A 116,703-nucleotide genomic window follows, 5' to 3' on the forward strand; every position below is an offset into this window, starting at 1 on the left:
AAATTTAATTCATTCATCAGAAATAGATACTCTCAAGGAGCAGTTTCTTCCCATAAAAAGTTGAATAATAGCAATTTGGTGATTCAAATTGATTAAGAATTTCGAGAGCTTATTAAATTTTTGCTTATTTAATTGAAAAACGAACTGGGAAATTTTCGTTGTTATGAATTGAAAGACATTAACCATCAAATACAAAAATTTTGTAGTGCTCTTATAAAAATAAGAGAGGTAAGATCAAATATTCATATTAAACATTAAAAAAAAACATCATAATTAATTAAGAGGATATTTAAGAGTGGTAATAATTGTTTTAAGATGTTTTTCACTTTTATATATTAAAATAATTTTTTATTTAAAAAATTATTTTTAATATCAGCATATTAAAATTATTTAAAAAATAAAAAAAAATAATTTAAAATTAAAAAAAAAACTCTAAATTTAAAAATACATTCTTTGAAAGACAATTTCAAATAGCCCCTAAAATATAACTATATAAAATGTGGAAATCCAACATTCATATTTTTTTTCTTAGTATTAAAAGTTTTTTTTTTGCTATCTGTGGTGTATAACGTAGCAAATAATTTTTTTTGTTAGTCTTAAATTACAAGTCTATAAACACAAAAGACTGGTCCGATTTGTCCGACCAAGTTTTATGATCATGTGGTTTTGGTTTTCTAGAAATACGTAATACAACATAATGATATTTTTTTAATGCATCAAAAATGATTCAGCCTATTTGAAAGTGTGTTTATTATTATTTTTAAAGTATTTTTTATATTAAAATATTTTAAAATTATTTTTAAAATTAGTATATCATAATAATTCAAAATACATATAAAAAATTAATTTTTAATAAAAAATTAAATTTTTATAAAACATGATTCGTAGTATATTCCCAAACATCATGAAATCTAATAACTTGCATCACTTACTGGATTTTTTTTCACGTGTCATTTTTTAGAGTTTTTTTTAAATCAAAGCATGCCGAAACAATTATTAGTGAAATTAACACAATTTATAAAAATATCTTAGAAAACAGCGCTCCGCTATTATAAACAATTTATTAAAAAAATCTGTAGACATGAAAACAATGCAATCACTTGAGAAATTAAAGTTGTATTATTCTGCATCAAAGGGCAGCGGTAGAGTTAAGGTTTTTCTATCTTTGTTATTTAGGTTCGAGTCTTAGTGTATATGTTTATCATCATTACAATATCTTACTTGTCTACTGGACTTGCAAGATATTTAATAAATTCAGAAATTAATTGTAGTGCGTGTAAATTAACCCGGATGCCTCAGGTTAAAAAAAAAAAAAAGTTATATTATTCTCAGTAATGTAACGATGCATTATTTGAAACAGTCTAATTTTTATATTTAAAAAAAAATTGGCTCCACAGCGCAACACAGAAGAGAAGAAGCTTTGCGTTGGTTTTGACAACTATTTTTCTTACCAGTATAAAAAATAATATTTTTTTGCAATATTTAGTTAAAAAACGATTTTTTTTTCTTTTTACGTACTTCATTATCCAATCAAATGGCAGGGATCCTCACTCACGGATCTAAAATTAAGAGGTTTGATGAAGGGCATATTGGTCATTTGGAGAAACGTGGACAATTCGTAAGTTGTTGCAAGTTTTCATTCGAGCCGAAGCAGGTGTCCCGTCTTGTCCTGATAAGCACTTTTTCAGCTCTTTTTTTTTTTTTTTTAAGAAACAGAAACCGGCAGTCTGTTTCTTTTTAGGTTTTTGCCACGTAGAGAGTAATAAGCATTAAAAAGAAAACTTAGCTTCACACGTGGCAAAAGATGAGGCCCCTGTTGGTCTCTTTTTGGTCAGTATTATCTGAGACGGAGTTAAATTAAATTAAAATATAAAAATATTTTGAAAGATATTACTGTGGTGGGCTGGGCACCCTCAACAAGTGACGGCTAGGGGGGGAATCTCCGTTATATATAACGTTGACGGAGGGGTTGCGTGGATGGTTGAGAGCCAAGTAGGTAACGGCGTTGTGTTCGGGGATAAGGGGCGTGGGGTTCATGGTCGGACCGAGAGAGGAGGTAGGCCCCGTGCAATGAAAGATTAAAAATAAGTTTTTTTGTCCAGAAAAAAATTATAAATTTGACACTTAGCATGTAAAATACAAATAAATGGTGAAATGATATAAAAGTAAAAATTGTTTTTTTTGGTGAAATATTATATTTTTGGATGCTGCAGCTGTCATCATAGCAAAATTTTAATTACATCTATTTAAATTTAAAATTAAGTGGTTTACTGAATTGTAAGGAAATCATAAAAATATTAAAATCAATTCTCTAGTATGAGATTTATAAAGATATGATAGTCTTAGTAGCAATTTTATTCTCCACTATGAAAAACAATCTCTTAAAACTTTTATAAAAATTTAAATGTGATCTTATAGTTAGACTAAAAGTTATAATATTTTTAAATTATTATTTTGGTATGACTCAAATAGATATTTTCCTGAGTTTAAATCTGTCAAATTAATCTATAAATATATTTGTTAGATCATCCACGTAATTTATCTGAGGTAGATCTCGATCTAGTTATAATAAAATCATACATGACTGCTCAGAATCACCTATAAAAATTACTCTGTGAACAGTAACATGTTAAGATTCATAAAACATATTTGAAAGAAAAAAATTTATAAAATTATAGTTTTTATATAAAGCAGTCAACTAGTTATACAACTGTATCTAGTTAGTCGACCAGTTAGCCGTTGTCGTGTTTCAAAAACCGATAAGTTTAAATATTATTATTTTAGAATATAATAACTATTTTGTCGCACTTAGAAATAATGATATTTAATAAATATTATATTTTGAAAGTGTGGCAATATAAAAATATATTATTCTACTAAATTTTTTTCAATTAATGTTATTCTACCGTAACTTTAATTCACTGTGTTATGTAAAAAAAAATATCCGAAAAAAATGTCAATACTTTGACGGGGAACGGGCACGTGCACGCTAGAAAGACGGATTGCCAAGAGAGAAGATCTATGGTGTTTAGCGTGGGGTTTCTGTCTTTGGCTGGGTTTAATTCGCAGTTGATGGTGTTTAATATTGTTTAGGAGAGGGGACTAGAGGATAATTATGACACGTGTAATAGCAGGAATGGATTCACAGTACAAAAGTTTCTATTCTTGTGCCTATTGTTTAGTTAAGGAGGGTAGTTAAGTACACCTAGTGGAGAGGGTTGGTGGGCTGTGAGCGGGTTGAAATGTACCTTTCTCTCACGTGCCAAAACGTGGAACTAGTGATGATCTTTCTTCTTCATCTTCTTCTTCTTCTTTTATAAAAGGATGTTTTTTTAAAAAAATAATATTTGTTTTTTTAAAAAATATATATTAAAATAATATTTTTTTATTTTTAAAAAATTCAGATTTTGAGGTTTTATTTGTGCATAAATACATGGATTTTAGCGGATATTTATGAAAGAATACTTAGATTGTGTTGAAAATTGGGAATTGAATGTGTAATAAAGAACACTTAGATTGAAGAACTAAGTGTTTAGAATATTTATAAGTGTTTTAAAATAATGTGTGTTGACGGGCTTGATAAATTTCAAACCATATTTTAAATTAAATATAATTGAAAGTATAAATAATATGTATTGATGGAACCCAACTAACATGCGTAAGAAAGAGAAATATAAAATTTAATGATGTGTTTTGACCAAAATAATAAATAATAATAATAATAAATTGGCACAATTTTTAAACTTTTCCCCTTTAATATTCCTCCTCGTTCCGTACTAGATTGACAATCAACCCTTTCAATTTTCCTTCCCCGCCTTTTAAAACTACCAAACAAGACGAGGACAGGAGGTTAAATGTTGAATTTAATTTGAAACAACATACATCCTTAGGTTTAAACTATACTTGTATCCCGAACTCTACCGGTGGCAGGACCAAAATTTATCTATAATAATAATAAAATACTCGGATGATAATAAATGGGAAAATTTTAAGAGATGACTCATTGACTGAATTTAATAATATTAGTTAAATTAATTATGTCATAAAAAAAAATAGACAATAATAGTAGACAAATCAACAAGAAGAAAATCGGTCGATGCCAACTTGAATTAATCCGCTAAACTCACAACTTGACACATAAAATCGGGATAACCTAAAAGAATTTTTTTAAAAAAATAAAGCCTAGTCCCGGTATTAAATGATAAAATTTAAAAAAATGTAAAAAATAAGCTAAAATAAAGACTCGAGACAACTTAAGCTAACCTTTCAAACCCATGACTTAGATCATAGGGCTGGGATTACTCTATAGAAGGCAAACCCAAAAAAAATCATGAAATCAGATTCCCGATCAACAAAATATCGGGAGATAAAATTGAAAATAAAAGTTTTAGTAGAAAAAGAATCTAAAATAAAACAAATAATAATAATAATAAATCAAGACCAGATCTGACGTATTAAAAAATATAAGGATAATAAAATTGAAAAAAAAACTAATTTTATTAATTATTTTAAATAAAATAAACAATAATCAAACTAAGAGAGATTAAATCTGAAAAAAAAAACAAATTAAATTGATATTTTAAAAATTTGAAGGGTCAGACATAGAAATTGTGGTGGAGAGAAAAAAGATGAAGAGGAAAAAAGGCCATCAATGTTAAACAAGAGATTTGTTACTTATACAAGCTACTAATGTACAAGCCGCTCGTGGAAAGAGAAGTACTTGAGATTATTAAAACATCATTGTCAAAGTTAGTATTTGACTGCTAAGCGACATTAAATACACTGTCTGAATAACACAAACAAACCCAACATGATGGTAGGTATATTGCACGAGCCAACTATTTTTTTTTAATTAATATTTTGTATTTATTAAAAACTAAATTACCCCTAAATTAACTTGATAATATCTATAAAATAAGAATGTGAATATGAGAAAGCTTGTGAAAGCATGGTAAAGAAATTTTGCTACAAGTAGTAATTTATTTATCTCACCATGCTTTTTAAAAAAAGTAAAAAAAGAAAACTAGCCTCAGGTTAAGTTAATTTTGATTTTAAAAGCAAGTTAATTATTTTATTGATCCTTGAAAATAAAAAAAATTAATTATTCTTATCAATTTAAGAATGACTAATTAACCTGAAAAAAAAAACTCTAGAGCTAGTTGATTGAGTTTCTTTCAAAGGATAAAATGATAATTATATTATCACGTTGAATCAAGGTTGTCAATTCCGTTTCGGTAGGTGTTTCGTTTTTTCAACTGGAATGGAATGTTTCAGTTTCGGAGTGTTTCGGCGTGCCGTTTCGGGGCGTTTCGGTGTGCCGTTTCGGGTTGTACTGTTCATATATATATATTCAACAAACATAATTCAAATTCAAGATAAATTAATTATAAATTATGTAATACAAACATAATGCCAAACAAATATAATTTCAAACTAAGAGAGATTAAATCTGAAAAAAAAAACAAATTGAATTGATATTTTAAAAATTTGAAAGGTCAGACATAGAAATTGAGGTGGAGAGAAAAAAAATGAAGAGGAAAAAAGGCCATCAATGTTAAACAAGAGATTTGTTGCTTATACAAGCTACTAATGTACAAGCCGCTCGTGGAAAGAGAAGTACTTGAGATTATTAAAACGTCATTGTCAAAGTTATTATTTGGCTGCTAAGCGACATTAAATACACTGTCTGAATAACACAAACAAACCCAACATGATGGTAGGTATATTGCACGGGCCAACTATTTTTTTTAATTAATATTTTGTATTTATTAAAAACTAAATTAACTTGATAATATCTATAAAATAAGAATGTGAATACGAGAAAGCTTGTGAAAGCATGGTAAAGAAATTTTGCTACAAGTAGTAATTTATTTATCTCACCATGCTTTTTAAAAAAAGTAAAAAAAGAAAACTAGCCTCAGGTTAAGTTAATTTTGATTTTAAAAGCAAGTTAATTATTTTATCGATCCTTGAAAATAATAAAAAAATTAATTATTCCTATCAATTTGAAAATGACTAATTAACCTGAAAAAAAAACTCCAGAGCTAGTTGATTGAGTTTCTTTCAAAGGATAAAACAATAATTATATTGTCACGTTGAATAGTGATCTATGCTAAGATGCACAGTGAATTTATCTTGACTTTTTTTCTTTTAAATAATTAATGTTGTCCTATCTCTCAGGAAAAAATCATTACGACCACTAGTAATTTTCTCACGTGAGAGAACCTTGTCAGCTCCCTCATCTCCACCTTTTCTCTTCCATATCCCTTTGTTTGTTTGTTTTTTTTTTTGTTTTGTTTTTCCCGTGAAGTCAATTTTAAAGGGAGGTTGATGGGATGAATATTCTGTTCCTCAGAAACTCGCACATGAACTTTTGCTGCATAAAATTCAACATAAATCATGAAATTTCAGATGCATCGCTGTGAGAAAAAAAAAATCAAATTACAAAGGTTTAATATACATACAAGTAATAGACACGTGTATTTTAAAAGGAAATTAGCAAAAATTAACGAAGTAGGATAAAATATAAAAGAATGCTTAGATCGTGTTAAAAATCAAAGATTAAACGTGTAAGAAATGAAGGATGATGACGTAAAGCATGTGATTGGAGAATATAAAAATGACAGGCGAAAATGGTGCTTGATAAATTTTAAACCAAAGTTTAAATTAAACATAATTAAAAATATAAATAATAGGCATTGGCACGTGGTAACAGAGATAAAAAGAAAATTGATAGGAGTTCAGATAAATAAATAAATAAATTCGCACGAATTTTTTAGATTTCATCCCTTTAAAATTCTGCACCCACCTTTATTACGGTGACAATTGTTTGAAGTGTAAATCATAATTTTTTTAATTTTTTTTAAATGAATTAATTTTTATGTTTTTATATTGTTTTGGTATATTGATATTAAAAATATTTATTTTTAATTTTAATATATTTTTAAATAAAAAATATTTTAAACCTTCACTGTTACAATCCCAAAAATATCTTAAATCTATCTCCATCGTTGAAAGGTGTTAAACAAAGTTAGGTTAGGGGGCAAATGTTAATTTTGACTTCAAATTAAACACAACTTTAAATTTAAAATGGTTCGGTTCTGGCACAATTTACTCCTTAACAAGCTTCCAAGTTCGTTATTTCTTTCTTTTTTTCCTTTTTTTTTTAAAAAAAAAGAAGCTTCGAAGATCCGATGAAGAAACTATTCAGGAAGCTTCAAGCTTAACTACAAACTAGAAGTACATGTGTGATGTCTGAATTTACAAATGACATGCACATGATTTTCATGATGGTTGGGAATGTAATTATAGTTATTTTTTAAAGTATTTTTAATTTTAAAAATATATTAAAATAGTATTTTTTTTTATTTTTTAAAAATTATTTTTGACATTAATGTATTAAAATAATTCAAAAAAAAATTAATTTAAATTATAAAAATATAAAAAATTATTTTTTTAAAAAAAATACTCCTGAAACTAAAAAAAATAAAGAAGTGGTACGGTTTAATTGTGATGGTTTAAAATTATTATTTTTTATTTTTTTTAATTTTAAAAAATAAAAAATATTATTTTAATATATTAAAAAAAACAATTTACTTAAAAAAATATTATTTTAATATATTTTAAAAATCATATGTCATATACACAACAAGCCGTCATTGAAGTCGTGATCTGTTAAACACCAGTTCACGTGCTCCTGTCAGACAAGAATTGAGAGTTTTATCACCCTCCTTAAAAAAAAAAAAAAATGTTTTATCGCTGGCCCTTTTGTGGACTGTGATATTTGCCGGATTTCTGTTCATTTATCCATGTGCTATCACTGGTGGGTTGATTAGCTTAGGCATCCCTCTACTTTCTTAATATTTTAATATGGTCCCTCGTCTCGTCTGTTGTGAATTATGTCCCTTTGTCCGAACCATCTTGTCAAATGCAGACTTGAAATAATCGATGATTTATATTTTCTTTGTAATTTCAAATAACAAATATAAAAGGAAAAAGGTACGAAGGAAAACATTTTCTTTGCTTGTTGCTATATAAAAATAGGATGCTAATAGATGCATGCGAGAGTCAAAATCCGTTATTATGGAATATCTATATAGACAATTCTTCGTTGGTGAATTTTCATGGCTTGGATTGCTTGATTGTATTAGAAAGATTTTGAATAGATGAGAGTGAGTTATATTTTTAATGTATGATTTAAAACGTATTTGGTATTGTGATTGTTGTTGCTTTTTAAAGTGTTATTCGTTTAAAAATATATTAAAATAATATTTTTTATTTTTTTGACATCATCACATCAAAATGATCCGAAAATACAAAAAAAAAACAATTTAAAACACAAAAAGTAAATAAAAATTAATTTTTTTTAAAAATACTTTTAAGACGTAAAAATAACCGGGCTCTTAATATTATCAAAGTATCAACATATAAAAAAAGTTGTTGATATAAGTTTTGATCCATGTGATTATTTTAAATGCTTGTTTTTTTGTAGTTTTTTGAAATTTGGTGTCTTTTAGTTTTTCATTGACGAGTAATTTGAATTTATAACTTCATTTTAACGTTTGAATGCTGCAATTGAAATGGATTTGTTCAAGTTGCAATGCATTTGGAAGTTATTATTATTTTCATTCAGGATTTTTTTTCTTGTGCTTTTCACTGGATAATTGGGGCTACATTGAGAGAACAAGATTATGAAAAAGGACCACATTGAAAAACTTAAAAAGTAGAGGGACGCCCAATCGTGGCGATTAACCATGCAAGTGGTGAATGATCCGAGAGTGAAAGGGCAAGGATGGAGTAGCAAACAAGTACAGGTCTCCTTGATCTGCTGCGTGCGTGCTGGAAGCTAGCTGGGCCATGAGGATGCAAGGCTGTAAATCATCCCCCAAGAAAGCTGGAAGTGGGCGGTGTTTTGTTGTTTATTGATGACGACGGCCACCCCAAATAAATGCCGTGACTCAACTAAATTGTATGCCAATTCTGATAAAATTGTTGACTTGATCTCCGATTACAGACCCTGCAGATTGAAATTATCTCCTCTTTTATTTTTCTCAGCAGACAAGGTTTTTACAGTGTAATGAATGGACTCCCTCGTACCTTTACCCAGGGAATGATATTTTTGGTCAGATTTTAAAATAATAAATTTCACAAAATATTAATTAGTTGAATATTTGCTCTGTTTTGTTTTGCTATACTGCGTATGTACAGTCTCTATTATTGCCGGTGTTGAGAAACTTCTCTTTCACAAATAACCACGAAAGGAAAAGGACAAGACAATGAATTTAACTCCCATTTGTTTTTTTTCTCTTGAGTGGATATTAAAATGAAGAACTTTAAAAGAAGCTATATTTTTTGTTAGGTACCCCTCCGGCATTTTTTAGCCAAAAATTTATGCTGTCAACACTCGAAATGAGAAGGATGCATGAGGGGTTGGATGAAAAAAAAAAAAAAAAAACGAGGTGTTTTCTTTATAAATCTTCATTTTTTTTAATGAATTATGGAAGGATTCAATTCATTATAAAGCTTATAATTAGTGAATGTTTTTATTTTTTTATAAAAATAATTTGTATACGCAGTTTTCTCAACGCATTTCTATAATTCAAAAAAATTAAGCGCAAATTAAAAAGTCTATACACATATATAATTAACTAAACCGAGAGTTATGTGTGCTACTAAACAAATAAAAAATCATTGACAATATCTAAAAATCAAATTTAAAAAATGAAAAGACAGATATAGATCAAGATATTTAATCTCACAATATAGAACATTTACCGGGTGATATTTGCTAAAAAGATTTGATTACAATATTTTTTTATTCAATCAAACGATAATAGAAATAGACAAACACATTAAATTGATTAAATAAAATAAAAAAATTATGTAGGACTATATATATTAGAAATGTTATTTGAAAAAAAGCATTTTTTATTTTAAAAAATATAGTTTATTTATACAAAAGATTAAAAAAAAATTATAGATGAATCAAAAAAACTTCTTCGAAAATTAAACGCATAGCAAAACAAATAATCATAATTTAAAAGAAGCTCTCTAAATAAAATAAAAGAGAGATGAGTATTGATCTAAATATAAATAATTTTTTTGAAAAAAATAGAAAAAAATAAGAATTAGTTAAAAAAAATAGAAAAAAAATGTTAGGAGTTGCTAGGCCTGACCAACCAGTCATGCCCATTTTGATAGGCCCACGCGGCTAAGCCTTTCTTTTTTTTGTTGCATCTGAGGCGGATGACATGTCGTCCACCCCAATTATTTTTTTAAAAAAATCAGGTGATGCATCGTCTGTTAAGGTAAGCGAAATGTCATTTGATCTTGCTCAAATTCTAGTCACTGTGGTGGTCAGAAAATCAGAGCCCAAGTTTTTTTCTTCCAAAAACTTGTTTTTCAATCCATTTTTTATCTAGAAAATTTATAAAACACCTTAAGAACTATGATAAACCTATCCGTGACCTCTAAAAATCCAAAAAACTATATCAAAAACCAAAAACATCCTGAAACTAAAAATCAACCTGAACCCAATTTTTTTTCCATAAACTTTAAGGGTAAAAAAACACATAATATGAATTTCTTTTATCAAAAGGAACCATTTGACACAAATATCGTTCGTTTTGGTTACCTGAATTGATTTCAATAACATGTTTATCTCTCTATTGCCAGAATCTAGCAACTACTCTTTCTCCTTTCTCAACCAAAAACTATATTTTTTTAAATGAATCTTTGTATCATAATTGAATTTGAAAAATATTAAGGTACTGAAATTATATAATCTATGTTATTTTTTACGTTCGAGGACTAAAATGTATTTTTAAAAAACTTATGGCACACTATCTATGTTTAGTGCCCTTTTCATTTAGGTTTCTCTTTTTTCAATTCCAACTTTTCATAAGAAATTAAAATTATGTGGTCTTCAATTAAGATCAAATCGCTAAAAAATAGTTTGAGGATGAAATTAAAAAATAAAGAATCTTTCATAATCTATCCATGGTAATGTGTGAGGGGAAGAACACCGAAGATCATCTAAAAAAAAAACCCAAGCCTTTTAATTTTATAATTAATATCCCACGTCTGCTAACAAAGTTCGACAATGATTATATGATAGAAAATATACCATGATAAATCTGGGTTTTTCATGAATTCTATCTTTTAATTATGCGAGAACGTATAATACAACTTAATTAATCCTTTAACTATGACATAATATGCTAGTTTTATGTGTTAGTCAAGGATATATATATATATATATATATATATTATCTTGACATATATTTCTATTTTACGGTATCTATTTTTTCTTCACCTGTCCAACGTTCTCGAATATAAAATCTCACAAGACAACATTCCCAGTAAATACACAACATCGCCGGACAACGGGGGAGCAAAAACTTGGTCCCCCTCTCTTATACAAGGCGGTAGGAGGAGTTTGAAGTTTAAGTAACTCTTGATATGTCTTGACGTAAAAGCAATAATCAGTAACCATTGACTGTCAAGTTTATTTTGGTCAAGGGAGATGGTAGGTGTTCGATGTGAAACTCGTCGGCAGTTTCAACTTTGGTTGCATCTATCTAACAAACTGAAATTGAAATAAAATAAAAATAAAAAAACATATCCTTGATAATTAATGATACTAGAGTATAAATAGACTGGTACCACCGGCCATATCTAGATTTTTTAATATATAAAAAATCTCAGACAATGATAGCGTTTTTAAACGAGGAATTTGTTTTTTTTTCTATATTTGGATAATTAATCTCAATGAACTCGTTAATTTAATAATATAATTATAAAAAAATAATTAAAAATAATAATAATGATTAATAAAAAAAAATAAACACTTCCTAATATTATAAAAAATACCCTTTTAATATTCTTGAAAGATCTTAACAATTTTATTTGATAACAGAGTAAAATTAAATAAATAAAATAAAATCTAAAACTCAATTACCAGTAAATCAAACTTAGAAGGACGAACTTAAAAAAATCAATAAAAAAAATATAATATTTTTTACTCTAGTCAACACGTCAAATTCATAAACCCATATAAAAAAACTAAATAAAATAGTGGAGGTCGACTCTTCAGCAAATTAATTGATGAAATACAAAATTAAAAAAAAAAACATAAAAAAACCTAGAGTCAATTTAGGTTAACCCACGCTATAATACATGAAATTGAGATAGCTCTATTGAAAAGAAAGCAAAAAAATCATGAAATTCAAGTCTCGATAACCTAAAATTAAATAATAAAATACAAAAACAGATCTTAAAAACCCGAAGTCAACTCAGGTTAATATTCAAAACCATAAAAAAACAAACATAAAAAAAGCAAAAATTTTAAGCACCCAAATATTAAGGGATGAAATTTAAAATAAAATTAATTATAAAATAAAACAAATAACAATAAAAAAATAAGAATCAAATATAGTATAATAAATAAATTAAATTAAATAAAATAATAAAATAAATCAAGAAAATAATAAATTTTTTATTTCCAAAAAAGTTTTTTCTCTGATAATGAATGACTCACATCCACACATCTTTTGTTTATAGCTTGACTTTGTAATAATTGTAACAGGATCATCTAGATACATTACCTTAAAAAAATTTAACTAATAGAATATATAATCACATATTTTTGACAATTTTGTTTTTTAAATTGAGAGATGCTAAATATGTATTGTCCTCGCCATACTCGCGCAAGGCTAAGAAAATTATTTTTTTGCACCTTTGACTTCGTGACGAAGGCAGAGCTTTCCCTCTCAGCTCTCAATAATTGATGCGCTGGGTTTCGTGCTGGAGATGGGGACTGCCGCGGTGTTAGGGTAATTTTTTTATTTAAAAATATATTAAAATAATATTTATTTTATTTTTTAAAATTTATTTTTAATTTCAACACAATAAAATTATTTAAAATTCAAAATTCAAAAAAATTTTAAAAGCGTTTTTTAAACATAAAAATAAATATACTTGGAAAAAAATAAATTACTTAATGGTAACTACATATGACTAAGCTGAACATGAATATTTTTTTAAAGATAAAAAGCCTAGGATGTTGTTAAGCTTCAAATCGTGATTGTAACTACATAAACACATGAAATTGAGAGGTGTTAAATACTTTTTTTTTTATTATTATTAATATAAGTGTTCTGATCAGTTTGCATATACTTAATTAATTCTATAAATTCTAAAATTAATAATTATATAAATTTTCAATAAATATCATATTAATAATAATAAGATTCAAACATAAAATCACGTAAAAAAACAAACTTCTCGATTTTAAACTTACTGCACAGCCCCCTCCTGAATGGTTATAATTTGCTGATTTGGTTATCATTCCAATTTCTGGAGGCAGCGGAAAATCCCTAGCCTTTTCTCTTTTACCTTGTACTGGGCAGGCCCGGTAACAAAAGGTCTCACACTGAAGTTGGGTCCAACATATGGGCGGACAATTCTAGCGAGAGAACATTTACAACATCTAGTTAGTTAGGCCCTTTATGATGTAAATTTACAAATGATATATATATATATATATATTTTGTTTTTTCTGTTTAATCTTTTGATATTCTTCAAAATTCTTCATAACGATCTAAAAATAATAACAAAAATAAAAATTGGGCAAGAAGACAAAAATCTAATTTTCTTAATTTTTTTCGCTTTATTCAAAACTAAATCAAATATTGGAGCTGGGTTGTTTTATTCATTTTTTATCAATCAAGACCATGTTTCGAGATTTGGATTTCAAGGATTTTATTGGATAATTTAAGCGTTAGGATTGATAACTCATTCTCAATTTTATATATAATGATTTTATTATTTACTTATATTTTATATAAGGGAGATGAGTGATTCAGACAAACCAACTATCCTTCCCATCAAAGTTAGGACTGCAATAACCATCTTGGTTGTAGCCTAGTGATAAAAATTTTGGATTAAAAGGTTTGTTTTCTTTGTGATTTCAGGTTCGAACCCTGTGGTTGCTCATATAATGGCTACTAGAGGCTTACATGGTCGTTAACTTCAGGGCTCGTGGGATTAGTCGAGGTGCGCGCAAGCTGACCCGAACACCCACGTTAAACTAAAATACTAAAAAAAAGCTAGGACTGCTATAATTCTATGGGCATAACTTAATTGGTCAGGTCTTATGTTTGCTCCCTATAAATCATCAGTTTGAGTCTTACAAACTTTAGGGTCACTAGAGGTTTACATAGTTGTTAACTTCAGGATCTGTGAAATTAATCGAGGTACATACAAGCTGACCCGGATACCCATATTAATAATAATAAAAAAAGCTAGGACTACGAGACCTTGCATGGGGCATGATGGCACAATTGACCGACCTAGTGTTCAGTTGATGTTGAAATTTTGTTTTGAGGTGTTTGAAATGCAATAATGTTTAATTTTTAAAGTGTTTTTTATTTGAAAATTTATTAAAATAATATTTATTTATTTTTTAAAAGTTATTTTTGATATTAATATATTAAAACAATTTTAAAAAATAAAAAAATATTTCATACCCGTTTGAATCGCAATACATACCATCTTTCAAGAAAGCTATACGAGGCACTGATGAACTCGAACTTGTATAGAAAACAATTTCTTGGTCGGACGAATTTATGGAATTCTTTCTCAACCAGTTCGCAACTAGTGGAAGAGTCAGGAAGAACTCGATGATATTGATGACTATATGCCAGACGTGAGGGCCAACGTTATGAGAATTTACGAGGACATTCAATAATACTGATTTTACTGGCATTATAATATACATTCAATTTCTTAATCCTAGCATCTTGAAATCGAGGCGCCTAATCATACTTTTGAAACCAGCCAGGCCGGTTTGAGACTGGAATTAAACCGAGTTGAAGAAAAAACAAGAAAAAAAAATTTAATGATCTAATAACTTGGTTGACTTGTTTAGACCCGATCAAAAACTCGATTATAACATTTTAACTTTTGTTTTTTTATTTTTTTATTAAAATAATGTTATTTTAATTTTTTTTTTAAAATAATTCAATAACTGATTAAAATCTAGAACTCGATCCTTAACCAGGCTATGTGCCTAATCATTCAAAACTATACATTACCTTTAGTTTTCAGAATTATGTCAATGATGGTTAGAAAATGAAAAAAGGGTTCATCTTTATTGAATGATTGCTTTGTATTGATTTTCTATCATTTTTTATGTAAACAACAATAAAGTAAACCAACCTTTCCGGTTCTAAAAAATTGTTTAAATGCTAAAGGTTAGTTGAGACAACTGACATTAATTAAAATTTATATTTGTGGTAGAGGTTGAGTTTCATGCCGGCAGTTTATTAAAAAATTAAATAAAATTATTTTTTAAAATTGAATTTTATACATAATTAAATTATACTTAATTTTAACTTCGATCTTAAATACAAAAATAAATTAGCTTTATGAGCCAACAAACATAAAATTTAATAATTCCCCTTCAAGTAAAAAAAATAAATTCAAAATTGTTGTAATTGATTTAAAAAGTTAACCTATTATCTAGTTGATCATGGTCAAAACCTGAATAAATTTTTTAATTTTTTTTAATTAGTTTCACTCATCACTCAATCTTGAGACTATGGTTTCATAATTGATATGTTTGTTTTTATATTTAAAAAAATATTTATGAGTTTTTTATATTTTCAATTAAATTTTTTATGGTACTGAATTTTTTTAATATATTATTGTTAAAAATAAATTTTAAAAATATAAAAATATAATTTTAATATATTATTAAATAAAAAATACATTAAAAATAATAGCAAATTACGGTAAAATGGAGAAAAAGAAAAATAAATTTCATTTTATTGGTTAGAAAAAGTAAGGAAAGAAAAAAGAAAAAGAAAGAAAGAATTGAAATCATAGTGAAAGTGAAAGAGCACGCGCAGTACGCAATGACATATATATATAGATAGTCTCGATCTCAGACGCCGACTCCAATCCTTCCCCTTCTTCATCGTAGATCTCTAATTTCTATAATATATTAAATAATATGATAATCAAATCACTCTATATCTCTATCGTCTGAATCAAAATCCAACCCTAATTAAAGCTTTTCCAGTGCCGCTACTGATAATTCGAATACACAAACCATCATCTGTTGTTGTATCCGACCAAAAAAGTTCGATTCGTTAATTGAGGAGAGGAGTAGCAGCAATGAAGGAAGGGAAATCCTCTGCTAAATTGAACAACAACAACAACCAACAGCAGCAGCACCAAAATGGTCACTTGTCTCCTTTCAAACTCGCCAAATTGTTGGATCCTGAAGCCTCTTGGGATAAGGTACTCCTCTCTCTCTCTCTCAATTCAATCCTTAATATTTCAATGCAACCCATGCACACATACAGTACACTCCTATGTAATTTAGTTTAATGTTACTGAAAACCTTATTATTATTAGTATTATTATTAATTGATCTATGAATGAATTTGTGAGTAGAAATAAAAAGAATTTAGTTGTTAGGAATAGTTAATTCAATTATACGATGCTACACTGACTACAGGATCAATTGGGAGATGTGTTGCATTGGATTAGGCAAGTCGTCGCCCTCGTTTGCGGATTACTATGGGGTGCCATCCCTTTGGTCGGCGGTATTTGGATCGCCCTGTGAGTTTTTTTTTTTCCTTTCATGTTCGTCATCTTTCAGTTTCTGAATTCTTGCACATATTTCATAACCAAGCTTAAGTGAATATGTTGATGTAATAATGCTTTCGTTCATGTATTTTATACCGGGAAATATTATGAGTGGCTGATTCATGTATACACGTGCAGGAATTGTCTTATGCTCTTTGTATTCTTGGTATCAATGCTAGAAAAATCGGCATTTTAGTGTTAATTCTTTTGTTGGTTATTACTCAATTGTTATCTCTGCTACGCTATTTCCTTATAGCTTAATGGCTGTGAATGCCCTTTTCCTTGTTCTTAACATAGTAATTGAATACATCCCTAAAAGCCTGTGCAAGCGCTTCTAGTCGAAGTACTGATATGACTGTTACCAATAGTAGTTTGAATATAGACAGACATTAGTAGTGCTGTAGATGAATCTAGCTACTCTAGCTTCATGTTAATCCTGGAATTTGGATAAGTTATCTGTTTTAGTTTGAAATCTTTGAAGCTCTACATGCAAAAATTACTGCAACAAGCATGCATATGGAATGTGCAGGACTGTTGTCCTCTAAAGAACACTAGTATTGGTATCGTATTTTAATTGACGACCATGAATAGCTGGACACTGAAACCTGTGTGAAGTACCTAATTTATATTTTATCGATCTCAAAGTTGTACATTTCCTTCTATTGCTCTGAAGTTACACCTAAGTTGTGCAAAACTAAGCTTGTTAATGTTTAATACTTCAGTATTCTTTGTCGAAAAACTTAATTACTTTCTGTGAAATGATCTATGGAAAAAGCTTAGTTAGTGCTAGGGCATGATAATCTTTGCTGTTAACTGTGTAGTTGGAGTTTGACCTTATCATGTTCTATAGGAGTAGCTTTTACACGACTAGTGTGACTAATCAAAGATGCAAGGATAGGGTGATCAATGGTGTTTTGAGACACGCTAGTTGTATGACCTTTTCTATGGATGGTTCTTGCAAATAAGAACATGGTCACTGGTGAGAATTAGTAGTTTTGAAGTGAAGGGGCTTTGCTGAACTATTAAAGAGGTACCTTTATGTGACATGTGGTTCCTTTCACTGTGTCCTCCCCCCATTCTTTTAATTACTATTTTTTCATTAAAAAAATGGAAGTTTAGAGGTACTTTCTCTGTCCATTCTTTTATCTACCGGAACTGAAAAATTGGATGGACAGCATAGCAAGGGACTGGGATTATATGCATTATGATGAGATTTCTTGCTGTTCAGGAGATTTTGTTCTCTTAAAGAAGAAAAAGGTTTATGAACGCAACAGAGAGTGTTAGCCTTGTCAATTTTATGTTAGTTTATTCTAAATCCAGATTAGAGGTGTTCATATGACAAACTTCCTTCTGATTTAAAATGTGCCGGCATCCTGTTTTTGTTTGTTTGAATTGATGGTTTTGATATTGTTTTCATATTTCTAGAGACACTCACAAATAGATATAAGCTGATATTGAACGTGCAGAATTTTGTTGTGCTGAGTTTCTAATTTTGAAATCTTTTATTTTTCATTGGCTAAATTCTTTGCTAATATTCGTGTGCTGATTTTGGTTGACAGTTTTCTGTTGATATCCTCTGGGATTATATATGTTTATTATGGGATGATATTAAAGATCGACGAGGATGATTTTGGTGGTCATGGAACTCTACTCCAAGAGGGGCTCTTTGCTTCTATCACTCTATTTCTGGTACTTCTGCTATTTCCAATTATTTCTTTCTTTTGAAAATAGGACTGCCTTCAAGAACAAAAGGTTAAAAGAAGGAAACCTTGGTTGGTTTCATGACTAACACACCCAGCATCATCTTTTTCTGTTTTACAGCTATCGTGGATTCTAATGTACAGCTTGGCCCACTTCTGATTGGCTCCATACACCAATCTGGCTGCCACTGTCTCTCCATCTTTAAGCAATGTTCTTACTCTCATAATTACATGCATCAGGCACCATTGCTTATGCCCTGAGAACAATGAGAAAGTTCCTTGCTATTATCCTTTTATCTTCTTTTTATTGTGCAACTGCAACGTCATTTTGCGTAGCATGAATATGCTAGCTTTTGATTCATGGTATTTATTTGAAATTTTCTTCATAAACTTCCCTATAGATGCGATTCAAGATTTGAACACCTGACGATCAAAATTGTGGTGTGGCAAAGACAAATAAACTTGCTAGCAAAATTCTGATGGACTGCACTGGATTAGAATTAAACCAAAAATTATTTATTTCCTCAAGGAAAGGGAATTTTAGATACATGTAGAACTAACTCATGGTTTTTTGAACCTGACTGCATTTCAAATCCATGGAATGTTAACTGTTCCAAGCGTATTGCATATTATGAGTGAGTATATGGAGTTACCTTCTTCCTTACCACTTGCTACTTTCTATTCTTGTTATGTTCATTTTTAGTAGAATTTTTTATTTTTTTAGTTTTGACAGATTATAGTCGAATTCCGCTTTTCTTGTTCTTGCTAAGAAAGAGTCGATCACCTTGCAGCGGTTCTGTATGTGACAAGAATGCCTGACGTCTTGCCCTTTTACATTGCTTCTCTGTTGTTGTTTTTTTTCTCTTTGCTTTGTAGGTGAAATGTGTGAATGTACAAGGGAACTTACCTCTTGTAAAGAGGCTCTCTATCACCAAAGCTAATTTGCTTTTGCAGAATTATATATTAAGTAGCTGTTCTGAACCCAGGCTGTTTATTTGAGCCAATTTTAATTCATTCTAGGCTCAAGTGTTGTCAACTAAAACCTGCGAACCCAGGCCGTTTATTTGAGCCATTCCACCAAGGGCATAATATAGCTGAAATAATATAAATTGTCACCTCGGGAAAAAAAAAGAAAAAAAGAAAAGAAAGAGGAACCAATTCCATCTTGCTCAAAAAATCCTAACCCATCCCGTATTCTCTTGGCTAAATATGTTCCAAGCAGAATAGACCTGCTCCGCTTTGGATATAAGCAATAACGAATCGGGTTCAGTGCTGCGTGGCTGTTCTTTCTTGCACACTGTTTTCTTGGATAGCGTCAACGTGATGTTTATAGCAGTTCAAACGCCACCCAGATGCCAAAATGACCATTAAGATAGAAAGCGGGTTTTATTATGATCTTGGCATGACGTAAAACTCAAAAATCCTTGGGGTTCATTCAAGGCTCCTTTGCTTTTCCTTTGAAGCTCTGTTCAATAAGCTTACGACCTTCAGTCATTTCTACAATAGCAAACGGGGTGCAGTCCATCGACTTGTAACAGGTTATCTCAGAATTGTTTCAATTTAGCCACAAAAACGAGAGAATATATATAAACAAAAGGAGAAGAAAGAATCATGATTTAGTGCAAAGTCGCTCCAGAAGACATCTATTAGCTAGGCTGAGATCTTACTTCCATCTCTGATGTCTTCGCGATACCAGGTATATACGCCCATACACCCACTGTCTACCTACTCTTGAAGTGGTTTGCTGCAGAAGCATAACAACCATGTGAGTCAGATAATTGCTTTGTATAGCAATTTTAGTAAGCGCAGAAATAGAGTGGTAGCTAGTTTATACAGGTTCAATACTGCAAAACCTTGCCGCGATTAAACAAGAATATAAAACTTCAAGAAATACCACAGCTATCTTAGGACTATAGTATATGCCAAGTCTCTGAAACACTTCTAACTACCCAAGAATGAAGGTAGTTGTTTGGTGTAAAGCTACAGGTCTTGGTGGAAGCTCAGAACCTGATGCAAAAATTAAGAAGGAAAGAATGGTTCCAATCCTCTACCCTAGAGCTCCACATCCAGTGCAACCATATTTGAGTAATAGCCCCCTGGGAGAATATGCAAAATGCAGTACCATGTTTTGTCTGTTCTCCTTGTTAGGTCAAGAAACTCTAAAAAAATAAGTTAGTCTCACAATCGAGATTTGCATATTTAGCTCCTTGAACAAGAAACACAAGAATAATTTTGGCATCAGAAGATCAATTACCTCAACCTTGGTGCGGAATTCAAGTAAACTTTCACATACATGACAATCTGCTCTATGTGGGGAGTCGTTAGATTGATCTGATTTCACAAAGGCAAATACCTGCATGAAGACACCAGAATCAGTGAGAGGAGGAACTTTAGAAATTGATCATTTTTGTTAGTTGGATACAGCTGAATACATTTCCATAGAATTTTGGAAGAAAAATAAAGTGGAAGCTTCCAAACGTTTTCATATTTAACATAAGACAATATTTTTTTAATACAAACCTCCTCACCACAATTTGGGCATGCTCCCTTGAGTGCCACCAAGTCATTCCTCCAAAGGCCTTGTAGCACCTTGACTGTGAACATGGATGCTTAAGTAAGAAACCATATTTTGAATAAAGTAAGAGAATCAACATATTTTTCCAAATAAAGATCTATCTTCTCCAATTTAGGTTTGTAATGTTCAAGGTTTAACTAACAAATCCAGTGAAAATTATAAAGCCTTAAGGCTTTTAAACACACAGAGAGGCGCGTATGAATATACGCCGCAGTATTTCCTTATCATGTTGCCTGTTTCACTTGTCCAGAATATGGCTGAGAATTTGTTCCATGCACCTTAAGAATGGGAATGAAACAGTAAATAATAGTACAGGCAGCTCAGCAGGCCACTCAAAATTTGAACTTCAAGATTGATCCCTGACAGGGCAAAGTTTCAAGATTTGAGTATCCTATTCAAGATTCATCTGACATCATTAAGGATCCCATAAAATGGGGGTTAGGGCTGTAAGGTGACCAATTGAAAAGGGCCATTGTTAGAAGGGGTAAAGTGTCCTTATCCTTGAAAAATATCTTAAAAGCTCAATGTTTCACAAAATTTCTTGATTACTGGATTGCAATTGGATCAGTTGAGTTAAAAGTTGTTACCTGAAGCCGATGCAATTGGATAGCCGATCAAAGAACCCACTGCCATAAAAAGAATACCATTAACCGTAGCAAGAAACCCAATTATAGGTGCCTGGCTGCCATGGGCTATCCCTGAGCCAAATGCATCTTGGTAAGCTAGGCCAATTGCGTAGATTATGGGAAAAGCGCACGCTGAACTGCCAATTGTAAGAAAGAGGACCCAAATGCTTGCTAGTGCAAATGCCTGTGATATATCTTCCTGCCCTACAGCCATGTCAATCAATCTTCAAGTGGGGAAAAAAAGGCCAAGCTGCATCTCACCAACTAAAATGAATAAATAACATCTAGACAGAGATGGAAAGATCCTTCAGAATTATCCTTTCTGGAGGGCATAATCATGCCAATCAGCAGAGCGCTTGCCTTGCTTAATGGGCTATTTATATGCATTATTATAGTAAACAAAACGATTCAACAGCTCATTACCTCAGCATCAGAATAAGTAGACTGTCGTCTAAGACTGCAGCGAGGGTACTTGACAACAGATTTGGAACCATACCACCGCAATTTTAACTGCTTCAAACAATTGTTGGGGTAAGGAATTCGAGTGTTGTCGAAACCCAAAGTTCGATTCACAAACGTATGTGATCAAATTTATTACCTCAACTCTATCAAACATGTCATCTACTATCAAAGGTTTACCACTGTAATATGCATCCCGTGCCTAAAACAAACCATCAATTCAATATATCACCCAGTCAGCCCATTTCTTCTCCACACAAACTTTCAGTTGTAAAAATCAATTTCCAAAATGAAGAAATTTTACTTACTTGACAATAGAGAGCTTCAAGGGTTTCTTGGCTTGCAGTCTCGATTGGGCCAACGAATATGCAAGAAGGTCCTTCCGGTGAAAGTGCAACCTCGCGTGTACTAGACACTCCATTGCTATTCATCGCAGAGATGCGAGCCCAACAAAATGAAGCACCCCCACCTCCACCCCAAGTTCTGCTAGCTCTGTTGTTCGATGATAGTTCGATCACGTGACGAGAGATGAATGTGCACGTGCCTGCCATGCTACTCTTCTCTGACTGCCGTTGCAGCGAGTGTTAATAACACGAGGCTCTGCTTTGGTGAAATGGTTTGTGGCTATGGAAGGAACTGGACTTTTAAATAGCTGATATTTTTTCTTATGACGAGAATGCCCCCTTTTTGTGGCTCTGGTTCGTTGGTTTATTTGTGACGTCTTAAATATCTGGCTAGTTCGTCAAAGATCCACCATTGTCCGTATGAATTGACAGCTTCTGAATAATTTTTTATTTATTTTGATATTATAATTATTATAATTATTGTTTTTACAATTTAGTTCTTAAACTTTTTTTCTCTTCAATTACATCCTTTTGTGCCCAAATTCATTATACAAATGAAACAAAAGGGACCAGCGTATGAAACAAGGAGACATTGCGTGGTGATTTCAAAAATAGGTTGAAAAATTCACTTTGATTCTCTCACTATTTAAATAATAATATTCCGACCCCTCAATATTTCAAAAACTCAATTGTGATAAAAAAATTATTTGTATTTTATTTTTCAGATCATATTTTAAAGAAAAAAGTGGTCAAATTATACTGCATGAGAGAGAGTCTTGGTTAAAATCGATTTTAGCTAAAAAAATATTGATTTTGATGTTAACGAGTTTTATTTAATGATAAAAATTCCACTTAGGTGTTCTTTTACTCTTTCATTGCCTGACATAATAGATTTAAGCTCGAGATTTTTTTTTTATGGTTGATTTTGAATCTTTAGGCTATTTTAAGGCCATCAATGAGTTAGGTAAAGTGAATATTGTGTCTTCTAGGTATTTTGAAAAAAAAAATCCAAGTTAAAAATCGAGTTTTCTTACAAAAAAAAACCAATAGCCATAATTTAAAGCAACCCTCGGGTTGTGTGAAGCTGGGCCAATAAGCGAAGTATCACTTGCTTTTTTTCTTTTTTAAAAATAAAGGGTGGACGATAGGTCATTCGCCCTTTGAAAAAAAAAAGAACTCATCTCGGGCACATGGGCTTGGGTTGAAAGGCCCACGCGACTTGGTTTTTTGAAGACTAGATACACTAGGCCACCTAGGCTAGGCTCGTGCATCAGGCCCCTTTTTTTGTTCATTTCTTTATTTTTTATTTTAATTTTTACTTTCAATTTAATTCCTTAAGGTTGGGGTTTTTTTTTATTGCTTGCCCTTTTTGTTTTTACAATTTTAACAAGTTTCAACGATATTTTTTTAATAGAATATTATTTTATCTTTACTTAGTTTATGAATAAAATTTTAATATTTTTTCCTCGTGTTATGTGACATTCTTTCTGTATAGCTTTATTTAATTTTTTTCTTTAATTTTTTTCATTCTCTTTTCTATGCGTGTATTTTTATTTAATTATTATTTTATCAAATAAAACATTGGTTCCGGGAAATAAAGTTATTATATATAATCAAATCCATGACCTGTGTTTTAAGATCAAATATTTAACACCCTTGTATGCTTACCTGTAGATACATAAGATAATCAATATTATATCACATAGAAATCATGAAGATTTTTTTTCAACCTTGGATGACTCAATATTAAAGTTCACCGAAGACTTTATTCATAAATGTTCATAATATTTTTTGACCAAATAACATAAATATATCTTTGATACATTGCCATAATGAGAAAAATGAACATAAAAGAGTAAAACATTAAAATTTTCATCATATACTTAAAATAAAAATACAAATAAGTTGATATCATTATCATCTTCATAACTTTTACAATAATGAAAATAACATTAAACCACAATAATTCTATAATTTATTTGGTACAATCCTTCAAGGTTAACAAAATAACATAAACATAGAAATTCTACAGTTAAATGAAAACATTTGAAGTTCAACAATTAAACAAAACTAATATAATCCTATAGCTAAAGTAGTGATCATGCCAATTTAGTTTTGAGGAGCATACGGAGAACCTGTAAAAAATAAACATACTAACAATTTAGAATAAAAGTTACATCATCACATCATGGCATTAATAAATCATAAATAAATTTAAATTTCATTTAACAAGTTTCAGACAGACTTCATTATTATATCTTTCACCATAAACATATTCCATACCATCCATTAGTGGCAGTAATTTACCAATCAAATCCTTTTACTCCACACAATTAATGTAGAAGCCCTAACTTTTGGGCTAACTTTTTTCATATAACATTAAACTTTAAATGTTGTTTTCCACACAAAAATACTAAAAAGATAAACTTAACATTAATGATTATCATGACCATTTTTTCATAAACTTCATTTAGAGGCTCGTTAATATAAACAAAACCTCACCCTTAATTTTATTTGGCTTCCAGGCCTAAGGTATATGTCAAACACCTTTCTAGTCTCTGCTCATGTGGTTGACTATAAATTGTTCAAAACCCCCACACCTATGGTCGGTCATCAATTTTAAGATAAAAGTCTCAATTTCTTTATGGCAGACTTGAAGTTAACAACTTTAGAGCTCTATTTTTGTGGTCGACTCTCATGCATAAAATGCATTCATCTTGCTTTCCAGACGATTTTGACCTTAGCCCCATACAAATGGCTGACTATTGTACACACAATTCATATGCACCTGTATCCGTAATTCAAATTTATTCAGCTAAACCTCACTCACATGGTTGACTATGCATTCAACCACCCATGTATTTTATGAGTAATAATTTATCAACCTAAGCCTCACTTACGTGGCCGATTGATGCTCACAACACTTATCTAAACAAATCTCCATATTGAGATTTCATGAGCCTTTATAATTCCACAACACATATTGTACAAATTAGCAATCATAATATTGAAAACACAACTTATAATCATTTCTACAAATTAAAAAGGTTGAGGTGTCAAGCATTTACCTGTTCCTCTCGCTAATCATGTTCCACTTACTTGGGGTCACACAATTGATACCTCGCTTGCATCATACCAAGTCTTACATCACATTATTTTCTTAAAAATATTAAGAATGCACATCTCTAAAATCTTTTAACACTCTAAGTATTTGTTACTCATGAATATAAATACCTTTCCATCTTTACACATAATTTTTCGTCTCTTAACGTTTCAACATATGAAATGTCATAAAGCAAGCTAATTTCATGCATACACATACATTATGTTTTCTTTTCAACATAATAATCACCAATATCCTTTAAATAACCTAAAAGATTCAAATAAAAACCATGAAAAGGCCAAAACATAAAATCAAGTTACCCAAAATAGTAGCCAAAATGGTTTTGCCGTTTTAAGAAACGGTCTAACTATTTCTTATAACAACTCGCCCATCTTTGCTACTAGAAAAATTCCTTCCCTTCTTTTTTTTTTGGCCGAAATCTTCACTCTTGAAACTAACTTGGGTTTTACCTTCAAGATCAGTTCCTAAATCATACAAGTTACATACATAACACACCAAAATATGAATTTTTAACAGAACAACACTTAATTTCCACAATTTCTAACATTCAAGAACTCATTTTTCCTTATAGTTTTCTTCATTCAAAACTCAATTTCATCACATTCCTAGTGTTATACAATCATAATCATGCATAAGATCATACAAAGATCACACTTAGAATTTTCCCCTAATTAGCCGATTTTAATTAGGGTTTTCACCATTGGATTTCTCTTTAATTTGTTATTTAGTTCTCCTAATCATTTCTTATTACATCATTATTTCAAGGAATCTCTACAGAATATAATAAATTTTCCTCAGTTACATGAACTCAAATTTTACAAACCAAATTAGGGCTTTTCCGGTCCTCTTCAGAATTGAGTAAAGTAGAAGAATAAGAATATTAATGCATCTTACCAAATAGTCTTGAATTTGATTGATTTCCCTTCTTCTTTTTCTTCTTTCAATTTTTCTTTAATTTCCTTGAATTCCTTATTATTTTCTTGATTCTTATGTACTTAATTCTTTTACTCCTAATTTCTGTTTGTGTTTTTCTCAATTTTTTGTTCTGGCTTGTTCTATCTCAAAATCAACAGGTCACAAAAAGAGTTCTCCCATTTTATTCTCCTTTTATTTTTAGAGTGACGGTTCCTTTTTTTTCCAAGAGAGACAATTATTATTATTGTTTTTTTTGGCTTATTTTATTTTTAAATCTTGAGTTTTGTACTTCACAACTGGGTCCTCCCCTCTTAGGTTAAATCCTAGTGTTCCGCTATAATCCATTTTCTTTATAAAATTTTGGTCCTCTCCCTTTCTTTTTGAGGGATTTTACAACATATTTATATCTTGAAATTAAAAAATAAAAAAAATTAAATTTTAGTACCACAATTTATTTTTTGAAATATTAAGGGACCAAAATGTTATAATATAAAAAGCAAGAGGATCAATTTACCAATTTTTTCTTTTTAGTCTTAATTTATCACTAATGACCTTTTGTTTTATATTTATTGTCATATAATTCTTGATTTGTTTAATAAAATAAATGCATGAGTTTTTCAAGTTATAACTGAGATTTTTGTATATAAAGAAATGAGTCGACAAAGCTTGAATTGATAAAAGTTAGACAATAATAAAAGCAAAAAAGTTGAGAGAAATAATTGGAATAAAAAGCCTGATTTGGACTTGAAAGTTGATAAATCATAAATTCATCATGTGTTTTTTTTTGCCAAAAATAAAATGCTAAAGCTTGTTCATATATGTGATCTGATTCCTTTATTAATTTCATGTAGAATAGTTTGAATAATTGTTAGAAAAATGACATATATTTTTATTTAATTTCATATTTTAGAGAATGAAATTAATAAGAAGAAGAAAAAATTATAATTCCTAACTTTTTTTTTTTTTGATTTACGTGGGGTGTCCGGGCCAGCTTGCGCGCACCACGACTATTCCCTACGGCCCACTGGACATCCTGCAAGCCCAGGGGAGGTTAGGCACCGCGGGGGTAACAGGCGTGCACATAGAGGGTCGAACCCGGGACGGGAATGGAACAAGTCACATAATTGACCACAACAACTAGGCCCTCGAGTGCTTCCTAACTTAATTTTAAGGGAGGTGGTTCTTCTCTCCTCATCAATTCCCCTCTCTAAAAGATTTTTATTTGAATTATTTCTTTCTTCATTTGACTTTAGTACTTAAATATCTTTAAGAGATGTAATCAAAAGGATATAGGGGTTTCGTACAAACTATAGCCTAAATATCTCCTAGTTGGGGATTTCCATTTTTGGACAAAACAACTTAAAATAAAAATTTAAAATGTTATTGCGTTTGCCGGGAGTCGAACCCGGGTCTATTGCTTGGAAGGCAATTATCCTGACCGTTGGACTACAAACGCTTGTTATTCCTTTTTATTTTATGTAAATATATAATCAGTTTAAAACGTTTAGCAAGTCTCATGAGCTGTATTGGCATGAGAATCACCATATTCTCCGGTGAGGGGTGTGTTTTTTTAATGAATTCCAGTGAGTTGTTCATAGTCATATAGGAGAACGAGAAGAAAGTTATTTTCAATCAAAATGTTTTTTAAATTTGTTTTTATTTTTTTTAAATTTATTTTTATTTTCAAATCTGAAAAAACACTGATATGATATTTTCTTCCAGCAAAAATCAATTTAAAACAGGTTAAATGCAAAATCAAACACTTAATTTCAATCCACAAAAGCTCCTCAAGAGCTGAAGGGGGGTAGCTTACCCACTCAACGAACTAAAAAATTCTTGTTCTTGCTGAAGCATCTAAGAGTGAAGTATCAAGATGAATCTTGTTTAATAAGAAGCCATTTTTGGGCCTTGCAATGGTGTGGGGACTCGCGATGTACCCACCGCGCTGAGCCGGGAAATAAAAGTTCTCTCACAGAGGACTTGCAAGACAGATTCTGTCCCCAGTGACCAATTGCAATGTTCTTGCCAAGCCCTGGAGGCCAAACTTGGTGGCAAAATAAGCTGCAACGACATGAACCGCCCACCTAAAAACAATCCTGCGTTTGTTCGAACCAATACTACATTCTAGCAATCGGCGTTTTCTCCTTGCAGCCTGGCACTGGTCAATAATGTCACGACGGATAGAATCTGGGAGGTCGGGTCTCCGCCCACATGCGGAAGAAAACAAGCTAGAACCGCCTTTGCAGTCTTCTCATCCTGTTTTGCCTTTGAAACACTGTCGCTTGACGACGGGTGGAATTATGCTGGATAGGGTATTGCATAATTATTAAGTAAATATACAACCTTTGATGAAAGACTGAAATACAATCTTGACATCCGTACTAATCGTAGATAAAAACCATACTTTGAATTAAAAATATATAAAATACTTACCTGATAAAGCTATTAAAATATTATAAATATGAAATTCTGTTGTTGTTAGGATAAATCTTTTATTTTAAAGTTTTATAAATCTTTCTTGAATTTCAAAAACAGTAGATATTGATTTGCAGCCTCTTAATTAATTTTTTTTTTACCAGTTTAGTGATTAGTTAAAACAGACTGTACATTACAATTTTCAGGAACATGTCTTAATCCACCACGTCTTCTTTTAGTCATTTTGAAATTTTTTATTTATTTATTTTTGTTAAAATTTAATTGCTCGTTGCCTGACCCATATCCATTTCAAAAAAATTATGTGGCTAGCTTTTATTTAAATGATGTTTGAACGTGTAGTATTTTTTATTTAAAAATATATTAAAATAATATTTTTTTATTTTAAAAAAATAATTTTTAATATTAGAATATCAAAACGATATAAAAATAAAAAAATAATTTTAAATAAAAATATCTTAATTTTTTTTAAAATATTTTTAAAACATAAAAATAAATAACCTGCTCAATCATACACGGATATTTCTATAGGCACTTGTCCAATCTAAAACCCTCAAAATTATTATTATTTTTTATTGTGGATATTACAGTATTTATTAAATCTGCTATTGGTCTGATTCAAAGAATAATCTAAGACAATAACATAGGAGAGAATAAGTTTTAAAAAGAATTCTTTTTAAAAGTTAAAATCATATTATTAAAAAAAATAAAAAAAATCAAAAGATTTTTGATAGATTATACCAGTAGCAAGTCAACCAGTTTCTTTATCAGGTTACCTGGGTCAAATAATAATATCTCTAAAAAATAAAATTTAAGACTCAAAATCCTAATTTATTGAGAAATAAAAAAATGTAAATAAAAAAAGAAGAAGATAAATCTGCCTGAAGAAATGAAAACCGAACAGAAAAAAGAAAAAACTAATGAAAGGAAACAGGGAAACCCAAACCAATTATCATTAATTACGCTCCTAATTGACTAAATTCCTCCTCTCACATTACGGTAAAAGCCAAAACCCATCGTTCCGGTCCCAGCCTCTCCCTCTCTCCATCTGCAACTACCAACCATGTCGATTTTCTGATGAATGAAAATAACTGATAATTCAATTCAAGATAGATAAGGGTGATGATGGGGAGGGAGGGCGCAGGGAACGACATTGTGGAGATTAAGGTACATCCAAGGCGGGAAAACAATGGAGGCTCACCACCACCGTACCAGAACAAATCTGTTTTCAAGAAATGGGTGCCATGGCTTGTCCCCTTATTTGTGGTTTCTAACATTGCTGTCTTTATTGCTGTCATGTATGTCAATGATTGCCCCACCAATTCTGGCTCTTGTGCTGCTCCTTCTTTGGGCAGATTCTCCTTTCAGCCTCTCAAAGAAAATCCCCTTCTTGGCCCCTCCTCTTCAACGTGAGCCCCCCCCATATTATAAGCATTATTATTGATCACAATGCTGGCTTGATATTTTTGGGTTTTTATTAAAATCAAGAATGGATTTGTTGGTTTGTTTATTTATTTCTGCAGTTTGGTGAAGATGGGAGCTCTTGACGTGGCTAGAGTGGTGAATAAGCACCAGAGTTGGCGTCTCATTTCTTGCATATGGCTACATGCTGGAGTATTCCATGTGGTTGCCAACATGTTGAGTCTCCTCCTAATTGGAATTCGTCTTGAGCAAGAATTTGGGTTCTGTATGTATTTTGCTTCTGTCGTTAATTTTGTTCAAATCATATACCTGTCTGCTTTAGCCGAGAAGTTTCTACGAAGATTACAACTTTTTCCAAGGGGCATGTGTTTGAGAATGTGCTTAAGATAATCTTAAATTAGTTCTGTATCCTTTTGCATTTAAATGTGGAAACAAATTGCTTGTTTTGATTCTTTCTTGGGGGTGTAGCGGCGCAGGAAACAGAGCATATTGGATTTTCACCTGACTTTTTTGACGAGTTCAGAACATAATTGTGCGTACTGTACTAAATTTGAATGCCGATAAATATCTTAATCTTGTGCTGCTTCCTGGTTTGAGCTGAAAACTTTTAGAAGGAAATTGTGGAAATCTTGGGGTTTTATCCATGGAATGTCACTGATGATTCTATGTGTTTAAAGTGCCAAGAATTCAAAATGAATTATTTATTTTAATTGCTTGATGACTGCAGTCATATGCTAGGTATTCTCTATAGCAGTTTAACGGATTCTAATCACAGATGTTCAATAATTGTGCGTGATGAATTTTATGAAGGATGATAATGTAAAAAGAAATGACAAGCATTGAGAAAGAATGCCTGAGCTAATGAATGGAATTGCTTCACTTCGTTCTTAAGTTATACTTTCATCATTCAAAATTATAATTTATTCTTTCAATCACCGTTATTACAGTTCGAATTGGGTTGGTCTATGTCATTTCTGGCTTTGGTGGGAGTTTGTTGTCGGCTTTGTTTATTCAGACAGGTATATCTGTTGGTGCCTCCGGTGCGCTGTTTGGTTTACTAGGAGGCATGCTTTCAGAGCTGATTACGAACTGGACCATATACGCAAATAAGGTACATTTGATTACCCTGAATAAAACGGGGTTTCCTTGTAAGATTTCAGCTTTGAAGTTTGCTACATATGTGGCCCAATTGTCTTATGCTTGCAGATTTTTGTGTGCAGTCAGCAGCACTGGCAACTCTCCTTTGCATCATTGCAATAAATCTAGCGGTTGGACTCCTCCCACATGTGGACAACTATGCTCATATTGGAGGATTTCTCTCTGGCTTTTTTCTGGGCTTTGTGTTCTTAATTCGCCCCCAGTTTAAGTGGATCAACCAAAAAGCATGTCCTCCAGGATACATTGCACCCCCAGCTAAATCTAAACACAAGGCGTACCAGTATGTACTGTGGGTTGTATCTCTGATAGTAATCATCATTGGGTAAGTTAATTTTTGATGTTTGGAGTTCGATATTTGCATGTTGAACTTCCGGTGGTTGCATCTCTATGATTCACGGAGGTTTTGTATTTTAGTCTATGCGATATATTAGATGAGTGAGACTAAGGGTTCATTTGTTTTGTGTAAAATACTTTATAAATAAAAAATATTTTACATGTAAAATATTTTTTAATTTTTAATATTTAACTCGAAAAATATTTTCATGTAAAATATTTTATAATAGCGATGATACAGAAGAAGATTGTGGTGTGATAATAATAATGATTGAAGAGGAAATGGGCGTGGAACGGTGATGGTGAAGAAGAAAATGGTGGTCGTGGTAATGAGATGAAAGTTTTGATTAAAATAATTGAATGATATTGTAAATATATTAATATTTGTAAAATATGTTACAGATAAAAATAATTTTTAGTAAATAAATTAAATTTGAAGCTTGACTGCAAAATATTTTTTATTGACAAATTTTTTTGTAAAATATTTTACGGAAATCAAAAATAGAAAAAAGTGTTTGAAAAACATTTTGGGAAAATATGGATAATATTTCTTTGTAAAGTATTTTACACAAGACAAACAAAGAATATGTTAATTTGATTGAAAAGTTATTTGTTTCCTATAATCTAATTATTACCATGCTTAATGGTTCATTTGAGAAATTTCATTTTGCCTTCATATATATATATATACATGGCATCTTTAGATGTAGAAGGTTTCTTAACAGGCGTGATGCAATTATTTCAGATTCACTCTTGGGATGGTTGCACTCCTTCGAGGAGTTAATGTGAATGATCATTGTTCATGGTGTCATTACCTGAGCTGCGTTCCTACTTCATTATGGAGCTGCAATTCTCGGCAAGTTTATTGTCAGGTAACTATAACCCACACATTAACTGTATGTATGTGTATCTTTTTGCTCTAGTGGCATTTTAAGTTGAAAATTTTAAATATTAAGAACAACATAATTATGAAAAGATATTTAAAATATTCAATTTTTTTTCATTCAAATCTTAAATGCCAAGAGGCTATTAACAAAACCCTAGTAATATAAATAAGAAAGATAAAATAATAGCAACTAATGAAAACAACACATTAGTTCAAAGAATTCTCTTTCCCGATGGTAACCTCCTCATTCTCTTCCACAAGAGCATGCTATGTTTTGTGATTTTTTCTAGTAGTCATGATTATTCAACAATTAATTACTATGAGAAATTGTTGGAACTTAATATATATATATATATATATATATATATATATATATATATATATATATATATATGAAAGTTAAGTCAAAATCCTCAAAGACTAAAAACACTATAATTATAAAAATACTTAAAATATTTAATTTTTATTCAATCAAGTCTTATTTGTTAAAAAGACTATTATAACTTTTTATATAAAAAAATTATAAAACTCTACTAATATGAATAGGAAATGTAAAATAGGAAAACTATTCTTTCAAATAGTAAAAAACCACAAAAGCATAATAATATAAAATAAAAAAATAAAGAATACTAAACAGAAAATGAAGAAATAAAAATAACTGAGGAAAATATTTTAATTTCCTAAAATAGCTTACTGCATCCCATTCCTCATTGTGCCTGGCGCATTGTGCCTTCATCCTTGAACATTGTGCTATTAAATCGTTTGAATATAATTATCATCAGCAACCTGTGTTGAAGCCATGTACGTGTTGTTTTTCCAGTCGTCTCAACTTGGAAATCAACTGAACTTGACGTGCTTGAGCAATGGGAAAAGCAACCTGTATTATTTGTCTGCTGACGACCTGTCCAAGGTTCAGCAGTTGTGCGCTCAGCTTTGCAGTTGATGTGCACCCTGTACACGATAGATTGATCGAACTACATAGTTTTACAAACTGGTGAATTTATATGATTCATTTATCCAAATGTAAAAAACACTCATCGATGACCGCCGCATGATGATATAATTTCATGGATTTCTGTATACTCTGCATGGTTCAAACTTCATACTCTCTCTTTATGATTCTTGGGATACTGGCAAGAATAGCAGATCAATTTTATACGAACTAATGAACAGTGTAAACAAAGTATTTCTGTTCCACCATGGCATCCATACTTTTTACATTTGTGATGATTGGTTTTTCACGTTGTTTTAAACAACAATGCTTGAAACAGAGTTCGTGAAACTCCATTAAAAATACAGTAGTGATCTGGCTAGCCTCATCCAACAATTATGAATCAAGTGATTAAAAAGGCCTCATGAGGCCCAGTTAGAGTCATTAGCCTAAACTACTAGGGCCCTGATAAAGAAGAAGGGGCCCAACATACAAGAACCCCCAGTCCAGAACAACTGAAAGCGAAGCATCCCCTGCAGCTGAGCTGCAAACAATGTCTCTCTCTCTCCCCCTCCCTCTCTCTGCATCTCTGCTCGTCGAGTTGAGTTGATTTTGAGGTTTTGCAGAAGAAACCTGGTGAGTCTTCTTTATTTAATATTTAGCATTTTAATTTGTCCGATATTGAGCAATGAAAATATAGTCAGTCTAGTTTGTAAATCGGGTCCTTTCCGATTTTATATTCTCAGTTGTAATAATATATTTCTTGCAATAACAGCGGGTATGCTGGGAAGCAGGTGGTTGGGTAATTGATAGCTTTTAGGTTGCCATCAGATGTTGTGATTGTTGATATTCTATTCAGTAGCAGTCTCGACATGTGGAGATTCATCAGTTTTTTTATTTAATTTAAGCGATTTTATTGTGTCATGCTTTAATAAATTTCTTCTTCTTGGAAACTGCCGTGAGCGAAACTACTCTCAAGAACCGAGTCACAGAGAAGAGCCTGTCAACTCGAGGCCCCCAGCGATCAAACACTTACATGTGGGTTAAGAAAAACAAGTTGTAGAATTTGAAACTAGAGAGCATTGTTAGAAGATATAATGGGCCATAAAAAGCTCTGGGGTAATTGTTGGTTTCTATGCTTTATATTTTATGCTTTCAAAGAATTAGTAGCAAGCACTCTGTACGAGTTTTCTTCATTTCTTTTGAAAAAAGTATTTTATTAGGGAAGAACTAGAATACATAACTAGAACATATTTCTATATAGCTGCTTAGACGACACCTTTAAAGACATGTGAGGAGGAACACACCAGAGGGAAGCCAGGAAAACTTTCCTATTCCAAATTTTTAGAATTACTTTAACAACTCTGTATGCATCAGGTCACTGAATTTTTGCACTGCCATAGCACTTTGCCTCCAGAGTTCCCATAGCCCACAAGAGAAGCTCCCCAAGCTGTTAGAAAAGAACCAAGGCTCATCTCCTTTTCTGATGTGTATAGACTATAGAGCCATCCACATGTTGAAATTGTTAATTTTTCATCCGCAAATAAGTTAGAGAATTTATTCTGCTCATCTATGACATGTTGTATAACCATTTCATTAATCCAAAACATTTCATCTACATGTTGTATAACCTATTCCCGTGCTATATAAGGAGCAAGAATCATGATATCATTATGCATAAAAAATAACATGGCTGCATTGCCTTTGCATTTTATGTGTTTTTGCCATGCTACAATAATAATATAAGGGATCGGCCACCATTGGATGGCTGTAAGAGATTGCAATACATCACAAAACCTGCTTGCTAATGTTACTGAAAACCTGACATGAAATTAGCAGCTTTGGGTTTAGCCTATGTTCAGTGTAATTGTGTGTTAAATGATCGTCTCAATCTGACAAGAATCCATTTTATTTAAAGGAACATAGGAATCGTGTGTTACAATAAATAGCTCATTCTCTCTTAAGTGCTTTTACATAATTAACTGAATAGGTTTGGAGTGACTTATTTATCTGAATACTTAGTTGATGTGATATGAACATGGCCCACCAGCATGATTTGTCACCCCACTTCTATTGATGTAAAATAAGCATGCCTCAATTTACCACATTTTGGGGTAACCCAAATGCTACCAAATATGTGGGATGGGAATATAAATATGGGATATACAATATAATGTGGTAGATGGTGAAAAACTAGAATGTAATAGGGATGTCTTGAGCTCAAGTCATTTCTTTGCAGAGCAAGATTTAAGGTTATGCGCATATCAGATGAGATATAAGAAAGAAATTATTTCACCAAATTGTGTAAAATGTGCTCAATTTGGTGAGAAGCTAGAATGTGACAAAGATGTCTTGAGTTGAAGTCATTTTTTCAAATGCTTCAGACTTTTGAAGGTTTGTTAGGATCTATACTTGATTAGTGCTATGTATCATACAAGGATACAATATGGATGGTATGGAATATGAGCTTCCTCATTTGGTGAGAAGCTAAACTGTGATAGGCATGTCTTGAGTTGAAGTCATTTTTTTAAAATACTTTTTACTTTTTAAGGTTTGTCAGGATCTATAATTGATCAATGCTATGTATCATATAGGGCTTCAATGGATGGTATGGAAGATGAGCTTTCTCATTTGGTGAGAAGCTAAACTGTGATAGGCATGTCTTGAGTTGAAGTCATTTTTTTCTCAAATACTTTTGACTTTTTAAGGTTTGTCAGGATCTATAGTTGCTCCGTACTATGTATCATATAGGGCTTCAATGGATGGTATGGAAGATGAGCTTCCTTTTAGCTTTGTGTAAAAAATTGACAACGATAAGAGTTACAATGTAGAAAACTCAAAGTAGAAATTGAGAGAGTTTCATCCTCACCAGCTCAGATGAATGCAGAAGGAACAACTTTGATTCTTGGTTGTGAATAGAAGGAAGATCTTACAAAAAAAAACGAATGTAGCTAATGCAGGTAAAGATGAGATAGAACCTACCAATGGAGAGGTGAATAATGAAGAGGATGATGATGGATTGATGAATGAAGAAAGCATTGAAAATGAGGCAAAAGATAAGGCAGAGAAGCTTATTGAAGAAGATATTCTAGTTGTTAGAGGTGAAAATGAGAATATTTGAAGGATGGCATTGATAATGGAGAGAAAGCAAAAGGTGAAGGATAAACATCTCATGATGGCAAATTCTAGGAAAAAAGTAGATACCTCAAGGGAAAAAGAGAGTGGAAAAAGGAACAAGGTAGTTTCAAGGGTTGGGAATGCAAGGATTACCAATAGTATAAATGACGAATAAACTTCAAGTAAAATGAAAAAGAAGAATGAGATTATGAGGATGATAGTTATGTGTAGCTCCAAAACAAAATAGGATTGCTATAGTCACAAGCTTCTTGGATTGCTTGTGGGCAAAAGAGATATTGTATTAAATATCTTCAAAGGAATGGAGCTATTCTTGTTTGATTTTGATTCGAGGTTGATGCATGGTATTCGTAAAGCCACATGGCTTGAAGTTTATAACATTGAGGTGAAGACTTTTAACTTGACATTCCATTCTAAGGTTAGTATTTGAACTCTATTTTTTTTATACTATATTTCAATCCATCATGGTTTATTCAAAAGTAGTGTTAAGATTTATATTGCTTTTTAAACATAGCATGAGTTTCCTTAAGAACAACTAATTTGCTTTCAGTTGAGAAGGTGTTTCTTGATTCGTGATTTAAGGTTTGTAATTAGGGTTGATTAAGTTGCACTTGTTGTGAAAATTGAGAATAATGTGTTTTTGAGGGTTGTCTTTGTCGATTTTAGGGTTATGTTTAGTTGATAAATTTGTTAGATGAGCTTAAACTCTTTATATATATATATATTGTAAAAAAATGGCAAAGCAATGTAAAGATGTGGAAAGTTTGATTTTTTTTCCCTTTCAAAATTGCATGGTTAGCAAAAGTATTTTGGGAACTAGCATTGCAAAAGAAAAAAAATGGGGAGATAGCACATTTTCTTGATTACATCACCCCAAGCGGCGCAACAAAAATAATTTCCTAGTTGCACCACTCCTACCGGTGCAACCCCTTCCCCCCTGTCTTCACCATGAGCTTTCCTCACCTCCTGGCCTCCTTGTCTCGTTGCCTCCTTTCACCACAAAAACCCACAACCCCTTCTCCTTCACTCACCACCACCACCACCGCTGCCACCCCTCCTTCACACTCTATCTCCCACTCTTAATTTTATGAATTTTGTTGTGATTTGATTATTATGTTAGGGCTAGGGTTTATTTTGTTATTTTAGTTTTAGTTGAACTTGGATCAATTAAGTTTAAATTATGTTAATTAGGTATAAATTACGTCAATTGAGTTGATAAATTACTTCAATTAGGCAGGAGTTTTATATTTAGGGTTTTGGTGATTTTAGATCAATTAGGTATAAATTATGTTGATTATGTAAAAATTACATAAATTACTTCAATTAGGCATAAATTTCATGAATTAGGGTTTTGTTGATTTAGTGTTTATTTAATTAGGTTAGAGTTTAGTTGAATGTAGGCCAATTAGATATAAATAATGTTAATTATGTATAAATTACATCAATTGACTTGATAAATTTCTTCCATTAGGCATAAATTTCATGAAATAGGGTTTTGTTAAATTTAGATCAATTAGTTATTAATTTGATGAGAATACGTTACTATTGATCAGAATTTGTGTTAATTGATGAATTTGATGAGAATTTTGATCAATTATGTTAACTAGGGTTTATGTGATTGGTGAGAATGTATGTTAATTGATTAATTTTGTCAAAGTTTGTCAAATTATCTAATTTTTTTGTAATTGATAAATTTTGGTGATGAATTTGTGAGAATTGTTGCATTTTGTTATATTATGTAATTTTTATGAGACTTTTCTCCTTCCCTTACATCTCTCTTTCTCATATCATTAAAACCCTAAGAAAAACTCGAGCTCACTACACTGGAGGTCTCTCTCTCTCCCATTCAATTAGCGCTGAATCATTTGCGTGATTGGTCTTGAAAAATGATGTTGGTTTAGGGTTTAGGAAAGTAGTTATGTCATGTAGGAGACAATTGCATACAACAGTGTCTCATGATGGTCCCACGGAAACATTGAAGAGAATAATCATGGAATTGGAGAAAACGAGGTCAAAGAAGAACTCTAAAAAAAGGGACGACATTTTTGTCCAGGTCCCAGAATCCATGTCATTTCTTGACACTGCAACTATGCCCATGATTCTCACTGTTGTTGGAACTGCACCTTTTGCAAAGCTACTCATGATGGTATGTTGTGACATTCCATTCTTGATTGGTTTTGGATTTTATTGATTTCTGAATTAAATAGATTGATTTTGTTTTTGGAAATTGAACTCAAGTATGACGATTCACACTCGCAAGAAATGATGGAAGCACAAAATTAAGAATTCCCCAGTTGGTCAAGGCACAGTTAGGATGCTTACTTTCGAGGAATGGGAGGAGTTCAGAGAAGTGAGGTCTAGGACTCCTTTTGAATCCAAGCTTGCTTGTTCTAATGCACGCATAAGAACAGAAGAACCGGTGCGCATGGTGAAGCTTCTTGTTCTTTTCATTACTACTTCATTATGTAGTTTGGCTGATAAACACATATCCATCATGGGAATGATTGTAAAGTAGCAAGTGCATTTGCTCACATTTAACTCCTTAATAAGGGAATCTATAACACATGGTTATCACATGGTTGTTATTTGTCACCCACTTTCTAGTTAATGGATGGCTGTGATGTTGCATCTGCTGGATTTTTTTATCCTTGATACCACAAACAGCAATGCAGCTTAATAATAGGATGTCCAATATGTAGGGGTAGGAGGATGCTTACTTATGCTACAAAGCTTATTTTCAGGTATCTTACTGTAATCAACTTGCATCCTGTCAAAAAAAATTACCTTTTAGTATGTTAAAGTAAAGATTTCCATAGACTATGTCATCATCAATCATATGTGGTTTTCAAAATATTGGGGAACATATGTTGCTCAGGGGTTGCCGAGATAATATATCAGGGAATACTGCACTTGCTAGGTTGCAAATGTGATGATGCCAACTGTAGTTATAACGCATGAAAGTTTTGAAGGAGACTACCATGTTTTGGTTTATTTGGATATCTAGTTGCACATCTTTGTACATTTTTGCTTAATTATTGCTTCCATTTCCTTCAGGTGTTAGGAAACAATCAATTGATAATGAATTTTGTCCTGGAAATGCTTTCTCAGTGAATCTCATTTTGAAATTGCATGATGGTTTGCTATTTCAAAATTCGATTCTTTTTGTTTGTCAAGTCACTCCCAATCTAAGTTGATGTGGTGGTGGACACGATGCTCAACAGACACAATCTAGTTCCTGGCTTGCTTAACACCTAGTAATGTCATTCTCCGTTGTTTTTAACAAATGTGTGATAAGGTTCTCTAAAAGAAAAAAAAAAATTAAAAAAAATGCCGTGCCTCATTCATTCTTTTGGGTTATGCAAGACCTGTAGGGTCCTCTTCTAGCTTTTCGAGAATGGTAGCCTGGGTAATTGAAAATTCTTTACCCCGAGCATTGGGAATTATTAGTTGCATATGCCTTGATTTTAATGCTGCTGCAAGTCGCTATTTATCAGCAGTAAGCCAGATTGATTTAATGTGCTCACAGTTGCCATTAACATTAAACTGTAACCTAGAAGTGAGAATATCCTACCGTGATAATTGATGGTTTTGATTGCTTTTCATGACTTGTTTTGAAGTTTCTCTGTTCCAGAGTCGTCGTCATCTGCGTTGTTACCTTGGATGACCCTCTCTTTGTTCATGCATACCAAGCTGAAAATTGTGGTTTCTGCGTTCATACTACAATCAGTATAGTAATTGTTATGATCTTGTTAATCTGATGATTTGGGAATTGGGAAATGCTTTCCACTTTCCTCTGTCCATTTATCTGAACAGTTTTCTAATCTGTTTAGCCAAATAACAAACAAAATGTGTCTCTCGTCTAAGGTAATTCCATGTGAACACTAATTGTCATGTTCAATGCTTTATCACTCGTTATATGCAGGAAGACTTGAAGGGTTGGACAATAGATGTGCTCAGCCGTCAATTACATGAAACACCCTCCTTACGCCGCGTCTATTACTGTGACAATTACGATGCCCAGTGTATATGCGTGTGTACTAACGCTGCATGAGGGCAAAGTGCAAATAAAATTGTATGCCATCTTTCAGTAAACAGGTAACATTACTTGCTGGAAGCATCACAAATTACAGTTACAGTACAATTACAAAATAAACTAAAACAAGAAAGGTTTTTGTTGTTCATCTCACTGTGGCGCCTGACTTGGGTATATCGTGGATTGCTGCAACGCACCTAGTCAGCTCCCTTTTTTCTTGATCCCTGAAATATTGTTCAGCCATGGTTCCTGAACTCTTTTTTTTTTTTTTTAATTTCATCCTCAATGTTTGTTAAAAAGATCTTAATGGTTCCTGAACCCTTTGATGTGTTTATGATATTCATTTTAATGCTCAGTGTTGCAAAAAAGGGTTTAATTTTATCGATTTAAAAAATCGAAATAACAAAGACTATAATTTGGTCGCTCCTAAATCTGAAAAGAGAAAAAAATTCCTTTGTAAAAAAGGAGAGGAGAGAGAACCAAAACTCTTATCTTGTTTATGCTTCCCAATCGAAAATTCGAAGCGTCTAACAAATTGGGAATTTACACCTGCAAAACATTTCCTTCGGAAGCTGAAGTTGCTCCAAATTGGTGTCTGATACATCATCGATCATCCGGGATGTTTCTACTTTCTAGTATATAGCTGGCACATTATGCATCCTTTCAATGACTATTTGTTTGCTCTTCACTCTTCCTCTAAAAGCATCAAATGTCCTACACTCATTTTCCATTATTCTTTCGTTTTTCCTTAGGCCCCAGCATCTCATTTTGCTTGGAATCAAATTCAGCGCCATGAATGGGAACAGGGTTTGAAATACTCAACGACCATTGGAGATTTTTTATTTATATATTTTTTTAGATTAACGTGGGTGTTGAGGTCAGTTTACGTGTATTTTGACTAATCCCACGAGCCCTGAAGTTAACAACCGTGTAAATTTTCAGTGATCCTAAGGTTTGTAAAATTTGAATTAGTGACCTCTAGAAAATAAACTTAGAACTTAACTAGTGGAGTTATATTATCTATGATTATATTTTTAAAGATACCATTGGAGCCGCTAGACTTTTCCTTGCTAAATTCAAACTGAAATTTGGAAAAGATGGATGAAGACGAGGAAGCAAATTATAGCTCCTTTTTGTTTGGTTTTCAAATCTGGCTCAGAGGATTGGTTGTATGTCTTGGACAAGAGCATTGCGACTGTCTTTTGCGATGGGAAATCCATGAAATACCAAATTAAGTCCTGTCTTGGCCACCAATTCTCAAACAGTATATCACAAATGAGGCCAATGAATAGTTTTTATTCTGTTTGGAAAGACGATTTCTTGCTCCACAACTTCCTTCTAAAACATCTTTTCATGTATGGATTCAAGAAGAGGCTACAAGGAAAGGGATGGCAATAAATAAAAAGGCTATTGGGATTTTATTGCATTGCACTTAATTGAAGACCGGAGAAAAGGTCAATAAAAATGTGGGTAGGGCTATAATTCAGTGGGTGGGTGGAGTAATAAATTATTATTCGTAAATCATAAAGTTTTCCTAATGAAGAGGGCATGTGAACGAAGATGCAAATGATGGAGGGTTGGACGGACCATAATATATAGTCTTTTGCATGCATGTGGTTGGTGGCTCTCTCATTAATGCAATCGATTGCTTTTTACAGCACCATCTCCTCTGCCGTGAATCCTTTCATCCCCATTTTCTTGTTGGGGCTTGGAAGATCTTGCTCTTTCGAACATCATGATAGGTGGGTAGTTATGTTGGTTGTTGTCTTGTTCCTTTTTTTTTTAAAAAAATAAATTAAATTGATTGATAAAGCCATAATGAATGTTATTCTTAATTTTTTTAAAAAAAAATGAACTTTATCCGGGCTAATTTTTCAAGTTGATTGGTTTTGATTTCGTCAACTCTGATTTATTTTTAATATAAAACTCAACTAAAATTAAATCTAAAAAGTTTCTGAGTTGATCAAATTGAATAACATTAATTGTAAAGCTACTAAAGGAAATTAAATAGTGTTTTATGGAATAAAGGGGTAAAATTACACTGGAGATTATTCTGAGGAAAAGCAATTCAAAAGTCATGCACTTTAATATATCCATGATCTTCTATATTAAATTGAAAATCACATCTTCAACTTTTTTCTAGTAATAACATAAATACTTTATGTAAAATGTGTATATGTATTTGTTAGGAAATAATATGTTATTAAATGTATTATTATATTTGATATATAATTATAATTTGACAGAGTTAAATTTACAATTAATTTTTTTAATATTTTAAGATTAAAAAAAAAGAAGCACCATGGGGGCTTCGGAAAAGAATAGATCAGTACAAGGGAACAAATAAAGTTGAGACATAATGGCATTTTCCGCCTGCTTCACAAACGTAAAACTTTTTCAACATGGAGATTGAGTAAAGCTGAAACCAGTTTTTCCAAGCACGCAGAGTTCCATAGAATTAGAATGCATGATTTGGTTGGTCCCAGGAATTCAACTAACAAGTAACAACATGATAAAGAGTAGGGCAGATTATGTTGGGCAAAGGTTCTTTCTTGATCATCATGGCCTGCGAGCTAATGTGAGTACACTTGTTTGCAGAGAGCATTATTGTTTCTATTTGCAATTATTGGTTTGGGTTCTAATTTTCAACGCTTTAATCTTCACAGTCAGGAAAAAGACTGGCATGCAAAATGCCTCCCTCTCTCTCGCAAACGCTCAAGATTTGAGACGGTCCATTACAAGGCGGGGCGGGGCGGCGATGTGCTGCATCCGGAACATTTGATTTCGACGATCATCTGAACCTAATTAAACAAAGATATGATGAGATATCATAATTAAGATATCAGAATTAATATATTTGCTATTAATTGAACCCTAATAATATGAAATTGTTGAGGTATCATACCTGACTAACAACCAATCAAATTCAAGATGATACATCATGTACTATTAAAAAAGATAAAATTTAAAAAATATAAATATCTAGTTCGAGATAAGAGGTTTAAAATCTTTTTACATCTTACAAACTTATATATATTTCACAGTATTAATTATTATAAAATTATTCTTGAAATTTAAGATTTTTTAAAATTATTTATTATCTATCCAATAAAATTATTGACTTCAAGTTGTTTATTTTTACAATTACTTCGAGTTTTACCATTAATTTAATATTTTTTGAGCTAGGAAGAAAATAACTAATTACCTAAACAACCTTATCAATCACTACCCACAATCTAAACAATTTATTCCATTAATATTCTGGGCTTTGAGAAATAATCAACTGTGTACATACATGACCTCTATCGAAATCAATATACAATAGAAAATGGAATCTTCCAGCCATTGTGTAGGGTGAATGGTTTCCAGATTTATAGCCTGCCTGATTGTGAAGAGCAGCTCAGCAGAGTAGCCTGTGCTCTTATAGTCTTCATCAATCATTTTATCTCCCGTGTGGACCCTTTTACGATCTCCCGAAGAAAAAATAAAACCCTAAGTGTCTCACCAAATCAAATCCCCTTGGTTCGAAGGAAATGATTTATCATTTGAAATTTGACCAGCATTGTTTTCCGTGGCCTCGAACTGTCTACGCCACATTAATTATTGACCAGTAAGGAAAAAAAAATTATACTGCTCTTGAAATCTACCAAAGCTTTGGATTTGAGCCTGCAGATTATGTCTGTAATCCCATGGGCCATGCCATGTTGTTTTTGACCAGAGAATGCAGAACACAATACAGCAGTCATAAATAATTTATATTTTCTGTGATGGATTTCATGTCTCGTTTTTGAAGAATCAGTTCTTATCTACATTGCTGACACTCTTTGTCTACCTTTTTAGTCAAACCGTGTTTATAATGGAAGGATCCATGTCCCTATCCATTTATTCTAATGTGTAAGACTTTGGTCCAGAAAAATCAGCTAGTCATGTTGGTTTTCGAGACCCAACAGCACAACAACTGCATAATTCGCACCGGTGCTTCACAGTTCACAAATGCATCAACGTGGGATTCTCTCAATCTTTCTACTTGGATTCACATGCTTTTGTATCATCCACATACCCGTGTATTTTTATAGAAGCATGAAAAAAAAAACAGTAGATTCTTACACTCTAGAAAAGATTTCCACCATCCATTATTATCCGAAATGAAGGATTTTTTTTTTTAAAAAAAAACAAAACGAGGTCACATTCTGATGGGATGGTAACATGGCCGATGGTCCATGGTCCATAGCCCTCACATTATGTTCAAGTATCTATACATACGAGTACAATATTTAGAAGATCACATGGGAATGAAGGACCATTCATTTGCATAGCTGAAGATTGTGGGGGTACTTTTGCTTGTCCTCATTGCCAAGTTTTCTCTGCCCACATGCTTGCGGCCATGTTATCTTTCTTCTCACCCACATGCAGTTAATCTTGCTGCGTCCGGGTATCCTAACGCAGCTTTGTGCTCTCTTTCTATATTTGACACAGCTAATGATACCATCTTTTCAGAGAGGTCGAATTAGCCTATCCTGTAAGGAACTAGGTTACATCTCATGATGCCTGCCTCTGTACGTATACAAATGCACACGCACCTAGCTAGCTAGCTAGCTAGCTAGCTAGGGCACTTAGTCTCATTGCTACCAACTAAATTAAAAACATGCATCTCGATCGATAGACTATGATGCTGCACATCCTTATCTTCAAAGTCTACAATTCTACGTAGAAAAAGCGAGGATCTTAAAGCCAGGAGTCAATAATCACGCCTAAACTGGTGGCTTCATACACGACCAAACCTCGCCATACTCAGATCTCAGTCTTGTGTGTGAAAGAGGGACTAACAAAACTGGGCACATTCAAAGTCCTCTTAAAGAAACTGAGAAGCAAAGTCAGCAGATGGAGGGGGGCAGGTACGTGCCACCAATAATACCATTACCAAATTAATTAATGGTCGCTGCCTAGCTACCCAGGAAGGAAGCACGCCCTTCAAGCCACGCATTCTTTATTAGAACAAATAATCTTGGATGACTCAAAGGTTTCCGACTACAGACCCATGTGGTCTCATTATTCTTCGCAGACATTAAGCTACGGACTGGAATTCAAACATTTAGGTACAAATCAATGTTGCATCCTTAATCACGTATAAGAGAGATCGTCATCAAAGAAATGTATGTATATTTTTATTCTTATTTATTCTAATCTTATTACATGATAGCAACATTCCCCTCAATTATCAAACTTAATTTGGACCACAAAAATAACGACCTAGATCGTTTCCCCATTCCATAATCTATTTCTCGATTATTTAATTTTTATTGGATTTCATTATAAATTAGTTACTTAGTTTAATAACGCCAATTAGTTTTAGAAATCTCAAATAGACAAATTAACTTTAATTTCTCAAAACATTTGTAATGAAAATTGTTTAGAAGATTTCAAATATAACGGTAGGGAAAATCTTAGATAGTTTAAGCTTCATGATATATCATATTAATAAAACCTCAATTATTGATTTTGAAATTAATAATTTAAATTCTTCATAGCAATAAAAACCGCCAATTTTCTTTCTAACTTACAAGAACGAAATATTCTAAATTACTGAAATCCAAACAAATGATTTAAAAAGAATATCTATAATTACAAAGGCATAAGGAATCACAAAAGTTAAAAAATTGAAAAACAAACAAACAAATTACTCAGTTAATTGCAAATAACCCAAAGAGATAAAAAACAATGATAAGGGCACTTGAAAGCACGATATGCGTCTACCTAATATATAACAACCAAAGAGCAAAATTCCAAAGAGACTCTCTTTTAATTATATTTCATGTAATCTAATGATATAAGACAAGATACATAAACCACCTTAGCAACAAATCAAATACTTTTATTGTTAAATCAAAGGTTGTTTTCGTAGCAGCACTGCACGACATAAAGTATAAGACACGGAAAAACAAAAGGCTACCTCGATCAAGTTTGGTTAAACCATATAAACAGGCAAGAGATTGTCAACCACTAAAGTATAATAATGCACATTGAAGCTGGAAATTAATTATTATAAAAATTAATTGCTATTGTCACTCTTGTCTATGTACGACTTTGGCACTCCATGTTCATACGGTAAACAAATAAAATTTAACAATTATCAAAATGTAAGAGTGCTGATCTTAATTATGACCCTGTGAGAGGTTTAAAATCGAATTGCATGCCTCTTTTGGTTTTAGATTTTGCTACGATGCATGATAGCTAATCTTATTGGAGGTGTCAAAGACCTGTATTAATTTGTTAGAAATTTATTTAATTAATATGATTTAAATAAATTATAAGTGAATGAGAAATTAATCTAAAAAATTCTTTGGTATTTTTATTTAAAAAACCCTTGGTTTTTATATATTTAATTCTTGATTTATGATAACTAATTAAATATTGATAATGATGAGAATTAATTCTTCAATATTTTAACTTTTAAAATTCACTATAAAAAAGAGGGGTGAAGAAAGAGTTTTTACCTTGGATTTTTCCTACTTTTTCACACTCTTTCTCACCTTATTTTTAGTGTTTTTATTTTCTTTAATGCTTTGTTTTTTCTCTCACCTAGATTTATACTTTGTTAAGACATTTTTGAATCCTTTTACTTTGGTTTAAAAAACTTAGTTTGAAAGTGCATCTAAATTAGGGTGTTGTTGTTGAAATCTTGGGAGACATATTGCAAACATCATGGTTTCACAAATGAGGAGTAATAAAATCTTAAGTTTAAATTATTCATCATTGATAATAATAAAAGATTCATTACACTTTAAAGTGCTTCAACAAGTAAGCATCATTCTTGTTTTAATTTAAATATAATTAATTTTATTATTAGTATGCATGCTATAAATTTTAAATTTATATTAATTGCAAGTTTCAATATATGCTTAGTATGCCTACTAATATTTTTTTATTATATTTGTGTTAAAAACACGCTTGTCTTGAGTTTTATTTTTGCTTTTTTATATATTTAGACATATATACACCCTAGGCTTTCCTTGAATAATTTTTTTATGTTTTGTATGCTGTTAATATGATAAACTAAATATATTTTCTCATTAGTCTAATATAATACAACATATTTTGAATACATTATTAAGGCTTTATTGTTGTTATTGTTGTTTTATGTAAATATATCAGACTTTGTTTAGTTTATCATGTGAAAAATAATATAGATTGTAAAGATTATTGTTAAAGAGGATTTTAAAGATTTAAGTTATAATTCAACTTCATTTTAACTTGTTATATTCTTACTTGTAGATTTATATCAATACTATATGTTTTAGACCTTGTTTGTTTTTGCGTTTTAAAAACGCTTTTAAAAATATTTAAATATTTATTTATTTTTTTCTTTGCTTCAAATTATTATCTTTTTAGTGTTTTCAAATCATTTTGATGTGTTTATGTCAAAAATAAATTATTTTTTAATAAAATATTATTTCAATGTATTTCCAAGCGAAAAACATTTTGAAAAACAACCGTTACCACAATATCAAATATGTTCTTAATCTATAACTTTATGGTTTGTTTATAGCTTTACGTTTTTTTTTCTTTGTTTAATTTTATAAGATTGTTTTATATCTTTGTTTTAAAATTATAGTTTATCTTATAAAATTGTAATTCATGTAATTTATTTGAATTCGTTTGAATTAGGCTTTTATAGACCATGTTTATATCTTTGTTTAGTATATACATGTTCTGGCAAACATGTTGGTCTAATCATGCTTTTTTTTTCTTTCTTGTTTAATCATATAATTTTTATGTAATTCATGTTTAATTTGAAATAAAATAAACAAAAATATTTAATTTTTATCTTTCATAATTTAACCTTTTTTTATTTATCAAGTTGCTTTATTACAAGTTTTATTTATTATATTAATTTCTTATTTTGAATCTGAAATATTTATTTATAAATATTATTGACTATTGTTTTTATAATTTATATCATTTTTTAAACCCAAAAGTTGATTTTTCCAACAAATATTACTTTGACAAGTACTCATTCGACAGTAAGGGTTGCACTATCACCTTTTGTGGTGCATAGTGAGAAACCTGAGAATTTTAATGGATTATATTTTAAATGGTGACATCATAAAATATTGATTTATGTGTCCACCTCGAACTTGGTTAAGTTCTTGTAGGAAAAAGTGCTAAAGTTCTCAAATAATGATTTTGATCTTGTTATTATAGTAGCTTTGAACATATGAAATCAAGATGATTTCATCCATAAAAATTACATCTTGAATAAATCAAATAATACTTAATACGATATGTATAGTTCAATTAAGAGTGCAAAGGCACCTTGGATAGAAAGTTCAATGTTGAAGTTGTTGATCGTTATGAAAAGGTTTATAGTCGACAAATTTCTAAATCTTCAGGAATTGCATCTAGCTATTTGGTTGGTTTTATTCACGTATAAGTTATTGTTCACATATATGAAAAGTCAGTGTGATGAATAGATACGATCTAATAAGTTATATTTAAAGAGATTGAGTTTTAAACGGGATCATTTTTAACCCCTCCAATCTTTCTTAAAAACTTATTTAGTGATAACATTATTCACATGGCACTATTTTTGTATATGTTACAGTTTGTATGTGAAATAGTGATAGTTAAACTAATCATAATGAACAAAATAAGGCTCAACAAAGTAACACAAGAAAATAAATGAATGTTTGAAGCCAATATCAACGAGTTTGATTACCTCGTTGATGAAGTTTTGGAAATAAGCATGTTTATTGTTTTCAAAGTCAAGTTGATTAAAAATTTTGAGCAGCAATGGGTTGACATTGGTGCAACAATACATGTATACACCATGAAAAAAATGTTTTACTTGCAAAGAAGTTGATGGAGAAAACTTATACATTAAGTACTCGTCAACCTCTAAGATACTAAGTGTTGGAAAAGTCATACTAAAGATGACCTCAAGAAAGCTTTTCACCTTTAACAATAGGGGCATTTAGAAAAATCAACTCATCTTTAATATTTGCATTATATGACTTGATATGACCCGTCAAAGTTGAATAATGTAGATATTACGGATGATAGTGAGTCAAAAAGTTTAATAAATGAGTATCACAGATCAAGTATGGGCTGAGATTTTTAAAACCTTCTCAACCCGACCCAACCCGTATAATCCAATGAAAGTAACCCTAGTCTTTGGTATAAATAATATTTTTCTTTCTTTCAATTTTTTTTCCTTTCATGGTCACTTCTCTTCTCTTAATCTCTTTCCTTTCAATTATCTCCTTCAAATTTTATGTTTTTAATTTCTTATCATTTTTTTTATTTCTTACCTCTAGAATCGATTCTCTTTTGCAACCCGATATTTTTTTTAGGATCATTAAAAAATAATGGAATTAATATGCCCAACCTATGGATATTTCTAATATCCATAAAAGTTTTAGCTCAACCCGATATATCCAACCTACTTGGCTAAAAAAATATAATGGGTCGAGTTTATATTTTGTAAAATATCAAAAATAGTTTTAAGATGATTTTTTAGAATGAAAGGAGCATTTATGTGGTGATCTCTTTGAAATAAATATAATGACTATTATAACTAATGATGAGAATAATAATAATAATAATAATAATAATAATAATAATAATAATAATAATAAGATTGTCTCTTTTTTTTTATTTACTTAAGTGTTGTGATGTATGACATGACAAGTTAGGTTATGTGAATTATAATTTCATGCAAAGGTTTATAAACCCTGAATTATTACCAATAATGATTTTTGAGGAAAATCATAAGTATTAATTTTTTATAGAATCAAAATTTTTTTTAAAAAATCAAACAATTAAAAGAAGTAATGATCATCTAGACTTAATTCACTCAAATATTGATGATTTAAATTTTATACAAATAAGAGGTGAAAAAAAATATTATATTAGTTTTATAAGGGATTGCACAAGGTATTATTATACCTATTGGCTTAGGAACAAAGATGAAGCTTTTGAAATGTTTAAATATTATAAAAATAAAGTTGAAAATCAATTTAACAAGAAGATAAAAGTAATAAGAAGTGATAGAGGTGAAAAATACGAAACACCTTTTGATGAATTTTGTTTCTAATGGTACTATCAACCAAATTACTACTCCTTATTTACAATAATAAAATAATGTTGCAGAATATAAGAACCAAATATTAAAAGAAATGATAAATGTAATGTTAATAAATTTGGCAGCACCTTAGAATTTATAGAGGGTGGCAGTTTTAATTATCAATTACATACTTAATAAAGTACCCTATATAAAAAAAAAACACCATATAAATTGTGAAAAAGATAGAGGATCTTTCTATAAATATCTCAAAGTGTAGGGGTGTCTTGTGAAGGTAGCAATACCCGATCCTAAAAAGCCTAAGATATAATCAAAAACTATAGATTGTGTGTTTATTAGATATACATACAATAATAGTGCATATTGATTACTTATACATAAGTCAAGTATTAAGGATAATCATTCTAATACTATTATGAAATCAAGAAATGCTACATTATTTGAATATATGTTTTCATGGAAGAAAGTACGAGAAAATCATTCACTTAAGAGAGCGATTGAGGCTAGCTCAAGTGATTATCATCAATTAAAAGATGATGAAGTTGAACTTAGAAGAAGTAAAATGAAAAAAACAACCAAAACATTTGGTCTTAATTTTATAACATACTTGTTAGGAAATAAACCTCAAACCTACTTTTGAAGAAATGTCTTATCCAAAATCTTTCGATTGGAATGAGACAATCAATAGTGAAATTGAATCCATTATGAATAATCATATATAGAAACTAGTGGATCTTCCTCTCGAAAGCAAACCATTAGACTATAAGTGGATCTTTAAAAGAAAAATGAAAGATGATGGCTTTATTGATAAATATAAAACTGAACTTGTTGTTAAAAGTTTTAGATAACAAGAAGGTGTAAACTATTTTAACACATATTTATATGTATCAATAATAACTTCCATACAAACATTAATAGCCATTGTAACTATTAATAAGCTTGAAATGCATTAAATAGATGTAAAAATAGCTTTCTTAAATGGTGACCTTGATGAAAAGGTTTACATGGAAAAATTCAAAGGGTTTGTTGTCAATGGTTAAGAAAAAAAAGTTTGTAAGCTTGTCAACTTATTATATGGTTTAAAACAAGCACTTAAATAATGTCATGAAAAGTTTAACAAGGTTACTTTGTTAAATGAGTTTAAAATTAATAAATTGATAAATGTGTTTATGTGAACAACACAGATAAAGGTTATGTCATTATATGTCTCTATATAGATGATATGCTAATTTTAGGCAACAATGATTACATTATCAAATCTACTAAAAAAATATTAACTAACAAGTTTGATATGAAAGACTTAGGTGTTACAAATGTCATACTAGAAATACAAATTTCTAGGACATATGATGGATTAGTATTGTCTCAATCTTATTATATTGAAAAAATTCTCGACATGATTTCTAAAGGTAATAATAGCATTGTCAAAACACCAATTGATATAATTTTATATTTATCCAATAATAAAGGTAGGAGAATAAACCAATTGGAATATTATTAAATAATTAAAAGTCTAATGTACATTATGAACTGTACAAGGCCTGATATTGCTTACTCGATAAGTAAATTGAGTAGATTTATAAGAAATACGAGTATGGATCATTGAGATGAAATTAAAATGGTACTCAGATATTTGAGGCACATCATGGATTATGAGTTATACTATACTAGTTACCCAATGATACTAGAAGGGTATAATGATGTTAATTGAATATCTGATACTAAGGATTTGAAATCCATGAGTGGATCTACCTCCACACTTGGTGGAGCAACTATATCATGAAAACTCTCCAAACAAAGTTGTATCACTAAATCCATGATGAAATCAAAGTTAATTGCTCTTGATAAAGTTATAGAGGAAGCTGAATAGATTCATAATTTTTTAAAAGGTATTCCATATTGACCAAAACTAGTGCCAAATCTTTATGTCCATTGCGATAGTCAATCAATAATTGAAGGGTACAGAGTAATATGTATAATGATAAGTCTAGACATATATGTCATAAATATAATATTGTTAAACACTTGCTCTCGAATAAAATTACTTTCATTAACTATGTAAAGTTGAAGGAAAATATTGCAAATCCATTAACTAAAGGTTTCTCAAGAGAGCTTGCGTATAATTCACTAAGAAGAATGGGTTTAAAGCCTTTAAAAGATAAAAAAAAAGTGTAATGATGATAACCATAAGTTGATTGGAGATCCCAAAATCTAAGTTCAAATAAAAAACTAAGTCATGTAACATTCTTGGTAACACTAGAAAATTATTACTTCTTCTTTTTTCCTATAATGAAATAAGTTTTAATTGTACTGTGATAAATGGTAAATTGAGCTCATAATGATTTTTATATTTTGGTACACAAAATGAAGTATAGCATAATATTTTTAATGAAATATCATCTATATAAGTAAAAAAATATGGTCGTTTCTTTGAGAATTTTAATAAATGTTGAATTCTCTAAATCACTTATGAATTCAAGAGTTGTTTAGAGCCAAAATGAACACAACAGTAAGAACCAGAACCAAAGGAAATTTCTAGATAAAAAACTATATGAGTACTATTGTCTTAATTTATATAAAACATCGAATAGTTTCAAGATATCAAGTTCAATATTTTGCTGAGTAAATCCGATAGTATTTTACTAAGAAAGATTCAAAACCAAAAATTATTTATCTTAATGTAGTAATCTACCAAATCAGTATCTCTTAACAAATCTTCGATTCGTTTTCAAACTGATAAGACAATTTCCATTTATGTGGAGGATTGTCGGAATTTATTTAATTAATATCATTTAAACAAATTATAGATGAATGGGAAATTAATTTCAAATAACCCTGAGTTTTCCTATATTTAATTATTGATTCATGGTGGTTAATCAAATATTAATAACGATATTAATTGATTCTTATTAATTTTTTAGCTTTTTAACTTCTAAAATTCACTATAAAAGAGGGAGAAAAAAGAGTTTTTAATTTGAATTTTTTAGATTTTTTCACACACTTTCTCACCTCGTTTTTAATGTTTTCATTCTCTTTTATGCTTTGTTTTTTCCTTCTAAATCTAGGGCTGGGGTTTATATTTTGTTGAGAGATATCCAAGTCCTTTTATTTTGGTTCAAAGACTTTAGTTTGGAAGTACATCTAAACCAATGTGGTGTTGTTGGATTTTTAGGAGGTATATTGCAAACATTCAAGTTGCACAAGTGATGAGCAATAAGATCTTAAAAATAAAGAATTCATTCTTGATAACAATAAAATATTCATTACTTTAAAGTGCTTTAACAAATAAGTATCGTTTTTGTTTTAATTTAAACATAGTTAATTTTATTATTAGCATGCATACTATAATTTTTTATTTTATATCAATTGTAAGTTTTAATATATGCTCAGTAAACATGCTAGTGTTGTTTTATTATATTTGTGTTGAATCTTAAGTTTTATTTTTGTATGTTAATAGATTTAGACATGTTTACATCCTAGGATTTCCTTAAATAATTCTTTTATATTTTGTATGTTCTCTTGTTATGAGAAATTAAATATTTTTACTCATTGATCTAATATAATACAATATATTTTGAATTCAGTACCTATCCGACTTGATGAGAACTTGGGTGAAGTTTGTGAATTTGAGTCTTTTATGATGTTACAGATTTTAATATCAACTTTGAATAAAAAAAATATAGATTTTGTGAGAAAAATAGTAAATTGCTTAGTTGTTGTTATTTTCCCTGTGTACTAAAATAATGTGCATTTATTTAAATTTAATGAAGGTAACCAAATATGGAAAAAAAAATTTAAAAGATCCTCACCTGGTAAAGAAAATTATTTAAATGCATTTATGATTGTGCCTACCATTTTTAGGTCATTGATGCAATTACGTTTAAGCAATTGTATGACCAAACACGTCTTTAATTTAATTAAATACTAGTTCATTTTTCATTACTCTTGAGCGGGTGATTTGTATTGTTTTTATTATTTTAGAAAAAATATACTTCTTAAAATGTAACAAATAATAATCATTTCTAAAGAAAACAAAATATTTTTCAAAATTTTTGTAACAATATTTCGTAAAATTTTGATAAGTTTCCATTATATTGATCATATAGTACACAATCTTTCAGCTGTTGATATTTTTATATTTTTGTTACTTTATTAAATTTAAATTTATTAATTTATATTTTTATATGTCTTTTATTTGTGAAATTTTATTATACTGGCCAGATACATTATATTCTTGTTGGATTTATTGAGTTTAAACTTAATATTTTATATTTTTTAGTGTTCTTCTTTTTATGGCATTTTCATGTTTTTGATAATATTTTATTATGTTAATAATATTGAAAATAAAAGTAATTTACGTGGACCTATCACATACACCGAGTAAAATAGACTCGTCCTAATCACCAATCCATACATCACTTTAATATTTCAATTGATATGAATTTCAATTGGAATTGTTTCTGATTTATTATTATAATAATAATAATTATAGTTTCACTAATTCTGTAGGATTTGATTAAATGAATTGTAGTTGAAATTGTTAACATCAAGATCAAACTTTAAGTTGCAATTAGTTAGCCTCTTTTATTTTTCTACAATTAATTTATTTTTGAAGCTTATATTAACTAGACTTGATTAAATTACTAGTCAATAAATAAGGGCAAAATCTCCTGTATTTATTGATAACTGTTGGCGATGGTCCTCCAAAACAAAATAAATAGCTCTATCCTAATTTACCAAGCTTTAAACAAAAAATAAAAATATCACAAAATTCAAAATTAATACTAAAATAATGGGAAATGATAATTAGAAGAGCTAAATTCCTAAACATGAACACTTTGGCCAGACTTTGGATATTAACGTGTTTGAGAGTTAGGTTGTGGTTACTTTTTAAAGTATTTTTCATTCAAAAAAATATATCAATAATGTTTTTTTTATTTTTTAAAAATTATTTTTGAGATCAGTATATCAAAATGATTTGAAAACATCAAAAACATATTAATTTAAAACAAAATAAAATTCAAATTTTTTCATAAATGCTTTTCAAACGTATCGCAAAATGGCTCCAAATATTTAGAGTGAATTATCTTTTCAGGTTGGTGAAATTGAAGTCAATTGACCACTTGGATTACAAGTTATGGCATGCTAGAATAACAATGTGTACGTGTTTGTCCTTTCAAACTATAGTATTAGATTTATGTCTATTGACATGGTCTATAAACTTTTGAGTTAGTCTTCTCACATTAATCCTCCCACTTCTCATTTAATAAATCAAGTTCCTTCATTTCTGATCATATGATAACTATATTAGAAAGGAAATAAAAACAAATAATCTTTTCACAATTAAACTTGAAGATGTTAAAATGTGATTTCTAAAGAGACAATTTGATATGGTTTTTTTTTTTCAAATTTCTCAAAACAAAACTTGAGATTTTGTTTGTTTTGAATTTTTATTTATTGAAAATAGGCTATTTGGTTTAGACGCCTCCTGAAACTTTCATATAAGACAATATAGGAACTATGTTAGGCCTTTTTTTATTAATTAATTAATCTCTTGATTTTTACAATGTGATTTAGAGGTGATCATTTTCGGTTCGGTCCGGTTTTTACCTATAAAAACAACCAAATCAAAATTTTATAAAATACAAAAATAAAATTGAAACCGGTTCCAACCGACCGATTTTAGTTCTGTTCAATTTAGTTATTTTATATAAAAAACTGAAACCCAACCAACCGGTTTTGGTTCTGTTCAGTTCAGTTCTATTTGATTATTTTATATTAAAAATAAAAAACTATATTGTTTTTTGGGTTTTTTTGGACTTTCTAATGGGTTTCAGTTCGGTTCGGTTTATTTTGAACCAGTTCGGTTCAGTTAAGGTTTTTCGGTTTCAAGCTTATGAAACCAAAACCAAACCAAGATGAATATTTTTTCAAATATTCTAATCGGTTTAGTTGGTTTTTTTTTCATGGTTTGATTTTTTCAGTTATTTTTTTTTCCGGTTTTCTCGGTTTGTCGGTTTTTTTGCTCACTCCTAGTCTGATCCATTCCCCCAAGCCAAGGAGGCTGATGCTTGGTGTCTGATACCTGTAAAAGGTCCCATTTGATGAATTTAAGGACTCTCTGATGCTTAAGTAAGTATTTTTTTAAGAGAAAATACAACCATATTTTTTAGAGACTCTGAGAATAAATATACTATAGAAAGTCAAGATTCTTCATCTTTTATAAAGGATTCCCTTTGTATTTATATCCCATGAGTTTCTTTATAGAGAGGAGGGATTAAAATGTAAGTAAAATATCTCTAGCTCATCGAGATAAGATATCTTTGATTCATTAGGATAAAATATCACTGACTCATTAGAGTAAAATATGAAGCCTAAGGTTCTTCGGGGTTAAAAGTAGCATGGGCTCAGTGTTCGGCTAAGTCTATAAATGGTGGGTCTGACACCTCACCAGACCCTCATATGTCCGGGCTTAGCGCTTGGTTAAGCCTATAGATGGCGAGTATGACATCTTGTCAGACTCATGTATATCCAAGTTCAGCACTTGGCTGGGCTAAAAAATGGTATGTTTGGTAGCTCACTAGACCCATATATGTCTAAGCTCAGTGCTTGGCCGGCCCCAAAAATAATGAGTGTAACAGCTTTCCAGACCCATATATGTATAGGTTTAGTGTTGGTTAAGGTTATTACCCTGTCTTTGGTTACTCTTTTAGAAAACAGGGTCCAAGTAAAAGAAAAAAAATGTTAATCTATCAGCAGCCCCCTAAATCTTTGTGTTGTACGCAATAAATTTGAAAGTCTTAATTAGTAGCAGATGAGAGCCTTTTTACCTTCTTTATAAGATTTTGTGTGTTCCATATAAGACTATTAGGATTTTCAAGTCTTGGTGGCCTGCCTTTACTGAGAGGAGGTGTCTATTGAAAAACAAAACAACGGTTGGCTTTCAATGCAGTAATTGAGTGAATTTTTTTAGATATGTAATGAAATGAAAGGTTTTGTCATTTGATGGTGGGAATGAAAAGAATTTTTTATAATCTTAGTCATTCTTGCTTGTGACTTTTGTTTTGTTTTCACTTTCTGTGATTTTTGAAAATCTACTTCTGCGACAAGACCCCAAATCATCTTTGATCTAAACCACTTCAGATATTTCCTTTATCAGAACCTTTCTCCCTGTCTTTCTTTTAAATAGAACAGATATACCTCAGAAGCATCAGATCCGTTTCTAAAAAGAGAGGTGCTTCTGTTCCTGATAAGAAGTTTAGGTTTCAACTAAAGTCTAAAAGAAACAACAGGGGACAACGATATATTAGATTGGGTCCCAGGACAAGAAGAGGTGCTATATTGGCATCCCTATGTGATAGGAAACTGAGAAAATCTTATCGCATGAGTCCTTCTCTTGTCCATGTTAAAGATATTTAAGAGAGAGGATCTTTCAGATGTCATTCTCCTGCTCTTGTTAGAGATACTCAGGAGAGAGAGGTTTCCCTAGACTTTTAAGAACGACGTCCCCAACAGCATAAGTGCTGAGGATGTAGAATATATAGCTCACCACCAACCGGAAGAGTACGTGGCTCAAATGCCTAACCCTGTTGAACGTATCAACAAGTAAACCCTAGGTTCTACCTAGAGTTATTTTGAAATTACTATTGCTAGTTGTATGTATGTAATGAGGTATTCCTTCCCTCTTCAAGGGTTCACGAGGGAAGTGTTTAACTACTATTAGTTGGGTCTAAGCTAGCTACATCCTAATGGATGGACAATTCTGTTCTCTTTTAAAAAGTTTTGTAGGATCGTCAGGCTCGAACCTACAATTAATGTCTTCAAAAATTGCTACCAATTAGTTATTGTCACCAATGGTGGTAATGACATGCGTTATTTTTTTTACCTTCACCAATAGAAATAACATTGTTATAAAGAACATGTTGTTTGGGAAGTTAACGCATGTTAAAAAATAGAGGAGAAGATGACTAGTTGTTAGATTTAATGGGACAGTCAATCCTAGAGAGGGGATGCTACTAATCTAGGGTCGTTCCTATTATTGGAAAGTCCCTCTCTATGAAGTAAACAACAAGCCTCATCTCAACTCAAATGAGGAGAAAAATTTTGTTGTTCTAACCTCAACTTTAACTAAATATGAAGTCAATAAGATTGTCAAAGGATATTAACAAGTTGTCTTGCAAAGTACGCTGATTCCCTGCTTTTTTCTCTATTTTTTGTATTTGTTTTTGAACTTCTTTCTTTTTGTTTTGACAAGGCTAATAGCTGAAGAAAAAGGAGAAACTTCAGTAAGGCCTGTAAAATAGAGTTTACCTTAAGGGTCCTTATTTTCCATGGTTGGTGAAGATAGAGATGGAGGGGTGATGAGGGACTCCCCCGTCATTGTAAGTGAACTCTCTGCTTTTGAGCTTTCTGATTCTGATGAGATAATGGTGGGGGCTATAACCCCAATAAAAGTTTGGGGCAGTGATATTCCCTTAGCCAGGGAAAAAACAAATCTAACTTCCCCTGCGATGATTATGGGTGTTGCTGTTTTTTTAAGAGGAGGAAGGTCTTTACCTCGGTGGAAACCTGTGTTCCAGCCCTATCTATAAAGGCTCTTGCAATGATGTTTCCTCAGCCTCAGCCTCCTATCTTATCGGTTATAGAAGCAGCAGTTGGGCCTTCTACTAGGGCTGGTATGGAGGAGTTCAAGGATGTTTTTATCTATTTGACTCTTGGTCGCACTTCTTTTAATTTTCCACTCCTAACAGATAAGGAGAGGTAACTCATGAAAGTTGTTATTGGTGAAATATCAGGACTTGATAAGACTAGCCTTAAGGTAGTGAGAATGCTGGAGAGGATCCTCAATATCCCGTCAGACATCTCTGCGATGCCTAATAAAGCTCCCACCATTATTTAACTTTAATTGCCAAATGACTTTTAATGTAAGGAATTCCTTTGTTTTTTTTTTGTTTGGTTTTATGATTACTATTTTTAACATTTACCCCTGACAGACTTTCATAATGTACGCCCACTCTCAGAGGCATTTGGTAGCCGAAAGAAGGCATGTGAGGAAGGCTATAGACGAGAACAGGGCAAATCAAGTTGCCTTCAAATGACTACATAAGGGTAAAAATGTTATAGAGTCCAATTTACTGAGCCTTAAGATGGTTTATTCCACGTTGAAACACCAAACACATGGCCTTGCCCTTGAGCTAAGCTCTAGTGAAAAATCATTCCAGGCTGCCTATAACCAAGTGGTTCCCCTACGACAGGAACTCCTTGAAGCAATGGCCTCCCAAACTAGTCTACAGATTGAGCTTACCGCCGTGCGGGTTAAGCTTGTTATTGCTAGGGAAAAAGCCCAACATTTCCATGCTAAGTTGGAAGCTTTGAAGGACTCTTTTAGGGAGTTCCAAGAATTTTTTGGAGGGTCAGCAACTTTGATCAAGATAGTGGGAGACAAGAAATTTCTTGTTATGTCAAACTTGTATTTCTTCAACATCTCGAGAGGAATTCAGGTGGATTTTAGTGTTTCCTTCCATCTCATCCCAGTTTCTAACTTTACAAACGTGTTCCTAATCAAGGTCATCGCTACCAATGTGGGGAGTATCAAATTAAGGTGCTTAGGGTAGATTATTAAACCCTTATATGTGTGTGTGTGTGTGTTTTTTTTCCCCTAGTCCTTTGAGATTGATTGTTGTAACATAATCCATTTAACAGAAATTCTCTTTTATAGAATTCACTTATATAAATGTTAATTTGCATGGAACTAGAGTTCTTGTGTAGAGATTTTATTTGGGTTCAATATCCATACTTAGCTAAACATTCTTAGATCCAACATTCATACTTAGTTAAACATTTCTAGGTCCAACGTTTATACTTAACGAAACATTTACGGGTCTAACACCCATACTTAGGTAAACATTCCTTATTTTTTAGCTTTGAATTTTTCTAAGCTTAACAAGGTTTAAGAGGGTTCTGCCTCCTTCCTGGAACTGAGAAGATATTTTTTTTATAAGTGTCCCCTTATCAGTCTGGATGTATCTGTAGTTAATTGTTAAGAATTGCTAACATATAGACGGAGCAAGTGTGCCAACAATTATAGAAAAGTTTGTAATATGTCTTATTGTGATTGTGCTTTGATAATCTATCTTTAATGGTGATTAGAGATGTCAATAACCTGGCTTTTAAAAGAACACACAATGATTTTTTTATCAGTTCCCATATACGGTGCTAATTGATATGCTCCTGAAAAATCCAAGTAGCTTGGGGACAATTTTTATATCTTGAATAATCGGTTAATCTCTTGATTCTGGTGGTCTGATCTATTCTCTCTAGCCAAGGAGGTTGGTGGCTGGTGTCTGATACCTGCAAAAGATTTCCTTTAATGAATGTAGAGACTTTGGTGTCTGATACCTGCAAAAGGTTTCCTTTAATGAATGTAGAGACTTTTTTATGCTTAAGTAAGTATCTTATTGAGAGGAAATGCAATCATATTTTAGAGATAGACTTTGATAATAGATATGGTATAGAGAATCGAGATTCTTCATTTTCTTTGAAGGGAAACCATGTATTTATAACCCATAAGTTTCTTTATAAGAAAGAAGAGGCTAAAATATAAGTAAAATATTTATGACTCATCAGGATAAAATATCTTTAACTTATTAAAGTAACGTATCTTTGACTGAGTTTTAAGGTGCTAGGTTATTACCTTGTCTTTTTTAAAAATGTTGATCCATCGTTTAGTATCATCAAATTTTTAATGACATTATAATGAAAACAATTGAGTCAAGGGAGTAAACCGAACTTTACTCATCAATCATCACACGGCGCGATAGTTGAACCCCACCCACTCTAGGTTCCTTCGCATTCTCATTCTCAATGCTAATAAGTTTGATGCATAGCGAGCTAGGATGATAATAAAACGTATAAAAAGAACCATGATGCAATTGAAAATTACCTCAAACTAAACTATGGAAAAAACAAGAGTTTCAGAGGACTAAAGTTACCCAAGCAAAATTAAATTTCTCCAAGACGTGCCACGTGGTAAATCAACTAGCTCCCACTCAGATAAAAAAAGAAAGAAGAGAAACTCATTTAGGGTTACAGTCTCTGAGAAGAGAGGAGACAATTTTGAAGAAAAGAATGTCCGATAACCCAAATGCAATGTTCGTATAAATTATTGTTAATATAATGAGAAGTAAGAAAAAAAAATACAATACTAGATCGTTATTCCTAGTTGGTCGATGTCAACTTTAATTATACCTAATTTCTATCTTCCTTTCCGACCAAATTTCAAATAATCAGACATTACTTCCGTCTCCGACAACTAATTATCAAAGGCAGCTCACTGGGCACGTAAAATAAGTTTAAAAGATACTGAAATGACACAACTTAAGCCAGAACATGCATGTGTGTTTTTGTTTACGCGGTGTCTCATGTTTTTTTAAAATTTTGAATTTTTTTAATTTTAAAATAAAAATATTATTTAAAATACCCTCAAACAAAAATATTTTAAAAAATACTGCTGCTGCAGTACCAAATTCAACGGGTCACCGGACACCAAGGAAAGGTAAACTTATTTTTTAAGAAAAACTTCAAAAAGAGTAGGCATGGAGAGTAGTGATTGTCTGCGCGCGCGTGTGTCTCGAGAAGGTGCTTCCGTACGGCCCGCTTATACAGCTAAAGATGGACCGGTGATCACGGGGATTAAGTGGGTCCCATTTCCCACGTTGGATGCTTTGCCTGTCACTGATGCTCAGTGTCGTCTTCTAGCTGGGTTTTAGCTTCTTCTTCTTTTTTTTTTAATTTATAATTGGGTTTCAGCTTGGATGAATCTCCGACCCCATCAAATCTTTTTATGGGTCTACTGTGAGAAATCACAACCGCTGATCACGCCTCAACTTCTGCTTGACAGCAAGGCCACCCCCATGTTGATATTGCCCCATCTCTCTTCTTACTCACCAGTCACCTCACTGTAGTGTTTGCTTTACTTTTTTACTTTTACTTTTATATATCATGTACTGTATAATTTGACTGTTTTTTCCACGTATTATCCTCTTGGTTCATCCAGTGATGTCACTGTAACTCAGCATGAGATACAATGGCCATCAAGGGCATTTATGTCTTACATGCAAAATAGAAGGACTATTGTGAAGATTCCTAATGCTAAAAGCAAGCAAACACCTTTATACATATATATATATATATATATTATTCATTGTTTTTCCCCTGATTTTCTACTAGTAAATAAAAAGAAATCACTAGTAGTTTTTTTTATTAACACTTGGCATACGATGGGGAGAAGCAAAATTTACATGGATGTTGTTTTTTAAAATATTTTTTATTTAAAAATATATTAAAATAATATTTTTTTATTTTTAAAATTAATATATAAAAAACATAAAAAATAATTAATTTAAAATAAAAAAACACACGTTATAACCACACAAACAAACACCAACACAATCAAACACTACCATAATCTCCAATCAATTTGGAGATGTGCCTCTAAATTTAAGGAAGACCCCACACATATCTGTATAAGGTTTGAGAATTAACATAATTTATTAAATACGTGCCATAAAGAAAGTGGGAGATGGAGTTAATTTTTTTCTCATTTTTGTTCACACATGAAGAAGTAGACTGTGTTCAATGATGGTTTGTTTGAAAATTCCAAATTGTGCCCTTCTAGCCTACCTTGCCTCCTCTTTAAGTACTCAGCTCCCATGCTCTGAGCCCTTCACATCCCCCATTAACTCTCTCTCTCTCTCTCTCTCTCTCTCGCTGACTTAAGTTGAAGGGTGTTGCTTCAGTAGTATTGCGGAGAGAAAATGGCAATGAGCAGTTTAATTTGCATTGCCACTACTCTACTAATAATAATGTCATCGTTGTGGATGGCTGAAGCTAGAATTCCTGGTGTTTACTCTGGGGGTGCTTGGCAAAATGCTCATGCAACCTTCTATGGCGGTGCTGATGCCTCTGGCACAATGGGTGTGTTCCTTTATCTAACTTACTTCTCACATTAAATAAACCTGATCAACCCAGCTAGGTCTAATCTTAATTAAGCTTTTAGTGTTTTGTTTATTTTAGACTTGAAGTATCATAGTGTGCGACATTGGCCTGAAAAATGAAGCTACCTAAGTAGACGCGCAGTCTTAGCTGTTAATCTATCTAATTAGACTAATTAATGTGTATACGCTTACAGGAGGAGCTTGTGGATATGGAAATCTGTACAGCCAAGGGTATGGAGTGAGCACTGCAGCCCTCAGCACAGCACTGTTCAACAACGGGTTAAGTTGCGGTTCTTGCTTCGAGATAAAATGTGCAAGTGACCCAAGATGGTGCCACTCAGGCAGCCCATCTATTTTCATCACTGCAACCAACTTTTGCCCTCCAAATTATGCACTTCCTAGTGACAATGGAGGCTGGTGCAACCCTCCTCGCCCCCACTTTGACCTTGCCATGCCCATGTTCCTTAAGATCGCCGAGTATCGTGCCGGTATCGTCCCTGTTGCCTACCGCCGGTCAGTGCCTTTTTAACTCCCTGTTTTTGCCCCGTTTATATGCCCTCTGGACTTGAACTAGTTTAGTTAGCACATGGAAAATACGAGCACATCTTTATTTTCTCTAGCTTTTACACGACATCGATTTTAGGTTTTAGATTTTGATAAACACTCAAAGTTGGATTCATTCCTCAGTGAATATTTGCTAATTTTACCATTTAGTTTAATTGCAATTTCTCTCCCAAGCTATAACAGAAGGTCAAGAGTTAGAAACTAGCGCGTGCTAGCTAGCTAGAAAGAAAAGCTGTCGTACCAAGAAGAGATAGGTTTGTGATGTAATTTGGCCCAACAGCTACTTTTATTGCCCCAAAACAATAGCTCTCTGAAGCCATGGAAATACACTCGAGATGTTGGCAAAAGATCTTCCGCGATAACTGCGAAAAACACCTATTTTTGGTGGGTCTTTATCGCTTTTGCCAACCAATTTTCTACCTTTGAATTCTTGTTGAGATCCAAAAATGTGTTCACTGAAGTCACCAAACAGTTTATGCACGGGCTGATGTTATTAAGAGATGTCGGTGGGTTGGTTAGACCTCAATAACTCTCTCGTGTCCTTTACTTACTTTAGCCACGGGACCGTTTATGGTCACCTTCGGTGATTTGTTTTTACTCTTATAGCCCCGCTTTAGTACTAAAAATACCAATGCACCCTTGCCCTATTCGTCTCTATAGAAAGGTGGGTACCCATATCTTATTACAGCACTTTTTCTCAGTGGATCAAAACAGTATTTTAGTGGGAAAATCAAAACATTTCGTCAAACACCAAAACCCAAAAATCACACTTCCCAAAATCCTAGACTTCCATGTTTATGTTTTTTTTTAATGCCTAGGTTAGGCTTGCTGTTTTCCTTGACTGCCCTTTTTGTAAATTTGTTTTATTGTCGCAATTACGGAAGTGTCCTAACGGCATTGAACCTCCTATGCAGAGTGCCATGCCGCAAGAGGGGAGGCATAAGGTTCACCATAAACGGATTCCGTTACTTCAACTTGGTATTGATCAGCAACGTGGCGGGTGCAGGGGATATAGTGCAGGTGAGCGTGAAGGGTTCGAAGACTGGTTGGATGAGCATGAGCCGTAACTGGGGCCAGAACTGGCAGTCAAACGCTGTTCTGGTTGGCCAGTCACTCTCCTTCAGGGTCAGGGCCAGTGACAGACGCTCCTCCACTTCATGGAACATTGTCCCAGCCCACTGGCAGTTTGGTCAAACTTTTACCGGCAAGAATTTCAGGGTCTAATTCCTTTTATATTCATTTAACCAAAAAAAAACTAAAAAAGTGAGTTTTTTTTTGGCGGGCTTCTTTTTTGACATGGGGATGTTTGTTGGGGGATGTTAAAGTAAAAGTGGGGTTATAATTAGGGACTCCAAAAGGGATTGTGAAATTTGGGGGACTGTTTTTTTGACTTTCAGATTGGTGTGTGTTTCTCAACTTAAGTTGTGGCAACAGGGGAAGGAGACTGAGGCTGAGGCGGCTGCACAAAAGATGGTTAGCCCGCTGTCTAGATTAAAGTACTGGTACTATAGTAATGTATGATGATGATATTATACATTCTGAGAAGTGTATTGTAGTAGTTTATAGCACTTGATCAATGGCATGAATATTTAGTTTGCTTTTCCATGTTCATCGTTCCTATGTTCCAAAATCATATTTTCTCTTGGACCAAGTAAATTTCTTTTCAAAAACAGTGAAGAAAATTTGATTGGGACCTCGGGACGAGACAATTTATATGAAGAATAAAGGATCTATACAAAGTAACCATCAAATAAATGTTTGTTCGATTTGTACAAATGATACAAATGGTACCACGGCATCGACAAGGTTATTTTGTATACTCCGAACAAGAAATGAAAGACAAAACTTTGCACAACAATGTTTACTGTCAACAACAAATGAACTTAAATCGTTTGATTTGATAGCAGTGATTGGTTAGGAAATTTCGTGACTAATTGCAAAAGGTTGAGAGAAGATAAATGCAAATCTAATTGTAAAACCAACACTTTATACAAGTTAAAACATATAAATATATAAAAATATAACTAAAAATAAACATGCTTTTAATACAAAAAATAATAATAAAATTCTAGCATTCATAATTGTGAATGGGCTAAAGCTTAAGGTAGCACTTTTAGAGCTAGCTGTTGACTTTCTGAGATAAAGCTAGTATTTTGAGCTGGTTAGATAAACCGAACAGTGATACTTAATAGAATCATTGATTTATAAGGTTGTTCGGGTTGTTCTTGAATTAGTACTTTTCTCTCCTGATCTAAGGGTAGTTCTAGCAAGGTGATCAAAGTTCTAGCATGATTATTAATAATTGATAAAACAATGCTTAAATTAAAATAAATAAGGGTACTTATTTGCTAAAGAACTTTAAAGGAATGAAACTTTTATTGTCAAGAATGAATCATTTATCCTTAAAGTTTTATTTCTCATCACTTGTGCAACTAAAATGTTTGCAATTTGCCTCCCAATATACCTCGTTTGACTCATATTTGTTTGGGTTCAGTACGTAGCTAAACCTAAAAATATTAGGTCTGATAGCTCACCAGACCTATATCCTTCTAGGTTAAGCACATAATTGAACCCAAGAACTTTGGTTGCCAGACCCCTTTTACCATATGCGCTCAGCTCATAGCCATGTCTAAGGATGTTAAGCATAGAAACAAGCTAAACCTCTTTCATTTGGGCCCAATATTCTACCAAGCCTAGGAATGTTTGGGTATAAACACATGTCCCACATACCTATTATTGAATTATCACCCTGTCTCTGAACCTTCCAACTAAGGACTTAGATTAAAATTAATTTTTAAAAAATATATTGATCCATAAGTAATCACCTATGTCTTTATGTATTGAACACATAAAGATTTGAAATGTTATTAGCTTTTAATGAGACTTTTTACTTTCCCAATGCGATAAACTATCCTCAATCAGAATTGTTAGGATTCTTTTGGTCAAGTGGATTGTTCCTTTTGAAAGAGTCTCTTGGGAAACAAAATGACGATGTGCATTCAATGCAGTAATTGAGTAGGTTTTTAAAGATTTATGGTAACATCAAGGGTTATTCATCCAACTATAAGGATGGAAATTTCTTTCTTTTATAACACTGGCCTTTCTCGTTTCCATTTTTTTCTTTTTTGCTTTTTTTACTTTCACTCTTGTAATTTCTCTATAAAAATTGACTTGCTAAAGAAGCTTTGAACGAGACATGTTCTTATAGGTATCCTTACCTTAAACTTCTTTCTTCTTTTTTCTTATAGATATTGCTTCCTCTGATGGTGAATTTATTCAACCAAAAATTGAGGAAAGTAATAGGGGACAAGGGTTTACTAGACTGGGCTTTAAGACAAAAAAGGGTAGAACTTCAACATCCACCTCTAAAATGAGGAAGGTAGCTCCTAACACCAAAGAAGTCCTTCCCCTATTACCTCTAGGGCTGCCCACTTCAAGAGAAGAAAGGGTCTCCACCCCTGTAGAGTCTGTAGTTATAGCCTTAACTATAAAGACATCTCTTGTCATCTCATTATCAATGCCCCTACCCTTGTTTTTAACTGCAGAGACATTTTCACTTGCTAGGACTTCTTCTCATGATGCTCTACTAAGAGCTAGATAGTCTAGGCTCGAGGATGCTTTTGACAACCTCGTTCTTAATTGAGCCCTCTATATTTTCCCCACTTTGACTAAGGAGGAAAATTAGTCTATAAAGGCAATTATTGGTAGGAGGTCCAATCTCAAGAAGGATGGCCTAAAGGTGGTAAAGAGCCTGAAGATGTTTTTGACCATTCCTTCAGACATTCAAACAATATCTAATAAGAGCTACAATCGTCATCTAACCCTTATTAGACAAATAACTTTCCACGTAATAAAACTCTCTGTCTTTGTTAGAATTTCATGATGTGCGTCTATTTTAAAAGCACTGGATGGTTGAGAGGGGCCATTACCAATTGCAGTGCAAACCAAACTACCATTCAAAGCTTGAGGACCAGGAAAGATGTTGTGGAGGCTGAGCTAATGAAGCTCAAGATAGCTTATGCAGCACTAGAGAATATCATGAGAAGCCAGGTCCTTCAGCTAAACTCTAGTGAGTGGGAGCTTCGTCTTGCTTATAATGAAATGGCCTCTCTGAAGCAAGGATTGGTTGAGATGAGGGAATACTAGAAAGATATGAGGGTTGAACTTCTTTCAGCTAGAGAAGAAACCAAAGCTCTCATGCGAGGATAAAGGCTTTGAGCAACTCTCTCAAAAAGTTCTAGGAGATGTTTGAAGGTTCTGCAACATTAATTGAGATGATGGGGAACGAGATTTTTCTTGCTATGTTCAACCTGTATTTTTTCAACTTGTTAAAAGGAATGGAGATGGACTTCGATGTTACTTTCCATCTAATCCCCATGCCCAACTTCGTTAATGTCTTCCTTGCTACATCTACAACTGCCCAATACAGAGAATACCTTGTCAAGGAGCCTAACCTCAATGTTTAAGCCTTCGCCCCCTAATTCCTCATGGCTTTATAAACAACCCCGATCCTGTAGGGTTTTGCATTTTGTAATGAATATTTAAGTTTTATAAAATTTGGTATTTTATTCATTTCCATGTTTTCTTGGAGATAAAATATTTTGCTAGACTTGTTTAGTTTAAATAGGTCCAACACCCATACTCATTAAAATAAAAGGAGTTTGTGTATGTCTAACGCCTATACTTCAAATAGTTTTTAAAATTATGGCGAGATTTGAACTTTGTTAACCTTGGGAGGTGGAACTCACCCCCTACTTAAAACAAAGAGGAAATATAGGTTACATGTATATGCACTTTCAAGAATTCATGTTCTTTTAACTCGTGGTTATCCATAAGAGTATCCTTAACAAATTGATGAAAAGCCCTTAAGCATCACCTGAAGAGTATGACAGTCCAAGACTACACTCAAGAATGAGGGATCCGAGATCAACCTCTAGCGAATTAGTAAGAGGTCCTTAAGCATTACCTAAAAATTATACTAGTTTAAAATTACACTAGAAAATGGTGTTATTGCACCAGGAATGCCTCAGATCTATCCCTTGAATATTGATATTATTGCACTAGAAAGATCATGTCAATCCCTTGGATAATGGTGTTATTACACTAGGAAAGCCTTAAACTTATCTATTAAAAAGTAGTGTTATTGCACTAGAAAGACCTGAGACCTATCCCTTGAAGAGTAATGTTATTGCACTAGAAAGACCAAGTTAATATCTTGAAAAGTGGTGCTATTACATTAGGAATGCCTCAGACTCATCCCTTAAAGAATGGTGCTATTGAACTAGGAAAACCAAATCAATCCCTTGGAGAGTGATGTTATTTCACTAAAAAGGCTTTATACTAATCACTTAGGAAGTGGTGGACTTCACTATACTTATTCATAAAATGATACTTCCTTCATAGTAGAAGTACATTGCTATTCAAGTTATTTATGATATAGTTTTAAGTGATCAAAATGCTAAATATGAGGAAGAAGCTTTTCATATGTCTTACAGGTTCCCATTTTAGGGTTAGTTTGCTCGCATATTCTTTATTGCCCGTAACTAGAATCACCCCCAATGAGGTGCCACCTAAGATCATATTGATTTTGGGTAGTGTTTGAATAGAATGACTTAGCTCTTCCTTGGTTTACCTAGGATGAGAATCCCTCTTCACAAATTCATTAAGACAGGTTTTAGTTATCAACCTTTCAATTTATTTATTTAAAATAAAGCACTCTTTTATGTCATCTTTTATTAATGTGGAACAAACGATACTTCTTAAAAGTACAAGTGTTGGATGATGATCATATGGGTGGAGGATATTAAACAAATTATTTACTCTTGATGGCAGTGAAGACTTATATGAAAGTGGCATTCAAGGGGGTAGTATGTATTTCATGTTAAGTTAGTTGTTCCCTAGTTAGTCTCTTTGAACTTTTCCTAGGGTTATTATCCCTCATAGGAAAACAATCATGCTTAGAAATCCTCTAATTGACTCTCTTTGTAGAAACAAGGAGGTCCGTATCGTAGCACACTTACCTCATCCACCTTTATATGGTTCTTCACCACCTATTTCACTTTTAATACGCTTTTATTTAGGAGAGCATACAACTATTTCTATAAAACTCTCTCATTTACCTTAGTTATCAAAGCCTCGGAAGCCATTGGCTTGATTGATTATTATACCTTTAGTATTTTCTTATTAAATCTCTTTAGATTTACTTATGAGGAATCATCATCTGCCCAAGAAAGCCTAAAGAGTTTTGTGGAGCTTTTTTTACTTGGGGTGTTTGTGCTAAACTGCACTACCAGCTTGGTGTGAAGATCATCATAGTTGTTCAATGTCATCTTAGTAGAAATATAATCTTTGGGAATACAAGTACACAAATCTCGTATTAACAAGAAATAATTTCGTATATGACAAAGAGTGTAGACATCTTCTGTAGGTTGTTTCCCACTCGTATGTCTGTAGGGTTCCAGGGAGTTTGAGTATTCTGGTGTGGAGCGATAAAATCGGAGGCTGACCTCTATCCTATAATGCCTAGATAAACGCTGAGATTACTTGCTATATACATGAGCATCGTTATGACGTGACAGCCCTCTAGAAGGGCTTGGTGACTGTTGAGGCTGAAAGCCCCCCAATATATCATTCTACCCAAACTCCTTTAGATAATGAAATTATCTACAGGTGCTAGGTGTAGCCTGCGACTATAGAGTCTTAATGAAGGGTGTTGTCACATGTGCTAAGACTTGTTGATGTGGCAAAGTCTAATTTGGCTCCTACATTGCCAACACAGCTTGAGTGAGAAATTACACATGGCTGATGAGTTGTTGGACGTTTAGTTGGGTAGGAGTGTATGTTGTGACGAGCAGGTTTGTTATACAACTTATTCTAAAAATATCTTGATTATCTATCATTGATGGTGATCAGGGATGTCAATATATCATTTTTGAAAGAATAGTTGGTGGCTTTTTATTAGGTTTCTACGGACGACGCTAATGATGAAGTCCAAAAAAATCCAAGTAACTTAAGAATAAGGTTTATATGTTGGATAATCGGTTAATCTCTTAATTCTATCAATTTGATCTATTCTCCCTAACCAAGATGACTGATAGTTAGTGCCTAGTAAGCCAAGGTGACTCATAGTTGGTACTTGTAAAAGGTTCATTTTGGTAGATATGGGGACTCTTGGATGCTTAAGTATCTTTGTAGATAGATAAAATACAACAATATTTTAGAGAGATAAACTTTGAAAATATAAATGTTAAAAATGTTACGAATGAAGAAATTATGACCCCTTTACCTAAGTGGTTCAGGGGATATTTATAGCCCCATAACTTTGTTGTTTGTTTTTACTGGAGTTGAGAAACTAAAAAGTCATTTTCTTCTAATAGCATTAATGAGGGATAAATATATTTTACACAATATTAATGATATAAAAATATGTATTTCATCGACTTTTTATACACCTATAGGTGTAGGAAGAATAATATCTCTAACATTAACATTTCATGTTAAAATTCATAAGAATAAATAAATGGAACTTTATGGCCTAACATTGGGCCTATAATGATCTCCAAACCTTTAACTTTTTTTGTTAGGCACATTGCCGGGCTCGTGGTCAGTAAGTGTGGCAACTCACTAGACTCATGTTTGTTTAGGCTCAGCATATAATTAAACTCAATTATGTTGGGTCTGGTAGCTTGCCAAACTCACGTCCACTTGAGCTCAACGCGTAGTTGAATCTAAAGACATTAGGTCCAACAACTCACCATACCTACATCTACTTGGACTCAGCGCGTAGCTAAACCCTTTCATGTTTATCCATCAAATAAAGGATGGAATTTGCTAATAAGAAAAATCAAGAAAAATCCTTTTATAAAAACATTAAGTAATAGTCTCCAGGTGTTAATTCATCTTTTTATGAATATTATCAATCAATTGTTAAAGATGTATTTTTTCCAAGACACCTTATAAAACTCTATTATCAGAATATCTCTATCAAAGAATGTTTTTTTTTTTTAAACAAGAAACAACCATCATAGCCTAGTAAAAATTCTACCATCAAAGCTTTATTTCAAGAAGCCAATATCCAAAAAAAAAATAGAAACTCTGAGCACGGATTGAACTTACATTAAAAATCTAGATATAAGTTGTTAACATTAAAATAAAAATGAAAACAGAACAAGAAGTAAAGGGAAAACAAAAACAGAAAGAAAGAAAATGGATGAAGAAAGGGCTATCGCCCATGAGGGTGGCAAAGAGATTGTAGTCTGATGATTATAAAGAGAAGGATAAACATTTATTTGCAGAAAGGTTTTAGGAAAGAGCTTTACTTAAATATAATTTAAGCTTAACGGAGTTTGTATATCTACCCAACTTGACTCTATTAGAAAGTATATATTTTTGGATAGTTATTTAATTTAATGAATAATAAGTAAGACACAATCTGAAACCACCAAAATTTAAGCTAATATATATATGTATATAGACATAAAACACACATTTATATTATTTATCATTTAATATACACATTCATGCTTCAAATATATATTAACTATTTTATTTTTTATTGAATACTAAATAATATTAGATGATAAATACTCATATTAATACCCGAAACTTGATGAATAATTTCTAGATATTTAAATTTTTACCCGGCAAATAATAGGATATGAATATCAAAAAATTTATTGTGGATATTCATTGCCACCCTAAATAAAATTAATTAAGAAAAAGCTTTCTGATTAGGGCTGGCAGCACATCTCATTCTAACAATGGCAAATGGGTTTCCAGATTTTTTTTTTAATTGAAACTTCATACAAGTAGATGTTCAAACGAGTGTGGGTTTTATAGATAATAAATGGATTGAAAGGAATTCTTGAAAAGGATAACCGTCATATGTATTCGTATAAAAACTTCGTATAGCGATATGGCACTACTTCAATGGAATTATCAAAGAATGACAGATAGCAGCCCTTTCCCATCGACCACCTATCTCTCCTGCCAAAATCAAAACCCTAAAGTTGGTTTTTGATTGGTGAGCACTATTATCAAAACCCAACAATTCCATTCAGCAATATACTCGTAAAAAGAGAAAACAAGACTTGCACATAACTGCATAGAAGCAAGGAGGACAAAATGTTGCTTTCAAAACTTAAAGAGTTCTAAGAAATGCCTTGAAGATTTGTCTACCCTCTGCTCCATCCAAATTCATCTTAATTTCCCAAGTTCTCTACATCCAAATTCATCTTAATTTCCCGAGTTCTCAACAACAGGATGCTATTGCGTTGTGTTCTGTTGAGGAAATTGTGCGTAAACGCAGGTACTAGGCTAGCACATTCCTCTCGAATGGCCTCAGGGAAAAAGACAGGGAAGGAAAGAGAGAATCTAAGAGAAATCACTAGTTAACTAACAACTAGCCAAAGTTAATTCCAAAGGAAGTTATGTTGACTGTTTTGGAAGGAACGAAGTTATTTCTAAGGTATCGCAATTGATCTACTAGGTCACATTCTCTACCTTCATCGGGGGTCGAGTAATATCCCCTGCAGGAAGATAATCAATTACCCCATTATATAGTGGCAAATGGAAAGACGAGGGCAAGCATTAAGATGTGAAGATGAAAATTTATACACATTTAGGAGGAGAGGACAGGAGAACATTGATGGAGGAGTGTATTCCATTTCCTTCAAGTAACAAGTTCTTTACCCACAACAACGAATGAAGTCACATCAGAGGAAGGCTCAGGACGCGTTTGCTTTAACCAAACCAAACTTGCACATGGTGTGGGGTTGGGTTTGTTAATGCTCTCTGTTGCATGTGGGTTAGAATCTTGCATCTTTTGTCCATTTTATGACACAAAAGATAGATCTTCGGATTCCTACAACCTGAAACAGGGAAAAACAAGCACTGCATAGGATACCCTAAAGTGCGCAATTATCTTCCCTTCTCACTCAGTTCGGCTGTGGGGCTCTGATGATTCCTCGTGATATGTGCTCATTATTACCTTTATGTGGTAAGTTTGGTGGATAACTCGCTAGAATTTGTCCTTCAATGGCTCGTGCTTTCTTATAATGAAACCTTGAACGGTGAGAGATCTTCCCCTAGCCTTACTCCTAGACCCTAGCCCTATAATTTTTGTCTTTGATTCCGAATCCACAATGCTGTCAAGCTATGCAGAGCCAGAAACATGAAATCATGCAAAACATGGTGATAGATAGGGAAAAAAAAAGTAATTAGGAGGAAAAAGAAACAAGATAAATTGTTCTATGCTACTCTCAGATAAAACAATGCGGAAAAGACAAATTTTGAAAGAGAAAATTGTTGATTCACAAGTTGAGATTTCCATGGTAACAGCAAAGAAAATTATTAATTGAGTTTTTAAACCCATGATTTGTATCTAAAATCATCTTTAAAAAGGCATCAAATTGTAGCTTTTTCAAAGCCATGCTTTTATGTATACAGAGTTCCAAAAACCACGACTTTTTTACTCAAAACCTTTTTTTTTCCAATTTCAACCGTACTTTGTGCTTTTTAATTACGGGTTCCAAACAGAACAACGATCTTAGAAGCTCCAGTAATCCTTTTATGATTTTCATTCCAGCAGGACCTAAAAATTGTTCGTCACAGCGTTCCCTAAACCACAAATGGATAAAGGTCTTGGGTCATAATTGTTTTTACCATGTGGGCTACGGTACCGAAATCTTCAGAATTTCAGACAGCCCAACACAAATTGGGCTACTTCGCAAGAAAACATAAGAGGCCTGTCGGGATTGTTGTATTATCCTTTTAGACGGGCCTGGGCCCTGGATTAAAAAGAGAGAGAGCTTTTAGATGGGCAAGAGGTATATCTGGGTCGCAGAAATTTCTAACATGATCGATCCAGAAACCTTTCCAGCACGCCTGCGTACTGCTATTTAACAGAACTAGTGTCCATCCTATTTCCTCTCTTTCAAGTTAACACAAGATAAATGTAAAAAAAAGTGATGACAGTTAGAGCAAACCAGGTTACCTTTATTAGCCATGTGACTTCATATATAAAATCAAAATCGCCCAGGAAAAAAAATTGCAAACCTTAATACCTTATAATCTAATATCAAATAATAAAACAAAAAAAAGATTTTTAAAAAAATAATATTGGAAAAAAAACTAACTTAACTTGATTAACCCATAATTTACGATATAAAATTAAAATAAAAAAATTAGAATTTCTAAAGAAAGACAATAAAAAAAAACCAAAGTTTAATATAAATAAAACAGTAAAACAATAACTTTACTAGCCCGCTTTTGGGATAACCTAATAGAACGAAGAGCAAAAAAACAACAAAGCTTGAGGGCCAGTAATTTAATGTCATATGTTAAAATTGAAAGAAAATAATCAATGTAAAAAAAAGTCAAAAGAAAAAACTCAAATTAATCGGATTAACTTAGCTAACCCGTCAACCCTGACATAAGATTTGAATAAAAAAAAAACTTAGACTTCCAAAAGAAAAACCTGGCAAAAAATACCATAGCTCAATGGCTAATAATTTAATATCAAATGATAAAATTGAAAATAAATCAATTTCATAAAAAAAAACATTGAGAAAAAAAAATCTGAGTCAACTCGGGTAACTCGACTAACCTGTTACTCAGGATATAAGATCGAAGTAATTCAATAAAAAAAACATAGGGGCTTAATGACTAAACATCAAATAATGAATTTGAAAAAAAATTAAACTTTAATAAAGGACCCCAAGAAAAGAACAAACTTAAATCAGATCCATGTAATGAGATCAGAATTCCCCTGTAGGATGGCAATCACGAAAAAATAACAAAGTAAAATTTTTATTCGTAACACAAACATTATGGACCAAATACGGTATAAAAATAAAATGAAAAAAATTAATTAGGGCCTGAATTGACAAAAAAAAGGACAAAAAAAAATAATTGAAAGAATAAGGATCAAAATTGAATAAAAAAACTAAATTAAATTAAGTGTTGAGGGATAATATAAAAAAATATATAAATCAAGAAAATGATAAGAAAATAACAATCACAATAATAAAGGCCAAAATTAGATTAAAAAATAAATACAATAAATGGTGAAGGACAAAATTGAAAAAAAACATCAAAAACAAATAAAAAAAAACAAATAAAAAAAACCAAATTGAATACAAAAATCAAATCAAAAAAAAATATTCTGGGACAAAATTAAAAAAAAAATCTAAACTTCAAAAAGCATTAAAGTAAAATAAATAATAATCAAAAGAATGAGGACCAAAATTGATAAAAATACCAACAAAGGACAATTATTTTTTGGAAAGACTGACACAAATTTCAAGGGCACGAAAGAGAAAAGCGAGAAAACAAAACAAAACTCCACCACAGCCTAATCGGATTTCCGTCGTAAGCACGTGTCACATGACCAAAAAGAGGATGACTCGTTGCTCCCAACATCGCCACAGGTGAAGGACTTTGATTACCATATAGCCCCACACGCGCCAATAGTTTTTTTAATAATATTTAATTATTTAAAATTAATAAACAACCTCTAACTAAATCAAAAAATTACAAAAAAAAAATCCAAATAAAAAGACATGCTCTTGAAACCAGCCTTAGTTTTTTTGGATTTTAAGGGTAATGTTATTATTTAACTGTTTAAATCAAATGAAAAAAGACAAAAGAAACTCTTCTATGCATGTTAAGTATGACCGTAACTTTATTGTGTAATTTAAAAAAAAAAAACAAAACAAGAGGCCCCTATCAAAATCTAGATTTTTTTTTCTTTTAAGGTTAAAATAATCATTATATTGTGCAAAAAATAGATATCCTGAGTAATTTGTCTATAATCAATTTTGCAATGATCAATTGATTTCCTAGAAAAAAAAAAGATTCTACCCTTAGTTGGAAGCTTCTTTTGAGTTCTCTAGTGTGGTGTTTTATTGATGGCTTTTAGTTTTTGGTTAATTAGTCAAAGGATTTCCCACCTTAGCTTCTACTTAGACATAAGAAGATGAATAACTTAACCCACAAAATCATCACTTGTGCTCAAGCATGACATTCTCGCGATGCTAAACACTTGACGAGTGCTTTCTGGCTGCAATTCTGGGTAAAACAAACAATTTGTTTTTTTCAGAGCTACAATATATATATTAATTCAAATGCTAGTTTGAGTTTTTGTGTCTCTTCAATACCTAGGTGGATTCAACAATTTCCATTTACAGCATGCATACCAAAAGTAATTAGCTTGTTGACATCGTTACCTTCTACATTTATATATGCCCAACATTACTATACTTCTAATGAATATGAAAGACAACATCAAGGCATCTATAGAAGCGATATTGTTATCAGCGAAGGAGGGAGAAGAAGATTTATGATTTGAATTCAAATTAATTACTTTCCATTACGCACCGTATTACTTAATTCCCTAAAACACACTGTTTTACATAGTTCCCTAAACGCACCGTTTTACTTAGTTTGTTATGGTGCCAGCATTATGAACACACCACACGCCTGTAGGTGTGGTATCGTAGAGTTTCCATTCAGTTATAAAGAGTGTAACAGAATGCATGGATTACACATGCAAATGAAATGAAATACGAATGACATTCCTTGAAGTCAGAAACTCTATTCTTCCTTCATCCTCTAGGACTCATCCCTTACAGCCACCACGGCTAAACACTGAAACACCTAACGCCACTCTATACCCTTCACCAGACCGTCATCATTTCCCTCCTCCACTAAGTCCCATACAGGTAGGCACCTTAAGTGTTTCACCCATAACAAGTGGTATAAGAGCAGACCATCCCCGGACCACCACCATGCCACCAGACACCAGATCATCAGAGTTCAAACGCATGGAAGAGTCCATAACAGCAGTAAGGCAAGACAATGGCCAGAAATATGAGATGCTGATGGATACGCTGAAGGGGTAAGGTATAAAACTTGATCAAACCATTGAAAACCAAGAAGCTCAGATCAACGATATCAGGAACATGATGGGAACCATGGCACAACAGATAGAGTTTACCTTGCTAAAACTATCTCACACGCTAGGAGACTCCGGTCATAACATGGCAAGGCACTCTCCAAATCCAGAAGGAGCAGAGGGTAGAAACAAGGGATTGCAGGAGGACAGGATACCTAGCTACAGGGTACACAAACCAAAACATTTTTTTCCCAACCTTCAATGGGGAAGATGTGCACAAATGGCTTTTCAAATGCACACAATACTTTGAGATGGAAGACGTGGCTGATTCAGAAAAACTACAAATAGCATCTTACTATTTGGATGGAGTTGCTCTTTATTGGCATCAAAACTTTCTAAGAAGTTTGGGAAATCAAAAGGCATCATGGGAGGACTACGTGGAGGCTATTTGTTATCGGTTTGGAGGACAACAAGACCCTCTAGAAGAACTGATGGAGCTTAAGCAACAGGGAGAATTGGAAGAATACATCCAAGAGTTCGACATCCTGTGAAATAAGGCAGAAATGAGTGAGAAGCAAGCCTTGGTAATATTCTTAGGTGGATTGGAATTAGAAATAAAGAACACAGTTAAGATGTTTGAGCCCAAAACCCTTAAACATGCTTATAATCTAGCTAGGTTGCAGGCTAATACTCTAGCATATAGGAAATCTCCTAGCTATGTCAAGAGGTTCCCTGGTGGTTTCACAAACCGTCCTACCCAGACCACTTCTAACTTCCCACCAAACACCACCAATAACATTACAAACACCCATCCGATCCCACAGAAACCCACTCCACCCTCCTGGACCAATAACCCCAGCAGCAGTTACAATAAAAACCACATTAAACCCACAAAATCCATTAAAAGCCAAGAATTTAAAGACAGGAGACTGAAGGGGTTGTGTTTTTGGTGTGATGACAAGTTTGTTCCTGGTCATAGGTGTAGGAACAAAAGGGTGTACTTACTTAATGTAGTGAAAGAAGAAGATGGAGGGCTAGAGGAAGAGTTACCAGAAGAGGAAGCCAATGTAAGGGAGCTCACCCCTCATATTTCCTTGGATGCTCTAGAAGGAACCGTTGGGCTCAACACCTTAAAGGTAAATGGAAAGATAGATAAGACAACAGTCTGCATATTGATAGACTCCGGCAGCACCCACAATTTCTTAAACACAAATGTAGCCAATAAGTTACAATACCAGTTGACAGCCATTAAACCAATGATCGTGCAAGTAGCCAATGGAGAGAAGATGGTATGCCAGTCCATATGCAAGGGGCTGAGATGGAAGATGCATGGGATAAGTTTCCAGGCTGAGGTGTACATCATCGAGCTCAGCAATTGTGCGATGGTGTTGGGAATACAATGGCTTTCCTTGTTAGGAGATATATTGTGCAACTACAAGCACTTATGGATGTCCTTTGATTGGCAGGGGCAGAGAATCTTACTCAAAGGAGAAAATCCACCCAAGTTCCAAACTATTGAATTGAAACAGTTGAGTTCTTTAGTGGGAAATCATAAACAAGTGGCTGGTTACTTCTTATGTAGTCTAAGCGCAGCGGAAGAGGAGAAAGAGAAGGCAATAGGCTCAGTAACCCTGGTTTCTCAGTTCGAGGACATCAAGGATAATCACCTGCAGCATCTACTCCAGTCATACCTTGATTTATTTCAGGAGCCTAGTGGACTGCCACCACTTAGAGCTCACGATCATAGAATCCCTCTTAAAACTGGGAGTGAAGCGATCAACTTATGACCATATCGCTACTCAGGACTACAAAAGGATATCCTAGAGAGGATGGTAAAAGAAATGCTCCAGGCTAGGATCATCAGGACTAGCAACAGTCCTTTCGCATCTCCAGTGATTTTAGTTAAAAAGAAAGATGCCACGTGGAGATTTTGCGTGGACTACAAGGCACTGAACAAGCTTACCATCAAGGACAAATACCTCATTCCCATGATTGAAGAACTGTTGGAGGAATTAGTGAGAGCAACGACATTCTCCAAGATCGACCTAAGGTCAGGGTATCACCAAATCAGAATGACTGCAGGGGAAGAATTCAAGACAGCCTTCAGGACTCACAGTGGCCATTACGAATGTCATTCGGCCTCACCAATGCCCCAGCTACCTTCCAGAGTCTTATGAATGAAGTTTTCAGGGATCACTTACGGAAGTTTATTCTGGTATTTTTCGATGACATTTTAGTTTATAGTCGCACCTTAACTGACCATTATAAGCACCTCAAAATAGTACTGGAAATATTGAGAGAGCATCAGCTAGTTGCCAAGGCTAACAAATGTCTTTTCAGCAAAAGTCAAGTGGAATATTTGGGTCATATTATTTCAGCGCAGGGTGTGGCTACTAACCCTCTCAAGATACAGGCCATTTCAGATTGGCCGATTCCTCTAAGTCTAAACAGTTAAGGGGGTTTTTGGGACTGACAGGATATTATCGAAGATTTGTTAAAGGTTATGGAAGCATTTCTAAGCCACTTACTTCTCTGTTGAAAAAAAGAGCCATGGGGTGGAATGAAGAAGCTGCCCAAGCGTTTACCTTATTGAAAAACTTAATGACAAGTGCTCCAGTTCTCGCGTTACCAGATTTCAACAAACTATTTGTAATGGAAACAGATGCGTCTAAGGCAGGAATAGGTGCAGTTCTAATGCAAGAAGGACATTCCATTGCTTTCATAAGCAAATCTCTGGGACTGAAACAACAGAGCTTATCTGTTTATGAGAGGGAAATGATGGCAATTATACATGCAGTCAACAAGTGAAAGCATTATTTGTGGGGAAGACACTTCCACATTCAGACGGACCACATCAGCCTTAAGTACCTCCTCCACCAGAAGTTGACAACTCCAGCTCAACATTTGTGGTTAGTTAAACTTTTGGGGTATGATTATGATATTGAATATAAGCAGGGGAAGGAGAATGTCCCTATCGATGCCTTGTTCAGGATTCCAAGCAAGAACCTATATGCTATGACAACTTCCACTATTTCTACCAGTTTAATGGAGGAGATCAAACAGTCTTATGCCAATGATTCTGCCATACAGCATATTATTAAGGAACTGCAACAGGCGCCAGCTTCGCATCCACATTACACTTGGGTGAATGACCATCTTAATAGGAAGGGAAAGGTGGTGATAGGTAACAATGAGCTGCGAATTAAACTTATAGCTATGTTCCACAATTCAGTCAGGGGGGGACACTCAGGAATGACTGTTACCACTAAGACAGTAGGAAGCTTATTCTATTGGAGGGGACAGCAGAAGCAGATAAGGCAATACATCAGGGAATACAATGTCTGCCAAAGAAACAAGCATGAAAATATGACCAGCCCAGGACTGCTACAACCATTACCAGTTCCATTCGCACCCTTCATTGACATCAGTATGGACTTCATAGATGGTCTCCCTAAATCGGAGGGAAAAGAGGTCATTATGGTGGTAGTGGATCGATTTAGCAAGTATGCTCATTGCATGGCACTCAACCATCCGTATTCTGCTCCTATAGTTGCCAGAGTATTTATGGAAAATGTGTACAAACTCCATGGGTTACCTGCTTCCATCACTAGCGACAGAGACCCGGTGTTCCTCAGTAGGTTTTGGAAAGAATTGTTCTGTATTCAAGGAGTTAATCTACACTATTCTACATCCTATCACCCACAGACGGACAGTCAAACAAAAATAGTCAACAAAGGCATAGAGCACTACTTGAGATGCATGACAGGGGATATCCCAAAACAATGAGCAAGGTGGCTACCTCTAGCTGAGTGGTGGTACAATACCAATTACCACTCAGCCACCAAAATGACCCCTTACGAAGTAGTGTATGGGTTCCCACCTCCCATACACATTCCATACTTTCCTAGGGATTCAGTCGTAGCTTCAGTAGATGAATACCTAAGCACTAAAGAAGAGGTGATTAACAGAGTTAGAGGGCATTTGCAAATTGCTCAAAGCAGGATGATCATCAGTGCAAACAAGAAGCGGAGTGGCAGGAGTTTTGAGGTCAAGGACTATGTTTACTTAAAGCTATAGCCATACAGACAACAATCTATTTCACACAAATCATCAAAAAAGTTAGTTGCAAAATATTATGGCCCTTACCAGGTGATCGCAAAGTGGGAACTGTAGCCTATATGCTTGATCTGCCAACCTCTTCCATGGTCCATCCAGTGTTCCACATTTCCCAGCTCAAGAAGCATGTAGGAAACCACATCGTGCAGGGATCCCTTCCAATTTTCAATCATGGTCCTCCCTTGCAACCCAGAGCCATACTGGAAAGGCGTACAACTAGGCGAAACAACCAAGCTGCTAATCAGGTGCTCATACATTAGGAAGGGTTGCCACCAGCAGATGCAACATGGGAATTCATGGAGGATTTGAAACTGAGGTTCCCAACATTCAACCTTGAGGACAAGGTTGGGTTCGAGGGGGGGCAATTGTTATCAGCGAAGGAGGGAGAAGAAGATTTATGATTTGAATTCAAATTAATTACTTTCCATTACGCACCGTATTACTTAATTCCCTAAAACGCACCGTTTTACATAGTTCCCTAAACGCACTGTTTTACTTAGTTTGTTATGGTGCCAGTATTATGAACACACCACACGCCTGTAGGTGTGGTATCGTAGAGTTTCCATTCAGTTATAAAGAGTGTAACAGAATGCATGGATTACACATGCAAATGAAATGAAATACGAATGGCATTCCTTGAAGTCAGGAACTCTATTCTTCCTTCATCCTCTAGGACTCATCCCTCACAGCCACCACGGCTAAACACTGAAACACCTAACGCCACTCTATACCCTTCACCAGACCGTCATCATTTCCCTCCTCCACTAAGTCCCATATAGGTAGGCACCTTAAGTGTTTCACCCATAACAGATACTTTGCATGTGTATAGCACTAAGATATCAGCAAGCATGAAAAGCAAATCGTATAATTTTTCAGTTTCTTTAACCATTACACAAAGTGACTCAGCTTATTGTTGTTCTTGATAGTTTTAAAGAGCAACAGAAACATTATGCATTCTCTCAAACTGCATATTTCATGTTTATGTTCTCTTGTATAGTTAAGGATACATACCTCAGGTTTTCGTTTTCTTACATTGCTTCCAATGCCTTAATATTTGCATCACTCCCTCACTCAGTGTTGCCTTCCTTTTCTCCTTGAAATTCCAGAGCTCCTGCACGATGTAACTACCACTTGGGTTATACTCATTCATTTCCTTCAAGGCTTTTGTCACAGCATTAAAAACTTCATCTCCATACTCACTCTTTAGAATTCTCAAGTTTTCATCATCCTCGTTGATTATTTCCTACAAAGCCACATTGAAGATGACAATGTGACAAGGTCACAGCTTGTTTGCACAGAGAAAATAAAAGAAGAAAAAAATCTGCTTGCATTTCCTGCAATATTTGAGGGCATGTGCTACCATTTATTGCAGTAACATCATGCTACATAAATAACAAGCTTCAGGTAAGACAAGTATAAGCAGGACCAAAAGCAGCTAGTTTCAAGTTCTTTCAAGGGCCAATTACCGCCTTCCTTTTCTCCTTGAAATTCCAAAGCTCCTGCACGATGTAACTACCACTTGGGTTATACTCATTCATTTCCTTCAAGGCTTTTGTCACAGCATTAAAAACTTCATCTCCATACTCACTCTTCAAAATTCTCAAGTTTTCATCATCCTCGTTGATTATTTCCTACAAAGCCACATTGAAGATGACAATGTGACAAGGTCACAGCTTGTTTGCACAGAGAAAATAAAAGAAGAAAAAAATCTGCTTGCATTTCCTGCAATATTTGAGGGCATGTGCTACCATATATTGCAGTAACATCATGCTACATAAATAACAAGCTTCAGGTAAGACAAGTATAAGCAGGACCAAAAGCAGCTAGTTTCAAGTTCTTTCAAGGGCCAATTACCAAAAGCTATTGGCATTTCATAGTTTTTGTGCCTATACAAAGTTCTAGAAGTTAGACAGGAATAACATGTCTATGTTTATGAACAAGAAGAAAAGCAGGCGAGATTTGGGTTTCAAAAGGTAATTACAACAATCTACTGGCGTTTCATACTTTCTGTGACCATACAAAGTTAGGCAGGACTAGCAAAACATCTACGTTTATTTATGTTATAAACATAAGTTATCATTCAGTTTAAATAGAGCATAAACGATCTGTTTGATCATTTAAATGAATACCTCATTCTTGCCTTCCTTATCAATTATGACCTGAATTGGATGCCAGCTCGGGTCTCAAAGCTGATCTTTCCATAGTGAACACGACTCAAGTGCTTTCTGTTCTGCTTCTCTGCCTAAATATTTTCTCATGGTTGTCTCATGGAATGGTTTGCTATCAAGATCTCCCTCTTGACACCAATAAAAGCTCTGGTATTCCATTTCCCCAAGTACTGTGAAAATGGAAATTAGACTTGCATCACACAGCACAGACATTACCTCGTAGGTAAAGATGAAAAGCAAGCATACAATCACAAAACTTTATCCTCTAAATTAGATATTGACTTTGAATACAAACAGTCATATCCTTGATCTGGATTAACTTTCGAATCTCATATTGAATGACTTTCAAACTCAACCATGTTTGTTTCTAGTACTTACATTAACTAACTCCTTTAGAGCTTCCTGCAATTCATCATTAATTTTGCGCTCTTGGACAATAAGAGCCTGATTAAGTTCCTCCAATCCCCTTAATTCTTCTTCCTTCTCCTTCAGTTCCTGTCGAACTGTATCCATTTTTGCCCTAATATCCAGGTCTTCATCTTCTCCCATGCGTTTTGTTACTTGTAACGCATTCTTCATGCATCTCCAACTCGAGTGCTTGTTTAGCATCTAGTTTCTTTTCCAGTTCAATTATTTTCTTGAGAAGCTTCTCCTTTTCGCTCTGCATTGGCCATCAACCACAAAAAAAGAACCTATTATTTCTCAACTTGATACACATTTTACTTTCCAACTCAAAAACTTAGTTCAGAAATGAAAGGATGTACCCTTTAATCTTAATACACTTTTGTCTGCCTTTTCCTGCTCCAAGGTTGCTGTCTCATTCTGTAAGAAATATAAAGCAACCTTATCATTTGAATATTTAGGATTACTCCAAAATAACTACAGTATCACCCTAAAAACAGCTCATGCAGGACAGCAACCCATCAAATTATCAACAACAAAACAGTGAAAAATGAATTCATAAACTAATTTTAGAAGTTAAATATGCAACAAATTCAGGTACCCTTCACTGCATGCAAACATTACCGAATGCACCAAGAGTTTCAGAGCATCTGGTAGAACTCACATCAAATATTCAACGAGTAATTACGTAAAGGAGGAGAAGGATACTTTCAGAGATGTTCAAATGAGTAGCTTTGGTCTTTGCCTTCCAAAATTGAAATATCTGCTAAAACATCACAAACATTATATCTTGACTGATGTTGGACTAACTTAGATGTGGATTTATAGGCGGACAAATGAATGTTAATATAGAACTCTTTGATATCTGGCTTAGATCTATCAATTCAGTCATCTTGCAAAATTCCCAGCACAGCTGGAAATTGACAGCTTTAAGAAAGCCAAAGTGTGTTACCATTTTCTTCTCAAGGAGAAGCTTCGACCTCTCATTTTCAATTTGCACCTCACGTTGCTGCAGTTTTTTCTCACACTGCACTAACTCTTCTCTCTTAGCTAGTAATTGCTGCGTGGCCTTTTCATGCTCTAAAGAGATCTTCGCAAAATGGTCATGTGCAATCTGCTGCATTTTTCTTATCTCTAATCCCAAAAAATTAACAAAGAAACAGGGCATAAGCTTTTCCAGAATATGTCAGGGGAAATTTGAATTATTCAAAGTAAAATCCCACAAATGGTCTTTTTTTGTTTTACCCTTTTGGCAAACTTGCAAAACTGAAGCATACCTTCATTGTAAGACTTGACCATAGAATCCTTTTGGTCCATCACCTTGATCAAGGATTGAGTAGTCTCCTCATATCTGATCTCCATTTCTCTAAGGTGGTCGTACTTCTCTTTTAAGGTGCTGGTCAAGTTGCAAAGTAGCTTGGCATCCTTCCTTTGATCCTCTGCTTGTTTTCCACATACAGTTTTTAAATCCCCATTCTTTCTGAGATGCTCTCCTAAGAGACCATTGGCCTTGTAGTCATCATCTCGAGCAATCCATCCGTATAATCTCTGCCCTCGATCTCTCTCTAGAATTGTAACATAATCCTTCTTCCCACAATGATTCAAATTAAAATCCTTCTCAAACATAATAGCGTTATTGAAGCCGTCCCAGTCTTTCTTGAATTCCACAACGGCTAGCCCTGAATGACCAAAGCAGCTCCACAAAGGATGCACCGTAACTGGATCAAACCCTTTTGTTGCTAACTCATGCCTGAGTTTTGAGCCACTTTCCCCAACACGACGCCCATCCTTCACCTGAGTAGGAATATTAGCAACAACCCCCATCCAAGGCCAAACAAACAGCCGCTCCTTATCACGGTCACATACAGCAGGAGATTCAGTTGTGGTAGAGGGCTCCGAGCTATCCTCCACACAAAGATACCTCCGAACATACCTCTCAAGAGCTCGGTGTCGAGCTTGCTCTCCTCTAGTCCTCCTTTGTGAGCCTCTATCAAGGTTAGAAGCATGTTGGGGAAGCTCCTTCGTATGGTAATATCTCTTCCCAATACAGTAGGGACATCTATAAACTGAATTTGAAACTCTAATTCTTTCCCTCTTCAAATATCCATGCTTCCTGAGCTCATACTCTTCTTGAAACTCGGACTCGCTTATGTCCCTTTCTTCTGATTTATAAGACATCACAAACCAAACCTGAAACGTCACATTATTGTTAGACATTCAGACACCATACATTCTCTAAAGAAACTCATTCAATTCATGAATTTTGTGCATTTTATTTTATTTTTTCCAAGCAAGTAGATAATAACACATCTTAATTACCTAAAAGAATGAAAGAGATTAACATTCATGATCAAACACAAGCAAAATTGAATGAGCTTCATCTCAGTCATCAAATTAATTCATTAATCCATTTCTTTTTTTATTTGAATGAAATTCGAATTCATCACAATTTAGTCAACAAAACTCTAATATTTTTAAAAATAGTTTTATATTACTCTCCCCCGAGTAAAGATAAGTAAAACAAAAAAATACAAATCTTAATATGTTTGGTTCTTAAAACTATGTTATGCAGTATATAAAATAAAAATGAAAACAAAAAATAACTTTATTTAATGTGAAAACTAACACATATTCAATACCAAATCTAAACTGCAACAACCTCATTTCCTTTCAGCTAAATAAAACATGTCCTTTTCTTTTCCTGCATTTTCTCAGTAAGCAAACAGAGCAGAAACCCTAACACACTCATTGTTCCAGGTTCATTTTCTATTTTCCTTCATCTTCTACAAAACCAGAAAGAATGCCAGGAGTAGAAGTAACCTGTTGTAGCTATAAAAAGGAACATTCATGAAGAACAACAAAAATAAGGATACCTTTACAGGATGTAGAGACCTGAAACGACAAGGTCGCAACACGGCGAACGCGAAAATGATGGATTGAAATATGAGAGAAGCTTTTCTTCTCTTTTCCTTTTCGTTAATTTAATTTATGTGTGCGCCAGAAACGGACATCGATCAGACGCCTTTGGTTTTTCAACTTAAGTCACTCTTCCTCTCTGATTTTTCAAGTCGGTGCTGTTCATTTTGGCGTGCTAGCAGTAGTCTTTCCTCGCGGGTGTGGAGGAGAATGATGTACTCGCGTTTTATTGGATGGTATCTTCGTCTTTTGGTGACAGTGCGAAGGCGTGGAATAATAAGAGGGTGAGGGTAGTAGATGTAGAAGAAGCGAGTGTTGATGGAGAGTATGGTAAGAGGGGTTTTGCTGGTAGGGCTGCAAGGCTGCGATTTTGTGGGACCGGTGGACACTTGGAGTCTGGAGAGTGAGGGATCTATTGTCCTTGCCAAAAGGCATGAGCAGGTAAAAACAAAAGCATTTTGTTTGGAAAGGATTTGCAAAGTTGGGGAAATGTTGTCTGTGTCTATTCTCAGAAAAGAAAACAAAAAAACTTGTCTCTATTTATTTATTTTAAGAAATTAAACGCTTCAAATTTACCCAATCATTAAAATTTTAAAATCTTAATTTATTAACAAATTCAAATTATATTCTTATATAACTTAATGGTATTTTTGAAATTAAAAAATATAATTATGTTAATTTGAATTAAAAAAAATTGATAGAAAGATATATTGAGAACTGAATATTATAGATAGAATTAAAAAAAAAATAAAGATATATTAGAGTTTTGTTTAATTATATGATGATAGATTAAATCATTATCTAATATTTTATTTATAATGCGGATCAAACTCTCATTCATAATTTCTTATGGTTTCGACGACGATGATGGTGACTATTTAAAAAAAAAAAGTGAATGGTAATTTAGTGAATAGAGAGACAAGCCTAACACAATGGAGGATAGAAATTTTCATAGATTACATAAGCAGACGACAAAAGAAAGGTTGAGCTCTGGCTCTATTTTTTTTATTATTATTATTAATATATGATTATCTTGCACGTATTTTATTAATTCTAAAGATTTTAAAATTATTAATAACTATGTAAATCTTTAATAACTATTATATTAATAACCATAAAATTCAAACTTAAAATTATAAAAGAAACAAACTTCTTATTCCAAACTCTTAGCTGGCTCTATTTTTGGCACATATGTAGTGGTCACTGGTTACATGCAAGAATTGATAGCTTCAGGAGATTTCACCACACGAATAAAATGCTACAAGATAACGCGAAAGAAATTTACCAATGACAGGAATTATTATTCTTAATATATTGTTTTAATGCATTGAATAAACAGAAGCCGTCTTAGCTCAGCTGGTAGAGCGCATGGCTTTTAACCATGTGGTCGTGGGTTCGATTCCCACAGACGGCGATTATTGGTTTTCCGTGTCATGGGAATCTGGTGTGTTCTATTATTGACCCACTTTTTGACGTTTTTATCCCTGTTCGACTGTTACTCTTTTGCCCCTTCATTCATGCCCATTAAGAAAAATCAACGAGCATTAAATCTCGTCTAGTAAAGGGAAGAATTAATAGTTTTTTATTATAAAAAAATGTCTTCTTTTAGCGTGAAACTTCAAATCCTGTCAGCATTGTCAGGGGAAAAAAATGAGGCGAATATTAAAATTTTATGAATTTACGGGTTAAGATATATCTAATATATTAAATTAGATTAAAATTGATCAAATTTATTTAAAATTAGTAAAATCAGACTGATTTTATGAGTTTGAAAAAAATATAAAAATATATATTCTGGTAATTTGTATCTTAATATTTTTATTATTTTAAATTTATATTTTGCAAAACTTGTGCAATTTAATAATTATGAGCTTAATTTTAACTATAATTATTATAAATTTTTTAACAACATAATTTATTTGTGGATTTCATTTCGGTAAAATTAAAATACCTATTCATTTTTCACAATTTCTTATGTAAACTATTAACATATTAATTGATATATTACTTTGTTTTAGCTGGCAAATATATAGAATAAAAATTGTAAATTGACATGCTTGACCCTTGCAGTAATTAATGTTAAATGGTCTATCAAAATTTGAATGGACTCGTTTCTTGTAAATGACGAAGTAAGTGGGTTGATTTGTTCAAGAAGTAGAGGAATCAATGTAAATAAAATAAGGTATTTGAACATTTCTATTTTTTATTTTATTTTTATTTTTATTGTGTTATATTGTTAATTACTACTTGATTGAAATTGTTAATCTATAATTGGTTAAAATATTTTACTTATGATTTTACAATTCAAGTTTATATTATATATTTCATATCGTGTTAAAAAAATATTTTTGACAACATTGACTGTGCTTTTTTTTACCTTTCTTGTTTCTTAAAATAAAAAATAAAAAAACATGAAATCCAAAGAAGAAGAAGAGGAGGAGGAGGAGGAGGTTATAAATGAAGAAAAAACATAGAGGTTAAATAACAATTTATGAAATCATGAGAACTAAAAAATTATTTTTATAAAATAAAGAGTCTGATTTATAATTAATTTAAAATATCCTAAATATAAATATACTAATTATAGTGCGCTTTTATATTTGCAAAGTAATAACGTAAGACAGGACATTTCAAATACAAATAATTATTCATTTCAAGATACTCATAGGGGAAAAAAAAAAGACATTCATGCGAGATTATGTAAAATAATTATAAGAGACAAATTTTTTGTTCTTCCGAGGAAATGTGTTTTTTATTGCAACTATATCTGAGTATCCATAATTATCACAGTTTGGTCCCTTTTTTTCTGGGAAATATATAACCCATATAAACTAAGAAAAAAAAACTTAAAATCTTATATTATATAAGTGAGTAGATACAAAAAATCAATTTTAATTTATTATCATTATGAGCAAACACATACAAAAAATAAAGGAGAGCTTTTGGCACAAAAAAAACAAGAGGGAATTTTGATATTTTATATCCTCTAGTTGAATTAGAAAATAACTTTGTTATCCTATTATTTAAATTAGTGGAAGAGTTTGAGTGGAGTAGTTCTTTTGTGTTGTGTGTTTATTTAATCTTATATTTAATTTTTATTGATTGGTTGATTCTATTTTAATTGCACAAAGAGGGAAAAATATTAGAACTTGTGGATTGTGGATTTAATTATATTGGTGTATTTTCCCAATAATAATTAAGCTAAAGTTAGTTAAATTGTAAATGATAAAATATTTTCTTATAATACAATGAGGGTTTAACAATTTATATTGTGAAATTCGCAATGATAGAAGGATGCAATTTCGAATAAAATTTAATGCACGTGACTGATAAGTATGAAAAAAAATAGTGGAAGTATATATTTGAACAATTTTGTGAAGTTTTCTATCATATCTTTACATATCACAAGGGCAAATATAATTCTATCAATTTAAATAAAAAATACTTAATTAAATGATATATTAAAGATTATATATTATACAAAAATATAATAGACCCAACTAATAATGTGAGGGTGGCCTAGAAAGTTGTTATCTGAAGAAGGGTAAGGATACACACACACACACACACACACACACACACGCACGCACGCAATTAAACGAAGATTAATAGAAGGTCGTGTCTAGTTTTAGATTAAGACGACTTACCATTTAGCTTTCTTAATTTTGCTTGGTATTTTTATAAATAGAAGAGAAACAAAGGGAGTTACCGGTGAAGGAGTGGTGAGCAAGAGTTAGTTAGCTGGGGGAGGGGGGTTACTTTGGGGATTTTGTATCATTTTCTTCAAACTCATCAATTCTTTCTCCTCCTCGTATGCCTAACTACTAGGCTGCATTAATACACATTATTTATTATTTTTAATGATATTCATGTAAATTTTAATTTAAAATTTACCAAATCCTACTCTTATATATATATATTTTGTTGTAAATTTATTTAATTAATATGATTTAAATAAATTAAGGTTGAAGGTAAAATTAATCTTAAAAAAAACTTTGTTTTTCTATTTAATGAATCCTTAATTTTTCTAGATTAACTGTGTTTGTTTTAAAGTTATAATTTGGATGGTTTGATACATGTCATATATCTTATTGATTTATATTTTCCAATAAGTGAATCATTTATTTCTTTATGGTATTTTATGTTATTTTGCTTATACTCTCTAAGATTACATCAAAGTTATCTAATTGGTTTTGTTCACTATACATTACTATTCTTATATACAAAAAGTTGGTGCAGTAAATAGATACAACCTAGTAAATTCTGTCTAAGAATATTGGGTTATAAGTAGGATCGTTTGTCATCTCTTCAATCTTTTATAGGAACTTACTTAGTGAAAGTAGTATCCACACAACTATTTTTATATATGGTGCAATTCATAAGTGAAATGATGATAATTGAATAAATCTCAGTAAACAAAATAAGGCTCAATATAGTAACCTAAGAAAGAGAATGGTTGTTGATTTTATCATGCATAGTTTAAATATTTTTATTTAAAAAGTTGTTTTATTAAAAAAATTTATTTCATTACTTGCTTATTGTGAAGCCGGAATATTTTTTTATAAATATTATTGGTTATTGTCTTCTTATAAATTATATCATGTCTTTTACTTCTTTTACTCAAGATTTGGTTATGCCAACTGCAAGTCAATGTTGCTTCGACAAGTACTACTTTAATTGTGAGAATTCTACTATCATCTTTTTGTGGTGCATGGTAGAAAATCTAAAACGTTTAATGAATTGAACTTTAAAAGGTGGTAACAAAAGATATTATTCTATCTTACCACATTAAACTTGACAAAGTTCTTGATCAATAAAATGTCAAAATCATCGGAAAATGAATATAACCTTATTATTGTGGTAGTTGTGGATGTATGAAATCATACTGATTTCGTGTAAAAGAACTACATCTTGAATAGGTTGGATAATAAATTTTATAATGTGTATAGTTCAATTAAGAGTGTAAAAGCATTATGAAAAATTTTAGACAAAAAGTACAAAGCTAAAGATGCTGAAATGAAAAAATTCATAGGTGATAAATTTTTAAATTTCAAGATGATTGATTAAAGGACCATAATGAGCCAAGTTCAAGATTTTAAAATCTTCTTACATGATATACATGTTGAAAGGTATGTTCCTAAGTGAGCATTCCAAGTGGTTGCAATCATTGAAATATTGCAATCTCTTAAAAAAACTTCAAAAACTATATTAAACATAATTGCAAGGAGATGGAAATTGAAGACCTTATTTTAAGTTTTGAGGATAGAAAAGGACAATAAGTTATTCAAAAGAAGAACCAACTCTTCCAGTACCCAAAATAAAAATATCACATAATAAGCGGCAAAGTCCCCTAATAAAAATCAAAAGAAGAAGCTTGTTACAAAAGGTAAATGAATTGAAAAAAAAAATCCAAATAACAAGTGTTTTATCTTCAACAAAACCAAGCATCTAGCCAAAGATAATAAGGGTAAGCAAGGAAACCCTGTGAAAAAGATTGTTCAAACCAGTATCACCTTGATTGATTAACTCACTAATGAAGTTTTAAAAATAAATCTGACTTGTGTGGTTTTCAAAGTCAATCTTATTAACAATCTTGAGTGGTGGTGGGTTAATATTGGTGCTACAAGACATGTGTACACCGAGAAGATGATGTTTTTCACTTACGAAAGAATGGATGACGAAAACATATACATGGAGAACTCATCAACCTCCAAGGTACTAGATGTTGAGAGGGTCATACTAAAAATGACCTCTAAAAAGCTTCTCACCCTCAACAATGTATTGGATGTTGCTGACATTACAAAGAACTTAATGTTTGGCTCATTGTTGAGCAAAAATAGTTTTTGAAAGTGATCAATTTATGTCATCCAAGAGTGATATGTTTATATAAAAAGGGTATCTCTATGATGACCTCTTTAAAATGAATGTAATAACTATGTTATTCAATTATAAGAACAATAATAAGATTGTATCTTCTTTTTATTTGATTGAATGAATTATTACCAAGTATGATTCATTGTGATGTGTGATATGATAGATTGGATCATGTGAATTATAATTTTATGCAAAGATTAATAAACTATGAATTAATACCAAGTATAATTTTGAAAAAAAATCATAAATATAGGGTTTGTGTAAAATCAAAATTGTTCCACACAATAGAATGGGCCCCAACACTTCAAATACATCACAATAATAAATTAAAAATCAATAATATGTTAAAAATTGCTCAAATTCAAATATTTTATCACAATACACGTAAAAATCAATACATGTTAAAAATAATTCAAAATAAATAATAAAGGATGTTATGAGTTTGAAGACGACCTTCAGAAGCTGTCAAAATCGACTAAAACCAAGGTGGCGCGTGAGTTGCACGCGTTGGTATATGGGTTGTGATAGGGACAGTGGCGTGTGTGTTTTATACACCATCACCAAAACTGACAAAAAGGGGTAGAAATGATTTGAATCTTTTTATTTTTATTTTTATGGTGATTTTGGGTTGGTTTTTAGGTGAGATAAAGGCTATAGTTTTAGGTTAAGAAGGGCTGAAACTCAAGGTTGATAGATAAGTGATTTAAGGGGTAGTTTTGTGAGGGGTTTGAGTGGTGCTTCAATGGTTAAAACTAGTGTGATTTAGAGGATGTAATTAGGGGTGAGCAAAAAAATTAAAAAAAAAATAAACCGAAAAAATCAGAAAAAATAACCGAAAAAACTGAATTAAAAAAAAACAAATAAACCAATTAAAAAGCTTAAGAAAAAATCAGTTCGATTCAGTTTCAGTTTCTGAAATCTTAAACCGATGGACCTAGACCAAACCGAACTGATTCAACCAACATCTAAACCCATTATAAAAGAAAACCCTAAACTTAAACTTCACAATCCCTCACCCTCAGGTCTCAGCCGCCCCCTCTCTCCCAAATGCCTTTCAAGATGCCCTTCTTTCTCTCACCACTCTTCTTCTTTAATTCTCTCATTATTCTTTAATTCTTTAGATCAAAGCTCAAGCCTTCAAACAATTATCACCAAAACTTTCAACACCAACATCACCCTAAATTTTCAATATTTTCCTTTTTCATACTATATTTGTCTTGACATGTGAACACTTCATGAAGAGATAGAAAACTTTTTTTTGTATAAAAAGGATATGCATTTTTTCCACATGTTTTTGCATAAAAGGGATATGCATTTCTTTTATCTATCTTGGTTTCATGGATTTTCCGGGCTATTTTGGCTTTTTATGAGTTGATGGAAATCTTGTTGGCCAGGATCATTATTTTACACTTGTACATGGCTGAAATTCTTGCCATTTAAACTAATCAATTTGCCATCCATCTTCTTCACTTTATTGTTGTTGGCATCAGCTTACTCTTTATATGAAACAAAATTGGATTATCGGTTTTTTCAAAATTTTTCCTTAATTAACTGAACCAAATCGAATCTTAAATGGTTGGTTTGAACCGGTTTTAGTTCGATTTTGGTTTTAAATTAAAAAAAAAAATTGATTTGGTTAATTTTTTAAGTAAAAATCGAATCGAACCGAAATTGTTCACCCTTAGATGTAATGGCTAATGATTCAAGGCTATTTTGAGGTCGTTGTAGGCTTATCTTAGGGTTGTTTTGTGGTTCTTTCTAGAGCTACTTCAAAACTAATTTAAAGGGTTATTTGGTGATGGTTTGAAAGGATGTTTCAATTTATTTCGTGGTGGATATTATGACTATTTTAGTCTAAAAAATAGGAGAGAGATGTGTGTTTCATATGGCTATTTTATGGTGGAAATGGTGGGCTCATGTGGGATGAAAAATAAAGAAAAATTGTTGTGTTGTTGTTGGAAAATAGAAGAAAAAAAATGTTGTCATGGTGGCAAAGGTGATAGTGTTTGGTATAGGGGTTGGTGGTTGATAGCAATGAAAATTTTTATAGATGAGAAGGAGATGGTATAAAAAGAAACTAAAATTCAGCTAGGAGAGAGTGAAGAAAAAACTGAAAGAAGTGCTAAAATTTTGTTCTCTCTTTCTCCTTTGATTTGATAATTCTTCTTCTTTTTCTTCTTCTTTCTTCTAAATTTTTTATCTTGATTTTCTCACCCTCTCTCTTTCAATTTTTTCACTTTCTTATATATATATATATATAATCTTTTACTTTTTTTTCTTATCACCTTATCTTCTCCTACCTTCTACGAACTTCCTTTTTTTTCTCATTAATTTTTTTAATTATTTTCCCTTTATCTCTTAGTTTGCCTGCATGAGTTTTTCAAAATTTTCAAAATTTTTACCTACATGATTTTTTTTATTTTTTAATTTTTTGTCTCTTTAATTTGAAACTTTTATGTTTTAGTTCAAAATTTTATTTTGTTTAAATTTAAGTTTTTAAGTTTAAGAGAGAAGAAAGAGTTACTAAAAAATAACAAAAAAAAAGAAAATAGTTGATCGATCAAATTTCGAGAACAAAGATATTAAAATTTGGTGTCCATATATTTTTCTTAATTAAATAAATTTCAATGGAGTGTTTTTGAGCTTCTATATTGATGAAAAGAATAGAATGAGGTTGAGAAAGTTTTTATTTTGTGTTTTTAACCGATTTATAGATGTTTTGAGTATGATAAATCATTATATTGAAGTTGTAAAGGTATTTATTAGGTGTGTTTTTTTTTAATGAAAATTAGTTTTAAAACAAATTTTTAGATAAAAAAAACTTCTTATTTTATCTAAAATATTGTTACTCCAATATTATTTTTATAAAATAAAACATTAAATCAATGTCATTTTTTAAATTAAACAAGTTTTTTTTATTAGGTAGTCATGTCCTAGATTCACTCTCTAAATTTGCTCGGCCACACGATTAATTCTCACGTCAATTATTATAAAACTCAGCGGATAAAAAATAATGTTTATGAGTCATCATGTTATCTTTGTAGATTTAGGTAATATTTAAAATTCTAGTAGTAATTATTTTTCAAATAAAATTTATTTTAAAATATTTTAAAATAATATATATTTTTAATATTTTTAAATTATTTCCTATCGCACTTCATAAATCATGTACTACACTGGAGTGGAGTCATTGAAAAATTTAGAGGAAAAAAAACCAATATATATAACAGTTATCAGCAGGTCTTGGATGCCCTCCAGGACATGTTATCTTGCATTGTCTTCACCATACGTATGGGCTCCATAAATTAATAATTAAGATTCAGTATGTTTTTTCTAATGCATTTGTAAAGGGTATTTTAGTCATTTACTCTTTATTGAATTAATGTTGCAGGCAACTATTTGAATGAGAGGACAGTTATGGATCAGGAAGTGAATCATGGAGGAGAGTTTGTGCCTCCTTACGAGGACAAGGATGGCGACTGGATGGTGCTGCACCATGTACCATGGAAGTAAGTTTTCCAAAGTGACACACGAGGCTTGCAGCTCAGTCTTGGCAGGTTTTGCTCTGTCTGTACGTCCTGGGTTCGAGTACTTGTGTGTATCCATACTTGAAAGTTTAACTATTATGGGCAATTCATGTGATTTGTTCCGCTCTCATCCCGGGTTTGACCCTCTATGTATACGTCTGTCACCCCCGCGGTGCCTTACATGCTTCTGGGCTTGCAGGATGTCCAGCGGACCGTGAGGAATAGTCGTGGTGCGCGTAAGCTGGCCCGGACACCCCACGTAAATTAAAAAAAAAAAAGTTTTCCAAAGTGTCTGTACTATTATGAAGAAGAAAAAAAAGTATTTTAAAAAAAAAATTATTTTTTCTATCTGTAATTTTAGGTTTGAACCTATAGTTATTTATATGATAGCCATTAAAGGTTTACATGGTTATTAATTTCAGAACCCATGAAATTAATCAAGGTACGTATAAACTAACCCGAACACCTACGTTAAACTTAATAAAAAATTAATAACAACTTCTCTTACTATATTTTCATGTATTTATGTTTAACAACTTCTCTTATTATTTATTGACTCACTTTCACATCATGAGGTTAAACACGTGTTTGTTTTTTTAAAAAAAAAATGAATAACATTGCGTTACAGCTCCCCACATTAATACGCGGAGAACGGACTAGGCATCCCTATAAATGACTCACTTTCACATCACGAGCTTGATCACAATTAATCCTGCTCTCGACATACAAGAGAAATGTTACCGACAAAGCTAGCCGTCCCTATTCTTCTCTTCTACTCATCTTTTATCTCTTCTCAGGCGGCTCTTCCCCTCCAAACACCAATCCAGAAGGACCATTCAACCAGCCAATATGTCATCACTGCATACCTACAAACCCCTCTCAAGCCCACCAAGTTGCTCTTGGACCTCGGTGCTACATACACCTGGGTAAATTGCGACGGCTACACTTCCTCTACTTACCAGCATGTTCCCTGTAACAGTTCCATCGCTAATTTACTCGGCGCTTATGCTTGCTTGGACCTTTGCGACGGTCCACCAGGTCCAAATTGCGGTAACAACTCTTTCCTCTTATTCCCCGATAACCCCATCAAACCTGTTGACTACAAAAAAGTGAAAGGCATCAACATTGCCCTTATCGACTCCTTCGCCTTGTCCACCACTCAAGGCTCGCTTACTTTGATCAATAATTTCATCTTTTCCTGTGCTCGAACTGGTTTTCTCAAAGGCCTGGCTAAAGGTGTCGCTGGCTTAGCCGCCCTGGGCCGCTCAAATGTTTCTATCCCGGTACAGTTTAATAGATTCTTCTCTTCTTCTCCAAATTGCTTTGCTATTTGCTTATCAGGATCTAAGTCTCAACCTGGCGTGGCTCTTTTTGGTAGCAAAGGGCCTTATGATTTCCTGCCAGGAATTGACCTCTCAAAATCACTTCTTTACACTCCTCTCATTTCAAACCCGTTTGGAAAAGATTCTGATCCAGATAAACCCAGATCCTCTCCTGAATATTATATAGGGTTGAATTCCATAAAAGTGAACGGAAAGATGGTGGCTTTGAACAAATCACTCTTGGCCATTGATGGTGAGACTGGTCCTGGGGGAACCACGATCAGCACTGTCGTGCCATACACAAAGTTACAGCGTTCTATTTACAAGACTTTTATTCTGGCTTTCTTGAAGGAAGCAGCTTCCCCTGCTTTCAATCTTACTGCAACAAAGCCTGTTAAGCCATTCGGAGTCTGCTACCCTGCGAGTGCTGTTAAGAACACACAAATGGGACCAGCTGTACCTACAATTGATCTTGTATTGGATAGACAAGACGTGGTTTGGAAGATTTTTGGATCGAATTCTATGGTGAGAATTACAAAGAAAAGTGTTGATCTTTGGTGCCTGGGTTTTGTGGATGCTGGAGTCAATCCAATGGTAGCAAGTTGGATTGGTGGTCCATCTATAGTGATTGGAGGTCATCAATTGGAGGATAACATGCTACAATTCGATCTACAATCAAAGAGATTGGGATTCAGCTCATCACTTTTGTCCAAAGGGACAAATTGTGCCAACTTCAAATTTTCTACCAAAAACATGTAAAACGATGGTGTTTATATACCATCATGTTCGTTACATGCATGCATGCGTTCTTGAATTTCCTCCCTCCTGTAAGCTAACGAGCCATAGAAAGGCCAATCTAGCTATGCAGTAAGAGTTTCTGCTCTCGAATAAATTAATAAAAGGATGTGTCAACAAGAAATATATGCGTGGTGTGTTTGTTGTTTTATAAAAAAGGTGGCACGTAATTTATATTATCTCAAAGCTCGATTGCACAGCCTGTGATGCATCGGCTTTGACATGTGTTACCTATTATTTTAAAAAATATTTTTTATTTAAAAATATATTAAAATAATATTTTTTATTTTTAAAATTTTATTTTTAATATTATTACATTAAAACGTTTTGAAAACAAAAATTTAATTTTAAAAAATACTTTAAAACATAAAAATAAATAAATTTTTAATTTGATGAAACCAAGCCCATCAATCATGGACCTAACATACATTCTTCCTCTAAAATTGTTTGATATTGTGATAAATATTATTTTTTAAAATATTTTTTATTTGAAAATATATTAAAATAATATTATTTTTATTTTTTAAAATTTATTTTTAAAATCATCTAAAATATATAAAAAATTTAATTTAAAATCAAAAAATCAAAAACTTTAAAAAACACTTGTGACCGCAAAAACAATTTGTGCCTTTTATAAATTAGCACTGTAGTAAAAGATATTTTTCAAACTAGTTAAAAAAAAAAATTTCTAAACTGATATAGTAGTAGTCTACGCATAACTTGGGCCTAGAAGGACCCATCACTTCTATGCACAAAAGCCAGGGCTTCTGAGAGGGCTTCATAGGCTATACGTCCTGTTCTGGTCTGCCATGCCCGAACAAGATTCTCCTTGGCCCCGGGCCAAGTCGGACAGGTTTTTCAAAAGCCCAGGCCCAATATGACTCCTCGACTTCAAGATGGCAACTGTCCTCAGAGTCTCTTACTGTGATCTTCTCTTTCCGTAAATGCGTGCGGTGGTATCTTGTTTTGTAATTGTTTCTGTTAACAGTGATTTCGTGTAAGAATTTTCAAACTGGAAAAACCTCAGTAAAATGAATTGACCTAAATTTACGTCATCGGCTAACCCAGTGGGCATAATTAAGACCAAGGCATCAATGGAATAATAAATTTTCCTCCGAGAAGTGACAGGTGATCTTGTTCTTTGCATGTCTAGGACACAACTTATAATGCTAGGGTTTCTCAAATCCTAAAAGGTACAATTATATCCATAAATTATAAAGATTTTTTGTCTTATAAAATCTTAATAATTGTCTGTCCCTTTTAAAAATAACATACAAGGTTGTTTAAATAGAAGCAAAAAAATGAATCAAATAAAACTCTAAAATATAATTAAGAAAAAAGATCTAAAAATAAACACTAGAAAAAAGAAGAACCGAGAGTACTTTGGTGGAATTTCAACATGACCCCAATATTACAATATTAATTTTCTTCAAAAAGATTATAGTTAGTCTTGGACATGTTGCTCTTGAATTGCTTAACAGCTCTCAAGCTCCACTGTATATTATGGCGCATACGTTTCTTGAGACAAACCAATACGCAGACTTAGCTTGTTAAGGGAGAAAGGGTTCATCATGCTTGCTTGAAAACAAGTCCTGTTCTTCAAATTCACGACAACGATGATAGTTGCTTGTGGAGTTGTTTTTCGATGTAATAATTTACGTTCACCGTCATGTTTTTTTTTTTTTTTAGTGTATGCTGGAAGCCTCAGGTTAATTATTTAAAATGCAATCCCAAACTATTTAACATCATGTTGAATTGTTTCTTTCTAGATTTTTTTTCCTCGGAAATAACGGTTTTAATCGAAGACTTGGAGACGCAATCAATGAGGCCTTTTTTTTTTCCTCCTGTCGTTAACAACAGCCATTGAAGTTTGAAATCACCCCCAAATCAAAATCGCACGGCAGTGCAAAACGGACTCGGTCTATAATTCACTGGCGTCAGACGCCCCTAATTAAGGCGCTTACAATTCTAGAAGCTGGAAGGAGTGAATGCCAGAATTTTATGGTGAAGAGGCATGTAATTTTTGTGACGGGTGAATATGCAGATCGTTCATGCTTTATTACACAATTAGCACAGAACAGCTCCAGACACCAAGAGTAATAAATACTAGGGATAAAAGAAAGAAGAGAAAAAAAAAAAACCATTTATTCTTCCGACTGACGATCTTAGTACTAGATTCTGTCAGAAAAATGTAAGAAAAAAACAATTTAAATGACGATTATGTTGGGTTTAATGGCATCAGAAGTCCTCGCGGTTTCATATTTTGTTACATTGAACCCCATAAGCTTAAATGCGGCAATTAGATGCTTAGCATTTAAATCTTGACATGAGAGAATTAATTTATTGATCCATCCATTAAAGTTTACAAACTTGACGAAAGACTGAACCAGTTAAAGGCGTCATTTTCCCTTCTTGAGCTCGTAATTTTGACATTAAGTGGAGAGAAAAAAACCCATTTTGTCTCAAACTCACACAATATCAAAGGCTTAATTGCCTATTTCAGAACTACAGGAGTTGCAGGACGGACCACATCCAAACCCAGTCTAAGGACTTAACAGCAAGCATCTGTCCTTATATATATATATATATATATATATATATATATATATATATATATATAAACAATTCATACCCGTGATAATAAAAAAAGTACAGCATAGTCCTTCCTTGCAAGGATAAAATAGCAGTTAAACATCCCATTTGTTTTTACTTGTAAAAGTGATTTTGAAAATATTTAAAATTTTTAAAGAGAAGAATACCTCAAAATTGGTTGGCCGAAGCCATATAAACAAACATGCTGGACTGGAAGACATAACAACAAGTAGAAGAAGACATGACGACCCAGCAAGCCAAGCCTCTGTCTTCCTTCTGCGCTCCTCCTCGTGATGCACTCTGACTCTCTCTTTCTCTGCCTCTCCTCCTCGCCAAATTTAATGGGCCCATGCCCCCATCTATCTTCCATTCAAATATCAAACTAAATTACCATTTTAGTCGGTCGTCGACTCACCCACTCCTTTTGACTCTCTCAATTTCCCCGGCTTCCCCTCATTCGCATATCAAAAGCTTAGTATTTTTTTAAAAAAAAAAATTGCTCCTTGTGGGAATCAGGATAAATGAAGTGTTTTCATTTCACGAACGGGGAAAGAAGAGAAGATGAAGACGTCGTCGTTTCGAAGGTATCCAGAGTATCCTGGGCAAGGTCCTTTAGTGTGGCGTCCAGCAGTCTGGATGCAAGGCGGTCCGACCTTGACTCGGACAGCTACTGCTACTCCTCCAGAGACTTGTCTGAATCAGTCGGGTTCTTCGAGTTACTGAGTCAAAGAAGAGCTAATGATCTGCGAGTCTTCAGTTTCTCCGAGCTCAAATCTGCTACTAGAGGGTTTAGTAGAGGTTTGCTGATTGGTGAGGGAGGCTTTGGTTGCGTTTATAGAGGCGTCGTTAAAGTTCCGGATGATCATGACTCTAATTCCAAGATGGATGTTGCTATAAAGCAGTTGAATCGTCACGGTTTCCAGGCAAGCCTTCCTTGCTATAAACGATTAATTAGAAGTAGTAATATGCAACTTAGTTAAATAAATAGCGGGTTTGTACAATGATTAATGATTTTTTAAAATATTTTGGACAATTTCTTCTAGTATTACAGGGGCATAAGGAATGGATTAATGAGGTGAGCTTTTTAGGTGTGGTTAAGCATCCAAATCTTGTTAAATTAGTGGGGTATTCTGCTGAAGATGATGAACGAGGGATTCAAAGGCTTTTGGTTTATGAGCTTATGCGTAATAAAAGCTTGGAAGACCATTTATTGGCGAAGGTACTACCCGTACCTCTTCCGTGGATGACAAGATTAAAAATTGCTCAAGATGCAGCTCGCGGATTGGCTTATCTTCATGAAGAAATGGACTTTCAGGTATTATATACAGTGTTTTATTGATTTGGTTGTAGGATTTTAAATTTTAAATTTTAAATTTCAATGTTATCCAAGGCTTTTTCCCTTTCTTTTCTCTGTATGTCACTTTAGAATTTACTGTCAATCCGTGCAGATGGAGTGATTATATTTTTTAGTTGCTGGTGTGTTTAGAAATTTACAATAATGAGAATCCATGCTTCTATAAATTTTCGTTGTTTTTAAAGTATGGATGCAAGCTTGCACGTTGAAAATTTTAGAAATTTTCTCTCGAGTAGTACTCTGTCAACTGTGGTTTGTAAATTGGAATATCTTTCTTAATTTTCTCAGCTCGTTGTGTGCTTATGGTTTCCCATGCATTGAAACAGCTAATATTCCGAGATTTTAAAGCATCAAACGTTCTACTAGACGAGGACTTCAATGCAAAGCTTTCAGACTTCGGACTGGCTAGGCTGGGACCTCCTGAAGGACTCGGACATGTTTCAACATCAGTAAGTAGTTCTTTTCTCTTCCCTGTTCTTATTTTCTTCCACCTGGCTGAGTATAATTGAAAAGTTTAGCTATATTACCTGTTTTAAAATGTTAAGATGGATCAGTTCAAACCAGAAAGAGAAATAAATAATAGACTTTCAGATGGAAAGAAATTCGTTTTATGTTGATGAAACTTGGTAATATTTGAAAGATATCATGAGTGTCCTGGTCTTTCACTCTTTTTTTGCACCTGTTCTTGTTGGAAAGGTTTCGGTTGGAGAAATACATTAGTCTTGTATAATAATACCATTATTCTTAGTTTATATCACAACTGAAATCTTGTAACGGTGGTGGTGGTTATATTTTCGTGCAGATGTATATTATTCAGTTAACTGGCGGCACTCAAGCTTGCACACCCTTGTGCCATTGATACACTAGTTTAGAGAATTAGAGAAAATTTATATGAAACCAGCATGCCGTTTTTTCTTCTTTTTACTAATCCTATAATTCTGCTGTTATGGAGAAATAGCAACTATCTAATTATGCATTTAATTACAATGTTAAAGGTTGTGGGCACAGTGGGTTACGCAGCTCCAGAGTATGTTCAGACTGGCAGGCTTACTGCAAAGAGTGATGTATGGAGCTTTGGGGTGGTTATGTATGAGCTTATAACTGGAAGGCGTGCAGTAGAGAGAAACCTGCCTCGGGGTGAGCAAAAGCTCTTGGAATGGGTAAAACCATTTGTATCAGATTCGAAGAAGCTCCACCTTATCTTAGACCCACGACTTGAAGGGCAATATTGCATCAAATCAGCCCAGAAACTATCAGCCTTGGCAAACAAGTGTGTAGCAAAGCAGCCCAAGTCCCGCCCTAAAATGAGCGAGGTAGTAGAGATGCTGGGAAACATCATCGGTGAAATTTCATCTCAGGATGAAGATGCCCCGGAACCTGCCTCCGAAATTGAAGAAGTTAAGGAAGAGGCCACAGGGGAGACCGAGGCCGAGTCTAACAAACAGGGTAACAGTAATCGGAAGAAGGTTTTTGACATAAGAGAAATGGTCAACTTGAGAAATAGATCCATTGGGAAATTAGATTGGAGAAACTGGACGCCAGGGTTGGTTAGAACTACATGATGAGCCCTTAGCTTTTACCAGTAAATAGAAATGCACACATCCTTGCTCCCCTGGGGAATACATGCAATTCGAACACTCGGTAGGGCAATCATCATCATTTTATTTGCAAGATGGCTGTAAATATAGGTTTGTTGTGCGCCTTCACAGCTGTGAGACATGCATGTATTTTTGGAAGGCACAAATTCACATCTCCTCAGTAGCATGTAATTTTGCCCAAGGGTTGGCTTAAAGGATAGTTTTGAAATTGCAAGGGGTTGTGCTGAGCTGTTTTCAGTTCATGGTCAAAATGGTACCCATAGTCTGCTATCATATATTAAAGCTTTTCGAATCGAAAGTTGCAAATCATTGTCTTTGGTTTCCTCATTGTCGCGTCATGCATGACATTTCTTCATATTGTCTCCACTGCGGCATCTCTCCGAGGCTAATAAAGAAGAGGGACGACCTCCACGCTGATCGAAGATAGGCACCACTGGTTGATGTTAGTCCCTCAAAACCATAAGCGTAGCAGCAATTATAAATTAATTTATGGTAATATTCAAATATCTAATCCTTTTTATCTTTGAATAATTTTTTAAAATATGAATTATTATAAACCAAATATTATTTAACTGTCTTATGTTCAACAGTAATCCACATAAATCATTAATAAAAAATCTTTTAAATTTCTATTTAGGAGAAAGGAATTATTATATCTAGAGTGTTAATTTTTTATTATGTAATTTACGTAATTTTATTGTCTAACAGATAATCCCTCTAAAATAAAAGGCGTAACTTTATATTTACAAGGAATTCTAAAAATCTTATAAATAGTAAGATGGATATTATTTAAGGATAATTTTAAAAATTTAATCAATCAAGTTCCTTCTTGATTATTCTAAGACTAGAATTATAATCCTTGAATTAAATACATTCTAGTGTTTAATTTTTAAAATTATTTTCAATCAAGTCACATTTAATTAATTATCTCAATTTAATTTCTGGTTAATGATTCTTAATGTGTGTGACCTATTACGTTCCTAATATGTTGGTCCAAATATAAATTATAATTTTAAATAAATATAATTAAATAAATCAAACAATTTAATTTATTATCAATTCAATAATTGATTAATTTATATTTGAAGATTGAGTGAGGCTTTCCATATACACAAACGATATCTCCATATGAAATTCTCATGCGAGTCAGTTCAATATACATGTCTTATGACATGTACCTATATATTAGTTCTCGGTATCTCTTATACTTCAACTTATGAGAATAACTGCTTTCTTTCATAAAAAAAATACATAATATGTATCAATCTTTACAACTCTAATAAATATATAATATTAAAAGAGTATTGACCAGAAATATTTAAAAAATTACATGTAATAGAAATCTCATATTTATAATATCTTTTGTAAAGTATTTTTAATTTATAAACTTTATCTTTACTTTAAATTCATTTATCAAACATTAAGTTCATAAATTAAATATAAATAAATATTAAAAATAGATAATATTTTTATTTAATAAAATTAAATATATTCTACATTCACTTTAGTTTAATTTAAAATCTCGAATCAATAAGTTTAAGTATAGGCGCACCGTCCCTCCTTTATTTGGTGCGCTTCGTTAGGGGTCAAAAACATGTGTCCCGTGATAACATGAACAGAGTTAACACCACTAGTCCACAACCTTTAGGTCCTTTACCTTTAGTGCTGCTGCTGCATGCACTGCACCGCACTGCACTATCTGAGATGGACCTTTTGCTCAGCTCGAAACTCAAAAGCTTCATGGACCTTTTGCTCAGCTCGAAACTCAAAAGCTTCAAAAGCTTCATGGACCTTTTGCTCAGCTCGAAACTCAAAAGCTTCATGGACACGTATATGGCGGCGATTCTCGCTTTTCATTCTTCAACCCAACTTTCCCAGTGGAGTCTAAGGTGCGGTTGACATCATTATATTCAACTTTACATCCTCTCCTTCTTCGACGCTTCCCTGGCCACTTCTGTAATGCGTTCCTTTTTTTGCTGAATAATTCTTTCTTTCTTTCTTTTCCGTCAAAAAAATAAGTAAACTCTTGCGCAGGCAGGCAGTTTGCTATTCTCTGCTTGCAGCTGTTTTCTTTCTCTTTTTTCTTCGATTGGATTTGATTAAGAAATTTCTATCCTGAAACTAAAACCAAAAGGTCATAAATTCTTCTTAAAACACTATAGAGCTTATTTTATTTTCAATTTAAATATTAAATTCAATTTTTAATTATTTTTTATTTTCAAATAAATCCTATTATATTATATTATTTTTTAATTTTATTAAAAATATATCTGTTGATAAATAATAAGGAATCAAATAATTCATAAGCAAACTCCTATTCTATCATAAACTTATTTTTTTCAGTTTTTTTTAATGATCACATAAATTCATGATTATTTAATTTTTATTAGGTAAGTTCTTATAAATATTTTTGAAAAGGAGAATTTACACCCCTGGCATTTAGGAAAGCATCAATTAGAAAGTTTTTTTTCTATAATCCGAAATAATAAATTCAAAACCAAAACTTAATTAATAAATGATTGTCACATGTTATGTTACCAGTTTAAATCATACTATAAAACAATTATAAATTTAAGAGTTTTATAGTTTTTCGAGATAAGTTTTAAAACCTTTAAAAATTTTAAATCACACCGAGAAATTTGTCATATATTCAAATTATAGAAGCCGCGAGAAATATAAAGGCGCATTCACAGCTTTTGTGAAGGCATATAATCACACCGTAAATGAAGCCCAAACATGAAGCATATAGCTCAGCTTCTCTTTCTAGACGCAACAGACTAATGCATCTGAAGGTGTTACAGATCCATTTGAAAAGGCAAAAAAGAATATAACATTAAATACAAAAAATACAATAAGACAGGCTGGGAGATTAGGACAAGGGAGCTAACTTTAAATGGTCGGTCCCAAAGCTCTTGCATCTCTGATTCTCAGCTCGGGAGCTGTTTCCAAGCGTTACAATCAAAAAGACAAGTAACATTGAGAGCACTCCTGTTACAGGCCGACCTGGAAATTTGTCAGCGGGACTTTGAATACCTTAGCCAAAACAATATACTGTACAGTCACTGGACAAATATACTTGAAGTGATGCCAGAGTCCCGTGTGAGTTGCAAAACTGCCAGCATTGTATCAAGTACGACAAGATGCAGCTGTAGTCAAGTTCCATTATTCTATTTCAAGCATATAGTGGGGATGTAGAGGGCCGAGGATATGCAGCAGTATTCCTTCCACTAATAGTATCATCTGCACTTCGTCTACGAATTCCGGGAGCATTGCTTGCATGGCCATTTGCACTACCAGTTTCTTCAGAATCCTGAAGCTGCTCCATTGCTGTCACAACCTCATCCATAGTTGGTCGAAACTTGGTTTCTATGGATAGGCATCGCAGCGCAAGAGTAGAGGCCTTAAAGGCAACATCCATTGAATACTGGCCTTCAAGACGATTATCTAGGATGCGAAAGATCTTGCGTTTGTTAGCTAGATAGGGTTTAGCCCATTCAACGAGATTGTGCTCTCCAGATGGGCGATTTTTGTCAATTGCTCTCCTGCCAGATAACATTTCTAGCAAAACAACTCCGAAGCTATAGACATCACTTTTGGCAGTTAGATGACCTGATCAGCAAAGAAGAATGGTCATCACAATTTGTGAGTAAAAAACACAGTTCAACAGTCTAAATCTAATAGGTAGACAGAATGGTGGACAGGAAACTCATAATTAAGCTCTGGGAAAATGCATCTGAACTGATTAATACCGGTAGCTAGATATTCTGGAGCGGCATAACCATAGGTACCTATAACCCTGGTAGATACATGACTCTTATCACCAGTTGGTCCATCCTTGGCCAACCCAAAATCAGAAAGTTTTGCATTGTATTTCTGCAATAATAACGCAAAAGAAATTCTTAGAAGCACTGTTAGAAAGTGAAAAGATTATTGAAACCATCAAACAAAACCATATCATAGAGCATGAAATCTGCTTCACCCATCACAAATACCGAATCAAGTAGAATGTTTGAAGTCTTGAAGTCCCTGTATATTACTTGTGTTTCAGCACAATGAAGAAACGCAAGACCCTTTGCAGCACCAAGAGCAACCTTCATGCGGAGGTTCCAAGAAAGCGGTTGGAAATAAGAACCTCCTGGTAAGCAACAGTATAAAAAGTTTAAATTTCAAATTATAAGCAACATCCACTTTGGCTCAACATTTTCAAGAGATGGAACAAGAATAGCTCACTTCTAAATAAATGATTTTCCAAACTGCCTCGAGGCATAAATTCATATACCAACAGTCGGTGTTCATCCTCTAAGCAATAGCCAATCAGCTTCACAAGGTGAGGATGATAGAACTGCCCCAGATAATTTACTTCTGCCTACAGTAGAAGCACAGGATAAGTGAGCATATAAATCTCAAGCTAGAGCAAACTTGGCTTAAATATGTTATAGTGAACAAGACTAAAAAGGGAAACAAGGTCAACAATTGGAAATGATTTGCTGAAATTTGAAGGTACCAGCACACTGGTTTTTATTGATGTCCAACTCTACTATTGCTAAATTTTAATAGGTTCGTTAGAAAAACAAATCATCACTCCTGAAAAAATCTCTGCTTATACAGAAGTGGAAAGGAGGAGAAAATGAACTCACCAGCCACTCCTTGTGACCTTGGAAACCGTCTTGGTTAAGCCTTTTCACAGCAATAACAATTCCAGTTCCAGGCTTGGCAGCAGAAAATGACTGCTCATCAATCCATCCCTTAAAAACTGAACCAAAACCACCTTCTCCTAAGACACTATCAGGACGGAAATTCCTGGTGGCCATTTTGAGATTAGAAAAACTGAAGCTCTTCAGATTGGTGGACTGCAAGATCTCACCCTCACTCCGAGGAGTTGGAGGCACTGAAACAGACAAGACCTTGCTACCCGTACTGCTCAGATCATTCCCATCTGTGCTAACATACTTTGAACTCAACCCTGCAACTAAAGAAAACATATACCCTCTACATAAATTGATTGCCACCAGCACATTACTAAGGAATTTCCAACACTATTTTTGGCTTTTAAATTTCGTAAAACAATAAGTGACATTACTTAATTAAGATAATGCCATGATTGAGCCGATCATTTTGCCTGTGCTAAAGGAAACCTGGAAAGGCTTTAAGATTCCTTTTCCTTTTCTATTCCCGGTATTTGCCAGCAACCAAAACAGACCACGGTGACAAAATGGGAACATAAAACTCACCCAATTTCACAGAATTAAATTTCTCGGCAAACTATACCTGCCCAAATAGTAATAACATAGTTATATATATATATATATCATTAACTTCCAAGCGAAGCATACTACATTTGGATTCAAAATCCAACTTCCTCTTAGCTCACCTTACAGAAGATAAACAATTATATCAGAGTCTAATCAGGTAATGGATAGAAAACCGACGAGAACCCAATCAGGTAAAAGGCAAGCAATTGGCACAAAAATATTCTGGGAAATCAACTTAAAAAAAAAAAAGCGATAACCACAGAAGCAAAATACATAAATGAAGAAGGGGTTCAATAAAAACTCAATAAAAAAATAGAGAGAGTACCTGTGTTGCATGAGCTCTCAGCTTTAATTTGGGCACTCAAGCAAATCCCCATCAAAATTGAATCAAGAACCCAAGCTAGCTACCCTTTTGAAACTTCTCTTCCTTCTACAGATCAATCAAATCAAAGACTTGAGCTTTAAAAGCTTAAAAGGAACCATATTTAAACAGTAAAACAAAAGAGATAGATCTATGTGTGAAAACAAAACCAGAAAAAACACTCCTTTTTGCAACAAAAGTTTTTTATTTTGGCAACCAAAAAGAAAAAAAGTCTAATTTTAAAAAAAAAAAAATCAGAGAAAGAAAGACACCACCAATCCAGAAAGCAACTTTAGTTTAGAAATAAAAAGAATTAAACGCTAACCCATGAACCAGAACATCAAGAACTAAACAACCCACTTCTAATTATCTTATCCCAACAAAGAATCAACCGGTTATTTTAGTAGAGAAAGAAGGAGAGGGTGGGTTGACCAGGTCTGAGCTAAGCTCTGGAGTGCTTGATTAGTCGGAAGCAACAGGAAGACAGATATGAATTGAAGAATAGCATAAATGGCGGGCTGGTCCCGCATTTGAGCATAACGTTTTTTATACTATTGTTTTGCGACCTGTCCTCTCTCGCTCTCTCTATATGTAGGAGTAGAGTAGAGTAGAGTAGAGTAGAGTAGAGAGTGAAGTCAGACAGGGTGGATAAAGATAATTGATGCAGCAGATTTTGAAGGGAAATATTTTTCATGGATTATTTTTATTTTTTATTCAATTTAAAATTAAAAAATATTTTTTTTTAATTTATTTAGGATTTTTATTTTTATTATTTTTTTCTAGATTACTGAAGTTGGTTTTGGATTTATTATAAGAGTTGTGAATCTCTTGCTAAAGGCAAATTAATTGAAAATAAATATTAAATAATAAAATTATAAATTAGATTTTTACCTTGTTTGTTTTATTAAAAAATTTATTTTCTTGTACTAGTTGTCTTTCTTATGTAATTTCAATGTGTGCTACTTGGTATGAAGTTCAACAATTCTTATTTGTTAGTTTTTATGTGTTGTTAAATAATCATAGATAAAAATAATAATTATATAACAAGACATACTCGTGTAGAAGAGAATAAGATACGTTCTTCATTTGAAAAAGGATACATTTAGGTGATAAAATACATGTAAAGATAAATTGTAAAATTATCTTGTTGGTTAGAGGTGATAAAATTACAGAAACAAGTTAAAGAATTATTCTATCAATTCACGAAGATAGAGAAGAAAAAACTAGAGAAATATAAGGAGAGTAGTCACAAATTCATTGTCATATTTTAGAATTCATTTAAGAGGCATGAGCATAGCAAATAATTTCATGATCGAGGTAGGTATGATGGAGATTTTGATGATCCTATTTATGATGAGATAAATATGGATTGATGTTTTCTATTAATTTATGATTTTTATTTTGATGATAATTATATTAATAATAATGTCATCAATAATAACTATAATGGCAATGACAATGTTATTAATGGTATCCTCGTTGATAATTTAGAGATTGAATGTAAATAAAACATGAAAGAGCTAAATAAAAAAAATAATGATTCAAACCATATTAATTATTTTGATTACAAGATTATTATTATCATAAAAATAAATGCATCCAAGGATTATGTGGATACAACACATTGATAAATCAAGTTTAAGATTTGCAATTTATTACTCTATAAGCTAATAAAAACAAAATAACTTGTTGCTAGCTGTTCCTTATATAAATTTTAAGATGAATAGACTAGAGTTAATATCTAAAAATATTATATACTGAAGTAAAGGAAAAAAAAAAGGTTGGAGAGGCTTGATTAAACATCCATAAAATTGAGATAAGGGTAATGTATACCCGAGGGTGAATATTTTTCAATTTACTTTAGCAAATTAAATAATATGCTCTATAATTTTATTTAGGATTTTATTACTTTATATATTTTTTTAAAAAATAAAAAATAAAACTTTTATTTTTTTAAAAAAATGGATTAATTTAAACTAATTTTTTTAATCTATGATCTGATTTATTTTCAGGTTTAATAACTACATATACGTAGTCAAGCATTTTATGCATCGTGGAATCCAAAATTTCACTTTCGCAAGCACAGGTTAGTGACGTATGTGTTCGTTTCATGGCTTACGTATATTAAATATTATACGGTCACTCAAACTGTGCTGTAACCTGCATTGTCACCAAATTAAATAATAAAATTAAAGAAGGAATCGAATCGATGGTCACTCAAACTCACTCGTGGACGTCTGGAAGCTTCCCATGAGACAGTTTTATAACCAATACAACCTTTAAACATGTTAATAAATATAAAACATTAATTAATACAGCAAAATTGTGTACAAAGCTTAGAGTGCTGTGTGATTTAAAGGGCGAGAAAAACACCAAAAAATTTATTAAACTGAAAAAATTTAAAAAAATAAGTAAAAAAACTGAATTGTAAAAAAAAATTGATTAAATCGATTAAAATTTTGAAAAAACCGACCGGTTCAGTTGGGTTTCGATTTTATAAACCTGAAACCGAAAAAATCAAACCTAAATAAAAAAAACCGAGTCAAACCAAAAAACCGAGCCAAACCGATTTGAATTGGTTTTTGTCCAAAAAACCAAACCGAACCGAAATTGGTTGGTTTAAACTGGTTTCGATTTTTTTTTAAATGATTTCAATTTGATTACTTTTTTTTTATATAAAAATTAAACTGAATAAAAAACCAAGCCAAACTGGAATATTTTTTGTTTTAGTTTTTTTATATTATTAAATAAATTTGATAGGTTGATATTAAAAATAAATTTAAAAAATAAAAAAATATTATTTTAATATATTTTTAAATAAAAATAATTAAAAAATCCACTACTATAATAATAAATTGACTGTTTAGCTGGTTTACATAAGTTTTATTTTTAACTGTTTGGTTATATTTGTTATGTGTGGAAAATATCTTAAGAGCTATCCATATAATTCTTTACATTTATTTGGTATGCAAAAATTTAAAGGGTAAAAAATTATAAAGGATGATACTTTATTTTATTTTTTTAATTTGCTACTGGACCATTCTATTTTGACTTCCAATAAATATAATTTATTTATTTATTTATAATTTTTATAATCTAAATTGATTTTTATTTACATTGAGACTGAATCCTACCATAACTTTTCAAATTCTACCAAACAACCTTAGAACTCTATCTCTTTTAACCTTTTTACACCCTTAATAGTTTATCCTTAAATTTTACTCTTTTAACATTCCTTCAAAATTTTCATCTCCCATCAAACACAACCTGAAGAGGTTTGAATCTTTCCTTATGAGACTGTGAGCAAGTCTCTCGTATTAGACAATAGGTTAATTTCTTGATTTATTTGATTAATTCTTTTTAGCTAAAATATTGATAGTCAGTGTTTGATCCCTGTAAAAAGTTCTTTCTAATGAATTTAAAAACTTTTTTATGCTTAAACAAGTATTTTTTTAGAGAAAATACAATCATATTTTAGAGAAAAATTTAAATAACAAATATGCTATAAGAATACAAAATTAAACTTGCATTTGAAGGATTTTCATGATCAATTTTATAGTTTATGTAGCTTGTCTTTTTCTAAAAGGGAATAAGCCAAAGTGTAAGCAAAATATCTATGATCTATCAAAATAAAATATACTTGACTTGTTAGAGAGCAAAATATCTCTGACTCATGGTCTTATTATAGAGCTCGAGATTTTCAGAGTAAAAAAAAACATGGGCTTGATACCTGACGAGTATAAAGGTGGTGAGTCTGACAACTCGCTGAACTCATATATATATATATATATATATATATTCAACATTTGACTCAACTCAAAGATATTAGATTATTATTCTATTTTTAATCTTTTTTTTTTAAGATCTAAATAAAAACAAGATCCGTTGGTGCATCACAATCTTAAACAATACTTGAAAAGAAATTATAAAATAAAAATCAATATGTATGTAAGTTAGATTTCATGTATAGATAAAATGCTTTAAGCATTTATATTTTCTTTGTTTTTAATAGAAATTCTAATGCTAATTTCTAGATATTACTCGTGTGTTTTTAAAGAAATTAGATTTTTTAAAAAATTATACTTAAAAACTTTAACTGCATTTGTAGTTTGGCTTAAAATAAAACTATTTATAATACAATGGGAAAACTATAGATTATTTTTAACAATGCCCATAATAAGAATTTTAAAATAACACTTTCATTTTCTTCAATATTATCCATTAGTTTTTCCATTTATCTTTTATTTCATCAGTAACTCAATGTGATTGAAATAAGACAAACTATTAAAAATCAATAAATTATACATGAGGTATCTCACACAGCTATAAAAGTATTGTCCAAGCATCTCTAAAAGCACACGAGAAGTATTAAAATCAGATTTTTATATGTTTGGAAGTGTAATTGTGGTTGTTTTTTAAAGTGTTTTCCATTTAGAAAATATATTAAAATAATATATTTTTTATTTTAAAAAAATTATTTTTGAAATCAGCGTATCAAAATAATCTAAAAATATCAAAAAATATTAATTTGAAACAAAATAAATAAAAATTTTTAAAAATTTTTAAAAATATTTTTAAAACACAAAAACAAATATAATATTAAAAGTATAGAATTAAAGTATTCATGCTTAATAACTATTTGGAGATCGGAAGTGTGCAGTAAAACTTATTATCTCCCAAGAGATCCGAGCTACGAAGTTTTAGGATTTCTCAGATTCAAAGCCTAAGAAGATACGTGGAGACTAGTGACTGGGCAAGGACACTTTTGTTTAATATAAAATCACTGGAATCACCTTTAGGCAAAAAAAAGAAAAAAGAAGAAAAGATTGATCTTCTTTATTTGCAAGTATTTCTTCGGACTGTGATTATAATAATGTGGTGTTAGTGCCACTTGTACAGTATAGTATTACAGTAGTTTTTTTTTTTTATGTAGTAATATTAATAACAAAAAATATTATTTTAATTATAAAATAATTTTTTAAAAAATCCTGCATCTAGTTACCAAACTCAGACGAAAAGAAGTCTTCCCTCGTAAACATCTACTAACTAAGGGAAAGGTGATAATAACAAAGAGAATCTACAAGTAGCCATCAAAATTATGAGAAAATAGCTTTATCCAGAGACGGAGGCAGGCATTGGTCAAAGAGTGGGAGCTCTGAGTATGGATTTCGTTGGTAGTTGGACAGGCCACGACAGCACTACTGTTTTATATTACTTTTTGTCGAATTCGAGGAAATGACAGGAGGTGACCCATGTGGCCGAGAGATGAGGTCCAAATGAAGACATGCACCCTTGCTCAACACAGGGGTGTTTGGTTGGGCAGTGCAGCTGTCGTTTCATTAAATATTATTATTGAAACTTTTATTTTTAATTTTTTTAATGGTTTTTTATAAGATAATCTTGATTTTATAACTTGGATAATTAATTTTAAATATTAATTTCATTATTTTTTTTAGGTTCTTTATTATTTTTTTAATTTTATTATTTGATATTAGGTCATTAAATTTTAAGCTTTGTTATTTGTTCTATTTTTTTAGTTTATTCCGATCTTATATAACAGGTAGCGGGTTAGTTGAGTTAATCCAGGTTGACTTTGATTTTTTTTCTTGATATTTTTTTATAAAATTAATTTTTTAAATTTTTTTATATGATATTAAATTATTATTCCTTAAGCTTTATGATTTTTCTGTTTTTTTACGTAGGGTTATCTTGAGTGAGGGTTAACTCAAGTTGTTTCAACGTTCTTTTATTTCTTTTGCTAGGTCCTTTGTTTAAAATTCTAATTTATTTTATCCCGGTCTCACATTGTAAGTGGTGGATTAGTCGAGTTAACTCGGATTTTATTCTTCGATGTTACTTTTGTTAAAATTAATTTTATTTTAGTTTCATCTTTTAATATAAAATTATTAGACCTTGAGTTTTGTGATTTTTTCTTGTTTTTATGGTGTGAGTTATCTTGATCTCATATCCAATATCATGTGATAGTGAAGTTGACATGAATTATCATTACCCGAGTTGTTCTTTTATATTAATTTTTCTTTTGATATGATCTACATCGAAACATTAGCTACCTATCTATTAACTTGACAAAACTGAAAACCAACAATGTGGAAATTCGATTTGCGTTGCAACATTCAAAAAGGATTCCCAAAAATTAAAAAT

The 116,703-nt window shown here is 32.4% G+C and overlaps 7 protein-coding genes, 2 non-coding genes and 3 pseudogenes across 20 annotated transcripts; 8 read left to right on the plus strand and 4 right to left on the minus strand.

Moving 5' to 3' along the window:
- The first annotated feature begins 15,921 nt into the window (after window positions 1–15,921).
- On the plus strand, window positions 15,922–18,746 carry LOC133668732 (uncharacterized). The gene is made up of 4 exons (XM_062088708.1): window positions 15,922–16,305; window positions 16,526–16,629; window positions 18,216–18,345; window positions 18,478–18,746. The coding sequence occupies exons 1-4, from the start codon at window positions 16,180–16,182 to the stop codon at window positions 18,514–18,516; spliced, it is 399 nt and encodes a 132-aa protein (XP_061944692.1). The 5' UTR covers window positions 15,922–16,179; the 3' UTR covers window positions 18,517–18,746.
- A 977-nt stretch (window positions 18,747–19,723) lies between these two features.
- Window positions 19,724–22,652, minus strand: LOC133668707 (PGR5-like protein 1B, chloroplastic). Of its 7 annotated transcripts, none has more exons than XR_009833779.1 (7): window positions 22,325–22,652; window positions 22,156–22,218; window positions 21,981–22,067; window positions 21,519–21,756; window positions 20,885–20,950; window positions 20,611–20,709; window positions 19,724–20,515 (listed from the first exon to the last, which is right to left on the minus strand). XR_009833779.1 is itself a non-coding variant. In XM_062088675.1 (7 exons), exons 1-7 carry the CDS (start codon window positions 22,565–22,567, stop codon window positions 20,501–20,503), a joined length of 819 nt encoding a protein of 272 aa, XP_061944659.1. In that variant the 5' UTR covers window positions 22,568–22,651; the 3' UTR covers window positions 19,724–20,500. The 7 variants fall into 7 exon arrangements, 4 of the variants coding, with proteins under 4 accessions (XP_061944659.1, XP_061944651.1, XP_061944643.1 ...); XR_009833778.1 differs by having other exon boundaries at window positions 19,724–20,100; window positions 22,325–22,651; XR_009833773.1 differs by having other exon boundaries at window positions 19,724–20,100; window positions 20,364–20,709; window positions 20,877–20,950; window positions 22,325–22,651.
- A 5,131-nt stretch (window positions 22,653–27,783) lies between these two features.
- Window positions 27,784–27,855, minus strand: TRNAG-UCC (transfer RNA glycine (anticodon UCC)). The gene has a single exon. It is a non-coding gene; the product is annotated as a tRNA-Gly (tRNA).
- Window positions 27,856–29,717: 1,862 nt separating this feature from the next.
- On the plus strand, window positions 29,718–39,289 carry LOC133668110 (RHOMBOID-like protein 1). 2 transcript variants are annotated; one of them, XM_062087858.1, is made up of 9 exons: window positions 29,718–30,241; window positions 30,356–30,519; window positions 31,202–31,365; window positions 31,475–31,734; window positions 32,491–32,617; window positions 33,452–34,198; window positions 34,338–34,681; window positions 38,751–38,843; window positions 38,936–39,289. In XM_062087858.1, exons 1-6 carry the CDS (start codon window positions 29,955–29,957, stop codon window positions 33,572–33,574), a joined length of 1,125 nt encoding a protein of 374 aa, XP_061943842.1. In that variant the 5' UTR covers window positions 29,718–29,954; the 3' UTR covers window positions 33,575–34,198; window positions 34,338–34,681; window positions 38,751–38,843; window positions 38,936–39,289. The 2 variants fall into 2 exon arrangements, with proteins under 2 accessions (XP_061943842.1, XP_061943837.1); XM_062087853.1 differs by lacking the exon at window positions 34,338–34,681.
- LOC133668120 (uncharacterized) lies at window positions 34,688–41,085 on the plus strand (annotated as a pseudogene).
- A 22,339-nt stretch (window positions 41,086–63,424) lies between these two features.
- LOC133671609 (expansin-A6) lies at window positions 63,425–65,975 on the plus strand. Its single transcript, XM_062092413.1, has 3 exons — window positions 63,425–63,786; window positions 64,001–64,319; window positions 65,285–65,975. The coding sequence occupies exons 1-3, from the start codon at window positions 63,627–63,629 to the stop codon at window positions 65,592–65,594; spliced, it is 789 nt and encodes a 262-aa protein (XP_061948397.1). The 5' UTR covers window positions 63,425–63,626; the 3' UTR covers window positions 65,595–65,975.
- A 14,130-nt stretch (window positions 65,976–80,105) lies between these two features.
- Window positions 80,106–82,341, plus strand: LOC133679909 (uncharacterized; annotated as a pseudogene).
- An 876-nt stretch (window positions 82,342–83,217) lies between these two features.
- Window positions 83,218–88,190, minus strand: LOC133704077 (factor of DNA methylation 4-like; annotated as a pseudogene).
- A 1,017-nt stretch (window positions 88,191–89,207) lies between these two features.
- TRNAK-UUU (transfer RNA lysine (anticodon UUU)) lies at window positions 89,208–89,280 on the plus strand. Its single transcript has one exon. It is a non-coding gene; the product is annotated as a tRNA-Lys (tRNA).
- An 8,681-nt stretch (window positions 89,281–97,961) lies between these two features.
- On the plus strand, window positions 97,962–99,510 carry LOC133703297 (probable aspartic proteinase GIP1). Its single transcript, XM_062127763.1, has one exon. The coding sequence runs from the start codon at window positions 98,002–98,004 to the stop codon at window positions 99,346–99,348; it is 1,347 nt and encodes a 448-aa protein (XP_061983747.1). The 5' UTR covers window positions 97,962–98,001; the 3' UTR covers window positions 99,349–99,510.
- A 2,650-nt stretch (window positions 99,511–102,160) lies between these two features.
- LOC133696473 (serine/threonine-protein kinase PCRK1) lies at window positions 102,161–105,237 on the plus strand. Its single transcript, XM_062118668.1, has 4 exons — window positions 102,161–102,899; window positions 103,028–103,291; window positions 103,657–103,779; window positions 104,326–105,237. Exons 1-4 carry the CDS (start codon window positions 102,498–102,500, stop codon window positions 104,890–104,892), a joined length of 1,356 nt encoding a protein of 451 aa, XP_061974652.1. The 5' UTR covers window positions 102,161–102,497; the 3' UTR covers window positions 104,893–105,237.
- A 2,309-nt stretch (window positions 105,238–107,546) lies between these two features.
- Window positions 107,547–111,133, minus strand: LOC133680831 (probable serine/threonine-protein kinase PBL9). 5 transcript variants are annotated; one of them, XM_062103840.1, is made up of 7 exons: window positions 110,974–111,133; window positions 110,506–110,610; window positions 109,566–109,891; window positions 109,159–109,294; window positions 108,921–109,063; window positions 108,678–108,801; window positions 107,547–108,537 (listed from the first exon to the last, which is right to left on the minus strand). In XM_062103840.1, exons 2-7 carry the CDS (start codon window positions 110,555–110,557, stop codon window positions 108,101–108,103), a joined length of 1,218 nt encoding a protein of 405 aa, XP_061959824.1. In that variant the 5' UTR covers window positions 110,558–110,610; window positions 110,974–111,133; the 3' UTR covers window positions 107,547–108,100. The 5 variants fall into 5 exon arrangements, with proteins under 5 accessions (XP_061959824.1, XP_061959822.1, XP_061959823.1 ...); XM_062103838.1 differs by having other exon boundaries at window positions 109,566–109,897; XM_062103839.1 differs by having other exon boundaries at window positions 109,566–109,897; window positions 110,902–111,118.
- Between the last annotated feature and the right edge of the window lie 5,570 nt (window positions 111,134–116,703).

The sequence above is a fragment of the Populus nigra genome, chromosome 1, assembly GCF_951802175.1.
Source record: "Populus nigra chromosome 1, ddPopNigr1.1, whole genome shotgun sequence".
NCBI classification, from domain to species: domain Eukaryota; kingdom Viridiplantae; phylum Streptophyta; class Magnoliopsida; order Malpighiales; family Salicaceae; genus Populus; species Populus nigra.

Coding starts and splice junctions, on each gene's coding strand:
- LOC133668110 (XM_062087858.1), top strand. CDS start 29,955: ATGATGGGGAGGGAGGGCGCAGGGAACGACATTGTGGAGATTAAGGTA. Junction 30,520..31,201: donor TGAGCAAGAATTTGGGTTCT/GTATGTATTTTG, acceptor CCGTTATTACAG/TTCGAATTGGGTTGGTCTAT. Junction 31,735..32,490: donor CTGATAGTAATCATCATTGG/GTAAGTTAATTT, acceptor CAATTATTTCAG/ATTCACTCTTGGGATGGTTG.
- LOC133668707 (XM_062088659.1), bottom strand. CDS start 22,567: ATGGCAGGCACGTGCACATTCATCTCTCGTCACGTGATCGAACTATCA. Junction 22,068..22,155: donor ACATGTTTGATAGAGTTGAG/GTAATAAATTTG, acceptor TGTTTGAAGCAG/TTAAAATTGCGGTGGTATGG. Junction 20,710..20,876: donor GCCCAAATTGTGGTGAGGAG/GTTTGTATTAAA, acceptor GTCTTCATGCAG/GTATTTGCCTTTGTGAAATC.
- LOC133696473 (XM_062118668.1), top strand. CDS start 102,498: ATGAAGTGTTTTCATTTCACGAACGGGGAAAGAAGAGAAGATGAAGAC. Junction 103,292..103,656: donor ATGAAGAAATGGACTTTCAG/GTATTATATACA, acceptor GCATTGAAACAG/CTAATATTCCGAGATTTTAA. Junction 103,780..104,325: donor TCGGACATGTTTCAACATCA/GTAAGTAGTTCT, acceptor ACAATGTTAAAG/GTTGTGGGCACAGTGGGTTA.
- LOC133671609 (XM_062092413.1), top strand. CDS start 63,627: ATGGCAATGAGCAGTTTAATTTGCATTGCCACTACTCTACTAATAATA. Junction 63,787..64,000: donor TGATGCCTCTGGCACAATGG/GTGTGTTCCTTT, acceptor ATACGCTTACAG/GAGGAGCTTGTGGATATGGA. Junction 64,320..65,284: donor GTCCCTGTTGCCTACCGCCG/GTCAGTGCCTTT, acceptor CCTCCTATGCAG/AGTGCCATGCCGCAAGAGGG.
- LOC133703297 (XM_062127763.1), top strand. CDS start 98,002: ATGTTACCGACAAAGCTAGCCGTCCCTATTCTTCTCTTCTACTCATCT.
- LOC133668732 (XM_062088708.1), top strand. CDS start 16,180: ATGAAGGAAGGGAAATCCTCTGCTAAATTGAACAACAACAACAACCAA. Junction 16,306..16,525: donor CTGAAGCCTCTTGGGATAAG/GTACTCCTCTCT, acceptor CACTGACTACAG/GATCAATTGGGAGATGTGTT. Junction 16,630..18,215: donor GGCGGTATTTGGATCGCCCT/GTGAGTTTTTTT, acceptor TTTGGTTGACAG/TTTTCTGTTGATATCCTCTG.
- LOC133680831 (XM_062103838.1), bottom strand. CDS start 110,557: ATGGGGATTTGCTTGAGTGCCCAAATTAAAGCTGAGAGCTCATGCAAC. Junction 109,295..109,565: donor AAGGTCACAAGGAGTGGCTG/GTGAGTTCATTT, acceptor CTTCTACTGTAG/GCAGAAGTAAATTATCTGGG. Junction 108,538..108,677: donor TCCAGAATATCTAGCTACCG/GTATTAATCAGT, acceptor TTTGCTGATCAG/GTCATCTAACTGCCAAAAGT.